At 34.6% G+C, this 142765-nt stretch overlaps 15 protein-coding genes and 1 pseudogene across 18 annotated transcripts in view; 7 read left to right on the top strand and 9 right to left on the bottom strand.

Annotated features, from left to right (window-relative positions):
- The window catches only part of LOC108224678 (alpha-galactosidase), a 4718-nt gene extending 3217 nt beyond the window's left edge, over positions 1 to 1501 (bottom strand). Inside the window, exons 1-2 of the mRNA XM_017399363.2 lie at positions 1185 to 1501; positions 149 to 207 (exon numbers count right to left, since the gene is read on the bottom strand). Of these exons, the coding sequence (XP_017254852.1) occupies positions 149 to 207; positions 1185 to 1396 (271 nt within the window). The 5' untranslated portion in view covers positions 1397 to 1501. The remainder of the gene's footprint in view (positions 1 to 148; positions 208 to 1184) is intronic.
- Positions 1502 to 22847: 21346 nt separating this feature from the next.
- Positions 22848 to 23393, bottom strand: LOC108225625 (uncharacterized mitochondrial protein AtMg00310-like). The gene has a single exon (XM_017400553.1). It carries the CDS (start codon positions 23391 to 23393, stop codon positions 22848 to 22850), a length of 546 nt encoding a protein of 181 aa, XP_017256042.1.
- A 5266-nt stretch (positions 23394 to 28659) lies between these two features.
- On the bottom strand, positions 28660 to 30383 carry LOC108226982 (aquaporin TIP3-1). The gene is made up of 3 exons (XM_017401977.2): positions 30104 to 30383; positions 29573 to 29823; positions 28660 to 29344 (listed from the first exon to the last, which is right to left on the bottom strand). Exons 1-3 carry the CDS (start codon positions 30231 to 30233, stop codon positions 28946 to 28948), a joined length of 780 nt encoding a protein of 259 aa, XP_017257466.1. The 5' UTR covers positions 30234 to 30383; the 3' UTR covers positions 28660 to 28945.
- Positions 30384 to 45419: 15036 nt separating this feature from the next.
- LOC108225612 (cytochrome P450 720B2) lies at positions 45420 to 49486 on the top strand. Its single transcript, XM_017400538.2, has 9 exons — positions 45420 to 45726; positions 45876 to 46200; positions 46555 to 46704; positions 47065 to 47313; positions 47601 to 47699; positions 47783 to 47861; positions 47989 to 48110; positions 48399 to 48526; positions 49308 to 49486. Exons 1-9 carry the CDS (start codon positions 45503 to 45505, stop codon positions 49390 to 49392), a joined length of 1461 nt encoding a protein of 486 aa, XP_017256027.1. The 5' UTR covers positions 45420 to 45502; the 3' UTR covers positions 49393 to 49486.
- A 3439-nt stretch (positions 49487 to 52925) lies between these two features.
- Positions 52926 to 55057, top strand: LOC108227201 (uncharacterized). 2 transcript variants are annotated; one of them, XM_064080540.1, is made up of 6 exons: positions 52926 to 53062; positions 53196 to 53260; positions 53924 to 53972; positions 54079 to 54186; positions 54501 to 54582; positions 54678 to 55057. In XM_064080540.1, the coding sequence occupies exons 1-6, from the start codon at positions 53014 to 53016 to the stop codon at positions 54922 to 54924; spliced, it is 600 nt and encodes a 199-aa protein (XP_063936610.1). In that variant the 5' UTR covers positions 52926 to 53013; the 3' UTR covers positions 54925 to 55057. The 2 variants fall into 2 exon arrangements, with proteins under 2 accessions (XP_063936610.1, XP_063936611.1); XM_064080541.1 differs by having other exon boundaries at positions 52986 to 53062; positions 53885 to 53972.
- Positions 55058 to 55060: 3 nt separating this feature from the next.
- On the bottom strand, positions 55061 to 56469 carry LOC108227202 (probable pectate lyase 9). Its single transcript, XM_017402235.2, has 4 exons — positions 56084 to 56469; positions 55655 to 56010; positions 55430 to 55565; positions 55061 to 55342 (listed from the first exon to the last, which is right to left on the bottom strand). The coding sequence occupies exons 1-4, from the start codon at positions 56330 to 56332 to the stop codon at positions 55121 to 55123; spliced, it is 963 nt and encodes a 320-aa protein (XP_017257724.1). The 5' UTR covers positions 56333 to 56469; the 3' UTR covers positions 55061 to 55120.
- Positions 56470 to 59013: 2544 nt separating this feature from the next.
- On the top strand, positions 59014 to 65094 carry LOC108227199 (phytochrome-associated serine/threonine-protein phosphatase 3-like). Its single transcript, XM_017402231.2, has 10 exons — positions 59014 to 59314; positions 60118 to 60264; positions 60356 to 60423; positions 61195 to 61252; positions 61968 to 62078; positions 62290 to 62340; positions 62718 to 62861; positions 62950 to 63045; positions 63152 to 63223; positions 64680 to 65094. Exons 1-10 carry the CDS (start codon positions 59234 to 59236, stop codon positions 64761 to 64763), a joined length of 912 nt encoding a protein of 303 aa, XP_017257720.1. The 5' UTR covers positions 59014 to 59233; the 3' UTR covers positions 64764 to 65094.
- Positions 65095 to 65365: 271 nt separating this feature from the next.
- On the top strand, positions 65366 to 69286 carry LOC108227207 (alcohol dehydrogenase-like 6). The gene is made up of 10 exons (XM_064079048.1): positions 65366 to 65527; positions 65638 to 65774; positions 65873 to 65919; positions 66588 to 66910; positions 67296 to 67378; positions 67472 to 67547; positions 67803 to 67864; positions 68353 to 68448; positions 68547 to 68708; positions 68844 to 69286. Exons 1-10 carry the CDS (start codon positions 65485 to 65487, stop codon positions 68955 to 68957), a joined length of 1143 nt encoding a protein of 380 aa, XP_063935118.1. The 5' UTR covers positions 65366 to 65484; the 3' UTR covers positions 68958 to 69286.
- A 79-nt stretch (positions 69287 to 69365) lies between these two features.
- LOC108227200 (GEM-like protein 4) lies at positions 69366 to 71538 on the bottom strand. The gene is made up of 4 exons (XM_017402232.2): positions 71185 to 71538; positions 70303 to 70383; positions 69827 to 70101; positions 69366 to 69710 (listed from the first exon to the last, which is right to left on the bottom strand). The coding sequence occupies exons 1-4, from the start codon at positions 71363 to 71365 to the stop codon at positions 69519 to 69521; spliced, it is 729 nt and encodes a 242-aa protein (XP_017257721.1). The 5' UTR covers positions 71366 to 71538; the 3' UTR covers positions 69366 to 69518.
- Positions 71539 to 73275: 1737 nt separating this feature from the next.
- LOC108227206 (protein SYM1-like) lies at positions 73276 to 75405 on the bottom strand (annotated as a pseudogene).
- On the bottom strand, positions 74459 to 76008 carry LOC108225624 (uncharacterized). The gene is made up of 4 exons (XM_017400552.1): positions 75806 to 76008; positions 75088 to 75175; positions 74588 to 74683; positions 74459 to 74467 (listed from the first exon to the last, which is right to left on the bottom strand). Exons 1-4 carry the CDS (start codon positions 76006 to 76008, stop codon positions 74459 to 74461), a joined length of 396 nt encoding a protein of 131 aa, XP_017256041.1.
- Positions 76009 to 84032: 8024 nt separating this feature from the next.
- LOC108227349 (mediator of RNA polymerase II transcription subunit 14-like) lies at positions 84033 to 95793 on the top strand. Of its 3 annotated transcripts, none has more exons than XM_064080349.1 (9): positions 84033 to 84595; positions 85915 to 87000; positions 87429 to 87517; positions 88865 to 89039; positions 89262 to 90195; positions 90262 to 91253; positions 92668 to 93761; positions 94510 to 95296; positions 95388 to 95793. In XM_064080349.1, exons 1-9 carry the CDS (start codon positions 84386 to 84388, stop codon positions 95427 to 95429), a joined length of 5409 nt encoding a protein of 1802 aa, XP_063936419.1. In that variant the 5' UTR covers positions 84033 to 84385; the 3' UTR covers positions 95430 to 95793. The 3 variants fall into 3 exon arrangements, with proteins under 3 accessions (XP_063936419.1, XP_063936420.1, XP_017257933.1); XM_064080350.1 differs by having other exon boundaries at positions 94510 to 95301; XM_017402444.2 differs by having other exon boundaries at positions 84034 to 84595; positions 89262 to 90180.
- A 534-nt stretch (positions 95794 to 96327) lies between these two features.
- LOC108225623 (probable protein phosphatase 2C 34) lies at positions 96328 to 98330 on the top strand. Its single transcript, XM_064079515.1, has 3 exons — positions 96328 to 96469; positions 96558 to 96778; positions 98256 to 98330. The coding sequence occupies exons 1-3, from the start codon at positions 96328 to 96330 to the stop codon at positions 98328 to 98330; spliced, it is 438 nt and encodes a 145-aa protein (XP_063935585.1).
- Positions 98331 to 106142: 7812 nt separating this feature from the next.
- Positions 106143 to 114140, top strand: LOC108192841 (plastid division protein CDP1, chloroplastic). The gene is made up of 12 exons (XM_017359344.2): positions 106143 to 106689; positions 107402 to 107515; positions 107636 to 107773; positions 107991 to 108095; positions 108191 to 108313; positions 108589 to 108957; positions 109209 to 109304; positions 109382 to 109501; positions 109689 to 109754; positions 109859 to 110629; positions 110983 to 111176; positions 113731 to 114140. The coding sequence occupies exons 1-12, from the start codon at positions 106357 to 106359 to the stop codon at positions 113810 to 113812; spliced, it is 2511 nt and encodes an 836-aa protein (XP_017214833.1). The 5' UTR covers positions 106143 to 106356; the 3' UTR covers positions 113813 to 114140.
- Positions 114141 to 114251: 111 nt separating this feature from the next.
- Positions 114252 to 115968, bottom strand: LOC108225622 (E3 ubiquitin-protein ligase RING1). The gene is made up of 2 exons (XM_017400550.2): positions 114825 to 115968; positions 114252 to 114477 (listed from the first exon to the last, which is right to left on the bottom strand). The coding sequence occupies exon 1, from the start codon at positions 115863 to 115865 to the stop codon at positions 114831 to 114833; it is 1035 nt and encodes a 344-aa protein (XP_017256039.1). The 5' UTR covers positions 115866 to 115968; the 3' UTR covers positions 114252 to 114477; positions 114825 to 114830.
- A 1062-nt stretch (positions 115969 to 117030) lies between these two features.
- LOC108226778 (uncharacterized) lies at positions 117031 to 119671 on the bottom strand. Its single transcript, XM_017401768.2, has 2 exons — positions 119528 to 119671; positions 117031 to 118125 (listed from the first exon to the last, which is right to left on the bottom strand). Exon 2 carries the CDS (start codon positions 118103 to 118105, stop codon positions 117422 to 117424), a length of 684 nt encoding a protein of 227 aa, XP_017257257.1. The 5' UTR covers positions 118106 to 118125; positions 119528 to 119671; the 3' UTR covers positions 117031 to 117421.
- Between the last annotated feature and the right edge of the window lie 23094 nt (positions 119672 to 142765).

The raw sequence follows: 142765 nt of genomic DNA, 5'->3' as shown, positions 1-142765 counted from the left end.
AAATTTTATTTCAAGTCCCTGTTAGCATCGAAACATTAGCCATTATTAATTTCAGCCCCGGCAATTTCAGAATCCTGAATCCGCACTGAGAGGAAGTAGCTAGATAAGGACACGACCAAGAGTTTAAGCTTCAGAGCTAAAAAGAAACCTGTTTCTCGGATCATCTGCTCATTAATGTTGCACTGAAAGTGGTTCCAGCTATTCCATCTGATCATTAATCGAAAACATAAAAACTTGTAAATTATTAATGCTGAGAAAATAAAACCAAATCTGCAGTACAAAATATTGTTCTGTTGTCAAGTACTTATCACTCATCGTCTACAATGGTAGGGTTAAAAACCACCGACAGGACAGCTTAAGATTGCAGTAAAATTACAGTGATTTGTGTGTGTGTGTTTTGTGTCTAGTGGATCTAATAATGAATATAAAATGACCCATGATTTGGACTTGTATATTTGTTTCCTTTATATTATTTATCACAAGAAATCGACATCGACACGCTTGAAAAAAATCTCCTTCTGTTCTTTTCAGTAATGGTCCATGGGCATAAATTCTCATGCAAATGTAGATAAACTTGTTTTCAACTGATATGAGAAAAGATATGTAGTGTGATTTCATAAACTATTAAAAAACTTATTAATCACACAAGCATAAAGATTGTGGAAGGCTCTGTAATACGTTTTTGCAGGGCCGAACTGGGGGAGGCTAATCTGGACCGAAGTTATGTCTCAATCTAGAAAAATGAATAAATATTTTATTTCAATCATGTTTTTTTCCCTTAAAATTAGCCGATTTCTTTATAAAACCTTGGCTGATTTCTTTCTGTCATTTCAATTTCTGGTTCAGCCGCCATTAAAATCCCCGTGCACGGAGAGAGGGGTTGGTTCCTTCTATATGCTGTCTAATACCTTTGGTATGATCGGAAAAGAAATTATCACAAAATCTTCATGTAATTCAGTCTCCACATATTTTTATCATTGTTACTTTTTCTTCACTTCCAAAAACACATAAAAAAATTAACAATACCACAAAAAAAATCATTCCTACTCTTCCGCCGTAAAAAAAAACTCTGGAACAGGACGTTAGACGGACCAACAAAACATTCTTAAAACACGAAAATCAGCACGGACCAACAAAACATTCTTAAAACACGAAAATCAGCAGAGTGTGAAGAACATAATTACCCCATTTGCGGCGTCAAGCCGATGCCATTCGCGACAAGTTTCATCCGAATCTCCTGCAAGTTATCGAGAACGAAACCATTGAGTTGATCATCGGCTGTTCTCTCCACCTTGATCTCCTCAGCTGCTTCAATGCCACTATAACTTGTAACAAACAACCAAAAACACACTAAACTCACTAACAATCTGCATGAAAATCTACAATAAAACCCCATATTTATTTAACCAGAGATATGAAATGATATCTCCAGTTCAGAGCCTTGCTTCACTAAATAGTGCATTGAAATCTACTCAACTTAAAGGCTTATATAGACAAAATGATGTGAGGATGAGAATGTGGTTCAGTGAATGAGCTGGTCATGATTAGCTGGCATGGGTGAATTTAATATTTAATTTACTAAATATGGTGTTTTTAATAAATTTGAAAATATGCATGAGTCGTCATTGCCATGACTATTCTGCTCAGTTTTTTTGGTTTTATTGACTGAAATTTGGGTTGGTTGGGGAGATACGGTTTCATAGCTATTGAATGAGAGAGATCATTACTCACGTATTTCTCCCTTCATTCTAGTACTGCAAATTTAATTACTCCTCTTTATTTGTACAAAAATAATTCTTTTAAGGGTTTGTCTAGTGTATTTGGTGGATTTTTATTGGTGTGATCGGTGAATTTGCAGGGGGTCCACCATTATAAAGATTGAGAGCCAATCAAAATTCACCAAAATTATGGAATTTGGACTATGCAAATGATTAGTTTCAGTATATCGCTTGAGTATCTCCAATGGGGTTGACTATAATCGTCGGTTAAACTAGACTTGTAAGACATTGTGCAAAATTTGCTGAACCTGTAAGATATTGTGCTTCAATGGTATTAATTATATTGATTGGTTATAATTTAAATATAATATGTTATTAATATTTTAGATTGTTAAAATGGAATATATCAGTTCAATATGTTAATAAATGATATGCAATCTTCCATACAAATTTCTTGTAGGCTTGTAGAGGTTCGACAAATATAATCATTCATAGAAGGTTGGCCAAAATTATAGATAACAGATAGATATGGTTGAGTTTGAATTTTTCGACTGGTTAACTATATTTTTTATTTTTGATATGTCAACTCACATTTTAGCTAAGGATTTTCCATGGTTGAAGATGCTCTCATGAACTCAAATATTTAGTAGCATCTTCAAATTAGAATGTAGAATATTATGTTATATTGGATTTAAATCTAACATTTTGTCCTCTTTAATATAAGAGATCTAACAATAATAAATGATAATACCAAACTAACAAACAATTAATGACTCATTTACTTCACGGGTATACAAAGAGGATAACTCTAATACAAATCAAATGAGCCGACAAAATAAAAATCAATCTCGGACCAAATTTTAATCACTAATTTCAACTACGTAAATCACTAGTTTGTACGTGTACATCACAAATCGCTATTTCATATATGTATATAGGATCCTACTAAAATACAAACTACTAAAATACCAACTAAATACGAACCAATGCGATTAAGTAGAATAATAAAAATTTTGAGACTGAGGATGAACCCCGAGATAGGCCTAGACGAGATCTAAGAGGGGCCTAGTAAAGTAGGATTGAGGCCTAGTGGACCATAGTGGGGCCAAGTTTTGGCTGTTAAGGCTGTCTAGAGCATGTCCAGGACCTGTGAGGAGTCTTGACGAGGCTCTAGTGGACTCGAGGTGGATTGAGTGGGGACAAGAGTGGGCTCTTGGTGGGTGATAACATATATCGGGTGGTGATGTCGTTCACCTATAATTTCTCATTTTGTGTTTTAGTTTTTATTTTAATAGTTTGTATTTTAACAATTGCCTATATATATAATATTATCCGTCATTTATCATAAGAATTTATCACAACTAGCTAATACTTACCACCATATTATAATATTATCCGTCAATGACAATGTAATATTATCCGTCACTTACCATTACAATTTATCACAACTAACTAATATTCACCACCATCATACACCTACTTTCATCACATACTACCATCATGGACCTCCCACTCCAATCGATCACCAATATCAACTGCCAATAGTTAACATAAGTAGATTTTCTTAATTATGAAAGAAAAAATTGCTGATTTTACTATATAAAACAGTGATTATTAGTGATTTTTATAGTTGTAAACAATGATTACCAAACCAAATTTTAGTTTGTATTTAATAATTGGCTTGTATTTGATCACTGGTCCATGTGTATGTATATATTAATATTAGTTTAGAGGAGAACAAAGTTCCCCATATTTAATAAATATTATTAAAGTAACTCCAACCACCAAAACCCCTCAATTAAAAGTGAGTTGGCATACCTAAAATTGAAAAATATGAATAATCTCTTGAAAATGTTATTGTCCAACCGTTCTCTCATTTTCTATAATTATAGCCAAGCTCCTATAAATGACTATATTCGTTCAATCTCTGTATGCATGTGATAAATCTGTAGAAAGATTATACATCATTTATTATCACATCGAAATGATATATTCTACTTATAACAATCTAAATATTAATAACATCTAACTTTTAAATTATATTCAATACAATCGAAGCACATTGTCTTAGGGTTTAACAAATTTTATATAATATACTGTTGATCCAGTTTAGTTAACTAATTTAATCAACTCCGTTGTAGATGCTTTTAGATGATTTGGGTTTATTAATGAGTGATTGACAATTTGCACCCCTTATGTTTATGCGCTTTTTCGATTTGGTCTCAAACAATTTTTTTTGGCAGTATGCACCCTAAAATTTGAAAAGCGCTTCGTTTTGCACCCTTTTGACCACTCTCCGTTAATTGACCGTTAAAGTTAACAGATTTCATGTTTTCACTTTGCACCCCACAATTTTAATTTTTTTTCATGAGTATATTGAAATATTTTTTTTCATAAATGTAAGCTTGGGAAACTTAAGAGTGACTTCTCCCCTGTGCATCAGTTCTTTCACATTGCTGCAGTATAACCTTGCATTACTAAGTCTTATTACCTTTCTTGCAGCAGACAGCCTGGAACCGAGTTGTTTTTACAACAATACTATAATTCCTTAACTGAATGATATGTAGTGGTGAACATCCACGCTGGTCATATCAGGGCATGACCTAGAAATATGTGTAGCTACTGCATCATTTCCTTGGTCAGTAATAATGATTATACACATATTGGAGGAACTAGCATGTTGGTTCATAAAACTTCAATGTAAAACCTATATGTGCTCTACATACACGATGTTGAGAATTAAGATTCCTGGTAGACAGTGATGGCATTAGTACTATGAAGTTAAATTTTATCTTTTCGTGTGGTAATCATGTCCTTCAAATAATTTACCGTTCCTAGCAAATCTGCAAACAAGTTCCGACCTTGGGATAAAGCTTACAGTTTATTAGAATATAAACTCTAATCTAAAATTATTACATAAGTAACACTTCATACAGTAGCAATTATTAGTTGAATTGTTGATCACGTTGATAAGCATTACAATCCTGCGCTCATGAGTGCTATCAGTCATCCAGAGTTATACTTCCCACCACTGGATCCACAGCAGACTTTGTAACCTTATCTTCCGTCATTACTTCAGCAGTTACAGCTGTGCCATGAGCTTCAAAGGGTGAGGGCTTACATTTATGGAAAAAAAAAATCAAAATACTTATGAAAAAAAATTAAAATTGTGGGGTGCAAAGTGAAAACCTGAAATCTGTTAACTTTAACGGTCAATTAACGGAGAGTGGTCACAAGGGTGCAAAGCGAAGCGCTTTTCAAACTTTAGGGTGCATATTGCCAAAAAATATTGTTTGAGACCAAATTGAAAAAGCGCCTAAACATAAGGGTTGCAAACTGTCAATCACTCTTTATTAATTGACCAGAATTCATTGATATGAAATGATTTGAGTTTATTGATCGACCACAATTTATTGACGTACTTGTCGATCAAATCACTCGTGTTACTCTTAAGACATCAAACCAAATTCTGGATCAAAAAATTTCAGATCAGTTTATATCCGTTCAAATCAGTTCGAACTGGATTGAATCGAATCATACTCAATTTATTAACAAGGCTATATGGATGCATGTTACAAAGAAATTTCTATTCATATCGTATTCATGCTCTATAGTTTAGTTGGACTCAAGAGTGTGATTTGATTTCTCTGTCAGTTACTAAATTTACGAAGCTATAATCTCCACGTTAATCATCATCTTTTAATGCGTTAATTAGGAATTGAGATCTTTCAACTTGTCTCATTCGATATTTAGGACAGATACATGTTTTCCCTTATTTTATTCAATATGGTACTCCGTATCTTATCTAAAATCATGCCAATATTTTCACAAACCCAAGTAGCAATTTCTCGTAACGGGTCGTGTTCGTGTCAACAATCAGATCGATTCGAGATAAACTAAAATTATTTAAAATTCAATAAAATTAAAAATTGAAATTTTTAAAAATAAGATTTTAATTTCAAATTATTTCGAATACATTTCAGATCAATCAGATGATTTTCAGGTCACTTTTAAATTATATCTCACTAGATTGGGTTCTTCCGTTCTTGTTTCACCCTCACCAACTCCACTGTCATGCCAATGTTTGTATTATGCACCTTTTCCAACTGCAGCTCTCACTTTATAACAGTAAATCTCACTTTATTACCAATTATAAAACAAATGAATACATAAGACTAACAATAAGCACTACATTGCATTATGATATTCCGTGACTTTAAGCTCGTGATCTCAACGTACAATATACGATTATATTTGTACTCCTTCCGTCTCAAAATAAGTGTTGTTTTAATTTTTTGCACCTAATTTAAGGTTCATGAAAAACATACTTCTACATATTATTTTTCAAATATTTTTTTCTGAATAAAAATATAAATGTCAAATTTTTATTCAGAAAAAGAAAATTTGAAAAATAGTATGTTGAAGTATGACATTTTTGCATCTCAAATTACATGAAAAAAGTCAAAATGACACTTATTTTGGGAAAGAGGGAGTATAATTTTACAGATATATGGGTAGATCTATGATAAGAAGATTTAGTGCATATTTGGGGTTAAGAAACAAAGGCTTTTTTTGAGCAGAAGCCCAAAATGGCCTTGCGTTTGGAAAAAAAAGTCTGGCGCTTAAAAGTTGACTCCAGAAGCGGAAAAACAGAAGCCAGGAATCCATGTTTTTTTATTCTCCTCACCTTCCAAAACACTACCTCACTAACGAAAAAACATAGCAGTTGTGCTCTTCTTTAACGAGTCTTCACTCTCTGTGTATCTCCTAGGCGTGCTGGATTTATTTAATTATAAGTCATATTTAATATGAAATTAATATAATTTTATTTGTAGAATGCATTTACTTGATTAAAGTTTAATACTTCATTTTTCAAGTTTTTTATTTTAAAGACAATAATATTGCTCGTTTTACGATTCAAAAAGTGAAGTTAAATCTGAATTGATCTTGATGAGAATAAATTTAATTTTCTATGAATGATTTTTTTTACCATTTTTATCTGATTATATACAGTTAAACTTAAGCATATATATCCGTAATTTTGTTAGTTTTACACAATAAAAATGATCCTTAATTGTTACATTATTTTTATTTAAATTATCTGTGTTTAGTATTTTGTATTTAAATTTTTAAGCAAGTTTATCTATTATCAATTTACACTCTTTTGAAAATAATATTATAATGTACCAAACACTGCATGAACTTAAAAGTCAAATCATCCCAACACTAAAAAAAATTTTAAGTTTAAGTAGCCAAACACTTCATAACTTAAAATTTTTACTTCTGCTTTTCACTTGATCTACTCCACTTTTTTATTTTAACCAAGAAGTCACTTCTTTTAAGTTTAGCCAAACGGCCTCTTAATTGTTTGAGTAGGAAAATGCTTGGATTACATATTTAGATAAACTATTAAATATGTTAGAGCAGATTTAGCTAGGATCATATATTATTATTTAAAAAATATGATTAACAAATCGATATATTACCTAAAAATAAATATTTAGAGAACATTCAAAGAGTTACGTACTTAATAGTGTTCTGATAATCGACGTCCGAACAGATTAAGCGATAACAGTTCAAAATTAGTCGGTTTAAAAGAATTAGAAATTGTTAACTCAATTATAAAAAGATGAAATGAAAATTAATTTATCGAAAATATAAAAATCTTAGGTCTGATGTTTTAAAATGCAAAATTGTTTATAATTATGTAAAGTTTTTATATTAAGTTATATCATCTAATGCTGATTATGTATGCAGAATAAATTAAAAATAAACATGTAGTGACCTCATTAATTATCTAGATCTCCTATGATTAATTAATTAACCTAGCTCCGTTGTTTTTATGGGTTCATCGATAACATTGATCAAGTGTGATTTGCATTATTTAAACACCGAACAAAATTAATAAATTTAATTAACTCAACTATTAAGCATAATATTAGAAACAAATATAATTTCTTAGCAAACAGGTGGGAGTGGTCCGACAAAGAAGTGGAAGTGTGGACAAAATGCGTGCTGATTAAAAAGTGGGGGCACTAGCAACTTCAATATAATCATCGAATTTTCTCAGAAAATTTGAAGTCCAAAATATTGTTTTATTCTTTTAAAATCTTTTGTAAATATATCAAAATTTTGAAAATATTTGTAAAATATTATATGCAACGGGCCAATTAACTGAAGTTGCATTTGCTTGCATCCAGTTACAAACAGTATTTTTGTAAATATTTTTCAAAAATTTGTATTTTTGTATATATTTTCAAAAAATAGTAAAATCGTAAAAATCCTTAGAAAAAGTGGTAATTTTGATAAATTTTCTAAAATCTAATGCAATTAAAATTACTCTTTACTTAAGTTAAAATCTTAAAATTCTAAACTTCCGAATTTTAGTAAATAAATTTTAAAAATATATATTCTAAAAATATATCTAAATTCTGAAAATTGATTTTTACTAAGGCCCATAAATTTCATAACGAGTCCTTATTAAACAACAGATTTTCTTTCAGCCTTAAAATCCTCCCAAAGTCTCAACAACTCCTCTCTATAAAGTATCATGTCTTTACTTGTAGTAGTATACTTAAGTATTTAATATTTCGGTTAAATTATAAAAGGGGTGATTATTTAATTTTACCAACTGAAATATGTTACTTTTTCCTTAGAAATGTAGGGGTCAGAATTTGAGTATTGCTTTATACACATGCTTTCGAAAGTGGTTTGCTTGAGTGGCAAGAAATATGGTGACTTATGGGTTACTCTTGTCTTTCTTTGCATGTCGATATAATGCACGTGAAATTATGGGTTCGTTATCTCCTTTTCGGTTTGCAAAAGGAAGCACTATAGAAAGTTTCTTGCGCGTAAACTCCATATTTGTTCTGTCTTCGTTTTCCTAGATTTTGGTTCCACCATTAATAATATTGTACGTGCATTCCAGATGTAAATGGACTCTGTCATTGATACTATTTCACGTTTTTATCTCATCCCGCCACAAATACGATGTTACTAAGAACATCTTTACGGCAGATTTTTAAAATTGTTAGCTATAATTATTAACTATTATCATAATATAAAATTTTTGTTAACCGTGAATACATGTGCTTGAAGGGGATTAACTTATGTATAACTGTGATTAGGTATAATTATACATAAGCGATACATTGATTCAACAAATATAGCTCATCAAATATGATTTTTTATATTCTTTTGCTAATGGGTGAATGGTTGGAACGTTTCAAATTTTACATATTATCTAAACATGCCAACTATATGACACATGGATATCAAGTGGAGACAGGGGCGGACCCATAGCCTTAGCTATGGGTTCCCGGGCACCCACTCAACTTCCCGTTGAAGTGTAATTATTAGGTAAATTTCAGTTAAAAATTAATTTAAAATTTAGCAGGAACCCTTTAAAATATTTACCAAAATCATAATTTACTTCAATAATTCAGAAATCTTATTAACTATTGGGCCACTGGTGATTGAAATAATTTAAAATCTCGTATTTATTAAGATATTTGTATAAATATATACTTTTTAGTTTCCGGTGCTCTTTAAATTAACATTTAATATTAATATCTAAAATTTAAATATTAATATTTAATTAAATATTTATTATTTATATTAATAAAATAAAACAAGGAACCCATTAAGAAAAATTTCTGGGTCCGCCACTGAGTGGAGATATAGCAAATAAGTTTATATCATTAGAGATACTCTAAGATACCATCATTCTGTAGATAAATATGTAGATATATATATATCCATGTAGTCCACGTATTTACTGTAGTACCGTAGACCACGTATGTTCTGCAACTATAGAATGACATAAAAACATTGCAAAATGTATGAAACATGTTATTTTGTGAAATACATTCTATAAATATCACTATTTCATGAAAAATATTTAAAATCATTTATGTTCGACAGGTAGAACACATATTTCTGTAATATGTAAATATGTTCTGCAAACTTAACATGTTTTGCAGAATAATGTGTTTTTCACTATTTAACTTGTAGAATGTTTAGGATTGTTAAAATTTTTAACAAAATAATGATGTTTATAGAACATGATTTGCAAAATAACACATTCTGCAATGTTTTTATGTCATTCTATAGTTGCAGAACATACGTGGTCTGCGGTACTACAGTAAATATGTGGACTACATGGAACTTTGTTATATATATATATATATATATATATATATATATATATATATATATATATATATATATATATATATGTAATTATTGAAAGTGAGGAACAAATTTACCAAAGAAAGATGTTAGATCATGGGAAACGTTTTCCATGATTTTTCCGAATAAAGAACTATCAACTAATTGTTAATACAGTGGATCCTTCCCATTCCAAAATACATGATAATAACTCAAATTAGAATGAAAGTGCGGCTTGAAATAATGTTACGTATCTCATAATAAATATATTATGTTATCTTTTCTTTTAGTGACGATGGAAATAGATGATTAGTTTTAACTGGATTTTTAATGTAGATACATGGATTTCATTATTATTATTAGTGTGAATAAAATTACTCATACATTAGAATTTTCTAAATACGAGTCGACTCCACTGGGTCACCATAGTCGCGGTCCTTTTTCTCCATCTACAACTTCGTTTCCCTCATTAAACCATCCTCCAGTCTCTTCTCATTCATCTAAATCTTTTTTTGTTCCAGTTTTTCAATAAAATCGAACCAAAACCAAATATCTAGAATTTATTTCTCAGATCTATCTTGGTTTTGAGTCCGACTATGCAAATAAACATACCTTTAGATTCAAATCCTCATCCTTATCATCATACCAAGATTTGGTTTCATTCAGAGATTTTTGAATTTTTGGTTTTAGTCTCGCCTATTGGCGTGTGTCTGACTTGTTACCCTTTTATATTGGGATGTCGAGGTATTATTTTTGGATGCTGGTTTATGTATTGTTCCTGGCTATTTTGAAAATGATCTATGTGGTTTTGTGGGAGATCTGTATTTTGTGCATTGGATTTGGACTGGTGTCGGATATTGTAAGAGCTTATTTTTCACAACTAAAGATCTTTTCACCCTCGCCTTGTCTATAGCTGATTTTCGGCATGTAGATAACTTGAGTGCTTCTAAACATTGGGCTACAGGTGGTGCGTGTGTGAAGATCATTTGTGATATTACTAGTTGCAGGATTGGTGCAGGTTTGATCGATCGGGAAGCCATTTTAATCTTTATTGCATTTAAAGAATTTCAAAATTCATGATGTTAAATAGTCTGAAAACATAAATAATTATTTGCTTAACTCGTTTTAATGTTTCAATTCAGGTTGTAGTGTCAGATCAGGAAGATTTGTCCTGACTGTGATTTGTGTTTTTGCATATATTTTTTAAATCGGATTTTCGATGGGAGTTCTGTTCCTATTGGAATTAAGTCTGTAATTTTGGTTGATGCAATTACTCATAAATTGCAAACAAAAAATTTAGAGAAAATATAGAAAACTTTTGGAACGCGTAATATCTTTTTTATACATTTATAATTTTAACGCGTAACGTGTCTATGATTTTCCCTTACATATTTGTATCTTTACTTGTCTAATATTTGACTATTGAATGGTGCAACTGTCCAGTGGGCCGAAAGGAGATTCTAATAAAATTAGTCTCCAATTGGGCTTTGAATTGGGGACCTACTCACCCAAATAAGTCCAGCCATCCTCTTTTGGGCCATATATATTTCCTTTTAAACGAAAAAATCCTAGGTTTTCGTAGCCAATCTTTATTTGGATAGCAAAAACATTCATCTCATTTGATTGTTATGGGTCGACGTCGTGGAACTGTATTTTATTTAAGTTTCAAAATATCTGCAAATAGTGAACGTAAGGAACCCTTGGAACGGAGTGAGTACTATTATATTATTAATTTTTTAGTTTATTATATTATTAAATGCAAATTAATTAAATTTAAAATATAATTTAAATTGATAATAAACTAAAATTTTTTTTTGAAATTTATAGAAATTCAAATTACATGAAAATTTGGGACAGTCACCTTCATATGTCCGACTCACAAGGTGGACCATTGTTCTTCGCTCTTTTGGAGCCAAACCACAAATATACCTACAATATCCCGCTTAGAGCAAGGTCTCTGTAGCTTAATATGTACACAGACCATGTAACTGTTCTCAAAGAGTAGGGAGGCTGTTTCCGTGAAGACCTCGGCTTAGTGCAACATAAAATATTGTGTGACATATGTGGAAATAGTACCTTCGCTCATGAATTTTATATTGGACTTACTTGTGTCGCGAAATCCTCCGCCAATTGAATGATTTGAACCTTTTTCCTCGAATCCATAATTGACGTTTGCGTAGATCCTATCTTCTGGGTCGGGCTGTAATTCGAGCGGAGCCGGTCGAGTTTCGAGCCGAGCCTAATTCGAGCAAAGTTTAATCGAGTCGAGCCAAGCCGGCTCGTTTAACTAATCAGATGGGATTTTGACACAGTCAGATGGGAATTTCTCATAGAGACTTTAGAAGCAATGAACTTTGACCAGAAGTGGTGTTCTTGTATAAAGGCTATTCTTCAAACTTCTAGGATTTCCATACTGGTCAATGGTTCCCCCACAAGAGAATTCTCTCCCGCAAGAGGCCTCAGGCAAGGTGATCCTGTATCACCACTTTTATACAATATAGTTGGAGAGGTATTAAGCTCTATGTTAACTTCTGCTATGGAAAAAGGCATATTTAAAGGGCTGCAGTTAGGACAATCTTCCAAGCTCATTTTACACCTCCAATATGCAGATGATACTATCATCTTCTTGGACAGCAACATTCAATCAATCAGAGGGGTGAAGTCAGTACTAAGAAGTTTTCAGATCATCTCAGGCCTCAAAATCAATTACGACAAAAGCACAATCAATTCTTCCTAGAGTTCTAAGGCCGTCCTTGAAGAAGGTTCTAGGATTCTTAAATGTAAAATGGGTTCCTAGCCTATGACATACTTAGGAATACCCATTGGACATTCTTCTAGAAGAAAACTCTACTGGACTCCCTTGATCTAGAAATTCCAGCAAAAATTAGCAGGATGGAAGGCTGAGTTTTTAAACCAAGCTAGAAGATTAACTTTAATAAAATCAGTTTTGGACAGCTTGCCCATTCACTAGCTAAATCTCCACCTACTGCCTGTATTAGTGCAATCCAAGATCGAAAAAATCAGAAGCGACTTCCTTTGGAATCATCTTGATAAACTCCAGAACTTTGGTAGGAAACTACACCTGATTGCCTGGGAAAAGATATGCAGGCCTAAAGCTCAGGGTGGTCTTGGCATAGTCCCAGTAAAAACTAGAAATTTTGCCCTCTTGGGGAAAATGGTCCCTCAAATGGATCAAGGAGAGACATAAAAATTAGTATAAATGCGTCAGAGATAGGTATTGCAGAGAAGAGCAAGTATCATTGAAGGATGCCCTCACCAAGTTTTCTGTGGAAACTTTTTGGGATATCATTGAAGGATACCCCAAAAAATAAAAACTTTTCTGTGGAAACTTCACTTAAATATCCTCCCTACAAGGGCATTCCTAGCTGATAGAGATATCTTACTATCTAGTGGTATCTCTTGCCCTCTTTGCAATTCTGTGGTGGAAACCTCCCAACATCTGTTTGTGGAATGCATCTTTTCAAAAAGCACCTGGTCTCAGGAATGTGCATGGTGGCTCTCTTCTAGCCTGGCCTCACAACCTCTTTCACTTAGTAAAATCTGGGATTTATTCAAAAGCTCTCAATATAAAAAAGTCAAGTTAGTCTGGCGGGTGGTTGTTAGTGCCATACTTTGGAATCTTTGGCTCCACATGAATAATGTCATTTACAATCCTAAAAGAGCAACTACCGAAAATGCTTTGATTTTAATCAAAAAGTGTTAAAAAGACTGGTGCATGGCATTTGATCTATTGCTGGAACAATCAACGAAATGGTGGAATGTGAATCCTATGACTTCTGTTACAAATTTTGAATTGACACAATCCCAAAAGTTGTTTGTGGAAAAGTTCGATCTTCTCGGCTTCATAGATGGTTCATATAAAAATATAGCGGGAGTCACAAAATCTGGCATCGGTGGTATGATTCAAACGAGGGATAAGAAGATTATATTTATTTTTTCAGGACCAGTTATCACGAAATCCCTCTGGATTCGGAATGGAAGGCCCTGGAGTATATGATACTAAGTTTTGCTCAGTCTAAATGGAGATCCAACTCATTTATCATTTTTACTGATTATAGTAATTTAGTGTGCAAATATCTGAGTCTATTATATCGCAAGCAGATGGAGGCTTTCTACAAAAGCTGGCCAAAACGCTTCATGCAGATAAATTAGCTAAGAGAGGGTCGCAATAGTCTAGATTAGTGCATCTCTGGATTTAAATCAACATGCAGATAAATTAGCTAAGAGAGGGTCGCAACAGTCTAGATTAGTTCATCTCTGGATTTAACAGACAGCTATCTACATAATGATGGCCTTGGGAACAGGTGATTGGCCATCTCAGAAAACCTACGACAATCTACGGCATTGGGGATGTAAAGAGTTGCTTGCATATAGTTTTGGCGCCACATTTTTTCTTGACAAATGTGCTAACCCTCTCAGGCTCAAGCATAAGTATCCACTCTAGTTCACTTCTTAACACACACACCTCCAAACTGCAAGATGGAAGAAGTAGAAAACGTCGATGCAAATTCAAGATGGAGAATGCCATGCAGAGGTATCGTTAAAATTAACGTTCATGGCTGTTTTTTTGACGTTCCTCTCCCTAATGGCAACAGGTCGGGCATAGGGGTAGTCATCAAAACAGCAGAGGTCAGATTTTGAGAATGCTGGTTCCTTAATAATCTTGCACCAGAGAATCAACAAGTATCAAGCATTCCTGGAAGGATGCAAACGGGCCTTCGTAGAAGATTGGGAACACTTCATCCTTGAATGTGATCACCTCGACTCCTTTTGGGAGTGGCGGAACTCCTCCCTTGAGGGTGTGCACCCAGACCACGCACACATTGTTCAACAATTGAACCAAAGGAAAGCCTATATGTGTGTGTGTGTGTGTGTGTGTGTGTATATATATATATATATATATATATATATATATATATATATATATATATATATATATATATATATATATATATATATATATATAGGCAAGTGCTCAAATACAAACTCCTTAGTGTACAAAAGTACAAACAATCACTAAATGACTGAGGGAGATGAGAAAAGAAGTGGTGAATGTGTGTGTTTGTGTGTGTATAGCACTAATCGGTGAGCGACCAACCACAGAGAGAGAGCCACTGGTAGTGGTGGTGGTGGTGGTTGGTGGTGGTGGGTAAGAGAGAGAGAAAGAGAGAGAGAGAGAGAGAGAGAGAGAGAGGTGTTGCGCAGTGGTGGTTGGTGGTGGTTGGTGGTGGTGGGTAAGAGAGAGAGGCGCTGGGCAGTCGTGGTGGGTGGTGGTGGTTGTGGTGGGTGGGGTGGTCGTGCGTGGTGGTGGTGATTGGAGGTGATTGTGGTGGCGGTGGTGATGGATGCATGTATGTATTTGTTAAATTAAAATCTGCTAATCACTTGGATAGCCCAGTGGTGGGCTTATCCTCTGTTGTCCCGGGACACCCGGGTTCGACTCTGGCTCACCCCGAGAATTATTAGAACAGATACTAATGTGTAAGGCATATAAGCCTGCATTGTCAAAAAAAAATAAAAAAGAGACTACCTGTTAAAACACACCATGTAAACCTAAACACTTGGACACGTAAATAAATAGTGAGACATATGATCTGTTTATAAAATATAATGTAGAAAAATACAGAACATATAAAAATATTTGAGATTTTAATTTTGTTGGGTACTGTATTTTTTTTTGTTATGTATATAATTATTGTGTTTTTGAGTACTGGTATTTGTTTTAGTACAATATTATATGTTTTTTTATTTTTTTGCTGAATACTTATAATACTTTGATACATGTTTCTTTTAATTTTTTTCTGTTTAATATTTTCTAATTTATACATGACACCTACTTATTTGTGTGTACAATTATTTTTTATTTTTTATTTTACATTCCCTTAAAAATTTTATTTTAAAAATAACTAAAAAAATGTACAAAATTAATGTTATAGAAAACTAAATATATTATAATAATACATGGAAGAATCCCATAATCCATGTGAATACAAGTAAATTATGATAATATATATAATTAAATAAATAAAATTTACATTAGTACTCTGTATATTTTAAATATTTTGTGTTCTGTATAATATTTAATAGTACAAAAATATTTTAATAACATATACTAGATAAAAAAGTATAGAACACAGAACATACATGACATATCATAATTTTGTTTGTGTACTGTATTTTTTTTAAATACAATTAACTTGTGAAAAAGTTATAATAAAATAAAAAATAAAAAGGGAGTACAGAACTCATATTAGTAATTATATATTTAATCTTAGTTATACATGCTCTCTATAAATTATTGTATTTCTTTTGCTGAAAAATAGTCATGTATGTTCTGTACTTGAGTTAGAGCAGTTGTGTTAGAGACACGAGCAGTTGTAGTTGTGTTACAGACACGTGCACGACTGAGATCACAGTTCCTAAGTTACTCAATAATATTAGTTCCTCAATGAACCACACCCTATATGTATATATATATATGTATGTATATATATATATAGAGTTCTACTCCAATAAAATTCAAATTAGCCTAAAAACTAAAAACCAGTTTCTGGACAGTTTTTATCACTATTTTTAGCTACAGAAATCACTAATTTTTACATAACATATCACTAATTTATATATAGCATATCTCGCGAATATAAATAAATATATATACATATATGCAACGTATATGACCATCATCTTCACCCAAATCGTAATAATGGACCTCTTACCACCATTACCAGACGTTTCCATGACTTTCCACCATTGTCTATCATCACCAATAGTCACCAATAGTCACATACACTTTCCATTATAACTTACAAAACTAACGACTACTTCCCATCATCATACAACTTCTCTTGCGGCATCCTACCGCGAAGAACCTTCCTACGGATGAAATTGATCATCTATAATCGATTATCAATAGTTTTGATAAGTAGATTTTCTCAATTTTGATAATAAAAATCTATGTTTACATACTGTATAAAAACAGTGATTAGTGCAGTATAAATTAGTGATACCCGTAGTTATAAATAGTGGTAGGGAAACTGGTTTCTAGTTTTTATATTAAGAGTGGTTTCTATTTGATCATGAGCCTATATATATATATATATATATATATATATATATATATATATATATATATATATATATATATTGAGGATGATATGGTTATATCTGAAAATTAATCATATTTTTGTGTTTGCGTGTATGTGTGTAAGCAATTGCTCAAATACAAATTATGATAAGTTGAAAAATATAAACTTATCTAAATTATTACTATTTTTTGTTTATAATTTTATTATTAAAACACCTCTTAAAATATGCCTTTAACAAATATATGTAACAATACTTTAGCCGATTATAATAATTAGATTTTAGTTACTCAATAAACTTTAAACATGTTCTAAGAAACTAATGAAGTTCTAGACAATTCTTCTAAATTGCACGTGTTATAAATTAGTATCCAATTATGAGCAATTCTTTTACTTTTTTAATGTTATCACTTTTGTATATGACTTTCTATATGCAAAATTATTAAATTCAATATTATGCAAATTATTAAAGATACAACTAATTTCACATAGTAAACTATAAAAAATATGTTTTTAGTAAAAAAAAACTTTATTAATATAGAAATCATAATAGCTACATCCCTGCTATTCAAACCTATATAAGTTTTGTATCATCGCTACATTTAAGACAATATGTTTATCTTAAACATCTTTTCCATTGTACCTCTGCAAATGATCGTTAATATTTTGTTGTGTGGTTTCAAAATCTTTTGAAAAATGGCGACGATGGTGGTGACGATGGTGGGAGTGATGGGTTATGAATACCGGTGGTTCAATATTAAAATTGTTTTGAAATTGATCTTCGTTGAGAGTCTTAAATTTTTGCGACGTTTCAAAATTATTGAAGATATGATTTTGCATGTCGGTTCGTAAGATTTCTGGTGTAGCTTCAGTATACTTTAAGGAATGAATTTGAGATGTTGAATCTTTGTTGTAGAAATCCTCAACTGCCTCAGGCATTAATTTTCCATTCATCACTTGTTTGGGATCTTCTCTTGCCCATGTAAGACCTGGGAACTAATTCATTAAATATACAAAAAAACAAACAAAAAACATGTTAATAACCATGAATAATCGAGATTTGTTAATATATAATTATATAAATATAGATGAGTCGAATATATACATATAGATGGCATAAACTTGTAACTAATTAAGAATGATCAAACTTAAACCACTTACTCCAATAAGTAAAATGAAAAAGAAGAAGAAACCTGGAAATTTCATTCTCCCTCACTTGAACTGGTAAAATTTACTGTATTTTGTTGTGATCAATTCCATAACTTCTGACTATATTTATATACAAAAGATAATTTAATACTACTTACCTAACCACCACAAGATAATAAAAGAGGTATGAAATCATTTAATGTTCACATAATAATATCCACAAGTTTTCTTCAAAATCTATAATCACATCTACTATATTGTGCTATATTATCTTCACAACTTAGCTAGTTTGAATTTAATATATATATATATAGGGAAGGGTTCTAGTACAAACTTAAAAACTTACAAACTTTTTTTGCTCAACACATATATAACTTGAGTTCAACATTTTTTTAAGATATTTTGTTGAACATCGATTAAAATTGTGTTGGAGAAGTACATAAACTAGTTTTTCAATATAAGAACTAAGTTAAACTTATTATATAATCAATATTTATCTTTCTAGACCCTACCCAAACCCCAGAGGTATAGCTTAAGCATCTCTATAAATACATTCAACACAATGATAATTGATGTTCGACACCCAATGTTGAATCCCAGTTACGAATGTGTTGAATGCATGATTTATATGTGCGTTATTTTTAAAATTGTGATGTTTTTTCAATAATTTTCAACACAGATACTTTCTATAACTAAGGATTAACAGGTTGGGAGAATAAAAAAATTCGAAAAAAAAGTTTGTAAGTTTGTAACTTAAAAAAGTTTTTATTTGATCCTATCCCTATATATATATATATATATATATGTGTGTGTGTGTGTGTGTGTATATATGTGCCAACATTCTGGGGAGGTACTCTTTATATGGAGTTACATAGTACACCATTATAAATCATCAATTTTATTATAAATTCTATTATAGAATACATATAAAACGTGATTCTAATATAGAATACTATAACATATATCTATTTTAAGTAATTTAACACTTAAAATTTGATGAAAAAATGTATATTTTCGAAATTGATTCTACAACAGAATAATTCTGGATGATTATTATTCTGTTATAGAATCATGTTAAGATATTGCATAATTTTAAATGACTTTTGAAAAAAAAATTGTACAACTTCGTTTTCGGTTTAATAATCAAAATTTATAATTATATTCCATACAAAATATAATAGAATATATATTATGTATATATTTATATTAGTTTGCTACGTAACTCCATATAAGAGGGTATGTTATGGAGTGCTAGCCTATATGTGTGTGTGTGTAGACACACACAATACGAGAGAACAAAGAAATCACATCTTACGGCATCCTATCTATCGTATTTTGATCTATATTCTTGTATATGTAATAAATGCAGCAGATTAATTATATCTTATAATACATAGCTAAGATATTATATTATTTAATGATTCCATATCCCCCATATCTTTTATTTGATGCTTCTCTATCTTCCATATCTTTCTTTCAACATAAATATGGAAGTTATTTAATGCTTTCATTTCGTTCATATCTTTCTTTTACTTTAAAAATGTATATTATTTTAATTTTAAATAGTAAAACACTTAAGAGAAACTTAAAAAATCTTAAATATATTTAAATTAGTAAAACATTTAAGAGAATCTTAGAAAAAATTTAATTTAAATTATTAAAAACACTTAAAAGAATCTTAGAAAATATTTTATTTAAATTAATAAAACACTTAAGAGAATCTTAAATATATTTAAATTAGTAACACACTTAAGAGAATCTTAGAAAATATTATATTTAAATTAGTAAAACGCTTAAGAGAATCTTAGAAAAATCTTAAATAAATTTAAATTAAAAATACGTATTTTTCTCATAATAATTCTTGACCATAGAATTAAAAATAAATCAACATTTAATAACACTATACTCTCGATCTCCCGTATAGAACCATTCTCCCTAAAACCCAACCACACGCGCACGCATGCACGAAGTTAATAACCTAAAAAGTCACTCAACTCATGATAAATTTGCAGTTGGGTCATTAACTCAAAAAACTTGCAAACATATCACACTAGATTTATCTTGCTATTTAGTCACTGATCGTTAAAAAGTTTGCACATCTGTAAACTCTTGTTTGATTTTAACAAAAAACGTTAGTATAATTGGGTATTTGTAGTTATCTAAATATAAATTTTTATTAGTTTAATAACCCAACTACGAGTCAGGATCAATTTTATTATGTATTAGCATATTAACTTGTTTTATATACATTATTTAGAAAAAATAGATATTTATTTACAAAATAAAAGTACATATCTACATTTTTTTCCAGAAGATATAAACTTCTTTGTGAAAAATAAGATAAGCCAAATATAGTCGTTTGAACTAGATATCTATTTAATATAATGCCCTACTCAGTTCAAACACAAATCTTTTTGATAAAATTAATCATCATCTTCTTACAATATTACAGAAGTGTCATCATAAAATTTACAATTATAAAGTTATTTTTCAAAAAATTGACATTTTACACCATTATAATTTTATGAAATTACAGAATTGCATCAATAAAATTTGAATTTTACAAAATTATAAAAGTGCACTCATAAAGTTTGAAAATATAAAGATATTTTTAAAAAAAATTGAAATTTTCATATGTTCTGTTCATTTCGTTAACTATATTAACAATTATCTAAATAAAAAATTTTATTAGTTCAATTAGTTGACTACAAATTTTTTGAGTTAGGGTATCAATAATAGGTGGGTATTGATGATTTTTATATATATTATATGAGAGATATGTTAAATATATGATAAAGAATTGTAATGTACTAACAACTGATTTTTATAGTTAAAAATTGGTCAGAGGTTGATTTTTAATTTGTAGGCTAATTTATATATATATATATATATATATATATATATATATATATATATATATATATATATATATATATCCGTGTGTGTGTGGAGTTCCGTAGAATCATGATGAATCATTCATCGTATTATATATTTTTTTATAAATTCATATAAAATATGATTTAGTATAGATACCTATAACATATATATGTTATGAATAATTGAACTCCTAAATTTTAAACAAAAAAAATATTTTCGAAAGTATAGTTTTGGATAATTGTAATCATGTTAAAATATTACACAATTTTCAATGATTTTCTTAATGATAAATTATAACTTTTTATTATTAATTAAAATTTTTAATTATATAGCATAAGAAATATAATAAATATATGTACTCAATGTATTTATAGTATTTATAGTGATACACCATATAAGAGGTATGGTTCAAAACTTTTGTATGGATATTTTATTTAACAATTCTAACCAAATTCATTAATGATCGGATCGAGTCTTGAATTTACAAATGCCTTTGTTCCATTAAATTTACAAGCACGACCGTATTATATGATCTATTAGTCACATTGAATTATTATCGGATGGATTCGACGTTCTCAATTCTGAATTTTCACACGACCTTAATGTTCCCACTTAGATAATCATATTAATTTAATACAAGCACAACCCCTCTATCTTTTTTTGAAAGTAAATTCCATTAATTGAAGGAATAGTCATACAAAAGAGACTCCAACACCCTGGAAGGAGGAGAATCAAAATAGTTCATTGTTCCTAACGCACAAGGAAGACTAGCTATATTGTGAGCTACTTTATTAGCTTGTCGTCGAACATGTTGAACTTTCACATCACTACGTTGACGAAGGATGTATCTGCAGCACTCGATAGTACTCCCCACTTCTGACACATATTCCGTGTTGTGAAGCAGAGCATTTACCACTGTTAAAGAGTCACTCTCTACTACCACCTGACCAGCAGCCAGACTTTGAATCCACTTAAGGGCCTCTTCCAGACCTACATCTTCAGCCTCTAATACCGTCACCTTCTCCGCTATACACTCTGCATACCATCTACAAAAACTCTGTGATCATTTCTTAAAAACCATCCCAACGTTAAAGAAAGAATCACCTTCATGAATAGCTGCATCAACGTTAAGTTTATGCCATCCCGCTTTTGGAGGTTTCCAGCCAACACGAGAACTACCTTCAGTTGCTTTCATAAGGACCTGAGATTTTTCTTGAGCAGCCACCCATTGAGCCACCATCCTCGAAACTACTTCCATGGCAACTGTCGGGTTCATCTTCTGTTCTTCCCATACCTGTTTATTTCTTACGAACCATATCCCCCACAGAGCTTTTTTTATACAAACCACCCTTTTTTCAGATTCAGACTCCAACTTGTGTAAAGCCCATGAAGCTAAAATTTCCACCTCTGTCAAATCGAACCCAACACCCAAACTCTCCCGGAAGGCTTTTGCATATTGGCACTCCACAAACACGTGTCGCATATGTTCTATATCTTGCTCACACATTGGACACATAACAGAAGTATGCACCCATTTTCCTCTTAGCAACCATCTAACAAGTATATTATTCTTGCAGACCCGCCATAAGAAATATTTCATCTTCTGAGGAATTGGTAACTTCCACAATCTCCTCCATCCTTTTGAGCCATCTTCCTCTGAACTGTTGTTGTGACTCTCCTACCAGTAGTGATAGCCAGACTTAGCTGTGTAGCGACCATCCACGGTATGCATCCATGCTACTCGATCATGTAACTAGCTTTGCGGAATTCTTCTCTACAGAATGCATTCAACATCAACATCATGAAAGGTTTGTCGTATCTTAGTCTTGTCCTATTGTTTAATGTCAGGACGGAAATACTCCTTCACCTTGTCATTTCTGCTGCTGTTTACATGATGATTCTCTACTCGATAATCAGCCTTCCCCCTTAGCCATTGATCCGAGAAGATATTGATGCTTTGTCCATCTCCTAACACCCATTTAAACCCCTTAGCCAACACCTCTTTAGCTTCACAAATACCCTTCCAGATAAAACTAGCATCTCGTCCCACTTGAGCTTCTATGATATGATCATCTGGGTAATAGCGAGCTTTAAAAACCCGTGCCACCAAGGATCCTAGATTATTTAAAAACTGCCAAATGTGCTTGCCTAGAGGAGCAAGATTAAAGCCATATAGACTTTTGAAACCCAATCCACCCTTCTGTTTTGACTTACACATTTTACCCCATGAGAGCCAACGCAACCCTTTGCTAGTGCCTGAGTTGTTTTTCCACCAGTATCCATTTAGCATTCTTTCAATCTCCCGAGACAGTGATTTTGGAATTAAGAAGCATGACATACAGTAAGAAGGGATGGCCTGAGCTACATTTCGGATCATTATTGCCTTTCCAGCCCGAGATTATTTACTGTTACTTCACCCTTGGATTACAAAACTAAAAACTTTCTTCTTCGACCGCCCAATCAGCGAAGGCAACCCCAGATATTTGCTATCTTTTCATTGTGCACCCCTAGAATATTTTTAATCTCAAGCTGTTTGTCTCTCCTGACATTGGAGCTAAAAGAGATTCCTGACTTGTTAAAATTTACAGCCTGGCCAAACTGATTTTCATACTCATTAAGCAGATGCTTTACTTTTTGAGCTTCCTCTGAATTTGCTTTGAAGAATAGAAAGCTATCGTCTGCAAAAAGTAAATGGGTAATTGCAGGAACATTGGCGTTAATGCAATAGCCATGAATTCCCCCATTAGTAGCAGTTACATTAAGAGAACGAGAGAGTCCTTCTACACAGAGTAGGAAAAGATAAGGTGAGAGGGGATCCCCCTGTCTGAGACCCCTACTCGGATTAATAGGCCCGGCATATGTACCATTCATACACACCATATACTGCACAGACGTAGCGCAAAGTTTAATCCAGCTTATCCATTTTTCATTGAAACCCATAATCTTCAGTCTATGCCACAAATAACTCCAGCTAACCCGATCATAAGCCTTACTGATATCGAGTTTTAAGGCCACTTCCCCATCTTGACTACCCTTCTTCGCTTTCATAAAATGAATTATTTCAAACGCAACAAGAACATTGTCAGTAATACTTCTGCTCGGGACAAAAGCAGACTGGTTTTCTGATATAATATGAGGAAGGACTCCTTTCAATCGATTTGCAAGCACCTTGGCTAAGATCTTATACAAGACATTACAGAGTGCTATCAGGCGAACATCTGTAAGTTTCTCCACATTCTCTTTTTTAGGAATTAGAACTATGTTTGTGCTGTTCAGGTCTGCCGGAAAAGCATTCTCATCAAGCCATCTTTTGCAACACTCGAACACCTCTCTACCAATCAAACTCCAAAAGTGTTGAAAAAACGTAGGACTAAATCCATCTGGTCAAGAAGCTTTCTCCGGGTGCATCTGTTTCAATGCTGTTGTAAATTCCTCAAAAGAAAACTCTGTAGTTAAGCTGTAATTTTGATCCTCTGTTATTATGGGCTACTCTGAGTTAGAATACAGAGTAGTAGCATTATTCAACCCGGCCCGAGAAAACATCTTTAAAGTAGTCCTTAGTCATAGTGCACATCTGTTCATGATTGTCAATTTTCTCCCCTTCATCCGTCATCAGATAAGCAATATTATTCAATTTCTTCCTCTTCGAAGCTTGAGCATGAAAAAATTTCATATTTGCGTCCCCTTCCTTTAGCCAGAATGCCTTAGCCCTCTGTTTCCAGTACACCTCTTCGTGAAGTAGTAACTCATTAAGCCTTTCTCTTTCTTCAAAATAAGATTGAATTGCCGCCTCATCTTCCCGAGACACAAGCCTGTTCAGAACTTCTTTCTGATTTTTCACTTTCTCCCGAACTTATGAAAGAAGTGTCTTCCCCAGTTTGACATAAACGATGACGTTGATAAGAGCTTAGGAAGGAGGTGCATAGTAGGGAGTTCTTTCCAGAATTTAGTCACTTCTTATTTAAACTTTGGTTCCTGCAACCATAAATTCTCAAATCTAAAACAAAATTGCTTCCTCGACACAGTAGTGTCAACCAGAGCCAGTTGGATGGGATCATGATCCGAGCATGTCATGTGATTAACTCTCAATGTACACAAGGGGAACTTACGCCACCAATCAGCATTTGCAAAAGCTCTGTCTAAGCGTTCCCTGACCCAGTTTGGTTTACCTTTACTTTTCTCCCATGTAAATTCTCCTCCCAAGAGATCCATCTCCATTAGATTACAATCTTCAATTGTTAAACGAAAACCTTCCAGAAGAGATTCAGGATGAGGGTGCACTCCCTTTTTATCCGAAGCATATAACATATCATTGAAATCTCCAAACACACACCAGGGGAGCGTATCTTTTGCAAATAGCTGCCTTAGAATAACCCATGATTCTTGAGATCTGGATACCATCAAGCTCGCATGCACCTACCAGATATAGAAAAGACAGCATTTCAGACTCATCATGGGCATTTTGAGTTTCTATTGTTACCGTTTAGACTTACCAATGCCCCCTCTACTTTTTAGGCCTTAATGAATAAATTATTTTCAGCATATCTAAGTAAATTTGTTCTTGTTTTCTTCAACGATATACTCATCTATAGCCGCACATGGGATGACCGCTTGAACCATCTACGAATAGTTTTTTTGGTCTTGAAGCAGAATAACCGCTTTTTACAAGAATATAAATGTTCATTGGGTAAATCTAAAGTTTCTTATCTTGGCCATATTATATCAGCTAAAGGTGTGATGGCAAATGCAGAAAAAGTTGAAGCTATGATTCAATGGCCTAGACCAGCAAATATTCAAGCTTTAAGAGGATTTCTTGGTCTCACGGTTTATTATCGAAAATTTGTGCAGAATTATGACCTCATTGCAGCCCCATTAACCAACATGTTGCGCAAGAATGCTTTCACTTGGAGTAGGGAATTAACAGCTGCATTTGAACACCTGAAACGTGCCATGACAACAACCCCGGTACTAGCTCTACCCAATTTTGAAAATGATTTTTTAGTCGAATGTAATGCTTCAGATTATGGTGTGGGGGCTGTGTTACAACAAGATGGCAGGCCCGTTGCATTTTAGAGTAAACCTATGGCTCAACGACACACGAAACTTCCAGCCTATGAAAGGGAGCTCATTGCACTCTTTCAAGCTATACGCCATTGGAGACCATATTTATGGGGCAGGAGATTTATCATTCGTACAGATCATTTCAGCCTCAAATATTTGCTTGATCAACGGATTAGCACGTCACCACAACAGCATTGGATAAGCAAACTTCTAGGCTATGATTTTCAGGTTGAATATAAGGCGGGTAAGGAAAATAAAGTGGCAGATGCTTTGTCACGAAGAGATGAAAATGTTGGACTGATTGCAGCAATTTCTGGGCCACAATTAGAACTTTTCCGGGCTTTGAAGGAGGAGGCAAAAACGTCGCAATAAATGCAATCCTTGATCAATAATGTTAAGTCTGGAAAATTATCATCAATTTGGTCTTATGAGAATGGGCTGGTACTCTACAAAAATAGAGTATATTTAGATCCGAATTCTTCTCTTACTCGAGATGTTATGATGGCACTGCATAACCAAGGCCATGAGGGATACCAAAAGACTTTATTTCGCATAGCAGCAGATTTTTATTGGCCTGGGATAAAAAAGTCATCCAAGATTTCATCAAATGTTGTGTGGTTTGTCAAAAAAACAAGTCTGAGAATTTACAACCATCTGGGCTGTTACAACCTGTACAAGTTCCCCTACAGATATGGTCAGATATATCTATGGATTTCATCGATGCCCTACCCCCGTCATTTGGAAAACTGTTTTGATGGTTGTGGTGGATCGATTTTCCAAGTATGCGCACTTTATTCCTATGGCTCATCCATATTCAGCGGTATCTGTTGCGAAAATTTCTTTGATCAGATATTCAAGTTACATGGTCTACCAGAGACCATTGTCAGTGACAGAGATGTCACATTCACAAGTTCCCTTTGGACAGAGATATTCAGATTGAGTGGGACGAAGTTAATTTTCATCTCTGCTTACCACCCACAAAGTGATGGTCAAACGGAGGTCGTCAATCGCACTATTGAAGTCTACTTACGTTGCTTCACCAGTGATCAGCCGCGTAAATGGATGCAATGGATTTCTTGGGCTGAGTATTGCTATAATACTAGCTACCATTCTTCGCTGAAAACTACTCCCTTTGAAGTTGTTTATAGAAGAGCACCACCTCGCCTTTTAAATTATTGTTCATGTTTGGCTCGAGTGGAAGTTGTAGACCAAGAACTCAAAACTCGAGATCAGGTTGTTTCAACAATTCGTGAGTGTCTACTACAAGCCCAGAATATTATGAAAAATAACTTTGACAGGTCTCACAGAGAAGTTCTCTTCGAAGTCGGGGATTTGGTCTTATTGAAGTTAAAACCTTATCGGCAATTGTCCTTGACATCCGGTAAGAACAAAAAAGTTTCCCCTCGATATTATGGCACGTTCTTAGTAGAAGCAAAAATCGGGAAGGTTGCATATCGCCTTCAACTTCCTCAAGAAGTCAAAATACACACAGTTTTCCATGTCTCCTGCTTGAAAAAGTTTCATGGAACCCTTGATGAGACAACCCCTACATACCCAACAGTTCACCAAGGAGAAGTAGTGCCAACTTCAAAAGCTGTATTGGAAAAAAAGGTTATTGCAGGAGAATACCATATCCTGATTCATTGGGATGGCTTGTCACCTTCTGAAGCATCCTGGGAATCAGCTACACACATCGAGAAGCAATACCCAACATTCGCGCTTGAGGTCAAACGTTTTTTGGAGGGAGGGAGTAATGTTATAAATAATAAGTCTCAGGTGATTCCTTTTCCTCATTATTACAAGAGGCGCAGTCAAAACAAGTAGTTAGGAACAGCTGCTTAAAGCTATTTTTGTGGGAACATAATGGTGTTTGATTGCAGGTTTTTAACTTATTTATTATGGCAGATTTCTTGCTAATTGGTGCAGATTTTCAGGCTAGTTATTAGTAGCAGAATTATTGCTATTAGTTGCAGATTTCTAGCAATTGTTATCTCTATTCTTGATGCTTAGCTTGAAAGTTTTGTATTTAAAGTGTGAACAAGAAATAAGAAGGGAAGAATTATTTCCTCAACTATGTTTACATTATGTTTACATGAGATCAGTGAGAGCTCTCTAATTGAGCTCTCAGTACTTCAGGGCCGTTTGGGTGAACTTAAAATAAATGCTTCTTACTTAAAGTGAAAAAAAAGTGAAGTAGAAGTTAGAAGTTAGATTAGATTTATAAGTGATTAAAGTGTTTGGGAAAAAGTAGAAGTCATGAAACAAAAGTCAGGTTTTCTATCTTTTTATAAGTGTTTCTCGACTTTTTACACAAACGGTACGAATAATTGATTCTAAATTAAAACTTCAAAAGTGGACTTAAAAGCCCGACCCAAACACCCACTTCTTATTTATTTTAAAACCAGTTAACAAAAATAGGTAGAGAATCAGAAGAACACCAGGAATCGAAGGACATTTCAATCTATAAGGTGAAGTTGATAGGTTTTAGTAAATACAAAAGACCTATACAAATTAAAATCCAACACAAAATCCAACACATGCATGTCATTATGTACAAAATTTTGCACACATTTATGTGCGCCAAGTATTTTTCTTAAATTTTTGAGTTTAAAATACACAAACAATAACTGTGCTCCGATTATTACTGAACAGAACAAACTGACCATACATACAATCGACACAAAGTCCACAAACACACACAATAATGAACAATGTTCAACACCACTAAACCAACACACAGTCACACACACCAACTGTCCTAGCCCAAACACATGAACAAACAAACTAGACAGACTTTTTATTCACCTCACACCACCAGCAACCCTTTTACACTAAAACACACATTCCCCATTTTCACAACTCACCACCTCAGTAATCCTCCGGAGCCAAGGGCTGATGAGTCGGATGCCGGGCCACCGGAGCCGGATCGGCCTCGATAATTCCAAACTCATAGACCACACCAGACAATGCAGCACCGATGAAAGGACCTAGCCAGTATATCCAGTGGTTGCTCCACCTCCAGCCTACCAAGGCCGGTCCGAATGCTCGAGCCGGGTTCATCGACGCTCCGGAGAATGGCCCTCCAACTAGTACACTTGCGCCAACCATGAGTGCAACTACGAGAGGCGCAATGGTTCCCAGATGGCCTCGTTTGGGATCAAGGGCGGTTGAGTAGTAGGCGTGCATCACCGCGAAAGTGAGTATTATCTCCATCAACAATGCGTGCCAGGTTCCAACGCCTGATGCCACTTCAAATCCAACTGGTCTCTAAAAATTGGAAAAACAGAACATAATTATATCATTTTGCTTGAAAATTTTAGCTTCGTTGAAATATAATATGATCCTGATAAGTCTTCTTCTGACAATTTAATATTTTAACAGTTTAAGATTTTAGATGGATTAGTCACTTTCCCGTCATACTTACAAAAAATAAAAATTGAGGGTTTGAGTTCCTAATATTCAAACTTGTGTAATCGGGTAAATTGATATATATACCATGCCATCGGTAGAGAACCTCAACAAAAGAGAGGCAATGACAGCACCCAACAATTGTCCAAGCCAATAGTAGATGGCACGAACAAGAGAGAGTCTGCCACCAACAAGTGCACCGAGAGTGATGGCCGGATTGACGTGGCCACCGGAGATGTTGATGGCGGAAGCCACTGCCGCGAAGAAGGAGAATGCATTCGCAAGTGCAATCAGCAGCAGGCTTGATGCTCCTAGCGCTCTCACACTGTACATCTTATCTGCCAATCAGGGCAAATCATATAATGATTAATCAACAATTTTAGACAGCAAACAAAAAAACTTTGCACCTAAACGAGAGAGAGTGGGAGAGAGACAGAGAGAGAGAGAAGGCACAACGAGAGAGAGTGGGGGAGAGAGACAGAGAGAGAGAGAAGACAGCTTAACGAGAGAGAGTGGGAGAGAGGGGGGAAAGAGAGAGAAGGCACCTCAACGAGAGAGAGTGAGAGAGAGAGAGAGAGAGAGAGAGAGAGGACAGCTAAACGTGAGAGAGAGACATACCAAGAGCAAGGACAGAGCCTTCAGCAGCAAAAACAAAGACAAAAGTGGAGAGAAACTCGGCCAAAGTAGCTCGCATGGTATGCGGATGAGTCGCATCATCCGTCCTCCCAAACTCATATCTTCGAGGCATGATTACACTACACTTTTATAATCTATCAATCACCTTGTTTATATGATCAGATCAACCCTATATTCACTTTCAATCACCTTGTAATTATATCTTCTCTGCTATTCTATAGGCTTCTTTAGACCAAAAGATGTGACAGAAGAGATAGATATGGAGTCGAGAAACGAGGGGAGATATATACAAGATTTAATGGATGAACATGCAAATAAAAATAGAGAGAAAAGGTGACACTTGGAGATGAAAATGCATAGCATGGTGACACGTACACTGTGTGCTGGCTTCTCCTCATTTCTCCACCGTTTTATATTATGTCAAGCCCTTATTCTCATGCACGACTTATTATTTTCCTCGTCGAACCATCCATCTCTCTCTTCTGCCTTTAAATTGAAAATAAGAAATTGATATAAATTTAAAAGATGAATGAAAATTGATTTAAAATTATAAATTCGTTTGAGATACTTTTCAAAATGACTTCATTTTTTTGATAAATTTATTCATAATCATACGTTATCACTTTATTTTTGTTATTATATTATCAAAAATTCATAAGTCATTAACAAGTCTAAATTATCCAAATAGACATTTTAATCTTCGAGTTAACTACATTAAATTATCTTAGTCATAAGTTATAATTTTAGACTCCGTCAAACGGTCTTTAAATTACTTTAATTTTTAGTGATTAGATTTAATATTGCAATCAGTTTATTTTCAAAACTAAAATTTATATTTAAAATAATTTTATTATAATGAAGTCAATATAAAGTCTTTATATTTTTTTTCATTGAAACAAATTTATGCAAAGTTTAGCAAAATTTTAATTAATTGGACACCATTTTAATCCCATACAATCCACCATAGAACTATTGGAACATCCAAACCTGCTTAAAAACTCGACCTTAAATCCCATCTTGACCCTATTGTATGCCGTTCACAACTATATTCCATTCAAACCGGTTTGAGACCCTCATTTTGGGATTCCACAACTTTATTATCTCTATTGAATATTAATTTTCATTTCATTTTTTATTTAATAACTTTCATATTATATATATGCGACTAAAACATATTTTTTAAAATGTTTCTTCCAAAAATAAAAATATTGTTTATTTGATTAACACAGAGAAAGAAAGATCATCAATTTAAAACTCTTAATTCAGATGATAGGATAAAATTCTGTTTTTCTAAGTATATTCCTTTTTCTTCATTGCAACTTCTCGGTGACCAAGCATAGCTCACTGAGAATTGTTTCTAACTTGGCACTATTTTTATTCATTGCAACTTCTCTTCCATCTTCAAGTACATACTTAGATACAAACTCTTCATCAATCTTTATCTCAGAGAATCTCTTCCTATATTCCGTTGTTTTCTTGATGAAGGTTGACCACCTCTGAGTAACTTCAGTATTCTTGAATCTAAGAGATTGTGCATGTGGCAAGTTATTTCAATGATTTGTTGAGTATGCCAGATTCGGCAAGGTTGTATATATACTCTTCCATTCTCAAGAAATAGAGCTATCTTTTCCTTATCTTTCTTTCCATCCCATGTATCCATCAATATTTGAGCAGACTCAACTCTATCAAGAGGCCTTTGAGTGACTGATTCACCAATTCTTTCAGTTACAGGAAAAGAATCTCTTACTACAACCTGTAGACCATTTTGCATCTTAGCATGTCTTGAACCAATTCTAGTTCTGTCCTTTCCTTCTCTGGCCTTTGTTCCCATAGACAGATAGACTTTTACATCTGATTTTCTCTAACCAATGCAGGTTAGTAAATCTCCATAATCACTTTTTCTTTTCATCAAAAGAAAGATTTTTTAGGACAGCTTGATCATGATCACACTACTAGAAAAACAGGATTAGACATCACACATTAGACATCATTTAGGAAAATCACAGATGTTAAAACCCTCTTTTACATTGAATTCATAAAAACTAATGCCTGTTAAAAATCTAGACATCACCTAAGACTAAAATCGATGTCTAAAACATGTTTTTAATAAATTGACCGCGATTCCCAGTTACCCCTCCCCCCCCCCCCCCCCGCGCCAATTTTTGACAAAAAAAAAAAAAAAATCCCCCCTCGTGCTGTCCAAAAAATTCCCCCGTGTGTTGTCCAAAAAAGACATCAACACCCGTCCAACCTTAAACATAAAATTGAAATAAAAATACATAAAACTAATTAAACTACAAAAACTAAACTCACTTTTTGTCCAAAACCCATTCTCCCCGTTCTTCCCCTTTTCACAACGAGAGATACCTAGCTTTCAATTCGTCCAATTCATCCTCCAATTTGTGCGCTAAAAGGTTGATTTGTCCTATTAAACTTACATTTGTTCGATTACAACACTCATTTGCTTCTTTATTTCATTTTTTCAACAGATCTCAGAATTCAGTTCGACTTTGGAGTGTGTCGATTTAGTGCGTGCTCGGGTTTGTGGGCTTGGTTCTATCTCAAAGTCTCTCTTCAAATTTTGGGTCAAGCTGGTTCTGTTCGAGTTGGAAGAGGTAATTTTTTATTTTTTTTTGAATTTGAGTTTGGGTCTAAATGTTGTTCTACATGTATGTATATATGTGTTCGAGTTTGTGATTTGTAGATATATGGTTGTGTAATATATTTAAAAATGTATGTGTATTTGGCTTGTGTTTATAAATTTTAAATCTATGTGTTCGAGTTTGTTTATGTTGTATGTACTAATTGAGTTTATTGGAATTTGTGTTTGCTGTATGTTAATGTTTATAAATTTTTAAAATGTATGTATTTGGCTTGCTCTCCTCTATTTTTTGTTTTCTCTGTTTTGTGCACCTGCCTGCTATATTTTCGTACTTTCTCATATGATATAATAGTTATCTTTGATATATCTAGTAAATTTTAAATTATATCCACCAGCTATTTAAATAAAATAGCTATGTTTTGTTTCGTGCACCTGCCTGCCATGTTTCTATGCATTAAAATCTACGTTATGTTTCTTAGTAATCATGTTGTTTTGATAATAAGTAGATGCACTCACAACCCCATCTGTCATTTTGGATATATTTCAGTAAGATTTGTAAGAGCAATAAATCCAGACGAGCACAATACATTTCGAATTGAAAATAGCCACTCATGAGTACACAATAAAATCAACGTGCTTTATACGCCCATTCCATTTTCTGATAAAGTTTAATGAAATGGAGTTACATGAGAAATGATAGCAAAAATAGATAGTTAAGTAAGTAGTGTGCAAAAATATTATCAAGTTTTTTGGCAATTAATTTGACAAACAGGTACTTTAGGGATAACATGGACAAGTCATGGATTGTGAAAGATAGGGATTCACTAGAATATGAAATGGCGGTTGAGCAGTTTTTGATATTTGACGAGGAAAACTCTTGTGACCCCAAAAAAATTCTTTGTCCTTGTGCACGATGTGTCAACTTAAAAAAATATTGCATAAAGATTATCAAGGGCCCTTTGTATGAAAATGGATTTAGTTTAGGTTATGTTGATTAGATTGGCACACAGAAGAGTCTATGACTAGTTCAGTAGTTGATAGTAATTGCTAAGGTCCTTCCCATCTGTCAACGAAACTGCTGCCATCGCAAGTGGTACTACTGTCAATGAAGCTGCTATCACAACTGGTGAAACTGAAATCAATGAAGCTGTTCCTATGGAGACTGACAATGTTGTCAATAAGCTCCTACGGATACAGAAGCTACTGTCGAACATGTTGTCTATACTGAAACTATTCCAAAGGAAATTGAGCACATTGTCTTAGCTACTGTCAAGAATGATGAGATAAACAGAAGAAGAGGATTAGAGAAATTCCTTGAGAAAAGGGCAGCAAGGTGGACATCCCAGATGTGGTCAAGAACTAAAATATCCAGCTAAGGTCCATACAAGAAATCTTCTCACTAAGGCTAATATAACTCCACTTCAAATGGATGAGGAAAACAGCTTTGTTGGGATGAAAAGACTTTTAATGAAAAGTGTTATTGAAGCAGGGATTGACTATGATGATGATGGAAATGTTGAATCAAGAATTATACAGGTTATTTCATCCTTCGGTCAGTGGTCGTGTGTGTCAAACTGTCTTTGTTAAGAATTTCAAGAATCACAGAGATGATGATACTCGATCAATTTACTTCTTCGAGCTCAAAAGATTAATTGATATTCTGCAGGACGATCATACTGTCTCCACTAAGATAATGAAACCAATTCTTGATTACTATGATCTTAGGAGAATAAAGTATGAGGAGATATATGGAGATTGGAGATTTCATGATGACTCAGATTATCTCAGTCCTAAAGAAGAAAATCAAGTTGGTGAAAAACCAGAAGAAGTCATTGACTTGACTGCTGGTGATGAATACGAGCAACCTCGTCAACCCCCACAGATAAATCCACCTGAAACTCAAAGGTATCAACACACCTCATCCAGCTATCAAGAACAGATAAAGGAAATATTAAACCTCTACATAAAAGTGAATAGAGATCACTCAAAGAGACCATGTTACATTTCTCGTGTTCTGGATATTCATGTAAGGTACAAAGACACTAATCAAGAAATTCATATCAAAAGTCTATCAAAATTGAAGATTATTGTTGTGAAAAAAATGTATATTAAAGTGACCGGGTCTTTGAACAACTTGGAAGCTCAGTTTGCTGAAGAATGTGAAGCTGTTCTGGGAAGCAGAAAAAATGAAGATCCAAAGCTGGATGAGAAAAGAAGAGAAACCTTCTATGGTGTTCCTGGAAAGAAATTCCGAAAGGAAAGAAATGAAATGGAATTCAGATGTTGTTCCAGTGGACACATACTATGGTTTAATATTGATGGAGTAAGACAACTCGGTTCTCATGCTCTTATGCTAAGAATTCAAGAAATTGAAGATTTTGTAGAAACTCCAGAAGAAGTTGCTTTGGTTGCTGATCTCAATCTCTCGGTTGATGAACTGAAGGAAAGAGAACGGAAAGATAAAGAAGAAAGGAGAGTTCGAAAATGAGATAATTACAAATTTTTCCTATCTGCTTATTCTAAAGAAGCATATTTCAATATCTATTGTGTCATTTGTTCGTTCAATTGCAATATCCCATGATCAAATGATTCAGTACCCCTTAACATTTTTCAGAAATAAAGTTTTAACTATTCTGATATATGTTAGTTAAGTTGACTACATGATTAATTTGTAAATTTGTTGTTATTGTCCATATAAACAAATTTGGGGAGATTGTTGGGATTTATGGGTGATAGACTGCAGTCAACTTAACATTTTTATGTACCTAAAATTTTTTATAAGTAAAACACATTATCACAGCCAGAGTATGTCTTTGTAGTGTCTTTTTCATTACTGTCAAATGTAATACAAGTATGCTTGAAAGAAGTTCAATTCATATTGTTCATCCCCCAAGACGCAAAAAGGAATGACAACAAGAATGAAGGACTGCTACTGTCAGATGGTTGATAGCAGTACTACACAAGGCAGACAGTTGGAAGGTCACGACAGCAAGTCTGTATCTGATAGCAACATTGGTTGAACCTCCGAGGACAGCAAGTTTCCGCTCGCATGACAGCAAGACTTGGAGTTCCTATCAGAATCGTACTCAGGAAGCCACTGTCATCTCAATCATTATTTGACAGCAAGTTCTGGTGACTCCATGTCACTGTCATCAGAGATCTGGGATTAAATTTGATTCCCCATCAAGTCAACCCTGTGGCAGATAAAGATGTTCAACATTTTAGGGATGCTACAAAAAGGTTGTTTTGTAGTAGACCTACCAAGCCTACAGCTGAAGCTCAAGGGTACACAAGAATCGTGGATAGCTACTTGGGAAGAAGACAAGTCACTATTCACTCAGATTTGTTAAGCTTAAAATGGAACGTTCCTAGGTTGCTTTTCATACAATGTAACATATTTTTTATTAACATTTTAGGAGAGTCACATTAGCTACAATCTACAAAGTAGCTGCAAAAGCAAAAGACTACTTGTAGTTTTGCAGAACCCGTGGTGACCAAGTTATGTAAAACTCTGATAAGTATATAGGAACATAACACAAGCTGAACAAGGTATCAAATAGAGAGAACACCAACGAAGTAAAACTCGAGTGTATTACTTGAGGGAACCGAAGCTCGAGAAACTTTTTCTTGAGGTTGTAGGAAAACAACAAAATAAATAAACCATTTATTTTGTAAAGTTAAATTACCGTGTTCTTAACTTTTTTGCATCATTATCTACAGATAAACTTAAATCTTTTATTTCTTGTTGAATTAAGATCTAAAATTATCAGTATTGCATTCAACCTCCCCTGCAATACATTCGAGGACCAACAAAAATCTCAATTTATCACCGAAATTCTGTAAATTTGTGTGGAAAGTGACCAATTTGAGACCCCGAATTTGTAAGTGGTAAGTTTGAAACTATGTTAATTATATAGTGGCCAATTGATATATGACCCCTTATAAACGAGAAGATAATTATAAATAAGAAGTAACTTAGAATTTATGTGTTTAGATAATTTGTTGGTGTCTACAATTTATTAGACATTGAAATTATTAATATATTAAAAATTATTTTATAAATTATTTTTTGACGTGGTCATGTACATTTTTGTAAAATCAAATTTCAGAAATAAAAATAAATCACTAAAAACTAGGATTTTCAACTTCCCAGATTCTAACTTATAAGTCAAAAATTAACTATAGATGGGGCTGTTTGGGTTAGCTTAAAATAAGTGACTTCTTGCTTAAACTAAAGAAGTGGAATAGAAGTGAGAAGTAATAAGTTAATAAAGTGTTTGGAAAAGAAGTAGAAGCTGTGAGAGAGAAGTTAGCGTTCTTAGCTTCTTAAAAGTACTTCTACTTATTTACATAAACAGGTCAAGGGAAGTAGAAGCCAGACGCAGCTTCTGCTTCTGTCAAACAAACAGCCCCATTATTTGTTACATAAATAATACTAATAAGTTGGTTCCGACTCAGAGCAAGTCTAGCAATGTCCTAGTAAATACCTTATAAATATACTAAAAAAATGTTATATTGATTTAGGACATCATCTTAATATATCAACTCCAACAACATGTCTTATTATTGTGCATTATTATTAAATAATAACATATTTGAATTATTATTGAAGAAAATGAAAAGGAGAAGTGAGAGAGATTGTGTTGAAATGAAAGAAACCTAATTCTTTATTAATAGAAATAGTTTAAGATATAGTTGTGTCTCAAAAATAAAACATTTATTAGGTGTCTAGTATTTTAAATTATTACTGGAAAATTGTTTGAGCACTCATTCACATCATTCACGTCAAATGACGTACGGTTATGATTTTAGACACTTACGTGCGCAATCAAACAGGTTACATCTATGGGCTCCCTTACCAAACTAACAACCCTGGGTTCCAAACCAAGCGGCCCTAGCTAGGTACATGAACAGACATCTCCGTCGTCTGCAATGTCGTATTCCCCCCTCAGATTTCATCCGAGTCGGCTTCTGAAAAGTCTCAGATTCATCCTCAAACTCCTCATGTGACAACATCCACTCTGAATCGTCGCTTGTAGTATAGGCTCTTTGTGTGCCATACACTTCATCTTTTTCATTGTCATGGAATGCAAGATTCAAAGCTGCACTTCTGTCTGGCGTATGACGAGGCGACAACAATTGTGTGTCCTCCTCAACAACTTCTTCAACGACAAAACACCCTGTATTACTAAAGCCCGTAACAAAATGCCCTACAACCCCGTAGTTGTAGCCACTTTCGAAGAAGCTATTCACCCGGCCATACCCCCAACTCGCTTCCTCCATAGTTTCCACCGGAACAACCCCCCCCCCCAAAAAAAAAAAAAGTTTCCTGCATAGTTCCCATCATAATTTCCGCTATCAAGAAATGTATGTGTCTGCTTAGATTGTTGGGTCCATGGGGCTTCATATTGTTGGCTTTGCTGAGCAATACTCTCAGCTTCAACAAACATCGATACGTCTCTCATCCCGTACAGGAATCGGCCGGGGATGCTTAGCATCCTACTCAAATCGTCGTCCGACCCTTTGGACTTTACAAAATATCCTGTTACGAGGTTACCGACACCAAGTCTAGGATGTTTGAAACTGAGTTTCAAATTCCAGTGATGTCTGCTTATTTTTATAACCTCATACTCAATATCGTGTAACTCTTCGAATGTAGTGCTGTATTTGATAAACCTCATCTCTTTTGGATCAACCGTATAGATAACATCATTATCTTGCTTGATGATTTCAACCCCCAGAAGATATTCACGTTTACTTAGCCTACTACTTTTTTTGGTGTGTGTGTTTGGGTGTTTGCCTTTGCTATGATGGTTGCTGTGTTATTTTGCGGTGAATCAATAGACATGGAGAGCCTTAACATATAAATAGAAATATGTTGTGCTTGAACAGAGGGAATTATAATTGCTCATTTGATAAAAGGGGTTGCATGCAAATCCCGCATAGCCTTCTACTAGATCTTGCTGCAAAAAATAGGTTGGATGGTTAAATAATTGATCCTGCTCAATTAAATGCTTTACCTGTAATGCATGCACAGAAGAACAGTTGCTGCAAATTGTTAGGATGTGACTGTATCCAACGCTACACACCTTTCAAGGAAATATTTAATTACATATTGACCATGTTGAATACTCAAATATTAATTCGAATTAAGATTTACTTTTCATAAATAAAATACTTTAAATTAAATATATATGAAATAACACACTGAAATTTTAGTTTTTCATATCCAAATTTCCGATAAATATTATAAAATATAATAATAACAATAACTTATAAAAAAAATAGATATAGTAACAACTATTATGTCCTCCCCTAATAGGGTCGGCCAAAAATGGCCAAATATGGGGCCATTCTGTCCGCGCCTTCCAGGGTCGGACAAAAATAATTCAGAAAACTTCATATATGTCCGTCCGGGGTTTTGTCTGCCGGATATTTTTTTTTAAACTCAGTTGTGTCCGCCCGAATGTCTTGAATTAGGATGATTAATTTTGAAAAAATAGAAAAAGGACGGTTCGTTTTGAAAACTTTTTGTCCGGAGCGATTATTTATGTAACGGAGCCACATCAGTGCCTAGTTTCGTAATTAAATATACATTCCAGCTGGCTGGCTGTCGGTTCATGACCCCACCGCACGACGTATCTGGCTTTAGTTGAGACTTTACAAGGCTGTACTGGTGTACTCTTTGGAAACTGAAATGAAAGTGAATAAAATAGAATTATATCACACGCCCTAACGATAATTATTAAATTAGGATGCTTCTTATGAGCTGCTTAATGCCCTTTTAAAATGAACTTGTACATGGAGGTAGCAAGATTCAGAGGAGTTTCACATATTTAACTCCAGATTCCTAAAGAAATTCTGCACTTGTTAGGTGGTTAATCACATCATTAAGACAAACCCAAACACAGATACCTCTTTTTGCCTCGTCAAGTCTCAACTTCGAAAATGTTGACTAAATGTATTACGGGTAACAAGAATTGGAATGATATCCGAACCCACTTTCCATTCACTTTTTAATTTTTCATTTTCTAAGAGTATTATTGATATAAAAAAATATGTGAAAATACTTTTTTCTTGTTTAGATCCTATGTTTTGCTTTTTTAGATCTTATTTTCCTTAAAAGAGATAGTATTTTATGTATTATGATATTTTATTATTGTTCTATGGATAAATATAATATATTATATAATAGGGGAGTGTTTTCGTACAAACTTACAAACTTTTTTTAATTTTTTTTATTTTTAGTATGTGTTAATTATTAGTTATGTAAGGCACTTGTGTTGAAAATAATTGAAAATTTATCACTATTCGAATAGAAAACATATAAATAAACTATGCGTTCAACGTATATATAATTTGAGTTCAACATTTTTTTAACATATTTTGTTGAACATGGTTAAAATTGTGTTAGAGAGTACATAAACTAAATTTTTAATGTAAGAACTAAATTAAACGTATTATATAACCCAAACCCTAGAAGTATATTTTGAGCATCTCTATAACCTAAATTTAAATATATTCAACAAAATTATAATTAGTGTTCAACACCGATGTTGAACTTCAGGTACAAATGTGTTGAATGCATGGTTATTTATGAGTTATTTTTAAAAATTGCGATGTTTTTTCAGTAATTTTCAACATGGATACTTTCTATAACTAAGGACTAACACGTTGCGAGAATGAAAAAAATCAAAAAAAAAAAAATTTGTAAGTTTGTAATTTAGAATAGTGACTATTTGATATTATCCCTATATAAATATGTGTCTATAACAATTACCAACATCAATATATTTAAAGAATATAAGAGTTCTTAGTGTACATACTTGTGCTAAAACATTATTATACAAAAAATTTGATATAATTTATGACGTTGTGTTCTACCTTTTGAATGAATAAAAAGTAAATTTGTTCCAAATCATGACAAAACTATATATTTTGAAAAAAAAATCCAAAAAATCACAAGTATAGTTATAAACAATATATTAAGGGTTAATTATCAACTAAGTCACTTTGTGTCCAAATATATCAAGTGAGTCATTGATTATAAAGTGGACTCAAATGAGTCCCTCATTTCAAATTTTTTATCAAAAATATATCATTTAGTCAATTCTTTACATTTCAAAACTTATTAGAAATAGTCAATGGGCCATACCATACTTCTCCACTTTTCTTCGCTTTTAACACTATTTTTACTTCAATATCTCCATTTTATTTATTAAAAATTCATGAGTCCCACCACTTTTTTCTTTTCTCATTTTCACTATTTTATACAAATTTCTTAATCTCCGCCTCAGCAATTATGTCCAATTCATACGTAAACAAATGACTGAAACGGAGGAAGTAATTAAGATGTATGTTTTAAAATTTTTGATTTAAAATGCCTCAACCCCGTATCAAATAAATTATGTATTTATGTATATGTAGGAAAATTATTAAATATTAAAGTGGAAGCACAAAATATATATTCCGGTACTATATTATTAACTGCGAATATGCGAAGTTTTGTTTGATTCGACTTCATATTATGACTCTTGGACCATTTAGATGAAATATATAAGATCTGATAAGATCTTAATTCACTTAATAATAACCTACTTCCTTCATCTCATATTATGTGTCCTTTTTTACTTATTTGTAGCGAATTGATCAAATTTTGATCACAAATTACATGAATTATATAATAATAAAATTTTTTAAAATTATTTTATTAGAAAATAGATCTAGGGGCATTTTCATGATTAATGAGCTCAGTTAATGGGAATCGAAACCTCATACTCATTTATTGATTTTGGATTAGCAAAATTTTTGTGCAGAAAGAGACTCTCTTGAAAGGTAAATCATTATTTCCACACCTCATGAGATATCATTTCCCATACCCTCATTTTTATAGCTCTTATTCCCATTCCCACCAACTATAAAAAAAACCCTGATCTACTTTAAAATGATTATATATAAGCATATGATGGCTCTTTGAGTTCTTTCTTTTTCAATGAACGACGAATCTGGAATCTTGGCAAATGTTTCTCTACGTCAGATAATAGTAATTAACAAACGCGTTTTCCGCAAGTACACTTAGTTTTGCAATTTAGTAGACGTGTAGCTAGGAGTACCGTATGTAATGTTTTTCATTTTTCATTTTAAACTCTATACTAAGGCTGATTAGAACCGGAATTTATTAAGTTAATAACTTGTATACTTTTCTAACGTCCACATGAATTAGTTAAAGAGTATTTGAGTCATTTACAAACATAAGCAAAAAAATGATGTATACCAATTTGCTAGCACTTTTGGGCCGACCTGTGGTGGGTTGTTAAGTCCGGTATGCATCTAGTTGTGAATCAGTTAATAAGTATTTGAGCCATTTATAAGCATAAGCAAATAACTAATGTATACCAATTTGCTAGCATTTTTGGGCCGACCTGTGATGGGTTGTTGGGTCTTGCGTCCAATAAACTAGCCTATGAAAGCCCTATTCAAGTCCATAAACGAGGATATGGACTTTGGGAGTAAACGAATATACCAGTGTTGAGCCATCCCGCTCAAAGTTTGAGAAAAAGCCCGACACATGATAGCCTCTGTGACTGTTGCAACAGCAAAGCATTCATAAACGTCCGTACACGATTGGCAGCCACCCGTTCCATCATAAGCCTTAATAGTGGGCAATTTGAATTTTCTTGAGATCCTTGCTGCCATGATCTCCTCCGTGAATGGTGGAATCGGGTTATCTGGATCACCTGCAGCCAACAAGTGAATTATATTCATACCAGAGTTTTGAGGGTTCTCGGTCCTTGACTGAGGTTCGGGCGGTCGCTCTGTTGCTTGGTGCACCAACATATCTCTCTTCAATTAAGCAGTCTGCTCTTTAAAAGCTTTAATCCGGTTTTCATATTCCTGATTCATAGGTCCACGGGACTCGGGGTAATTCTGCCTGGGATGGTATTGAGAGCCTCAACCCTGGTCTCCGTCCCTCCTTCTGCGTGGTGGAATATCATAATCCCTAAGAGGAGTCATAATCCGTTAGATAAGGATCGTATTCATTCGTGAGTCCTCTCGTGATCGTCACGACTCTTGAATAATGAGTCCAAGCATCGGTGGTTGTCACCACAAGGCTAGTCATAAGGGGCACAGTGCCGAAGATCAACGGGACTCAGGTTTGAGCGGTGGTGGTTGCGCCACTACTAGTAAGGGTCAACGTGAGTGGTGTTGCGGTGGTGACTGGAGTTGAGGTTCCAGCCACATGGGTGGAGAGTGAAATTTGTTGGGTGTAGGTTCCAATGGTGACCTGAGAAAAGGGTGGATCTTGGGTTGCGGTGTTGTCTCTAGTCGAAGGAGCATGAACTTCTGAGGGTAATCTGGTGGATCTCATGGTTGCGATCTTCTTCCCACAGACAGCGCCAAATGTTGTGGATCAAAAATCAAGGAGTGAGATTCGTGCTTTTTTTACTGCTCTCGGGGTTGAGATGCCTATGTATCTTCAGCTGGGTGAAGAATCCGGTCAAATATGTAGTTCTAGTATTAAGGGGTAGAGCCCTTTTATATAGTGATCTCTGGGTTAGAGATTGATTAGAAGTAGAATCTCAGGTGTATCTGGTAGAAGTAGGTGTTTGAGTTTGAGATAGACAGGGCTGATCCTTAATCCTTATCTTGAGTTGTTGAAGGTTACCTAGGACTCTAGCTAGTCATCTCTGAAAGTCAGAGTCCTTGCAGGACTCTTGAAATACTATACTCATCAATATGAATCCTAGTCAGAATACCAACCATACTCTGCCCAATTAATGTCATATGCAATAGTTCGAAGTCATAAACGAGATACATAATTGTAATTAATACTAGAGTTACTAGAATAAATCCTAATTATTATCATTTTTACTATCTAAATCAAGTCGCTAGGGATCCCGGATTGAATTAGCCTGAGTGAACTTCGCCATTTGATATTCCATTGCTTTCATACGCTCATTCATCTCTATCAGTTTGTTCTTTAACTGCTCATTTTCTTCATTAATAGTTGAAGTGGTAGGCATAATTTCAGACTAATAAAAATTTCTTTGTGATGAACCAACTCCATATACCGTGTTCCGCTTGTCTAGACCTTTAACTGGATTAAGGAATAATGCATTTTTATCCAGAGGCTGTCCAGATTTCTCCTGCTGCTTGAAAAGATTCACAAAGATTTCCTATATATAGTTACAATACAAGTCAAACAAAAACGTGAATGAAATTAAAAAAAAAGCTTCATCTGGTAAGTAAAGTTTTGGTTCTAAAAGAGACTAAAACATACTCATCTTGTTGATTTGGAGTCTTGTGTTGACCGGTCAGTGCGGGACATCAACTCACGTCTATATCTTGTTCAAAAACTGAAAATAAATCATCCGTCTTGATATGCAAGAAGCAAGCAAAAGATGTAAGAATTATGCGCGAGTTCTTGTAATAGAATTTTGTATGATAACGCAAAAAGATAATGAGTGTTGTCTCTATTTTCCGATTTTGTATTTGAGCAACATCAAGAAGAAAATATTTTATGGTGAGAAAGAGATGTTATTTGTTATAAAACAGAGTTGCTGACTAATTATAATTAATCATAACCGAATGTCAATGAACGTAACAGCAGATGCTTTTGCTTCATCCTTGGCGCTTTATTACTCTTCCAGTTTGTGGCTATTTTTCTAACGAAACGTCCCGTTGGTAAATGAGCGTGAGTATTTCATTGCGCATTGGTTGCAGAGTATTGACTAGTCAAATTGTTACAAATTCGTTGAGAATTACCAACAAACTAATTTCTCTTGCAATTTTCATTGGTAAAAGCGATTTATCTTGTAGTTGATTTTATCAAATATAAAGTACAATTTGTAGTGAATTTTATCAAACAAATAATACAATTTTGAAGATAGAAATGCTTACCTAGAAGGAGTATTATTGAAAAAGCAAGTACCGAGTAAAGAAAATAACTGATTTAGGTTTCCACGGATGAAATTCCTCGACGACAATTTAGAAAAGAAGAAAAGGGTAGAAGTTCTTTTACTTTTTTTTTTTTTGGATTTTGACGGGAGAGGACTGCACTAATTTCTTGCTTCATTACTTAATACTCCATGCGTCCCCTCCGATTCTTATCGTTTGAAATGGAGTGCTCGGCACGCATTTTAAGGCTCATATAAAATATAGTTTTATAACTTTTTTTTATAATTTTCTTTTTTTGAATAAAAATTTAAACATTAGATTTTTATTCAAAAAGAGAAAATTCTGAAAATAAGTTGTGGAACTATACTTTATATGAGTCTTAAAACGTGTGCCGAACACTTCATTCTAAACGATAAGAATTGGAGGGGACGGAGAGAGTATAATATAAGAGTTCGATTTAATTTTTAGAAAAAAATTACGAACTCAAACACATAAAATATATTTTAAATTTTTTTGAATTTAACAATTTTTAGAATTTATATAAGTCTAAATTTTTAGAATTTTTAGAATTCTAAATTTTTAGAATTTAGATACATTAATCAGATACTCAAACGCATAAAATACTCAATAATTCATATTACTTTTTCATGAAACCTAGCCTAATAGATTGTCTAGTAACTTTTATTTTGATGAAATTTAATATGCATTATTAGTTTAAGCCCCGTTCTTATGATTAAACTATCAATAGATCCTCACATACATGACACACACACATCAACATGCTCTCATGTGTATAAATATCCAAACAATCTCTCCTTGAGCTCACAAGTCTTCTTGCATCTCTCTCTTCCCTTCCCTTCTCTCTGTTCATCACAACAAAAATGGCAGAAATATATTCAAATATCTGGTTTCTAATGATCCTAACACTTGTCTTCTTCATTTTCCTTGTAAAGCTGTTGAAGCATCGCAAAAATTTCGAAAATTTCGGGTACAGTAAGCTACCTCCGGGAGGCAGAGGCTTGCCCATTGTAGGTGATAGCATTAACTGGTACAATGCTGTTTCAAGCTCTCATCCCCCTAGCTTTGTCAAAGAACAAGTTAAAAGGTACACACATACACGGGTCTGGTTCTACGTATAACCGGTCTTTTTTAGTGTGTGCTTACGGGCACACTCCGATTTTTATTTTTTTAAAATATATTTAGCACTCTTTATCTGACGGGAGTTAGGTGACGGATTTTCATTGACTTCTACAGGTACGGGAAAATATTTTCTTGTAATTTACTTGGAAAAAGGGCGGTGGTGTCAGCGGATCCGAGTTTCAACAGATTTATAATGCAAAATGAAGGGAAATTATTTCAATCAAGTTATCCGAAATCATTTCGGAACTTGGTTGGAATAAATGGAGTGATCAATGCCCAAGGAGAGCAACAAAAGAAGCTCCATTCCATTGCTTCCAATATGATGAGACTAGACAAGTTCAGTTTTCATTTCATGAAAGATATTCAATTGGTTTTGCATCAAACAGTTACAAACTTCGAAAACAATGAAGTTGTAATTCTTCAAGATGTTTGCAGAAAGGTATGCACTATTTTTAAGCAAGTTGAGTGCTTGAAAAAATGAAAGCATGTGCTCAGGGGCGGAACCAGAAATTGAAATGACCCGGGCTGAATCTAAATTAATAGCTTTTTGCTGATTACTTGAAATCAGCCGGGTCTCATATTAAGAGATCTGCTATTGTTTTAAGGAAAAATATGATCGAAACTAAAAAAAGTTCATTAATTTTTCTGACTCAGCCGAGGTTAGCCTGCCCCTGTTCCCCCCTGCATGTGCTGGTCATTTATGTGTGGCACAAGTGTTGGTTATAATTTATGTTACTTATTAATGATCACTAGCTGGCTTGTTAATACATTGATTATACATGGTGGCCAACAGGTTGCGATTAATCTAATGGTGAATCAACTGCTGGGAGTTTCGAGTGATGCAGAAGTGGATGAAATGGCTCATTTGTTTTCTGATTTTGTGGATGGCTGCCTCTCTGTGCCCATCAACCTCCCGGGATTCGCGTTTCGCACTGCTATGAAGGTCAATACTTTCCCCTTACTCCTCTTATAGTAGATATACTAAATTACTTCTGTTCCACAAAGTTTAGCTTATATCCGAATAATTCCCCTTATCGCGCTGAAGATTAGGGGCTAGCTTAGCTTTATTATGCCTCTTCTCGTCAGCATATGTCGATTTCACTTTGTTACTATAATTTTGATGTGCTATGCAAACCTTGACATTATAATATAAATCCTACTTTCGGAAAACAAAATGTCAGAGAATTTAACATATTTACTGTGCAAGAACTCTTACTTACTGCAGGTTCACTTTTACATTTTTGGTTTTGTAAGTTGAATGTTTTCTAGCGTTTTTGTGATCGCTAATTAATTGATTGTACAGGCAAGGGAGAAGATTATAGATAAATTCGACAAGATTGTGAAGAAGCATAGGGAAGAAAGAAAATCCGGTGCTGAATTAGTCGGAAATGGATTGCTGGGAAGACTAGTGGATGACGAAAGTTTAGCTGACGATACAATGGCAGACTTTGTCATAAATCTTCTCTTTGCTGGAAATGAGACTACAGCTAAAACCATGCTTTTCGCTATTTATTTTCTAACTCAATGCCCCGAAGCCATGAAGCAACTACTGGTATGTACTTACATTACTAAACTCTGGAATATTATCATTATTGAATCGTGTTAGGAGATATCTAAGTGTAAGTAATGGCGTTTTACACTCCTGTATCGAAACGATGTCACTTCACTTCTGTACTATATACAAACTTGTGATTTGCGATTCCTAGTAAGACGGCTTCAGGATTATAGTATCAATTTTCCATCTGACAGGAAGCATGCATGTTCTGTTGTTATTAATTTATAAAGAGTGGAATCATTTGTCGAGCATTTTGGAATAATTCAATTTTGTTTTGCTAACAGGAAGAGCAACAAGCACTGAAGAGCCAAAAGAATGGTTCTGATGCTGAAGATGAGATGCTCACTTGGCAAGACTATAAAGCAATGCCTTTCACCCAATGTGTGAGTAATTCTCTCCATCGATCCGGTTAATGCATAAATAATTGTCAGAATGAAATAAGTGAACTGGTATTTATCCACAACAGGTGATCGATGAAACACTTAGGCTGGGAGGCATTGCAATTTGGCTAATGAGAGAGGCGAAACAAGACATAGAATATCAAGGTATGATCACTTTCTTTCTTTCTGTCTTTTTTAGAAATCTATGTACATTAGTATCTGTAGAAATAACCTAACTGAAGATCAGAGTCTTTAAATTTCACTTGATTTATAGTTACCTGTTCGTTTTCAGATTATGTTATTCCAAAAGGATGTTTCGTAGTCCCCTTTCTTTCGGCAGTACATCTGGATGAAAATATATACGAAGATTCTTTGTTGTTCAATCCTTGGCGATGGATGGAACCTCAAAATATGGTGAGCGACTGAGCGTCCTCTCTGCAATCCTCAGTACTCATCATTATTTTCAGAATTGTCTGAGTCCCTTGGGAATCAAACTCGAGATCACTGAATCACAATAACTTCTGTCCTGACACCTTATTTTGTATAGTTGTTATAAATATCTAAAATCAACTACACAAAAGACGCTTATTTGTTAGCTTATGGGCTTACCAGGATCATATCATATTTTCTTAACATTATTGTTAATCGGACTTGATATGCATTTCACGAATACGTGTTAATATATATTTATTCTGAATGAAGGAGAAGAGGAACTGGAGAAGTAGTCCATTCTATACACCTTTCGGAGGAGGTTCCCGGTTCTGTCCAGGAGCAGAGCTGGCTCGCCTTCAAATCGCGCTATTTTTGCACCATTTTGTAACCACCTACAGGTTCATATTCATTTCTAAAGCTTCATTTCATACACATAAGCACACACAGCTGATCTTGAGCTAAGACGGAAAAAAGTTGTGCACCCATAAACATAAACCTTGATCAAGAGGCATTGGGGACTGACCAAAACTGATCAATCCTAACTTCCGGTTAAAAATCAGTCGTCATTTTATTTTAAGCCACTAATATTAAAACGGTCTTTCTGGTATGTGTCCAAAGGTACACAATAAGCACCAACTCTCATGAAAACGGTTTCTTTTTATTCGTGGAATTGGTGTGAATGCAGGAGGGCCATTAACATTTATTATTTCTCCACCAATCAAAATTTATCATTCTGATAAAAGTTAGACTATTAGAGCATCTCCAAGGGTTCAAACTGTTAGCTAAAAATCTATGTGTCATCCTATATGTCATCTAGGTGGCCCTTTTACATAATATGTAAAAAAAAGTTGCACTTCAACCATCATCTTTTACCAAAAAATTATAGATAACAAAATATCATTCAATAGATTTGTTGAACCAAAAAAGCTATCAGGTATAATTTTAGCCTATAATTATACATAACACCATTGGAATGAAAACCTTCACTGTTAGCAAAAATTTGTATAGTCCATTTACATAAGCATTATAGCTAATGAGTTCAGATATTAACCTTGGAGATACTCTTAGGTGGGTAAATCATAGAAAATCTCATATTAAAAAGTTAGCGATAATTTATTTTAATTCCCGTTATTTCAGAAATTACACATGCCTAACCTTAACCTATGTATATTTTGTCAGGTGGACTCAAATGAAGGAGGATAGGATGTCATTCTTTCCTTCAGCAAGATTAGTGAACGGATTTCAGATCCAGTTGACCAGATAAATAATGTGTGATGATAGGTTCATGACTTGTAACTAAACTTAAAAATTGATTATATATATTTTTCAATATAATGAATATTATTTTATTTCTTTTATTTTATAGTATGATTATCAATATCGACATATTCTTCATTCTTGTCAGCACTATAGCCTTATAAAAAGCCTTATAAAAGAGAATCTATTCTTTTCCGGAATGAGTCGGGTCGAAATCACAAACTCGCTTGTGTTATTCAACTGTGCTCTTATCAATAGTTTTCTAAATAACTATCCCGTTTAATTGCAGTTCATTTTTTACTACTAATATTTTTTGCCCGCGCTCCGCGCACGGGCGTCAATGATTTATTATTTGTTTATTATTATTTCAAAAATAAATTTACTATGTAATAATATCTTAATTTCCAAAGACAAAATAGGCCGAAAATCTTATATTAGACATAATTTTGTAATACTTAAGTTTATTATATATCAAGAATATTAAAGTGAAATTATTTATCAAACTTAACATTATACGTCAAATTGAACATCATATTAATAAAATTTTAAAATTATCCGTTAAACTGAATAAATAAGTCTGAATAATTATATCTACGTATAATGAAAGGTTTATAGACTCGTACACTTTATTATTATGTAGTTACGTGGATAACTGAATATTGCTAAATAGTTAATATTTTACGTTCTCAGAATTTTCCTATTAGAGATTGGTCGTTCATACATGTAATGATTAAACAATTCATGGATACTCGCATCTCGATTAATATAAACTTTTGAAACTGATAAATGTTATATTTTTTAAAGTTGCAAGTGTTGTTATAAGAAAGTAGAGGTGTACACGGGTTGGTGAAACCGACCGAACCAACCCAAACCGATCATATTTCGCCGGAACCAATCCGAATTTTTTTGACCCGATTGATAATTGGATTAAAAATTGAGTAACCCGATTTAATTGGGTTGAACACGGGTTTCGGTGTTTTTTACCGATCCAACCCAACCCGATTAAAAAAATATTAAATTACACATAAAAATTATCCAACCCAAAATTTATAACTCTTAGGTATCCTGACTTAAATATTGAGTGATTTGGTGATCTTATTTATCAAACAACTTGCTTCTTGTATACTAGAGTCGGTTTTATCTCTTTGGCAGACTCATCAAAGCTACAGTCCACCGAGTGTTAGCAATGTAACAAATAAGAGAAAATTATGAGAAAATAGATGCATTTGACATGGATAATTACATCATTTTGTTGAAATCAGACTAACATACTCTAAGATTCAGTTAAAATTTTATCTTTTGATGTGTCAAAGTTTGATTTTGCTTTATTTTTCATAACCCGATCAAACCGATCCGAACCAAAGTGATACAAATTGGTTTGGGTTATGAATTTAAATTTTATGGTTTGGGTTGAGAATTTGAAAATCCGATTTAATTGGGTTGGATCGTTAAATTTCTTCAACCCGTCCAACCCGAACCGTGTACAGCCCTATAAGAAAGTATAAGCAAGCCTTTTTTTTGCTAAAAATAACTAAAAAACAAAAATAATTCGTATTTTTAAAACTTCTTAATAAATAAAAATAGAATTCATTACCCTTATAATAATTATGGTAGTGTATTTAATATAGTTATCTTCTTTTCATTTTGATTAATAGTTATATATTTAGCACAAATTCAAAATTTAAAATATTCAAAATGATATAATTACGGAAAGTAGTTATTGCAGTATCTTTTAAATTAAGAAGATTTAATGGGAGAAGTTATTGTTTATCTTAAATTCGAGGCGGATTTATATGTATTAAATTAATAGAGGATTTTTAAACACCAATGACATTCAACAAAATATTAATTTATTGATCATGGCGTTTGGTTTGGTTTGTTATCACCTCCCTCTCGTAAATGATCGACTCTTCATTTTAATAGTTTAATTTAGGGCTGAGCAAAACAGAATCAAAACCGAAGAACCAAACCGAATTATGAAAATTCGGTCCGGTTCGGTTCGGTTCCCATTTTTCAGGAAGTTCGATCTATTCAGTCCGAACCGAATTAAATTTCAGTTCGGTCCGATTCTTTTCAAAAAATTTCGGTCCGGACCAAATAGACCGAATTATTTTCACTAATATATTAAATATAATATATCTATACTTACTATACTATTAAAGCCGAAACATTGAAAATTTGGTCGGTCGGCCGATACTTGGACCGAAATACGGGCCTGTCTATATAACCAATTTTTTATAACTAAAATATATTACCTTTTTAACTTTCTATCTAAAAAACCTCAATCTTTTATAATAACATCGAGCAACATAGTAATTACCTTTTACACTAGAAGACATCATCTTTTTTAGATTTTCTAACCTAAAATACCGATCTTCTACAATTAACCGGGGGTTTTCACGGAAACAACCTCTTTACTCTCAGGATATGGTAGGCCTGACAATTTGACACGTCACACGCTAACATGAAACGACACGAAAAAAATGGATATGGGTTTTGATTTTCGATACACGAAGCACGAAAGTACACGAAAACAAAATTACACGATAGATTTCGTGTCGGATATGGGTTTTCATTTTGGGTACACGAGATACACGAAAATATATGAAATATTTGTACATAATTTATATTATATATATGTTATAATTTATTAAATATATAATTATGGCCAAAATATATATTTATATGTATATATAGATATATATTATAGATACATTAACAAATTTGTTGAGAATTATACACAAGTATAAATATATCATTCACATTTAGTAAAATTATATAGGAAAAAATATATTAAATCTATTTTTTGATTAAAATTATATTAATATTTTTATATATAATATACACTAAAAGTACATGAAAAATACACGAAATTAATAACGGGCGGATACGGGTTTCATCTTCAAGTACACGAAACACGGAAATACACGAAACAAAAGTATACGAAAGGAAACGATTGTCACCTCTAAGATAAAGGCATGGTTGCGTACATGTTATCCTCCCAGACCCTGCTCTAAGCGGGATATACTGGTTATGTTTGATTTGGTTGGTATTCGAGTCTTAACATCATTTCTTAAAACGGGATATACTGGTTATGTTTGATTTGGTTGGTATTCGAGTCTTAACATCATTTCTTAAAACATTTAAAAGATGCACATGAGGTTATGGGAGGTCTTATTTTGATACAATTGTTAAGGATTGTATTGATTTATTTCAACACTTTGATGAAATGTTAGTGTGTTTTGCACATAGGTCTGCGAATGGGGTGGCTCATGCATTAGTAAGAGCGGCTTATTATACGTCAGGCTTTCGGGAATGGCATGAAAATGCTCCTGATTTTATTCATCATGTAATTTGCTATGAAGCTTTATAAGTAATGCAAGTACGATTATTGTCAAAAAAACATTTAAAAGATTACAATTAAAAAAGGAAAAATCGAAGTTAACCGCGCAAGAAGTTTTATTTTTCCTCTAACACAATGGGTTTAAATTCAAATTGGGCCGAACCACTTCCACCGGGTCAAACCCAAACCGCCTCAAAGCCCAATCAAACCCTATAAATCTCTCAAATCACAAACTCACAGCCCTAATTCCCAAATTGCAGATAGCAAAAGCAATCACTCCCCAAAATGTCAGGAAGAGAAGTTCGAGAGTACACAAATCTCTCCGATCCCAAAGGTTCATATTTTAATTCTCGTAAACTTAAATTTAAACACTCACGCACACATTTTCGACTCGAAACTCGAAGGATATCCGCTAGGCTAAGTCTTTTCGATTAAATAAATATGGGTTGTTTTTAATTTCTGTGCAGATAAGAAATCGGGGAAAGGGAGGATTGATGATGAGGATACTACGTTTCAGCGGATGGTTGCTAAGGTTAGTCATTTCGGCTTCCTCTCGATTAATTGACTGTATTGTAGAATCTCGATAAATTCAATGTATTGTGGAAGCTCGATAAATTAATGATCTTGATAGGTATATGTGTTGGAGTTTTGAGGTTGTGTAGTTTGATATTGGTTAGATTCTGTGGTTCTTAGGCTAGGGTATTGGGTTATTGAGGTTTGAGGTAGTGTAGTTTGATAAATTTGGGAGATTCTGTTCCAGCCGCTCGCTGTAAGAGCTTGCTTCATCTTTTCGGGCACGCGTAGAGGCATGGTTAACTATAAGTAGAATAAAAAGTGAAGGCTAATTGTAGGTGTATAATGGGTTATGAAATCGTCGGGTATTATCCCAAAATTGCCAGGTTTGACTAATGAGATTAGATTAAAGAGTATGATGATTGTAATAAACGAGCCCCATTTATCCATTCAAGTAAATACCAATCATAGGACAGGAGTACTCATGAATGTTGGAATCTGCATGTTCACTCTTGATTTTAGTAAGTGAATAAAAAAAATTGTTTTTAAGATTTATTGTCATGTGTTAACAATATAGCATAATATTATCTTTGACATTCATGTTGTATTCTTTGAATTTTGTTCTGATAACATGCCCTGACAGGGATTTTGGCTTCCTCTATTGGGCTGTTGATGCATACAGATGCAAGAGGTTGCTGGTGAACGTGGGGGATACCTTCATGGACGAGGCGGTATATTTCTACCTGTCCTCTTATTTATCTTATATGATTATATATTGTACACAGGCATATTGTGATTTAGCAATACAGCATAAGCTTTACTTGAGCTGAAATGCAGCCTTGGACAGTGATGATTTGCTCTATCTCAAGGAGCAGATGGAAGCTGAGGAAGATGCAGAACGCCTTCTACGCCGCACCGAGAAACGGGCTTTTGCTGCGTTTAAAATATCCTTTCTTAGAACCATGTTGAACTTCTCCTTTGTGACTTAGTTTTTTCTTGTGGCTATAAATATGCAATTTTGAATTTATTTTTTTAACAGAAAATGTGCGACTGAAAATTTGCAGGGAACGATTGTTTTGTTTAAAACCCTTGATTTGAAAAGCAATTTTTAAAAAAAGATATATTTGTAAAAGATTTACTAAATTTGGGGTTTGAACAAAGATTTACTGATATATATGCTTACTGTTTATGTTTGGTTTTTAGGCTCAGAAAATCAGTTTAATTTATTGTTGCTAGAATTTCTTTAACCGCTTTGAACAAAGCTGCAAGCATAGCTGATTCTTCACCAGCAACAATTCCCCTGCCACTTCGGGTTGAGCCAAAACCAAAGAGTGGGATTAGGTCTCCCTCCCTGCTCTCTCTCTCTCTCACACACACACACACACAAATGGAAATCTGTATTCAGAATTTTAAGTTAAGTTTTTGTTGTATTGTAGGCAGCAGGATTTACTTAAGAAAGTGGTGGAAGTCAAACCAAAGCGACCAAGAGTTGCAACCCCTCATGATAATAAGAACGTTACTGTATCTGCCATCACTGGACACTCAGCTAACAGTAAACCAGAGGCAAACCAGGGGGAAAAAGTGGCACCTTCAGTAGATGGTGATAAAACCAAAAATAACATGGACAACCCTGTTAAAAGCTTGCTAGTAGCATATGTAAATTCCGACAGTGAAGAAGATTGATGGATGAAAACTAATTGTATGTTTGACAACTGTAATTTTGTTCAAGTTCATTAGTACAAATGAGCCTTGTTGATCTAGAACGAATATGTAGCAGAGCTCAATGAATTAATATATATTACAATTTACAACGTCAGGCATAGATTACATCATTATAACCACTGAGATGGTTTTTCATGTTAAGAACTTTCACATTTATTTAGCATGTAGATCTTTTGGAGCATCTTAATGCACCTGAGGTTTTTGTTAATGGCCTCACTGAAATTGCATCTGCCACCTCAAATTGTTGTTCTTGGTTGTAATTTGGCTTTGCGACAGCATTGTTAGGTCTTTGCTGGTTGAAACTAGCTCCGTTTTCAAATATGTCATTCACCGACCACAAATTGGAGGATGTATCGCCACTATTCTTATTCCAGACAACCTGCAAAGTGCAAAATGTTATTAGAGTTCATATATTTGTTTGATACATAATATGTGACAATGCAAGTTCTTGCTGCAGTCTGTTTACCTCCTTGTTCCCTGTTTTGGGTGCTATGAAAAGGTTTGCTTGACTTTTAACGCTAGGGTTCATGCTCCCCCCTATTGCGTATAGCCCCCATCCTTGGTAAAGATTGTTGACAACATGCGCATATCCAAAGCGAACCCTGCACAAATTCACCATAAGCATAAAAACCCTGCATAAATTTTCATGAAAAATTACGTAAAAACACTTAACAGTCATATAAAAACATACCTTGGCATCCTCTGATGACAATTAGGACCGAAATAGTTGAAGACAACGGTGACCTTCATATTTCTGTCTCGCAAAAAGCCATCATCATGTCCCAAGAGCATAACCTTGTTCTGGTATCTAAACCAGTTGTTAGAAATAGTAACATCTGTAGAGCCTCGGGTAACATCAATGAGACCATCTGGGCAGTCATAGAGTGTGTTATGGTCTATCCAAATCTTGCTTGATGATAACATTCTGATTGCATCTCCATCTGCATGGCCTATATTCACAATCTTTGCATCTGGACCTCTTACTGGTCCTGGGCCTTGCGCTAGACAGTCGTGGATTCTTAAGCCATGGATGATCACGTCTGTCACCTGTTCATATAAGTTGTTATTAGACAGGAATAAATATAAGAATAGAATTAATTGTTAAATCATTAGTACATACCCTTTGCAGCAGCAAGCAGGCACCGCCTGCAATGTGAATGCTGGCACCTCGTCCATCTATAGTCGTAAAGCTGCTGACAAGAAGTGGCCTCTGAAGTTTAATTTTCATGTCTCTCTCAAAGGTGACCCATTTCTTTCCCCCAACATTGGTCATTGCATATCTCAGCGTGCCTGGTTTAGGGTTCATTGCATCGTCACTAGGGTCGGTCACAACATATTCAGTAACATCAGGACCAACATTCCTTGTCATTTTCCCAGCATAACCAATCGAACATTTAGCCAGTTCTTGTCTGTTTCTATGCCATTTTGGGTTCAATCTCCAGCACTCATCGATCACATTCAGGACTTTGCCAGAACTACTGGCAAGAACCGGAGAGCTCAAAGTTAGCATAGTTATGACAATGGTGAGAACCAAAGCAAGCCTGCATGATGCCATCTGAATACATTTTGAGATCATATCAGATGTCAAAGCCTTTCAATATGAGATAGATAAAAGTGAGATTTTTGAAGTTTAGAGGGCTTGTAGTGGCAGTATTTATACATGCAAAACAAAGTTCACTGTTTTTCTTTAGATATATGTGTTGTCATTAGTAAAGATTAATTAGATTCATGGTCTAAAAATAGTGTAATTGATGTCTAATAATATGGCTTAACAGATAATCTTTGCTGTGTCTAGTTAAAAGCATAGATTTACAAGTGATAAACATATGGCATTTCCCTTGCTTTGCTAAATATAGGATCAGATGGTACCTGTCAAGATTGGCCTACAATTTTTACCTTTTCACCATCCATTCGGCCTACAGTTTTTACTTATTTACTGTCCGTTCGATTTTCAGAGACAACTGTACTGTTCTTTCCTTCTACTGTTTTTGTTTTGAAGGCAAATATCCAACTCATGAATATACATACACCTCACCATTTCTGAAATGGCATTTCACATCAAACATTTGCTAAAACAGGATTCCGTTTTTTCAGCTAATTTGAATTCCGTTTCAAATCAAAACCATTGAGCTGTATAACTTTTCGTAGTATCATCTCATGTACCAGCAGCCGTGCTATTTGAATTCATTTAAGAAAAAACTGATATAGTTCGATATAATAACAACTTATTAAGGACGAGAGACAATAAAATACATCAAGTAACAAAGAATTAGGAGTTCAACAATTTATTGATCCAGCTAAACCTTATAAAATCCTTCTACTGCTAATCATCAACTAATTATCTGCAACAAAGGCCATTGTTTAGGAGTAGGTTTCCAACAAGTTTGTACAAAACAAGTTTTGTGCAATGTAATCCAGGTTGCATTGCACAAAACAGGTGTTTCTTTTTTTTCTTTTTTATTGTCCCAAATGGGCTACCATGTCCAAATTAATGTAATCAACCCATGTGATCTGTGAGAATTAAGCTTTAGTCATTTTCAACGGATATAAACTCATCCGTTGATTGATTTGCAAGCTTCATTCGTTGATTGTTTTAAAAGTCCTATCCGTTGAGAACTCTGTGACTCATCTTTTGAGAATTGTGCAAATTTCATCCGTTGAAATATTGGTGACCCATCTGTTGATCATCTTTCACTTAGATAAAATTATATGGCATTGGATATTAACAATTAGCTACCTATTCTAACCCTCCGTTGATGCATCTCAAGACAGTACTAACAAATATTTCAATTGATAAATGGATAAATCATCTGACTGGAACATGTTACATTGTATTATGTTATTATCAAAATTATTGATTCCTAACATTCTGGGTTTAAGTCAACATTTGGCTTATTTCTAATTTTAAACTGGCTTCTGACTTATTGCATAAACAAATATTTTTCAGATTAATGTCAGAAATAACTTAAAACCCGAGTTTTAAACCTAAGCAAACAGGCTCTGGAAGCGATCTGATAATTTTTTTGTGATGAGTTGATATTGCTAAGTTGATAAATATTTTTTAAAAATGGTGGAGGGAAAGTTCCATCTTCGATTCTTAGTGTCAACCTCAGAGCGGACAGCTTACTTGTTTTATTTATTAATTATTTGTTGAACAAAGACAGTGATATTGTTTCTTGTTTCTCTATTGATCAAGAAATTTGATTTTTGAGAAATAATCATCTAATAAGAAGATTTCAATTTTTTTCAAATGAATGATTTGAAAATATATTGATATTGTGCCAGTTTGGCTATATAATTAAAGTGTTTGTGTTTGCTAGAAGCCAGCTTCTGCTTTTTTTTTATCCGTTTGTGTAAAAAATAAAAAACACTTAAAAACAGTTGAACCGACCGAACCAATCCAAACCAACCATATTTCACCCGAACCAATTTAAATTTTTTTGACCTGATAGATAATTGGATTGAAAAATGATTAACCCGGTTTAATTGGGTTGGCCTGGTTTAATTGGGTTTGACACGGGTTTCAGTTTTTTTCAACCGATCTAACCCAATTCGATTGAAAAATATTAAATTACATACTCAACTTATTATAAGCAGGATTTTTAAGATGTTATAGCACTTAACTCATTTTGTAGATACGACGTATTTCACCCGCTTGCTTTAGTTTTAAAAGCGGCATATAAACTGCTTATTATCTACTCAGCCCTCTAAATGTTATTAGACTTTTTGTTTGAGTGTGAGACCGACTTTAAGTAACATACATTCCGTTAAATTTCTATCTTTTGATCTGTCAAAGTTTGGATTTATTTTATTATAAAAAATTTATTTTATTTTTCATAATCCGATCAAACCGATCTGAACCGAAATAATACAAATTGATTTGGATTATTAATTTAATTTTTATGGGTTGGGTTGATAATTTGAAAACACGAATTAATTAGGTTGGGTCGTTAAATTTCTTTAACATGTCCAACCTGAACGGTCAACATTTAAAATTAAAATTAAATTTCGGATTTAGGAAATATGAAATATTTCTATTTTCATACTCCTGATTTAGAACCTAGTCCCAAAATCTGTGAATCTCAGCTCTCTGTCTCTCACTCTCTCCCCGTCTCCACAAGACGATCTCTGTCTCGCCCAAATAAAAATAAATCTCTCTCGGCTAGAGAGAAAAATATAAAATATATACATACCATTTGTATATGCACATCCCTCACTTCACTTATGACTTAACTATAGATACACAAATAGATACACAAGCAAACTGTAGATGGATTTGGATCTGTGGATATCAAATGTGAAAGACGGGCAACACTTGTCTGAAGATGACCTTCAGCTGTTATGTGAATATGTATGCATCTTCTTGTTCTTGACCTTTCATAATTTTTTAATTACTTTTTATTTAATTGAATCTTGTGAAATTTTGATTTTTGCAATTTGGGTTACTTGTATGATGTTTTATATTTTGTGGGTTTTGTGTTTAGTGTAAGTTCTTGTGATGTGGAGAGAATAATCCTGATTTTGATCGGTTTTTGGAATCTTGAAATGTGCGAGATTTCAATTAGTAGCTGAATTGGGGTTGTGTTTTGAGCAGGTGGGTTGGCGTTGTTAGGATTCAATTTTGTTAATTCTTGGAGATAACTGTGAGGTTGTTGTATTAATTTGTTGATGGTCTTGCTACGATAAGATAGCTTATGGAATCATAGTCTTATGCTTTTGCCTTTAGCAGAAGAAAGAATACTTGATTTAAATTAGGTGAGTTTGGGAATGAATTTGGACTTTTGATGATGATCAAAATGGTTGTAGTAAAGTGATGGCTAGCCTGTGTGGCTTTAAAGTGTAGGTATATAGGTAGGAGGAATTAACTACTTATTGATAATATGCTCTTTTCTGGGGCCACAGCATTTGGATACCATCCTGTTTGTGTGGATGCTTTTTTTTCTTGGATTGTTATTTTTAGGGTTGGAGACTTGTTGTAATGGTTTTTATATTTATTAATAATTTCTCTCACTTATGGTTAGGAATTTAAATTATTACAGTGACCTGGGAGCTTGGTAGAATGTAATCATGTATGTTCCATATATACTATATAATTAGATATGAAAACTTAAGCTCTTTTCATGTGACCATTTATCTTTGTATATCTATTGCCAGGTCAAAGATATCTTGATTGAGGAGTCAAATGTGCAGCCTGTCAATAGTCCGGTTACAGTTTGTGGTGACATCCATGGTCAGTTCCATGATCTGATGAAACTCTTCCAAACAGGAGGCCACGTACCAGACACAAATTACATTTTTATGGTATGCTTTATAATTTTGAAGTTAACATTTATCTTTTGAAAATTTCCTGTCCAGTAGTCTGTGGTTGAGTAGCTCTTCCTTTTTTTGGCAGGGAGATTATGTTGACCGGGGATACAACAGTCTTGAAGTTTTCACTATTCTTTTGCTTCTTAAAGCAAGGTACATATTTACATGCTCCCTTTATGCTTACATATAGAGATATAAATTTTATTAAAGCCACGAGTCTATGCGTAAGTGTAGTGCTTATATGTATTCATTTACAACAGGGACCCAGGGGATCCAGCAGGGTCCCACCCCCGTTCAAATTCTAAGCTGCTTATTAGTAATGTATGGCGCCCAAAATTATATTGTGTAATTCACATCTAGCTAATAGCTTGATACTGCTTCACTTTCCCTTTCTGACATCAACACATTCCATTCTCTTCAGTAACATACTATTGTCTTCATTGCTACTAACTCAGTTCAATGTTGTTTTGAGTCTCTTTATTAAATTGCAATTTGACATTGTTTTTGAAATTTACTTGCCTTTTTTAAATTTTGCATTCTTCAATAAATGACTTGAACACAGGAAATTTATATTCAATGTTTGTTAGATAATTATCATAGAATTGTTTAATATTATCATCAGCTATTAGTTATGTGACAAATATTTTTAAAATAAAGTCTTACCTCGTCTATTATTAATTTATTTACTTTTTCAAATTAATGTTTTGTACTAAAATAATAATAACAAATTAGACAACAATTGTGTAAGAAAGGGCTAAAATGATGACTGGTCATCCGGCAAATAACTTAGGGAGTAATATGTATAGCTAGACTTTGAAACTTGAATGTGTTCTGTAAAGAGTTTGGTACTTGTTTGCATATGCTGTTTTTGATGTCCTCTGTATATTTGATGATGTTGATTTGTTGGGATTTTTGTTCTACCAGATATCCTGCCAACATTACTCTCCTACGTGGAAATCATGAAAGCAGACAATTAACGCAGGTAATTAAGATATTCACATAATGTTTTCTTTTGCGAGTATCTACTGTAGTGCAGCAACCTTTTACTGATGAGGAGAAGTCATTTTTCTCGATCGGTGCTTATTTGGGCGATATTGCTTCTTCTAATTGTTTAGAAAATTTCTAATGTCTTTTGCGCAAATTAACTTCCTTGCATGAGATTTTGTCACTATCTTGTCAAAATAGACGGCTAAATGCTATTTAATCACACGTAACGATTAATTCTAGATTTCCATGACTAACATCGCGTGCTGCACTGTAAGGATGGAGAGATGTTAAAAACTGGGTAGCAAGTTATACAAATTGCAACATATGAATCATATTGCAATATGTGATACTCCCTCCGTCCCCCTGAGTTGTATACATTGGGGGACGGGGACGCGGCACGGACTTTAATGCCCCTGTTTTACATAGTTCTATAACTTATTTTTAAGATTTTTCTTTTCTGAATAAAAGTTTGAATGTTATATTTTTATTCAGAAAAAGAAAATTTTAAAAATAAATTATAGAACTATATTTTACAAGAGCATTGAAGTGCGTGTCGAGCAGTGAAAAAGAAACGTATAGAATTAAATGGGACAGAGGGAGTATTTAATTTAGAGAAAATGTTAAAGCATGTTGGTAAACAGAGTCTGAAACTTTTGAGTTGTTGATCTCTGAAGTCCACCTTACTATTTATTTTTAACTTCATTTTCTAGGTCTATGGGTTCTATGATGAGTGCCAAAGAAAGTATGGAAATGCTAATGCTTGGCGTTATTGCACAGATGTTTTTGACTACCTAACACTATCAGCAATTATAGACGGAACGGTACTCCCTCCCTCCCTCTCCTCTCTCCCCCCCTTCCCTCCCTGTCTCCCTCTGCCTCTCTGTATTCCTCTCCCTCTGCCTCTCTCATGCCCTCTCTTACTTATTAAAACGGGTCTCTCTCTCTCTCCCCATTCCGTCTCTTAGTTATGAAACGCTTTTATATCTATACTTCTGTGTTTAGATGATGACATTTAACCTCTCTTGAATGCAGGTATTATGTGTCCATGGTGGCCTTTCCCCTGATGTTAGAACTGTTGACCAGGTTTGTGCTATTATGCTGAATGGTTTATAAGTGTCAGATTTGTGAGTTCTGTGCTGATGAATGGTATTTTGTGATACATCTATAGCATACTAATGTTTGACATCTCATGATATTGTGTGAGCAAATCAGTGGTTGTATTGATATTGTGCACCAAATGAACATGCAATATATTTGATCTATTTTCTTAAAACTATATGGAAACCATTTTGTGTAGCTATTATCAATTTGGTCATCTTTTTTTTTTGTCTTTGGCTTGTTCCTAAAAGATTTGATGTGTAGTGTAATTTGAAATATATAATACTTCCCTTTCCATATTGTTACCTCCTATCTTAGCTAAAGGAGTGAAGTCTGAGAATTATTATATGTTCACCTGGCAGATTAGAGTCATAGATAGAAATTGTGAAATCCCACATGAAGGGCCTTTCTGTGACCTCATGTGGAGCGACCCAGAAGATATTGAAACATGGGCAGTCAGCCCTCGTGGTGCTGGATGGCTGTTTGGATCCAGGGTCACTTCGGAGGTACTTATGAGAAATTGTCATATCTTGCTTCACCATTACTACAGGATTTGAACTTAAATGTTTGCATTTGTTTCTTGTTTCACTGCAGTACAATCACATTAACAAACTTGATCTAGTTTGTCGTGCCCATCAACTTGTGCAAGAAGGTCTGAAGTACATGTTTCAAGATAAAGGACTTGTGACTGTGAGTTGCTACTTCCATTTTATTTGTATTCATATAATAATATCAGTTCCGTGCTCTTGGATTATCTAATTTGGGAAGTTCAATCATTGTTTTTTGGCTTATGCAGGTATGGTCGGCGCCAAACTATTGTTACCGATGTGGAAATGTAGCTTCAATATTGAGCTTCAATGAGAATATGGTAATATATATTTACTATATAGTAGTACTTAACATTAGTAGTTTGTTCTGCAAGTTTTCTTCTGTATTTGTGGGTTTTTTATGTTAGAAGTTTGATTACATATATGTTCATTGAGATTTTTTTCCTTAAAGGCTAGGTTTTATGAGAATAACTCTTTTACTCTCATTATTAGTCTCATTAGTAGGGGCAGGGTCTAAGTATATCTTACTCTGCCCAAACCCGATTCTGGCTACATATGTTTGTTTTGGTTGGATACATTTTTGATCGCCATCATTGTTGAGTTGTGTCAGTTTTTTTATTATCAAACTGATAGGGCCATCTTTCTAAAGTTTAATTTCCTTAATTATACGGGTGCAAATTTGAGGAGCGGGTGCATCTTTGTAAGGGACATTAAATCATCGAAAGGACCTGTCATTAGTGAGAATTGAGCATGTTCTCACTTTCTATTTAGTTAAGGACGGGCATTTTAATCATTTTAGTGCCCCAAACGTCCCATTTTTAGTCAGCCGTCCCCGGACTTTTGGGTCGTCCCTGCGGCGTCCCTGTCCCCGAGATGTCCCAAACTTGGGTACAGCACCTGTTTGGCGTCCCTGTGCAACATAGCAGAACCCTAGGATAGCACATGTCCTCTGTAAATCCAACCATACCATGCTTCGCTGGTATTACCTGGATAAAAGATCAAGAATCTTTGCCATTAGAGCTTAGGGTGTCTCCCTCTATATAGTAATGGCAGCTACAATTTGAGTAAGATGAAGGTACCCAACTAATCACCATCGAAACCTGATTGTGCATCATCCTTTTGAATAAATTGTGATGGAACTATATCATATAAATGGGATTTGAAACCGACTTTGGGTGACAAATGGAAATACATAGCTTTCTTTGCTATCCATAAGGCCTTCCATAAAATCGAAGTTTGCTGTATGAGCAGCATCTGATATTTATGAATGAGCAATTGATTGGTATGAAGTATGAAGTGTCTGGTAATGTACTGTTTAACATTCTTAATCTGTGTTTACTTGGATGGAATGGAATGAATTTGTACTCTAAATTGGGGGTGTTTAAAGAAGATGTATATAATTTTTCATTACTCCAATCATTCCAATCCAAACTATTTAAAATAGAAATTAAACTCACATGTTTGGGAAGGAATGATCATTCCACTTCTTCATCATGTTTCCCTACAATCTTCATCATGAATAATTTGGATTCACTCATACTTGATCACTATTTTCTCATACTTTCTTCTTTCTCCATTATTATTATTGTTCTTTTTTTATAATTTTCCATTTCATTCTCTCCTCATTCCATTCCATACAAGTGAACGCAACCTTAGTTTTTCAGACTATATAATCTGTTTTGTAAATTTGCTGTCACTTTGATTTGTTTCCAAGAGTTACATCTGTTTATCAATAATAGTTCTTCTCTTCTTTTCCGGAAATGCCAAATCAATCAGGAGAGAGATGTGAAATTTTTCACAGAAACAGAGGAAAACAACCAGATGCGAGGTCCGAGAACCGGAGTACCTTATTTCTTATAAGCAAAGATGTTGATGCATGATATTATTTCAGCATTAGTCAATTGCTGCCCAGTTGGTAAAGCAAGAAATTATTTGGTTAGCCTAGCCAGGAATAGGTGGAAGTCTATCTTCTGAAGCTGGCCTGCTTTTGGATAGTTGTTTTGTATCAAAACAATGTAGTTGTTTATAATTATTTTTTGGGCGTCCATAATTATTTATAATCATGTTACATTATGATTCTATCTCCGATTATAGTATAATCTAGTTAGTTTACTTGTTCATACATTAATTAATATTTTATATCCAGTTTAGAACTGGTAAGCAAATTTACGAAGCCATGGTGTTTTTTTTATATTGAGGTGTCTCTTTGAGAATACTTGTTTGTATTGAAATATCATTCTCATTTTCATTAACCGAGCTCGTGTTCAAATCTCAATCATCCAAATGGACGGTATCTATCACCCGATGAGGTCTTGATTATCAAATAATTTTGAAGTATAAGAATTTACTCAAATATTTGAAGAATTAAATCTCAATTTTGTTTTTTGAACTTGATGGCTTCTCTGAAAAAATGTGCTTGCAAATTTCTTTAAAAAAATTGAACCAAAGACAAAATAGTCAACTCCCACCAACCAACTCATTTCTCTCCTTTGATACCTACCGTCTACTCAAGACTTCCCACCTACTTCTCTGCAACCAAACTAAAAAACAAGACATCTGCAAGAATTGGGTAGCAAGAGAAATGGCAACTTCAACTTCACAGCCTCAGGTCATTAAATGCAAAGGTAAGTAAGTCTCAATCTTTACATACTTGCATGATGCCCACACATGTAACGTAATATCTCGAAGTTTTAGAAGAACTGATGACTTAACGTGGTATGAACCTGGAATATAGCTGCGGTTGCATGGAGAGCTGGGGAGGCAATGGTGATAGAGGAGGTGGAAGTGAGTCCTCCTCAGCCTATGGAGATTAGAGTCAAGGTGGTTGCCACTGCCCTGTGCCGCAGTGATTTCAATGCTTGGCTTTCTCAGGCAACTCCCTTGTTTCTTGTCTTAAGTCTTATCCTGTTGTATCATATATTTTTCATTGTCATTGAGACTAATCCTTCAAAGTCTGTCATTTTCTGCAGGCAACCCTTCATCTATTTCCTCGGATATTCGGGCATGAAGCATCAGGGTAGAGTTTTATATTCTTCTGTTCGATAAATTAAATTTGACAAGCTACTGCATTGTTGTTTTTTTTTTTGCTAGTTGCTACTGCATTGTTCTTATTTGCTTGTTTGTGGTGCTTACACATTTTTTAGTGTGTTTTCAAATAAATTTTAATTATGCGAGGAGGGGGGTCGTGATTTCAAATTCATGATCTATGGGAATGCGGAGAAGTAACGAGAAGAAGGGTTGTTAGAGAACAGAAACAATGAGTAATAGTTGATAAATGAACTCAAAACACATTGAACTGTGGCAAATTTGAAGCTTTTCTTTCTTGTTTTCAAGCCTAGATGTTAGCATATTCCAGTGATTAAAATGACAGCTCATGTAATTTGCTTAAAAGAAGCCTAATGACGGGGAACAAATGTACCCTTTCAACCAAGGTCTTCTAAATATGTTTTTTAATAGATTTAGATTGGTTTTCGACAAGAGGTGTCTGAAATAGACAATTTTTTACTAAACTAGGCTGTAATCTGAAAGAGGATGATGAATGACCAAGATTCGTACATGGACACGATTGTGAATTTGATTTTGATCTTTATAGTCATTGTTGAATGTTAGCAGATTTGCTTACTACAAGTTATTATATCCTCTCATTCCCATGCTGAAGAGATGCTGAATTATAAACGCTTCCAGGATCGTTGAAAGTGTTGGAGAAGGAGTAACTGAATTCGCAAAGGGGGATCATGTGCTTACCTTATTTACTGGGGAATGCATGAGTTGCAAACAATGCACTTCGGAGAAAGGCAACATCTGCCAAGTACTGGGTCTGGAACGGAAGGGGGTAATGCATAGTGACCAGAAAACGCGATTCTTTATTGAAGGGAAACCGGTATACCATTATTGTGCAGTTTCTAGTTTCAGTGAATATACAGTTGTGCACTCTGGATGTGCTGTTAAAGTTGACCCCAAAGCACCATTGGAGAAAATATGTCTGTTAAGTTGCGGAGTTGCAGCAGGTAAACAGATGTCGTCCTTTACTGGCTTTTATTCGTAGAATTGTTTTAAGCTTGACTTATTTATTCTACTACTTTTTTTTTTCTTTCGTTTTGCCTTAACATTTTATGATAATTGAGTGTGCAAAAAGAAAGTAAAAATTAGATTCATGCTTCGTTTTCTAAAATAGGTGAGCATATGCTAATAATTATATCAAAGTATAAATACACTTCATCCCAGTGACCCTGTTCCTACCATAAGGAAATCCAAATTAGAATTCACCAAATTTTTCGATGCCCTTTTTTTCATTTGCTTGTTGAAATGCTTCTTTTTAGTTGTTTTGATATAGTTAGGAGAGTGTTATTAGTTTGTGACTACTGTTTCTCACAGTTGAAGATGATTTTTCAGGTCTAGGTGCTGCCTGGAAGGTTGCTGATATAACTAAAGGATCAACAGTTGTAATCTTCGGTTTAGGAACTTTAGGCCTTTCGGTAAGTATTCTTCTCTGCCTGTCTACTATCTCGCCAAATAATTTAGCGTTGCTAATACTTTAGTATTTGATGATTTGGCTTATGATCGAGAAGGTGGCCCAAGGAGCTAGAAAAAGGGGAGCATCCCGGATAGTTGGTGTGGAAACTAATCCTGAGAAGAGCGTCAAAGGTAAATATATCATATGTTCCATCATATATACTATGCGTTCCAATTGTTGCCTCGAGGTAAAAAAATTAAAATCTGTGCATCAAATGATATTTGTAGAAGTTATGCTTTTAGCTGAAGCAAACTATTTCAAAATACCAAACCCGAAGGCCAAAAGTTTTTTCTTAGTAATTGCTGCAAAATGTAGTCGATAATTTTCTGCAGGATGGTGGTTGTTGATGTAATCTCATGATTTTATATCGTCTTTACCTGTTACAGCGAAGGCTTTTGGAGTTACTGACTTCATAAATCCGAATGATTATAATGAACCTATTGAACAGGTAATTAGTGACTACAATATTCTTTTTTCAATATTATTGAACGATTTTGTTGTAGCATCCACATAAAAGAAGAAGAAGAAGAAGAAAAGATTTATACACCATAGAATTAGCATAAAAGATGTATTAGACTTAAAGTACAAGAACATCGCGGTCATGCTAAAAATAGAAAACCATTTTGTGAACTATCAATATATTGCTGTTGCTTCGGGGATACAAGGAAACCGTATTATATTGAGGAACTGAGAATCTAAGAGCAATATAGATCTTAAAATACCATCAGCAGATTGCTGCTAGATTGGTTCTGAAACAGCTTTGCAGACAGATTTACGTGAACAATACAAGTTCCTAGATTGACTTTCTTCTCAATGTGACAATATCTGGAGTAAACACATTGGTCCTTCTCAGTTTCCCTTCATTACCAAATAAAGAAAATAAAACCGAAACCACAACACAATGATTTTTACATTTATTTTACTTTTTTCATTCAGGTTGTGAAGCGAATTACTGATGGGGGAGCAGACTATTCCTTTGAATGTGTAGGAGAGACAGCAGTGATAAACACAGCTTTACAGTCTTGTTGTGATGTAATTATCAGATATCCCTAGCTCATCTGTTAATATGAAAGAAAATGTCGAATTGTTTTGGGATTCCTATTTTTACCCTCATTCTTGAATGTGCACAGGGCTGGGGTCTGACTGTTACACTTGGTGTCCCAAAATCAAATCCAGAAGTGAAAGCTCACTTTTCGTCGTTCCTGTCTGGAAAAACATTGAAAGGGTCTATGCTTGGTGGATGGAAACCAAAATCGGATATTCCGTCATTGATTGAGATGTATCTAAATCAGGTAAAAACTATTGCACCATAGATCGTTTGCTTTCTTCTCAACTGGTTTCTGTAAACTCAGGCATATTTCGAGGTTCTTCCATAAGTGTTGGTTGTTGAACAGACTTGCATTACTGTTTCTATTTTCTAAACACAGGAAATCCTGGTTGACGAGTACATTTCTCATAATATGCCATTGGAAAACATCAATCAAGCTTTTGATCTTATGAAAGATGGCAAGTGTCTGCGTTGTGTCATACACATGCCATGATGCCGAAGTAACATTACAAATTCAATCAAGCCATCTTAAATAATCGGTGGTAAGTCATAACTGGAGATTACATGGATGAAGAAAACCCGATTTAAGGTCTAAGGATGCATGTGTGGATGAAACAAGATTCAAGACCCCTTCCGTTGTTCAGTGCCAGTGCAACGACAAAGTATTTTTCGTGGCAGCTGACCTCTTAAGAATGTTACAGGTTACTGCTTTCTTAAAGTACTGATGCATATGCAGATGCTAGGTTGTATAACCTTATGGACAAACCGTTATAGTTTTCGTGTAAAACTGCAAATGCTTATGTGCATTATTTATTTCTTTTCTGTTTCGGAAAGAAAAATTATTTCTTAACATAGATCATCATACATGTCGTAAATCTGAAGTATGTGACAACACAAGCTATGAGATGCAGCAAAAAATGATATCCCCAGAACACGATAAAAAATGTAGTTTGTACAGAAACAGTGTCGAAGTAACAGTTTCTTTCAAGCACACCACTCAATAAGTCTATATTCTACATCCACCTTCTACTTTCCCAACTTAATTCAAAATGAACTAGGCACTCTTGTCATATATGGACATGGAAATAGCCTTCTGAAGGTTCATGAAAGCTTTCTCATACCTTACAAATCCCATAAACCAAAACTCGAAACCATCTTCTGTAACAACTTCTATGTACTTCTGTGCTGGCTTGTTGACGTTCTCACTCTCGTTTGCTTCTTTAATCTTGGATATTGGTATCAAAACCTGCACAATGTTGCAAATATACTTCAGTCAGCAACATTTTTCGAGTTTCAACATATTGGCTATACAGTAAACTAACAAACTATTAGAGATAAAGTAGTAATGGAGTCATGAATTACCTTGTAAGGCGTCTTTAAGCACCCTCCTTTGTCAGAAGGCAGAGTAATTGATCGTTCACTGAAGAACGCGAGTTTGAGAGTGGAAATGAATAGTATTCCGGCAATTGGACCAGCTGTGGTCGATAAGTAACATTGAGAAGCCTTCAACAGCTTCTCACCTTCACTTACTCCAAATATATGTCGGAATATGTTTTCCCTTCCACCTTTTAGTATTATTTTCGCCCCCACACTTAGCTTCCCTTTCACCGTTTCTGATAACTTCGGTCCCATTCTCACTGCATTCCCATATCATATTACATATATAATCAGTATGAATCAGAGAATTATACTTCAAGTAGAATTGTTTAGTTCAATGAAAAACGACGAAAACAGAGAATTATACTTCAAGTAGTACTTCTTAAACGATCCGATGACCTTGTTATGAAAAAAATAGATAAAATGAGATTGAATAGACTGATAATGCTCGAGATTCTTACCGTGCTCTTTAATTCTGAATGCGAAACTGCCTGCTTTCCTTCCAGGCTTGTTCTTCTGACCTGCTTTGCTGCCTCTGTTGTCTGCACTATCAAGAGCAATAGTCTATATTAGCAAGTGTATGATAATGAGGTAATTTATGCTTGCATATTCATAGAGTTATGTTCTACTCAAGCCTTCTTAAACTAAAATCTCCAGAAATCTCAGACATTCATTACACAATCATACAGGATTCACCAAAATTCATTGAACATAAAATATAGGTTCAGGATTCACAGATGTCTATTACCCTGACTCTTTTACTCAGCTCGACTACTTCGTAAAATTTTCAGAAGTATCCACCAATTCCTGCTTTTTAGTTTGACGAAATTATTTAAACTACAGTTTTGACTCTTTTTTTTCAAAAATTTAAGAATTATTATTTTAAAAATTTAAGAGCAATTGTATGTATTTTTTCCTAGAAATAATAACTTATTTTTGAAATATAAGTTTAACTAAATAGATACAGAATTTAATAATAAAAATTACTCCAAAGTCAAAAATCACTGGAAATAATATATTTGCCTAGGACGGCATGCAAATCAAGGTGGTGTTTGGCCGTGGTTTTTAAGTCCGGTTTTCAGATTTACAAGTTAAAAGTACTTATTCGTATTGTTGTTGAGTAGAGTCAAGAAGTATTTATGAAAAATTGAAAATCTTAACGTTTGTTTGATGAATTCAATCATTTATAAATCTTAATTATGTTCCGAACTTTTATTTCACGTCATTACTTAAATATAAATATTTTTTTTAAACTCACCCTAAATGTTTTCAAAATTCTGATTCAGTAAGCCAACACGAAGATGCATAAGAGAGTTGTCAGGAAAGGGAAGCAGAAAACATACTTGTTTCTGAAACCGGAGAGCTACGTGAAGAATCTGAGCTATGACAAGAACTAACAAGCTCAGACAAAGAAGATGGTCTTTGAGGAGATGAAGAAACATCATATGATGAGCTTGAACTTTCCATTGAATATTTCTCATAAGAATCCTCACCTTCAACTTCCATTTCCATTTCAACCTTCATTTCTATGACTTGGTCTTTGTGTATGAATGGGAAGAAACGATGTATGAATGTATATATTAAATGTTTATATGCAGAGTAGGAAGTTGATAGGAAAGAACGCCATGTATTTTAAATATATACAAGCGGTCGGTGAATAATTGAGCTGCATTCACTCATCACATCTTGGTTGGACCAGGAATCTTATTAAGCAAATGCTCCTTTCGTCCCGTTGAGTTATATATTGATTCTCTAACATAGATATTAGATATAAAAATGTGTAAAATATTTTATATTATTAAAAATTATCATTTTTAAAATAAATTTAAGATAACAACAAATTTGAAATGAATGAAATAAAATAGTGAATTTAATTATATTATATAGTAATAAAATAATGATGGTGGAAAAAAATAACAAGTATAATAGTATTTTATATTATTAAAAATTATTATTTTTTAAAAGTATGGAAATGAAAAGGACATCTTAAATAATAACTATATATAAATAAATTGATAGAAGGTATATAGAACACACGAAGATTGACTTCCGTAGAGTTGCGGAATCGGAATCAAGACTGAAACTGAAAATGGAAACGATCGAAAATTAAATTAAAATAATATCTTTTGTTGATCATTCACTATTAGCTTATACTTCTATGAAGAGTTGGTTAATTTATGAAAAGTAAAATTGTTTTATAATTAAAAAACTTATTAACCTTTTAGTCCAAACGATACTGAGAGACTTGAGCCTAAATTAGCTTTCTCGATATATAATTAATCTCACTGGACAAAGTCAGCAAGGTACCAGATTAAGGTTAGGGATGAAATTTTTGTAGAAGATTTAAAATTTGGTTTATTATGCAAATAAATTGGAAAGGGGTTTACCTTTCTTGCAAATAACCTCTATTATGGTCAAGACAAGTGGCTTGAAAAGCCATTGTGGAATAATATGAATACAAACAAAATGATAGAAAAATAGAATAATGCAAAAGAAATGGAGAAAAGTATGGAGTGACAATAGAATAAAAAGTGGTGTCCCCTCATTCCATAGCTTCATGGAAAGGTCCAAGGCTTTGAAAGATAAACATAAGGACTTGAATGCACATGGTTGGACCTACCTTGAATATTGTTGGAGATTACAGCGGAGCTGGTCAGCTTAGCATAAAAATCCGTGCGAGACACGGTGGTCCGCCGATCTAAATCATATTTTTAATTACTTATTTATGTTAATTATATATTCGAATTTGATTCAATAGTTTGTTAGAGCATTTCCGGTGAGTTGGCTATGGTTGTTCGTTAAATGAAACCAGTAAAATATTATGTATTGACTATATTGGTTAATTATATAATTTAAAAATAATATATTATCAATATTTTACATTATTATAAATAGAATATATCACTTTAATATTGTAATAAAATGATATTTAATCTTCTTATAGATTTATTAGAGATTCGACAAATATAATCATTAATAAGAGATTAATTATAATTATAAATAAGGGGAGAGTATGATTGAAGTGTGATGTTTTCAAGAGATTATCTATATTTTTATCTAAAAGTTTTTCATGATTGGAGTTGCTCTTAGCCCAATGATGAAATATTTTGATATTATAATTACGGTCGATAGACCATCCACAATTCGAATTCATTGTGGTAAATTGTTTGTCAACTTTTTTTTTTGCAAAGACAAGATTAATCAAACTATATGATATGTTTTGTATTTGTTGAACTTGATTATTTAATCAATTATATGATCTATTTCATATTTGTTTAACTCGACTATTTTCTAAATATCATATAATTTTTCATTATTATTTTAATTCCTCTTATTTTAACATTCAATATACATTTTGTTCCCGTACACTTGATAAAACTGATCTGCATTTCGCTGCTAATTACGCATAAGAAAAATCCGAAAATTTTCGAGATCGCCAGATCCACAAGACCACAACCGAGACATATGAGGAGATCAGTGATCAGACTTGTGTGCAGGATCCTACAACAAGTCTGAAAGACTAGGATTCTGCATCAAACTGCATGTTCAAGAATCGATATCTAAATAACATATGCAACTTCTGAGAACAAAATTCATCGTTTTCTATCTGATACATCATCATATAATGACTCATAAGAGATTTATCTTTAGCCGCTGTTTGGCAGATGCTTTTTCTGCCCACTTGTGACTTATAAGTCAGAATCAGCTTATTCCATAGCTATTTGAGATTAATTAAATTTAATTTCCGCGCTTGTTCTCAGGTGAAGAGACATACCTATTATACGATCACTTCTTTGTGAGCTATATATATATGAGAGAATCACGTTCCACATCAATGCAAGGGAGTTAGCTGCAAGGACCTGTGCCATGATCAATTACACTACAATAAGGTTCCTACTTTCATTTCGATGAAATTTTAAGTAAAAGCAAGAAAGAGAGGGCAACTAAACCTGAAATTGCTGCGGAACAAACAGAAAGTTGAGAAACTGGAAAGGAATCCACAGTTCCAGTTCGCAATTACAGTAGGGAACCACAACTGCGAATCAGAGGCAAAACTTAATTAGCTTAAACAGGAATTGGTTTGGTTATTTTTATGATTTGATGAATGGACCGAAACAGAACCTGTTGAAGCTTTGGCAACACCAGTGATGGACGCCCCTCGAGTGTTAACAATGCAGATAAGAAAAGTCCAACAAAAGCAGGCGCGAAAATCAACTGAATATAATCCATTAGAGTTGATTGAAAGATACATCATGCATTGTCAAGCAGTGGTATGGACAATCCAGAATATAGTTTTCGGGAACATATGATAAAGAAAGCTACCTGATCAATTACAAGACGTAAGAAGGCGCCTGATACTCCAGGTGTCGTGACCAGCATAATTACTCAGATATTGGTACCTAAATATACCCGAAAAAGAATATGGATTACTTGCAGTCAAGTGATCAAGTACAGAAGTAAGCATAACAGATTTGAGTGAAAAAGGTTTCTTATAGCATTCCAAGTTTATATCGAAGAACTCTATAACACTACCACCGCATAACTAAGCACCAAGAAAAACAACAAATGAACATATATGTTCTTCTTTTATGTCTCAAAGGACTACATTGCCAATACCTACTGAGTCTGAGTTACAAAGACTAAATTATTTATGAATCAAAACACAAGCAATCACATATGAAATGAGCACAATAATAACTTAAATTCGGCATATTGAAACAGAAGGTAACCATGTACGATGATTACCAGAAGTGAAGGGTAGGACCAACCAACGCCAGTCCCAGAAATGTGAAAAGACGTACCCCTCTTCACGTCGAGAGATGGCACTTGGTCAACCAAAAGCTGAAGCACATAACTGCTGATATTAGTCTAAACAGCTAACAACTGCTAATTAATTATATAAGTAAGTGATCAGATGCAACTTAGTTGGGAAACGTATGTACTAACTGGAACAAGTAACAACGATAGATCAGTAGTCGGACAGCTGAAAATATAAGAAGTTCTTAAGTCTGTCATCCCTCATTTCAGTTCATTAAAGCTTTAATTAATAGATAAAATAGCAATTTTCCAAATATTAAAGTAAATTATAGTTAATTTGTATGTGAAACATATTTGTCTGGTCTTTTGAAATGTGTAGGAGTACTTTACATAGCTAGAAATCCAGAGCAGCCTTCTAAGGCAACATAGACTCGAAGTTTTTTTTCTTTGAATAGCATACAAAAACCTGCTAAGCACAAAAGGCCTACCTGACAGACTAGATCGCCAACTAAATTCAGATATGCAGATGTTACAGATTTTGTCAACACGGGATGCTTCTTCAAGAGAGCCAAATACCTAAAACAAGATACAAATACAGTACTAACTTATGTTTTCAAAGAAATAGATGAACAAGCACAGGAATTCGACAACCATATAAATAAGAAGAAACGCAACCTTGAGAATATTGATCATTCAGAGAAGAAGCAGGGTTTCATTTCATTTGCTTCTGACCCGTTCAGACACAACTAGCAGGCATTTGAGTATTTAGGTTATGACATATTTTGTAGTTTCTCGATAGAGTACACCAGGTTATGAATATGAACAAGAATTTAACTGCGTTAGGCCCAACTCAATGACTGGATGTGTGCCTAGTGTAGGGCCACGCAACACCCATTAACTTCACATTAGCATGATATTGTCGGTTTTGTACCCTGCACAAGCACTAATACTGCCAGAACAGTCTCGTACCAGTGGAATTGTTTGGCTGTTTTTATTCATGACAAATCTTCTTTATTTTTATCAAGTGGGATTTGGATCGGCACCCGCTCTACACTTAGCGTGATATGTTTTGCGTAACATCAAATTAAGAAATTGAGTTTTTAAACAATCAACAAGAAGGTAATTCTTATTATTCACATTAATTTCAACATCACAGAAACAAAAATATAAAAATAAAAATAAGAACCCCGATGTGAAAAATATTACCATGAAATGAGTGACCACTTTTTCTCACCATCACCACCACTACTACCATCACCTTTGCCAGAACTCCCATCACCAAAACCACCACTATAGCCACCGCCACTACCTCCACCTGCAGCAGCAGAAACCCGAAACACCCCGCAACCAATCTGTCTCCACTCAATCCTAGACTCAGAACCCAAAGGCCAAAACAATACTCGAACCATATGAGTTACTATACTCGAAGACAGAATTCGAATTTTGCTAAAATCTGAAACGGTTTTGCTAAAATTCGAATTTTCAAACCAAAATCCAAAATATGAACTGATTTACATGACAGGCCCGGTTGCAGGGTTTAATACCATCTTAAATGTATGGGGTTTATGTGAGGTTTTTCAAGATCACAGCCAAACAAGAGTGTGCTTTGACTCGTGCATGGGAATACATGTACAAAGGATGTTAAAGTAAAGAAGCATACTCAAAAATAACACACAAAAATAACTAAATAAATGAAAATAGAATTTGGCGGTGGGATACATGCAACTTTGCATCGTTTACCTGCAGCCTGCAGGGACACGCCTTCCGTATTTCTTCTATTTTGTTGTTCTATTTTGTTCATATAAATACCGGTTTGGAGCTGTACACTTTAACTTTTGTACATATATTTGGGGTTGTCAAAAAATAAAGCTCCACTCGTTATTTTTTAGACTTTTAAAATAAAATTCTAAATATTAAAGGGAATTTGTCCTCGATACTGTCTTTTTATTCTTATTTTTATTTTTACTACCATAATTTATAATATTTTTACTTTTACTACATCTTTTACACCCATGTGCTATTATTACCACATATATAGGGGTGCAATCGAGCCGACCCGAATCGAACACTGCCAAGCTCGGCTCGAGCTCGATTCAACAGTTCGGGGCTCGAGCTCGAGCTCGAATTCGACTGAGCCTTTAATTTCAAATTCGAAACTCGGCTCGTAAACAGTTCGATAGGCTTGAGTTAGGCTCGAAAATTCGAATCGAGTCACCAAATATTGACAAAAACTCGAAATATGATCTGTTTGGCTCGAGTTCGGTTCGATTAAATATATAAATTATAAATAAAATATTAAATATTTTTGTAAAGTATTTTAATAATAAAAAAATTAAAAAATAGTAGAGGCTTGATAAGGTTCGCAAACTTTACGAGCAGAGTAAATTGAAGGTCGAGCTCGGCTCGCTAAAACATCCAAATAGCTCGAGCTCGGCTCGATTATTACTGAATCAAATTCGAATATTTTACGAACCGAGCTCGAGTAGCTCACGAACAGTTTGGTTTGTTTACGCCCCTACGCATATACAGTACAGTTGGTTTTTATTTTTAAAAATACGGTAGTGGGCTTTAGAGAAGTGGTTGGAAGTTGAGGTGCCGCGGGAGTTTACTCGGTGAGCAGTGGTTCAAGAGCAAATCTTCCTTCGATTCTTGACGATCTCATCAGCGAAGCTTTGTGATTTTCACTGCTGCTTTGTTTTGTTGCTTAATCAGGTGAAGTTTCATCATTCTCACTCTTGAGTTGTTGTGAATTTTGTGTTTAATATGATATGTTCGATGTGTACGATTTTTGTATTTTAAAACCCTGAATATCTTAGTTTTGGATAATATTTTCGCTTATAGCTTGTTAGATTTGAATGAAGTTGGATATGTATATGTGTTTAATTTTGTATATTTCAGTTGGGGAATGTTATAAACTCCGAATCTCTTTATTCATGATTTAGTGTTGTTTTTTGTAGATTTGGAACTGTACAACGGGTAGTATAAGAAGTAGATAGTTGCAATTTAGGCCAATATTTCTACTATTGAGGCTGATTATTTAGGATTTAGTTGCTTTTGGTTAGGTGGCCCCGCAGGGGCACTCATTGCATACGAGGATCATTGTTAAAATTGATTAAGTTGATTAGAAGGTTGCATATTAGGATGTTAAGTTGCAGATGAAGTTGCATTTTAGGCCAATATTTCTATTGTTAAGACTGCTGATTTAGGATTGATTTGTTGGATAAGTGGCCCCGCAAGGGTACTCATTGCATGTAATGACCCGAATTTTTAAAAATAATTTTATTAGTATTATAAGTGATTTTCTTAAAAAGAAAGGAATAAGATTTATATTTTATTCCAGTGTTGTGTTATTGATATGTGATGGTATGTTCAAAAACTTATTCATATATCTTTTTTGAAAATTCTAGATGAATATTATGTGAATATATATGTTATGTGACCAAGTGTTTTGTCTATAAGGGTTCGTGTAATTGATTATTGTTAATTATGAATATTATGTGAATTTTTATGATTTATGTGTTACCTGGATTATTAAATTTTTTTTTGTCAGGTCCTGGATTATTAAATTGACTGCTTATATATGTTCGTTTTGAGATATTCCAATTTTTATATTCTCAAGATAAAATATAGTTTATTTGAATATTTTTATAATGATTTATGTGTTGTTATATGATTTTATAATCGATTTATGGATTTGATTGCGTATTTTATATTCAGTTATTATTTATTTGATTTTTCCGAAAAACGTTCACTCGTAACGGTGTAGCGATTTTATTTCCCGGAAGTTACGAGAAAACTCGCCTTTAGCCTAATTTGAATATTCCGGACATTTTTCATGTTTGACTTTTTCAATCCGGAGTACGGTTTTCCCGGGAGTCGGTCCGGCGGAGTTTTGCGGGTATTTTAATTATGGATAATTATCTGGTTGTCTCGAACGTGAAAGCCAGATATTTTTATTATTATATAATTTCTTTTATCGAAACATGTGTAAATGGGACCCGCGGACCAATCATTGATTTAAAATACCCCGTTTTGATAATTATCTCGAAAAGCGGTACTGATTGGACCCGCTTTATTAATATAAAGCTATTAAATATCATATTTTCATATCATAAACGGTCCAAAGAGGTACCAGTTAATCGTAAATATAAATAGACCTTTCTATAGCTTATTTTCACCCGTAAAATCATTTCACCAGTTTCTTTTCACGATTATCGAGGGAAAATGAACTGCGTTCTTCGTAATCAAACGAGGATTTGAAGGCGTTATTTGAATCCGATTGAGGCGTATGAATAGTCAAATCGAAGCTCCCGACGCGCAGAATATAGTTTAGGCACTGATTTCTGTGCAGATTCATCAGGTGATTTTACATAATTTTTATAAAATTCGAATTTATATGATTTTAATTACGAATTTTTGCAAACGATCTTGTTTATGTGATTTGATGATTTCATGTTGTAGAGAATCTCATGCAATTCGTTTTCATATATTATATGTTGAATTTGGCCTTTAATAACATATAAAAAATTGAGTTTGATTCAGTTGTATTTAAGAACTAGGGTTCTTCATTCGTTTGAAGGTTTTAAATTGAATTTGGGGGTTTCATGTGTGTTGATTCTGGGTAGAAACTAGACCTACCAACATGTTTGCCTTGCTTCATGGATCCGTTTTATGTAATTATATGTTATGAACAAGTTATATTCAAGCCCGTCGGATTTTATGAACACCGACAGTGTTCTTGAAGTTTCGGCCAAAAATCTGGCCTTAATATGCACCTGATGGACGAGTTAGAAGTTCGGGAGAAGAATCCCGACGATAATCCGGCGACGAGAGGGGCGGCCATGACAAATTGCCGTTTGGTCCCCCAACTGTCGCAAATCAAACCCTGAGTTTTGAAAACAATACACCTGGCACCTTGCCGTATAATTTCAGAATTCTTACATTTAGAACCTTTTCAAAAATTTATTTTTGAAAATTGATTTATTTTAATTCAAAAAAAATGCTTTAAATTGTTTATTAATTCAAAAATAAATCTGAATTAGTCAATTATTTAATTTTAATTAGTAACTAATTATTTTAATTGGTCAATTAATTTAAATATAATTGATTAATTAATTGGATTTAATTTAATTATTCTTTTTGATTTAAAACTTTCAAAAAATAGTTTCGAGCTTTGAATTATTTTTCTAAATTATGTTTAAGGCTCGATAATTGTTTATGAATGATTTCAAGTCTAGTTTTGAGCATCTGGAATTGATTATCTATTTGAAAAGTGATTCTTTTATCTGTTTTAATTCCGAAAAATGTTTAAAAATTCCAGAAAATTTCCGAAAAATCATTTTTAACCCGATACTTGATTTGACACTAATTGAGATGGGAAACTTGATGTATAATGAGTTGTCTGCTATCGGTGTGATGTATTATATGCTGATAGGGAGTGAGAAAACTGTTTTGATCATATCTTTTGATTCGTAAGTCGGAATCAAGTGAAACAGAAGAGAGATTAAAGCTTATAAAGTCTGTTTGAATATAATATAAAAATATGATCGAGTCTAGAATGTGAATAATTGTTGTTAAATGTGCGGAATGTGGACTTATGTGGCTTGTTTACTTATGAATTGATAATTATGTGAGATACGTGTTTATTCCTGATATTATACACATGATAAATGATTTCTATGACATAAGTGTCATGTCTTGATTGATATTGGATAAGAACATATGGATTATAGGAATTTGATTTAGGTTATTGGTTGTTGATTGAAATAGGTTAACAGGTGGATAGTCTAATAAATAGACGAGTTGATGTTAGATTTTCGATATGATTATTAATTGTAATATGTTTTGTGGAATATGACTTGACTATATGGTAGAGTCAAAGCGTGATTATTTTTAAGTGATATCTGATAGGTTTAAAGGGATATATAAGTGAGTATCGATATACGTGATATGTATATGCGATAGATTGTTTAGTGATTATAGTATTATTTTATTCTCGTAAAGGATTCGGACGAGACGAGTACGCTTGAAGACGTCAGAAAAGTCGAGATGGCGTTGCAAAGCGAATAAGGAACGAATCGAGGTATGAAGCCGTATTGTGAATAGAGTATAGTTAGAGATGGTATAGAGATTATGATATGCATAAATTGTGAAAGTTGAAATATGAGATTGAGCTGTGAGACTGGAGTCAGATTTAAGGCAAGTATCCTGCACCCTGCTTTTGGTTATGTTGCAAATATTCTGATCCATTATTTTATATGTGTTGTAAGTATCCTACCTCTCTTTCCATATTTGAAAGTGCAAGTATTCTGATCCATTCTTTCAAATCCTCAAAATTCAGATAAATTCAGTTTTACAAATTAATTCGAAGTTCATATTGTCATTGAAGCATGTGTTGCTCAGTGATAGTTAGAACTTAGAATGAGTTGGGATCTTCTTGATTATTGAACCCACCATTGTCATGCTGGTTCAGCAGGCTAAATACAGTAAACTTAGCAGACGATGAAGGATACTGAATAGTTAGGGATTTCCTGAACTATAATATATGAAAGGATGGACCATGATTATGAAATGATAATTATCAAAAGTTGATTTGGAATTATTCTATTATTGATGATGATTGTGATTATGTTCTGTTGATATACTTTGGCTTGTTGAATTGAATTGTAGAATTGGATTATTGTTTTTATAAAATTATGTGGACCAGATGAGTGGTCAGACCAGATTCGTGATCATATTAGGCCAATGAGTGCCTTGGATCCAGTGATAGAGCGTGGTGGGGCCTTCTCGGGGTTAGGCATGACTGATCAGCAGCCTAACCTTGGTTTTTAAATAAAAATGTGATAGTCCAATTCAATAATTCTTTTGGAAGGATTGAATTCCTCAGTTTTCCATTGCTACAAGGTATTGTGAATTCTATCATACAATATCCTGAACTTGTGAACCTATATTGAATCGTTTGATGAAGTATCTTGAACTCGTGAATTTTTGTTATACTATTTCAGTATTGTTATTGTTCATTATTACTTGCTGAGCATTGTTGCTCACTCGTGCAATTCTCTTTTAACCATTTCAGAAAGGCTTAAAGATGAGTAGCTAGACTGTGATGGTGAATAAGGCTCATGCTAGGCGAGGATTCAGAGTTGAGGATCCAATGGTCGAGGAGTATTCAGGGAGATTTTCAAGGTTGGTGCTAGCTAGGGTTGTGGTATTGAGATTCAGTTGTAAGTCATAGCTGGAATAGATTGATAGTGATTCTTCTTATCGAAGATTATGTGATGTTGTAAAATATTGTTTATTGGTAGTGATTGATTCTAATTTCAATACTGTAAGCTGGATGCGATCCTGTTTTTAGGGGGTTAAACTGTTCTTTTTTAAATCTTTTATTATGGCTTTCAAGTTTTAAATTCTTTGGATTTCTATTTTTTTTAAATTCTTTGGATTTTTAATATCTTTCGGAAAAAAAGGCATTCAAAAGTGTTTTAAAAAGGGTTTTTGTGTGGTGACGTCAGGATCTGGGCCCCCAGATTCCTGGACCGTCACATTGCATATCAGGATCATTGTTAGAAATGATTACATTGGTCATAAGGTTGCATATTATTTTATACTTCATCTCCGTCATCCACCCACCCACTACCACCACCGCCACCACAACAACCCACCCACCCACTTCTAATACACAACCCCAATCCCACCCAAATCATTCTCATGAAACAAACTCACAACCTTGTAATACAACTGTGCATATTTCGACAAATCCAAACTCTCCACTCCCTAACCCCCTCAGCTTCATCGACAACCGAATCAACCTAGTCGTCCCCAGCAAATACGACACGGTCGAATGGAAATTTGAAAGCTAGGTTGTGTTTTATTGAGCTCCGTGAAGATGGAGATGTGTTAAAGTGAGTAATATCGTGGTGTCGCCAGAGACGTCATTGTTGAATCTGTTTTGCGTTGTTTCAGTGATTTGTTTCGGCGGTGGTTATTTTTGTTTTATGGCATTAATTTTTTCGTTTTCTGTTGGTGATTTTTCGTGTGCCAGGGTGGTGATTTTCTAGTGGTCACCAGTGGTGTGGTCAGCGATGTTTGAAGGTAGTGGTGGTTGAAGGTGATGAGTAGTTGAATTTGAAGATGTTAAAATATTAACATATTAAATGGATGGTGAGTATGAATATAATGCATTTAAATGAGTGGATAAGATTAGATCCCATATCTCATGATAGTGTGGGTTCTCATTTGAATACGACCCTATATATGTATATTATTATTAAAATAAAAAAATATGTATAATATACAATATATTTTATCCCTTATTAATATTCAATAAAAATATATTTCATCATTTGGTGAAGAATATAATGTACTTTATAAATATAAATAAGAGAAATGCTTCAGATTCAACTAATATAATTTAAATAGTAGAAACACTTCCATATCTTATGTTTGATAAAAGTATAGGGTTAATTATTTAAAATGAAGAGCATGCAAATATATGGTACTGAAACGCGCATTGAAATATTTTTTATGAGCAAATATTTTGTTTTATTTTTTTTCCTCGAAAAGCTATTATATATGATAGTGTTAGAATATAAAATAACTACATATTATATATATATGATATTGCTACAAATGTAATAACAACATTTTCTTAAAGACACATACGTCATCTATGTTTCGAGATAGAAATATACCTTTACGACTATATACTATCAATTATCTAATTATTTGAATATTAAAAAAAAAGCATGTTCATCCAATATATTTATAACTACACTAATATATCGTATAAATACAAGTGAAATGAATTCATTTTCAACCGAAATGCATGTTAGATTATTAAAATGAAAAACACGTTATACCAAAATATCATATATTTCATCCTTCACCTTCAATAACCGCATATTTGATTATTAAAATAAAAATACGTTCAATCAACTCATGTAAATAAAAATAGAAAATCCGCTCACATGTACGACAGATATATTGTATAAACACAAATAAAAAACGCTTTATCTCCTAACCGGTAAAACGCATGTTTAACCGTTATAAAAATGAACACTTTCAACCTTCTCGTGTTAAAATTATTTTTAAATTTTGTATATATTTAGCATATCCGTCTAAATATATTATCCTTTTGTCTTTTTTTCCTTGAGAATGTCCTTCTAGGATATTGTCAAGAACATAAATTTAATACAAATTTATTTTATAATATCTACAAAAACACAATATAATTTTATAACCTTTATCGATGAATTAAAATCTAAATAAAATCTGTTAGATGATCTAGTTCCAAATAGATCAAATTTTCCGATCCAAACCAAATATATTCTTCATGCTTCAATACGCGAATTCATGTTTTGTCCAAACTCCAAAAGGTCAAACTAAGATATAAAGTCAACAAATCATAGTCCTACTTATATTATACAATCTATAGTCTATACATACAAACATAACTAAACTAAACAATACTATACTCTCTCTTGTCTCTTCAACCCTTGTCTAAATCTCCCAAATCTTGGAACCCACCAACAAGATCACCCTAAATCATCAATACAATTATTCCATAGTCAGAATCACCACTGAATAGTAATACCCAATTGAGAAATATTGTTATGATTGAGTATACGTGGTATTCTTGGATTGATTGAGTTTAGATAGGTGAAGGGAGGCTCAAGAATGAGTGAATGTCACAATCACCACTAGATATCAATACCCATCTGAGGAAAATTGATTTAATTTAGTGTAAGTAGTGTTCTTGGATTGATTGAGGTGAGTGGAGGTTCAAGAATGGCTGAAATTGGTCAGGAAACGGTGAAGTTGTCTACTGTCGTGTCTCGAACAGCGGAGGAAGCGTATGTTTCGTTGAGAGAATTGGTGGAGAAATGTAGGGAGCCCGAGTTGTCTGATTCTGACAAGAAAATCAGTATTTTGAAGTATGTTGTAAAGACTCAGCAGCGTATGCTTCGGCTTAATGTGCTTACGAAATGGTGCCAACAGGTGAAAATTTTATCAAGTTCGGGTTCTTAGCATTGTGTTTTTATTTGTCTGTTGTTTGGATTGGTTGTGGGAGTTCTTTGTATATTTGAATGTGTTTGTATGTGGAATGTGAAATTTAGAGATTTAGGTTATTGAAATGTTGCCTTTTGAGATAATTTGCAAATTAATGGGCGAAATTACTTAGTTCAATATGTAAGTTTTTAGGGTAATAGGTGAATTTGCAACCTAATTTATGAGTTTTTAGGTGAGGAGGTGAAATTATAAGTTATAACCTAATTTATAAGTTATTAGGGGTTGATAGTAAAAGTTTAATAGTTTGTATGTTATTAGGGGGAAAAGGTGAAGTTTTAACCTAATTTATAAGTTACTAGGGGAAAAAGGGAAAATCGAAAATGTCAACCGAATTTATAAGTTACTAGGCAAAATAGTCTAAATTCAACCTAATTTATTAATTATTAGTTATAAATAGGGTTATGTGGGAAAATTGATGAACATTGATAGTGGATTTTGGAGGAATCTAATTATGATAAGTCATAAGTTATTGCTGAGGCAGTATGATTTTTTATTATGAATTAAAACTGAGGTATAAAGATGAGAACCTTAAGATACCTATAAGAATTTGAAATGGCTATATTGTTTATCCATGTATTACTTTCTGCTGAAGAATTATTTGGTTTACATCCGTAAACCTAAAATATTTAAATTTATAGTTCAAAGGAAACTTCTTACAAGTTTTAGTGGTTCATGTACTCTATTATTGGTGACATATTAGTCAGTTTTCTTGAGAGTATAATGTACATTAATAATGACCTTTACTTTGCTGCAGATCGTATATTGATGTTACATTTATAACTTTCTATCAAGTGTTTTTTTTAGTGAATGTTACAACATATGTAACTTACAGTCATTTTTTTTGTAAGATAATTTCTATTATGTTATTTTAAGATAACTTTCTGGGTAGTGAAATAGAATAAGGTATGTGTGGTCAGAGACTCAGAGTAGATGTCCTTGTTTTAGTGTCCACTGATCTCTTTGGAAGATGTAATATGAGACAAATAAAACGGAAAAGAACACCTATATATTCTTTAAGCTTTAAGTTTTTAATTCTGAAAGTATATGAAAATTTAAATTTTGACAAAAATAATTAAAATAAATGAGAGATGAGGGAACCCCGAAAATCTAGCTAAGAGATTTTTATATCTTCACCTACATATCATTTACTCTAGGAAAATTAGGGTTTATTTCAAAAAGGCTTGCGTCCACTTTTTAAGAATTTTATACCAATGTTTTGTTATATAAATTTGCCATTTGACTTGCAGGTACCATTGATACAGTATAGTCAACAACTTGCATCAACTCTGTCAAGCCATGATACATGTTTCACCCAAACAGCCGATTCATTGTTTTTCATGCATGAAGGGCTACAACAAGCTCGAGCACCGATCTACGATGTTCCAGCTGCTACTGATATTCTTCTGGCTGGGGGTTACCAGCGTTTACCAAGCTGTGTGGAAGATGTAGGAATTCGGAGTACATTGACGGAGGATCAGCAGAAGCCGACTTTAAAAAAATTAGAAACCCTTGTTAGGTCAAAATTGCTGGAAGTTTCGCTTCCTAAGGAAATCTCTGAAGTTAAAGTTTCAGATGGCACTGCGTTGCTTCGTGTAGATGGAGAATTTAAGGTTCTTGTGACACTTGGTTACCGGGGTCACCTATCGCTGTGGAGAATATTACATCTGGAGCTGCTTGTTGGTGAAAGAAGTGGTCCGGTGAAGCTGGAAGAAGTTCGACGACATATTCTTGGGGATGATTTGGAGCGCAGAATGGCTGCAGCAGACAATCCATTTGTTACCTTATATTCTGTTCTTCATGAACTATGTATTGTTCTCACCATGGACACTGTCATAAGACAAGTACAAGCACTCCGGCAAGGCAGATGGAAGGATGCAATTCGGTTTGAGCTGATGTCTGATGGTAACTTGGGGCAAGGTGGCAATGCCGTTTCTTCGCAAGTGAGTCAAGATGGAGAAACTGAGACTGTACTACGGACTCCTGGATTGAAACTTCTTTACTGGTTAGATTATGATAAAAGCCCAGGTGCATCTGATGGGGGATCATGCCCGTTTATAAAAATTGAGCCAGGGCCTGATCTGCAGATAAAGTGTCTTCATAGTTCATTTGTTGTTGATCCGCTTATGGACAAGGAGGCAGAACTTTCCCTTGATCAGAGTTGCATTGATGTTGAGAAGTTACTGCTTGAAGCTATTTGCTGTAATAGGTATACTCGTCTGCTTGAAATATATAAAGAGCTCGGAAGGAATGGTCATATATGTCGAGCTGCAGATGATGTCCTCCTCTGTACCCAAGAGGATACAGAGGATGACACTGACGATAGCTACAAAAAGGTTGGTAAAAAAAACTAGACCTTGATAAATATGTAGTTGCACACTTGCACCCATATGTTACATCACTTTGTGGTGATTATCTATGTACTTCTTTACCTCTGTGAGTATACGTGTTTGCTGTACATGAACAGGGAGTCCATGACTGCTATGATTAAAAACTTTCTCATTGACATATTATATATTTTAAATTTCTTGTGTGTGTAATTCTGTATCTGTATTTAGGACATGACATACTTTAAGTATTAAATTGTGTATTTTTACATTTCTTAAATCCATGGTCTGATGTATTAGCAAAATTGTGGTTTCTTCTTCTCGAAATTGTTTGATTTATAATTAAAAACGGTTCTTGCGCTTTTGAGGCTGTTGCTTTGTATAATTTGACGATGTATAATGTTTTCTCCTCATGTGTTGCTTAATATTCTCTACAGAGGGATGACAATTCCAGTGCTAAAGGAAAGGAGGTTTTACGTGTGCGTGCCTATGGTTCCTCGTATTTTACTCTTGGAATAAACATAAGGTACGCCTTTTTACTGTGTACGAGTAATTATTTTTTTTTCTGACAGAAAGCTGGTTTCCTACTTTAAGCTAACTGTATAGTTTGTGATTGCTTGTATACTCAATAATAAACCATAGTAATCTGAAGTATCACATCATCAAGAAGCTATAGCTTCCCTCTTGGAGGTCACATGGGAATGTGAATGGAGGAAGTCACGAGATTCACTATCTTACATGAAACTAGAAATATCACATGCATGATTCTTTTAGCTCATCTTCTTCTTATAAGAGGAAGATGAGTATCTATTTGGGGTACTTTTCTCCTCATATATTATGATTAAGAAGAACTAATGTAAATGCCCATAATATATATAAATATATACACACCTGGAGAAGCATGGCTGTTCATCTGTTATTCTGTTTATTATCCTATATCTGGATGTTGTTTTCATCTATTTGTGTCTTTTGATGAGTGGTTCATTCTCTGCTTCTTACAGAGTTTAAGATTTAAAGTCTTGCATTTTCTAAAGTAGACTTCTACCTATCCAAATGTTGTTCTTAAACGATCTGAATGTTCTAGATGAAAGACATTTTATTAATCCACTATTATCCAAGCACTGAAGCTCAGGAATAAGTACTAGCCCATCCACCCTATGAGCAATCAAGAAAGGATTTTTCTAAAGCAAATAATAACAATAGTCTTTGATTGACTAGAGTAAATAAGTCAACTAAAATAGGAAACAGGTCTGAAGAAGAGATGTATTTTTATCAAGTGAATGGAAAATATGAACCTAAAGGTACTAGTCTACTTTCAATTTAATTATCTCAGCCAAATTAGTATCTAATGTCTACTACCAGTGATGTTTTTTCTAAAAAGTAAAAGATATTCGATAAGTCCTACTCAGACATGGGTTTTCAAGCCTTTTGCAGTGTTGAATTTATGTTTGCTGTATGTGTGAATGCAACTTGATCTATTGAATAATATTGGCAGTGACACCTTATAATTATGATGTTTTATAGCAGATAAAATCAAGCATGATTCTTGTTGCTACACTTGTGACTGGATATAAGAATTACTATGAAAGTATATTATATCTTCTATGGATTGACTTTTACATGATGATAGAAGAACTTGAAAGATGAACCTAATGGATTTGTACAAAGAAAACTCTGGCTAAACTCTCACTTTTTTTTTTGTATAGTCACTCGTGCATATTATTTACAGTACAAGGATTTGTAGATTGTATATTTCCCAGATTTTTCCTCTTCATCTATTTAGAGACTTGGCGTGTATAACTTTGGGTTTAGCAGATCTTATTATTTCCATCAGCTGATACCTTATCAATGTGAATTTTCTTTCGACTTTCAGGAATGGTCGTTTTCTTCTCCATTCATCCAAGAATATCCTCGAATCATCAACTCTGCTAGAATGTGAAGAAGCCTTAAATAATGGTAGTATGTCTGCAGCTGCTGTTTTTGTAAGCTTAAAAACCAAAAGTGTACTACATCTTTTTGCTCGTCTTGGCAGGTTTTTGGGGCTTCAGGTAATATATGTTGCTTTAATTTTATCTTAAGGACATATAAGTTAGGACTGTAAGCGTAAATTAACAGCTGCATTTCGGATATTATTTTTAAAGTATGAAGTGAGGTAAAGGGACATTTTTTTCATCAGAATTGGTTTGTAGTCTTCTGGTGTAAGCATGTTGCTTTATGCTCGATATGCAAAGCTGAAACTGTTTGATACCTTCCATTTTGTTATTTTCCAGGTGTATGAGCACGGATTTTCTGCTGCTAAGCTACCGAAGAACATTCTTAGTGGCTCTACTATGTTGGTTATGGGTTTTCCAGAATGCGGGAGTTCTTACTTTTTGCTGATGCAACTTGACGAGGACTTCAAACCAATTTTTAAATTACTAGAAACTCTGCAAGATCCATCAGGAAAACCGCAAACGTCTGTAGACTTAAATCATGTGACAAGGGTGAAAAACATCGACATTGACATGATGCATTTACTTGAAGACGAGCTAAATCTTAGTCTCCTCGATTCTTTGCCTCTTAATAACGACATGGGTGCTGATCAGAATCCTGAAATTGGTCTACTTTCTGAGTTAAGTAACAGAGCTTCTAACTTTAACTCTGTTCTTCCATCAAGTTTCTCTTCAGTTGTTGATGAAGTTTTTGAGCTTGAACGAGGTTCATCTGCTCTTCATTCTGTTCAAAGTCCAAGCTCAATGTTTACTAGTTCTCCAGCTTCTCATAGTGGTCCCCTTGCAAGAAATTTGTATGGGATGAGGGCTGGGACATCTCCGAAATGGGATGTAGGATCACAGATAAATAACTTCACGAAAGTTGCTAATATAAACACGAATTACAATACTTCACCCTATATGACGCGCTTGTCGCAGTCCAGTTCTTCCAGTTTACTATCTTCTGGTCCAGGGAAGAGCATGCCTGCAAAGAAGCTATCAGCTTCCAAGTCTGATCAAGATATACCTTCGCTTAGGTCCCCATATTCTGCTGAAGTAGGTCTGTACACCACAGCTGACGAAGATCATCTTGTATCTCGACTATCTCAACAACCTGATCTCCAAGTTTCTACAAGTGCAAAAGTTATTGCTTCTACTAACTCGCTACCAATTGGGACTGCAGCTGGATCTTTGTATGTGTCAAGGTCCAAATCAATGGGTACGATCCCAATGAGTAAGATTCTTGATCCGTAAAGTAGTTTGTATGAATATACTATTAATTTTGCTTTCATATTTTCAGCTGAAGGACCTGATTCGGCGATTATCTTAAGGCAGGAGAAGGGATCAGGAAAGCGAAAATTGTCAGATATGCTGAATTTAATGCCATCTCTCTGCTTACTAGAGGTCAAGGAAAGATCTTTTAAGAGAAAAAAGCTTACAGAGTCTTCTCTTATTCAACATTCTTCATCCCAGATGGTCACGAAAGCTATTAGTAAAACTGATGGATACAGTTATGCTAGACTTATAGATGAGGCAAATAAAGGGAATGCAGCCTCCAATATTTATGTTTCAGCACTTCTCCACGTGGTTAGTCATTGCTCTCTTTGTATCAAGCATGCCCGACTTACTAGTCAGATGGAAGCACTTGACATTCCATATGTTGAAGAAGTCGGTTTGAGAAATGTATCCTCAAACTTGTGGTTTCGACTCCCATCTTCCAGAGGAGATACATGGAAAAACATATGCTTGCGGCTTGGCCGACCAGGAAGCATGTATTGGGATGTCAAGATTAGTGATAAGCACTTTAGGGACTTGTGGGATCTTCAAAAGGGAAGCAATGATACTTCATGGGGCTCTGGTATTCGTATTGCAAATGCATCTGACGTAGACTCCCATATTCGTTATGACGTGGAAGGTGTTATTTTGAGTTACAACTCTGTTGAGGCTGATAGCATCAAAAAGTTGGTAGCAGATATTCAAAGACTCTCTAATGCCAGGATGTTTGCTCTTGGAATGCAAAAACTGCTAGGTGTAAGTTCAGAAGAAAGGTTTGAAGACAGTAGTACATTTTATGATGGTAAAGTATCAGCTGGAGTAAAAGGTGTTGGTGAAGGGAATGACAAGTCTTCAGAACAAATGAAGAGGGCCTTTAGAATTGAAGCGGTTGGATTGATGAGTCTGTGGTTTAGTTTTGGCTCGGGGGTTCTTGCTCGCTTTGTTGTGGAATGGGAATCTGGTAAAGAGGGATGTACAATGCATGTTTCACCTGATCAGCTCTGGCCGCATACCAAGGTAAGGATATTTGCATCATGTTAATTACTTGTTGGTTGTCAATGGTGATTGAAAGTGCATATAAAAATTGCTACACAGTATACACCTTCTTTATCACCCAAGTCTATGTAGCAGCCTTTACTAAGCTGCAAAAAGTATGCAGTCATAAAGCTTGCTGATAAAAGAGGTTGATCCTCTTTTAAAGAAGGGGGTGTCAAGTAATCCTGTTTCTCCTAAGGGTCCGTTTGGCTTATCCTAATGAAAGTTACTTTTCACTTAATTTATTTCTTGTACGTTACTACTCGTTTGGATAATTTTACTAGTAATGTATAATTTATAATATATAGAAAATAACAACATCAGTTTAAATATTTTACTTATAATGTGTAATTTGTAATATATAGAAAATAACAGAAAAACAGGACAGTACTTGAACCTGCCTTTAAAGGGGATGGTACTTATGTGAAATGAAATTGAAAATTAAGTAACTGCAATAAGTACAATATTTGCATATCTTAGAATTCAACTTATAAGTCAGTTATAAGTCATTTTTACTTACTACACAAGCAGTAAGATAATGAACTTTCTAAAATGTTTTATGACTTCATTTTATCAAAGATATATGTTGGAATTCGTTTATGACGTTTTGAGTGACGAAGCAATCTTTATTATAACAGGTTGTAATAAAGCAGGCGTAAATATATCCGACACACATATACACAAGTACTATTACTTGCCATTAAGTTATATAACAACTATATAATTTATAATTGCTGAGACTTGAGAGCCTTGTGAAAAATTGTGGATCTGCTATTGATGATTACTAAAAGCTTGCCAAAGGATCATAATTTAATTTAATTAAAGCTAGTATGTCTCTTGGTCTGTAGTCTATCCATGCAGATTTATGTTGCCCAACAGGAAGTAAATAAGAAACTTTATGTTTTAGGAGTCGGCCAGGCACTATAAATAACTTACATTGCCAACCTTTGCTTTACTTAATAACCAATTAGAAAACTGCCAAGAAAGCATTGTATTTGTTGACACGAATTCTAGGAAATTGGGGTAATCCTCAAAGAAACATTATAAAGTATGAACATTATAATTCCTGGTTGTCTGGTTTCAATCCTTGCCTTTTTACTATAATACTAATATTAGGTTATTTTTGCAGTTATGAATCATGAATGAAACTCAAGACAATTTTTAATGTCCATTAATAATTCTAAATTCGGACCATCTATTAGTAGTAGATCCAACAGTCCACAAGCTTGTGGCGAAATTCTGATATAAGATCCCCTTTATCCTTGGGATATCATTAATAAAATATTGTATCTAGTTAAAGTCTTTGTTCTTTGTAATGCTTTTAATTGGTTCATTTTTTGCAATTACCTTGCTGTGAAATCTGAATGTGCTGATTTTTTGTAATTATTTTCTTCAGTTTTTAGAAGATTTTATAAATGGAGCTGAAGTTGCATCGCTTTTGGATTGCATTCGCTTGACTGCGGGACCCCTACATGCTCTTGCGGCTGCGACACGACCTGCAAGAGCTGCTCCGGTATCTGGGCTTCCTGGTATTACTGCACTGAATCCTACCGTCGCAAAACAGAGTGGGTATATTCCATCTCAGGGACCAACCAATTCGGGTACAAATACTGGCCAGCTCTCATCTGGTCTTGGGGGGATTACCGGTGCTTCTACTAATACAGGCACTCCTAGTACTCACAACCCTCAGACTGCTGCAATGTTGGCCGCTGTTGCTGCTGCTGGGCGTAGTGGTCCTGGCATTGTTCCTAGTTCACTTTTGCCCATCGATGTCTCTGTTGTCCTTCGTGGCCCCTACTGGATTCGCATCATATATCGCAAAAATTTTGCTGTTGATATGCGGTGTTTTGCTGGAGATCAAGTTTGGTTACAACCAGCAACACCACCCAAAGGTGGCCCAACAGCCGGAGGATCTTTACCATGTCCGCAGTTTCGCCCCTTCATCATGGAGCATGTTGCTCAAGAACTTAATGGCTTTGACCCTCATTTGACAGGTGTACAGCAAGCAGTTGGCCTGGGAAATTCCAATGCTGCAAGTCTAGGTACAGGTCCAGGATCAGTTGCACAATTGTCTGCTAACAGTGGAAACCGCCTTGGCATTCCCAGCTCTGCTGGAATATCCCGTTTAGGTAACCAAATTAATGGTCTTGGTCGTGCCGGAAATTCTCTTCCGGCATCTTCACCTTCGGCTCTTAGTTCTGGGTTGCCTCTGCGCCGATCACCAGGAGCAAGTGTTCCAGCTCATGTTAGAGGTGAACTAAATACTGCAATAATTGGACTTGGTGATGATGGAGGTTATGGTGGCGGGTGGGTTCCGCTTGTTGCTCTTAAGAAAGTTCTTAGAGGAATTCTGAAATACTTGGGAGTATTGTGGCTTTTTGCTCAGTTACCGGATCTATTGAAAGAGATCTTGGGCTCTATTCTTAAGGACAACGAAGGTGCACTATTAAATCTTGACCAGGAGCAGCCAGCCTTACGTTTTTTTGTGGGGTGAGAAATCTATATTATTTTAGCAACAATTTTCTGACTGACTTTACTTTGGTTCTTAGTTATTTTTAACCAATTCTTGCTCATTTATCTGTTTTAATGTTTTTTTATGAATCCTTGCATAAGCATAAAACCTTATAAGTAGAGATTTTGACATATTTTTAGTTTGACTTGTTTACTTTGCACAATTGTTTGTTTGATGACTATGATCCAGTGTCAAACTTTAGATTAGGTCATTTGTTTTCTTTAGCTTCATTTGGTTGCTTGCATGAGGTGCATGTTTGTGAGATTTGAACAGGTTAAGTGCCATATTTGCATTTAAAGTGCTGAAATGATTTCACTCGGCTTGTGTGACAATTGACACAACATCACTTGAAAGTAGGAAGGATGGTTGAAGGGTGAATCAAAATTTGTGGACTTCTAAAGTGTCCTCTTGTGTCTAAAGAACTGGGTTTACATGTAACTCTGCCAACAGCTAGTCGGAAATGCTAAACATGTCCACACACTCCCATGTCTCTGGAACAGAAACCTTTTCCTCTAGCCCTGAACATCACACCCACAGGCATACTATAGATAAGGGAAGAAACAGTAAAAGGGGATGCAGTGACTTATTTTCGTAACATGATAATCATGCATATCTTCTAGCCAACACCATTTGGTTCAACTTATATAGCATACATAAAAAAATGACTCATTTTATTTATTATTTAGTTTGTATCATCACTTATATGATCCATGTTCCTGGTCGTAGGGGGTATGTATTTGCCGTAAGTGTGCACAGAGTTCAACTTCTTCTCCAAGTTCTTAGTGTGAAGAGATTTCATCACTCACAACAACAGCAGCAAAATCCAGCGGTCGCTCAAGAAGAGCTTACCCAGGCTGAAATAGGTGAAATATGCGACTATTTCAGCCGTCGTGTTGCATCAGAGCCTTATGATGCTTCTCGTGTTGCATCTTTTATCACTCTTCTTACATTACCAATTTCAGTTTTGAGAGAGTTTTTGAAGCTTATAGCATGGAAGAAGGGATTGGCTCAGGCACAGAGTGGAGACGCAGCCCCTTCCCAAAAGTCTCGCATTGAATTATGTCTGGAGAATCATTCGGGAATAAATATTCATGGGAACCCGGAACATGTATCTTCGTCAAAAAGTAATATACATTATGATCGTCCTCATAATTCTGTTGACTTTGGGCTGACTGTTGTTCTTGATGCTGCACACATGCCTCATATAAATGCTGCTGGTGGAGCTGCTTGGTTGCCGTACTGTGTTTCTGTGAGGCTACGATATTCATTTGGTGAAAAACCAAACGTGTCGTTTATAGGAATGGAGGGAAGCCACGGTGGACGAGCTTGCTGGCAACGGCTTGATGACTGGGATAAATGTAAACAGCGGGTGATTCGAACAGTAGAAATGAATGGCAATTCAACGGGGGAACTTAACCAGGGAAGGTTAAAAATAATCGCAGATAGTGTACAAAGGACACTACATGTGTCCCTACAAGGGTTGAAAGATGCCAGTGCAGTTCCCGGGAGCACGGTAATGTAATGTGATAGATAAGTCTGTAGAGTATAGACTGCACATCAAATTCTTTGTTTGCATCTTATTCAATGTCTCTCCTTTGTTGTAGAGGCAAGCTGCAGTAATGATGAACGACGGGTTTCAAATCTGAAACTACTGATCTTGATTTAGGTAGGTTGCTGTTTTCCTCTGTACAGGTAACCGTTTTGATTATGTATAAAAATGCTTATAGCCCCCACATGAAACTCAAAACAAAGCAACAACTTTGGTGCATCCTCCCCCGTGTTTGCAAGCAGCTAAAGGGTGCCAATGGAGCATCTGCTAAGGGCTAAATTGTCGTGGACGTTGATATATTTCTATTTGTTCCTGGGGGGCAAAGGAATTATTTCCGGATTCTGTCTTGTAATGTTTGCAAGTGCAGATTTAGGGGGTGGTATTGTATCGTGACTTTTAATGACAAATTTTGGAAGGATGACTTTAATGAATTTTATAGACTTTTAATGATTCTTGTTGAATTCTTAAGATTTCAAAAAACAATTTACGACTCCTAAGACAATGACTTTTAAAAACTTTAACATAATCTTTATTACAAATTTATGACTTTCAAATACTTTAATAGACTTTTATTATAATCATAAATAATCTCTCTGAAACCCTATGACTTTTTGCTATATCCTCTCGATCTTCTGGTGTAACCAAATTGTAACTTATTATTATTATTTTTTTCTTTTGAATAAAAATATGATATTTGAATTTTTATACACAAAAAGAAAATCTCAAAAATAAATTACGAAACTATATTTTATAAGTCTTAAAATGCGTGTCGAGCCGTGAAAAAAAAAGAGTGATGAACACTTTGCACCCCTTGTGTTTAAGCGTTTTTTCGATTTGGTCTCAAACAATTTTTTTTGGCAAAATGCACCCTAAAGTTTGAAAAGCGCTTCGCTTTGCACCCCTTCGAGTCTTTGACCACTCCCCGTTTAATTGACCGTTAAAGTTAACAGATGTGAGATTTACACTTTGCACCCCACAAATTTTAATTTTTTTTCATGAGTATTTTGAAAAAAAAATTATTTGAGAACTTAGTGGTAGCAAATGTTGCCGATTCTCGTGCTGGATTAGCTACAATCTCTGATGACGGCAGCTTGATACTAGTTCAGCTTACTCTGGATTTTAAGCCTAATATACCTCGTGCGTATCTTTTTCAATTGCCTTTTGTTCTCTATTGTATAATGTTTGAATATGCACTTAATGATTTTTCTTATGACATGGTCTGCAGAGGAGGCAGAACGTGTAGTTCAGTGTAATGGTCGAGTTTTCTGTTTAGATGATGAGCGCGTTCACCGAGTGTGGCTGCCGAATGAAGAGTCACCTGGACTTGCCATGTCTAGAGCTTTTGGTGACTACTGTTTAAAGGATTTTGGACTCATTTCTGTGCCTCAAGTGACTCGAAGACAGATTACTGTCAGAGACCAGTTCATTGTGCTTGCAAGTGACGGGGTACATATAATTTGTATTTAGTTCTCTGTTTAAAAAATAATTACCTTTTCGCGATACATTGCATTCTATCATTTAATAACAATTATTTAAGTTGCTCTAAAAACGGAAACATATAGACTTGAAGGAAATTGAACAATTTTATCATAATGGTTGTTGTTGTGAAGTTGAGAAAACTATAAGCATCCACAGGGTTGGAGGGACACGATGACCGGAGGTCGCCCTCCGGCCTCCGGCACCAGAAATTATAAAGCCCTGCTTTGTAGGATAGACTATGATTTTTATTTTGTTGCTAGCTGATGGATCATGAATTTTGAAAACCAGAGAACCTATAGTCTCCCTTGCCATAGCTCAACAAACCCTCACGATCTCATCCTCCAGTTCACCTCTTACTATATATTCCATTTCCATAATGAAACATTTTCTACTGAGAACTCTGCAATAAGTGTATGTTAATATCTAGGTTCTGATCATCCTATTTTTGCACTAATTTTCCCTCTATAGTGCTTATTTTGATACATTTCTCATTTTGTTTATGATTTTCTCCTATATTTCATGTTTCTGTGCCTATAAACTGTACATTTATAGTCTTCCACCAAGACTCAACTTTACCATTTCACTGCAATTGTCATAGCCTAAAGTTCTCAAACAATTTTTTTTTCAAAATACTCATGAAAAAAATTAAAATTGTGGGGTGTAAAGTGTAAACCCCACATTTGTTAACTTTAACGGTCAATTAAACGGAGTGTGGTCAAAGGGGTGCAAAGCGAAGCGCTTTTCGAACTTTAGGGTGCATACAACCAAAAAAAATTGTTTAAGACCAAATCAAAAAAGCGCCTAAACATAAGGGGTGCAAAGTGTCAATCACTCAAAAAAAAATTATACAAAAAAATGAGAGGGACGGAGGGAGTACCGGTCACAGAAATCACTTGTGTGTAATTTGTTACTCCCTCCGTCCCCCTGAATTGTATACATTGGGGGACGGGGACGCGGCACGGACTTTAATGCTCCTGTAAAGTGTAGTTGTGTAATTTATTTTTAAAATTTTCTTTTTCTGAATTAAAGTTTGGATGTTCTATTTTTATTCAGAAAAAAAAAATCTCAAAAATAAGTTACGGAACTATATTTTATAAAAGCATTGAAATGCGTGTCGAACAGTTAAAAAGAAACGTATACAATTAAATGGGACAGATGGAGTATTGGTTTGTATATTCATGATTTACTTATGTTTTGTAATGGACTTGGACAGAAGAGTAAGGCGTGGGAGAGAACGTCTTGATCAAGATGTTGAAGTTCCCGCTCCCTCTCCGGTTCCAGTAGAGAAATCGGAGCAGTTATCAGTGTTGGAGGAAAAAATAAAGAATCTTTTATAGAACAAGTGGAGGCCCTTGGTGAAGCAGGCAAGGTGGAAGCACTAATGAGAAAGGTGAAAATGTGTTAACTGATAGACTAATCTGGGATTGCTCATGATTTTTCACAGGTGGATGTGCTTAATGCAGAGAAGATGTTCTTGACGCAGCAGCTTACTCACGAAAAAAAGATGGCTCGGGTGTGAAACTTGTGATAGTAGCAAATGATATAATTGAGAGAAGATAAAGTCATGTTAAATCTTTTCAATAATGACATGACAATTTTCTAAAAAAGTATATGTAATTTTTCATAAAAAGTCATTAAAAGTCTGTCGATTATATATTTCCATCAAAGTCATTGATATATCGAATAACAACTGACTTTTGATAACTCTTTAAAAGTTGTAATTCAATATCTCAAACTTTGAAAGACTTTTTAAAAATCCTGATACAATACCTCCTTACTTTTAAAGAGTATTTAAAAATCCTAATTGAATACACCTAGATTTTAAAAATCATTAAAAATCATAATACAATACCACCCCCTTATATTCTCATCGAAGTATTTCTCAATTTCCTTTTTCCCCTTTCATTTAGAATCTTGTAGTTCTGTTCTCATCAAAGTATATTTCTTTTTTTTTCTTCTTCTTTTTTTTTTTTTTTGAAAATGAGAATAAATCTCAACGAGAATCGGCAATTCACCGTGATAATTCTTTCATTCAATAAAACTTATTATCTAACCGTCGGACATGCAAGATGATCGGGGAAATTTAGACAATAAAACTTTAATGTCCGAAAAGAAAACCGGGCTTCTTCCAAGAATCCTGAAAATAAAACAAGAGAAACAAGAAGAATATAAGTCGATATATTTAACAGATTACATCAAAATATTCCCACAATCATGATAACTCATGATTGAGACAATTAAGCTCTTAATTAAGGCATAATAACAAAATATTAATATCCTTAATTAAGACCCAATTAACGCCCTTAAATGAGACCCAATTAACGCCGCACAATTTACGTCCTCAATAATTGAGGCACATCTACCGCCCTCAAATAAGGCACAATTAGCGCGCTTTCTTTTCTGAAATCGGATCCCGTCCTGAAACCGCCGTCACCGCCACCATCAGCCACCACCGCTATGCTATCGGTCAAGTTGACTCGTCGTATGCGAAGCAAACAACGAAGTGTCTCACATGTAACACGAAAAATCGCCAAAAAAACACCAAAAACCAAACAAAACACAAGGATTAAACAAACAAACAAATACCCACAAACAAACAAGATTAAAATCAACACCTTTCGCAATTTCCCTCAAAATCATGAGAAAAAGAAAGAATATTGTAAATAATTGTACTAGAAGGGCATACCAGTTGAGCCATGAGGAACCCCATAGTATTTGAAAGTCGGAGCAGCATCATGTGTTTGTGTTCGGATTTGAAACCCGTAGCAGCACACTTCCGCTTTTCTATGGCGATGGCGCTGTCAGGTCGAACTGTTACTCTCGAACCTGCTCAAGGTCAAGTTTTTATACGGCTTTTGATAATTTTTAATTGTGAAAAAGTTTGGAGACTGGCGTTTGATGGATAGTAGTAGCAGAGGAGACGAGAATCCATCAAAGTATATTTCTAGCTTGTTATTATATATATATTTCGAAAAAGATAGGCGTTGATATATTTCGGAATTCGAATCATTATTTTTCAGATAGACAATGGGATTATCTCATGAATTCCAAAAGTATATGCATTTTCTATAATCATCTTTAATTTAGTGTACAAATTTCATTACAGTTTCTCCCGATATATTCCATCCAATGCTGTCTTACAGTTCATTTGGAAAAGCTCAGTTTGCTTCTATCAAGGGCAATATAAAGTGGATAATCATACCGTTGCTTGAAATTTCTGATTACGTTGGCCGCTGACCTACTAATTTAAATGTTACTATAGGCTAATTGTAGATACCAATACACTCAAAATCAATTAATAATGCGAGTCGAAAATCCATATCAAATTTTTTTTTTGTCACAAGACTTTCACGTAAGTGAATTGTTCCGAAATATAATATCAAAAAAATCAAAAGAGCTTCTTTCATACATGAAAAACTTTCATCTAATAATAAGACATTTCATCTAATCACAGGATATGTCGAAATGTCCCACAAAAAATTTGATAAAATTTTTGATGTGTGAAGAAAACACTCAAAAAAAAAAAAGCAAAATCTGCGGAGCTAAGAAGAAAGGAGAACTTCCATTTAAAAAAATCTATCGACTAACCAAAGGTCATGCAGAGAAAAAAGAAAGAATCAAGCAAGAAAGATTAATGCCAGACACCAAAACAAAGTCATCTAAAATGACACAATTGTTAAATAACGACAAACAAAACCGCAATATACAATCAAAAAGTCATGAATTATGGCACTCCCTCGAAAGTTTGTCCTTGGTCATTTTTCACATCACATTTTCAAAATTTTACCATTGTCTTTAACCACCAATATACATCAGCTTTTGTACAAAAAAATGATGTCATGTCTGTATATAATAACACAAAAAATTGGAATTAATAACCCAGCCAAATTCCACACATCCAACAAATAGTACCAAACCACATTTTCATTAAACCAAAACAAACATTCACCATAATTTTAACAACAAAAACTACCTTAACTAGATATCCTGGAATGCCATATATAAACTATAAACTTTACAAGACTATACCATGTATTGAGTCTATACTTGATTTAAATTTACAAAGACCCCAATTTCATACTCAAGAAAATCCTTATCTTCATTGATTCACGACTTATTCATGTATTCAGCCTCTACCTGATTTAAATTTACAAAGACTTTTATTAAAGTTGAACTATTACTTAAATTATTCATACCAACATTATATGCGATAAACATAATTTACATTAATTTACGTACCACACTTTTACAATTTTAGTTGAAAACTAGTTTATATAATATCAAGCAAAAGTTACCCAAACAAAATAAACACACATAAATCCACTTGACAAATAAAACCAAAAATTATAAAGGCAAACAAATAGACAAAAATTATACATGTCAAATAAATATATTAATATAAACCATCAAACACTTGACATAGTATCTACACACATATAAAAGCATAAAAATACAAAGAAAGTCAAGCTTAGACAGTCAACAACATAAGAAAATTTATACACAAAATACAACAGATTCGAACATACATAGATATGCATAGATAATCGACTAACATACAACAGACAACACCAAAATACTTGAGCGCTTGAGCAAATCGAACATGCAACAAAAGATTCGAACATACATATACATGCATCAGAAAATCGAGTGAATCGAGCATATTTACACACAACATTAAAAAGATTCGACATACAAAAAAAAGATTCAAACTGATTTATCTTTTTCGAGCACTTGAATACTTGAGCACTTGAGCAAATTGACCAAAGACCAAGCAAATTGAACGAAACAACAAGCAACCGAGCAGCCCAGTGTCTAATCGAGCCTATTTTGGGGTGATTGACAACATTTTTAATGTAGTTGGTCTACTTGGGTTTTTAAGATTTATGTCAGGGTGAGAGAAAATTTTTGGTGCTAGAATATGTGTTGTGTTTGAGAATGAGGTGTTTAGTTTTTTGTAAGAAAAAGGGATGAATATTTTCTGATCGGGAGGAAATTTTGTCTGGGGGGGGGGTGTTAAATTTTTTGTTGAAAATGTTAGTAGTTTGCAAAGAAAACAAGAGGCGGGAGCAAAATGCCGCTTTTTTTATTTTTTATTAGATAAGTCATAAGAAATCGTGAAAGGCATATACTATTTGTATTTATGAGATGACAACTCAACCAAATAAGAATAAAGAATTAATTAGTAAGTTGCTACTACCGGAATCTGTACGAAGAACGTCAAGTGAATTAGCGGAATTATGTACCAAAGAATTTCATGTAGACTACTACATTCCACTGAAAGAAGTTTATTAATATGTTCAGGTCTCAGTGACAAATAATTTGTAGCATCCTCAGGATTTCAAAAGTTATGAAGTTTCAAGAATTTGCTTACTTCAGAGATTCCATGTGAACTAGTTATGAAGATTTATCTGAAGACAAAGTCTCAAGGAACCTTACTACAACTCTAAATGTTTAATAATGGAGAATATTTATTTTGTTAGACACGGATGTAACAGCGCGTACGTTTGTGTGTCAACAATACAAATAGATATTTAACATTAAACAAAAGGTGATCGTTCGATTGGCCGACATTCAAGACGAAGAGTTTAAAGGATAAATGACAAAGCTGCTGAAGACAAAATCTATTTTAATATCTATCCACTTTATTTTTTATTTAATTTAGTTAAGTAATTTAATTTTTAAATTAATTCATATTGAGTTAATTTAATTATTGGATTATTTGATTGATTTTAATTAAGTGGGAGGTATTTAAAATATGATTTAAAGGTGTTCCAACTGAGTTTTATTATAATATTTGGATTGTCTTCAGGCGCCTACTCGATTGTCTTCATTCGTGGCATGGTAAGACAACTGAATGTCTTACAAACATTCCCCCTGCGCACCTGCTAGACAACACCCTTGATTGTCTGGATTATGGGTGAGCAAAACCGAACCGAAATCGTAAAACCGAACCGAATTGTAAAATTTCGGTTCGGTTTGGTTTCGTTTTTTCAAGAATTTTGGTTAATTCGGTTTTTCGGTTTGAACTGAAAATAAAATCGGTTTGGTTCGGTTTTTGATATAATATTTCGGTTTAAACCGAAATAACCGAATTTTTATTACAAATAAAATAAATATATATTATGTTTATTATTCCTACTTTTTTCTGTATATTTTCAGATTAGCATCCCCTTTCTCTCTTACCCATTCCCCTCCCTTCTTCCTTCGGAGAACCCCATCAAACATCATCTCTACTCTGACCCTGATATTCACCCTGTCACTCCAAAATGTCACAAAAAATCACACTTCCATTCAAGACCCCAACAGCAGTGGTGTGTCTCAAGAAGCCACAAGAAAGTGATGATTATTTCAAAGGTGTGTGAATAGATCGGAGAGATTAAGTGGCCAGCTTTTGGTAAAGCAGGGAGTAAGTGTTGTGTTGGGTCTTATTGCAGGGTGTAGTGTTGTTTTGTTTAGTGTTAATGTTGCTTTGTCTCAGCTCTTTGATCATGTCTTGTCTTTGCTAGCAGAGGGTTTCAAGATTGTTTGGGATGAGATCAATGAATGTAATTAAAAATTTCGGTTTTTTAAACCCAAACCAAAACCGAACCGAAATAATTCAGTTGGTTCGGTTCAGTTCAGAATAATAATTCGGTCCGGTTCAGTTTCAGAAAAAAGTCTTATTCGGTTTTCGGTTTTTTCGGTCCGGTTCAGTTTTGAACCGAACCGGCCGAATGCTCAGCCCTAGTCTGGATGATGCACACGGTATGACAATCAGCATTGTCATACCGAACAATTGCATTGTTTATTGGATTGTCTGGGAGTGCTTGAGAAGCTTTGTGAATGTCTAGATTGCGTGTAAGATGTTACTGGATTGTCTGAATGGTTGGTAGCTGCTTTCCAGACAATACTGAGTTGTCTGTGATTGTCATACCGCATATTTTATTATCTAGACTAGGGGTAAGCAAAAAACCGATTTAGAACTGAAACCGAACCGAAACCAATAAAAACTGGAGAAAACCGATCCGAAACCGAAACCAAAAAATTTATAACCAATCCGACTTAAATGGTTGGGTTCCGGTTATACCTCTGAACCGAACCGATAAAAAATGAACCGAACCGATTAATCAAAATAATAATTAAATAATATATATTATATATAATAAAATAATAAATATATAGTCTATATCATATTTAAAATTTAATAAAGCTGTTCGTAAATTTGAAAAACATACAAGTCCGCAGTATCAATTCTGTAGTATCAGCTTGTCAATTGAAATGGAACATATACAATTCATATACTAGGCCTAACAGACTCCTCCCAAGTTGCATCTACTTCTAATTTCCTGCACTGCATCTAATTATTGTGCCGAAACTTTAAAACACATGCTCTAATAATTATGATCCTTTTTTTAAACTCCTCCAAATAAAAGCACATCTAAATTACGCGCGTATTAATTTATCCCGTTTATATATTATTTTTCAAGTTTAATTATCGGTTTTGCAACCGAAACCGAGCCGATAATAACCGAACCGAGGATTTTAAACCGGAACCGAATCTGAAACCGAACCGACGGTTACGGTTTTTGATTTTAAAAACCGAAGATATATGGTTGCGGTTCCGATTTTATCTTGAAACCGAGCCGAACCGGCCCATGCTCTCCCCTAGTCTAGACAGTGTCTTAGAATGTCCAGACAATGTCTATCATTGTCTAAAGCTTGTTTTATTGTCTTCAAGTGCTTTTAAATTGTCTTTGATTGTCTTTAAAACATTCCAATTATCTTCTAGGCCTATAAATATGGAGATGGTTTCTTCAATTCTAGTAACTGAAAAATTGTAATATTCGATCAAGTTGCTTAACTTGCTTATCGTTATATTCATAGAAGTTCTGTGCATGACCATTCAGTTGTTTTAATCCCTAATCTGGAATAATTTCTGTCAAATTTATTTTAGATTATTCCGAGGACATTAAAACTGAACCTTATTAATTCTGTAACGACTTTCACGTTTAATCATTTAATTAACTTGAACTTTGTTATATTAATTAATTAAAATCTGATTCAACGTTCAATTTAAATCAGATTTTATTGCACGCAAATTTTGACGATTGTATTCACCCCCTTCTACAATCGTATCCGGACCTAACACATCGGTTATGTAAAATATCGGTTAATTTTTGGTTGATGTTAAGAGAATCTTTAACATCGGGTGCACCACAACCGATGTCTATTGACAGATTTCTAATAGTGATGTTATCTTTTTAAAAATAAATATTTTATTGATTAATCGTGTGAAAAATCTCTTTCTCATAATATTTGTAATATCGATTACGATCCATAAATTGGTTAAGCATAATTTATAATAGACATAAAATTTTATCGATCAAAAGTTTATCACTTTTTTGATTTTGATTCATAAATTCATGAAGCACATCTCTTACTTAGGTGATACTTAGATGATAAACTATGTGGATGAAAGAAATTGTCGTGTTCCTCAAATATAATCTTGAAATTTTATTGACGAACGTTCATCATTTTGTAAAAATATAAGAGATCGTTTGGTTGACATGTAAATACACAGGGAGTTCAAATTTCAAGAAAGTATATATAAAATTAAACTTTTTTGTTGACAAAAAAATATGAGAAGTAAACACCCCCTCCCCCTTATTACTTGCACTTCCTATAAAAAGTTAAAGGCTTAATGACCTTTTAGCCCTCGAAGTATGTGTGGAAGTTCCGATGCAGCCTCGAAGTTTAAAGTCTTCCGAATGTACCTTTTAGCCCTTATAGCGTATACCGGTATATAACGGAATAGACAAAATTGACATTTCACACGTGAGGGTTAAAAGGGGCATTAAACATCAATGGTTAAAAGGAACATCAAATGTATTTTAATGTATTATTTAGGGGTTAAAAGGAACGAGATGTAAACTTTAGGGGTTAAAAGGTACGCTCAAACTTTACCCTAAATATGAATTGTCAAGTTTACCCCCCGTTATATGCCGTTATTTGAAAAAAGAGTTAAAAGGTACAATAGTGAAACTTTAAGGGTCGAATCGAACGACTTTAAACTTTGAGGCCGCATCGGAACTTCCACACATACTTCGAGGGCTAAAAGGTCATTAAGCCAAAGTTAAAAGAATACCAACTAAATATAAATAATTAACTTCTCACTTATCATTTACATAATAATTCCAAATTACATTAGAAATAACTTTTCATTATTAATCAAACGAACACTAATTTGTAGTCTAAAGGCATAAAATCAACGACATTTAAAACAAGAAGGGGCGATATAAAAACGGATGCAAACTTAAAGGCATAAATAAATCAATATCAAAACAAAACAATTGGTTGCCTGTCAAATAAGTAAAGCACAAACTCTCTCTCTCCATCTCCACTCTCGAAACCTGTGCTCTCTCCTCAATCTCTCCCCCCTCTCTCTCTGTCTCTCTCAATCTCTCCCCCCCTCCCTCTCTCGCTCTCGCTCTTCATTTCTTCAAATCACACAATGTTGAAACAAAGCCATCACAGTGAGTGAGTGAATCACCGAGTCAGACTCATCAATGGTGACGATTCAAGCAGTTCCTGAGCTCTGTGTCCGTACAAACAACAAATTGTTGAGTAGCAAGAGTAATAACACCGAGATTTGCGGTTACACTAGTGGATTAACAGGTAGTCCTAGCGACTTTTTCGGAAATGGTGGTAGTAGTTGTGTTGGGGTTTTGAATGTGTACGGAAGGAGGAGGAGGTGTGGGAGGTGGAGAGTGAGGGCGGCGGCGAGGAGTGATGTGAATGTTCGGGTCATCGAGAAGAGTAGTGGTAGTAGTGGTAGTGGTAGTGGTAATGTGAATGGAAATCGAAGTGGACTCGTCGATATTCCGGTCTCGTGCTATCAGGTTGTGTGTGTGTGAAATTGAATTGAGAAATTAGAATTATAAGCTGCATTTTCGTAGATCGATATTTGTTTGTATATGTTTGCAAATGTAATGAATAGTGGTAAAGTAGAGTGTGTGTGTGTGTTTTTTTTTTTTCATGTTCTGCGTGATTCGTGTGTTGCGACTGTCAGCAAGTGTTTGAGTTAGTCAGGATAAATTTAGAAATTAGAATTAGCGGCAATAGTCAATGCAGGAGGTTTCATTTGATGTAACTGTAATTTGATGTTGCATAGATAAGTACCAATTTTCTATGTGTTAGACATTGTTAAAAGTGGACCCTCAAATTGATTTTTAGCTTCTTTTTGTAAACTCTGTTATTGCACCTAAAAGAGGTCATTAAGTGGCTTCTTTACTTGTCAATAAGGTAGTTTACAACTTCGCATAGCATTAACCCAGACTGTAGTATTCTTATCTACCAAAATGTTGATGTGCATTAAATTAATTTTAATTATTTTGAGGTGCTATCGGGTTGCAATGCTATGCGAAATTTACAAATAGTATGCAGTGATTATTCAAACATGTATGTTACACGTTGTAATATTGATCCCAAATTAACTTTTCAGTATGAAAAGTCAGCGAAGACTCTTTAGTCTTTAACTGCACTGCCATTTAGAGCAAAGTTTATGTTAATTTGTTCTGCTTCTGTCCTTACTTTCTTGCTAAAATTTTGCAGCTTCTTGGTGTTCCTGATCAAGCAGAGAAAGATGAGATCGTGAAGGCAGTCATGCACTTGAAGAGCTCTGAGATTGATGAAGGGTACACAACAGATGCTGTTGTATCTCGCCAGGTGGTTACACCGCAGACTTATCATCCCTAGTAGATATTATCATCCTCTTTCCTTTTTTTATGGGCAGGTTTCTGTTGTTTCAAATTTGTTACATCTACTCACAAGTGTGCTTATTTTTAGAATCTTTTGGTGGATGTGAGAGACAAGCTACTTTTTGAGCCGGAATATGCTGGTAATTTAAGAGCAAACATTCTACCAAAGGCATCTCTTCGAATTCCATGGGCATGGTTGCCTGGAGCTCTTTGTCTTCTACAGGAGGTACAAAATTTTGCAGTTCTATTTATTACCTGAAAATTTTGTTGATTTCCTGTGTTGCTTTCTTTCATTATATTGATTGCGTCACTTTCTTTAATTTTATCATATAATTACCCCTTCTTAGATGTTCTATAATTTGTTATAGTATAGGTGAATCTTTGTTATCCACAACTTATATGGATTTATGAATGTGGCTAATTATTACTCACTTTTCATTCAGGTTGGAGAAGAGAAGCGTGTGCTAGATATTGGGCGTTCTGCCCTGAATCATGCAGATTCTAAGCTTTATACTCATGATTTGCTTCTGTCCATGGCACTAGCAGAGGTAAGGCAACTCGGACGAGGTTAGGTCATCGCCGTCACTTTCAGTTAGAATATTCTGTTATGCTCCCTTTTCTTATTATAGGTCCTTTCTTGAAGTGTGCAATTGCAAAAATTAGTTTCGAGAAGAACAAGATTTCTCAAGGATTTGAAGCTCTTGCACGTGCTCAATGTCTTCTTAGAAGTCACGTATCATTTGGGCAGATGTCTTTGTTGTCACAGGTAAATTTGATATCACTTGTTTCTACTTTTAATATGTTGTCTGTATTGTAGCAAAGGTTAGTAATTTAGCCAAAAAGTTTAGTTTGTACTTAGGTCTTGTTGTTTTGATGCAAGTTATATGCAAGCACAAGTTTCTTGTATGTATGGATAATTGAATATATAACACTTTTGTGTTTCATGAAATAAAAAGCTGCACGAAGTGTGGCGTTTTGCTTAAGTTGGTGTACAAGATTGCTACAGGTTTCTATAACTGTACTTAAAAATTATATTTGCAGATAGAAGAATCTCTGGAAGAGCTGGCACCTGCATGCACTTTGGAGATATTAGGAATGCCTAACACACCTGAAAATGCTGAGCGGCGACTAGGTGCCAATGCAGCATTGCGTGAATTGCTTAGACAGGGTCTTGATGTTGAGGCTACATGTCAAGTTCAAGATTGGCCAAGTTTCTTGTATCAAGCCCTTCGTGTGCTAATGGCTGCAGAAATTGTTGAACTGCTTCCTTGGGAAAAATTAGCATCTATTCGGAGAAACAGAAAGTCCATAGAATCACAAAATCAGAGAATTGTTATTGATTTCCATTGTTTTTACTTGGCCCTGATAGCTCATATTGCCGTTGGATTTTCAACCCAGCAAAGAGATTTGGCAAGTCTTTCTGATTTCGTGCTTAAATCGGGTCTGATACATTTTTATGACTTAAAAGAAAAGGCTTAACTGGTCTACTAGAAACTTTTGCTGATCTAGTAGATGTCATACTGTTGATGTTAACTTTAACAATTGAAAGTACTGAATATCTGAATTAATCAAGAAAATAAAATCTAATAATACGTGTTGAATATATATTTATATGTATAACTTATATGTTCTTTTTCGGTAATGTTATATATATCATGCAGATTAGCAAGGCGAAAGTGATTTCCGAGAGCTTAATAGCTTCAGAAGGCACTGACTTAAAATTTGAAGAATCTTTTTGCCTATATCTTCTTGGACAGGTACATTTTACATTTATTTAGATAATGTAGTTACTTCTTGCATTCTGGTGAGCGGGACATCTTTTGTCTTTATCCAGGGTGATGAGTCTGTGGCCGCTGAAAAGCTTCGTCAGATTAATCTGAATTCAACTACTACTTCAAGAACTCTGATATCAGGAAAGGAAAGTAGGGAGGTGCCAAGTGCAAACCAATCACTAGTATGTCTCATTTAAAACATGCTTTAAGTCACATTTATGAAATTGCTTTCCATTCATCTTCTGTTTTTATGGGTTTGGTGAGTGAAGTAGTGAACCACTTTGTTGTCGTCGCAATATTTGCCTGTCGGATATATCTTTCTTGTAATATATATATACCCTCTCACCTGAAAGCCTACTGAATTATCAGGAATCATGGATGAAAGAAAACGTTCTACTCTTGTTTCCAGACACAAGAGATTGTTCTTCATCTTTGGTGAGACACTAATGAAGTAGTATAACTAATAGTTCTTGCACTAAATAATGATGAAATTCATTGATCTTATTGGAAAGAGTATACATATCGAAATGTTTCCGTAGGAAAACTATTTTGCTGGTGAAAAGAAAGCTGGAAAGAAGCAATATAAAAGAGCTCAACCGATCCCCTCTAGCATAAACCTCAGACCACTTTCCCATGGTACATTTGATCGAAAAACTTATGAGCAGCCTGATTCCAGTCCAAACTCCTCTCAACATCTTGGAACTGCTGTAAATCAGTTATCCCCGTCAAATTCACAAGCCCCTTCTATTGCTGTTAAGGTTGGAAACAATGATAGTTTGCCATCTGTGCAATTGAAGAGAAATTTGGGTGCACAAAATTACAATGTCTGGGCTATATGGTTTGGTGAACATAGTCTTGGCGGGAATTTGATAGTTGTTACAGCTCTGGGATTCATATTGTTTGTTACCTTTAAACTCTTGAGTGTCCGTTTGTGGAGGTCTAAATTTACATCTGGATGGGCCTTGACGAAACCAAAGACGGATGCTAGTTCTGCTGTCTGGAGTGATTCTTCCTTACAGCAGATCCGAGGACCTGCTTTCAATAAGGAGAACAGTATCATCAGCAAGCTTAAACAGATACTCTCATCACAAAAGGTGCAGCTTAGGAGCTCATCTGAAGCACGAGCATCGAAAACCTCTTCCCTAGATGACACGAGTACCCTGAAGACAGCAGTATACAAAAGTCCAATGCATGTGGAAGAAGCTGAAAATCTAGTTAAGCAATGGCAAACTACTAAGGCCGAAGCTCTTGGCCCTAACCATCAAGTTAGTGGCCTTTTTGAAGTTCTTGATGAGGCAATGCTCATTCAGGTGATTTGCTTGTACATTGTTCACTTAAGTATTATCTTTCAGAATGTTATAATTTGTCTCAAAAGTGCTTTTATCGAAGTTATATGTTTTGATTAGCACACAAAGTAAATCTGCAGAGGCATTCTGTCCATCCTATATGCTTCTGATGTAAGATGTCATGAAATCTTTACAAAGTTGCGAAGGAAAATTCTATTCAGGGGAAATGTATATCGGGAAAGTCAAATGTTACAAATTTTTGAAACCCCCACTTATCTTTCCATGGTTAATTAGCTAGTATTCTAATATCTTTTTTGTCCATAAATCTCAAGGTGCTTGTTTTGACTATTTTTTGCAAATTATGTTATTGATTACAGTGGCAATCCTTGGCTGATGAAGCACAAAAAAGATCTTGTTTTTGGAGATTTCTTTTGCTGCAATTGTCTATACTTAAGGCCGACATTCTATTAGATGAGATTGGCAATGAGATGGCAGAGATAGAAGCTCTCCTGGAGGAAGCAGCTGAATTGGTTGATGCTAAGCAGCAGACAAAGAACCCTAACTATTACAGGTATTGTTATAGATGTGGATCCAAGTAGTTAACTAGTCTCCAATAACACTATATGCATGAAGGGAGTTCAGAAGGAATGGAGAGAGAAAAGACATAGTTAGTAGTTATCATATTCAAACTTATGTGAATGGTCTATATAAGGTGACAAATGGACTGAATCTGATCTAAAATTCCGTTTTCAATAGTGCAGATTCTATATAGGATAATACAATGGAAATTCAAACCTTTTAGGAAAAAAGACAGCTAATAATTCATCGACTCCTTATGTCTATAAAGAAACATATTCCATCCGTTTCAAAATGTTAGTCCTCTTTGCAAATTTTACACAGATTAAGGAGTATTAAGTATGTTCCTCTGTTTGCATTTTTATCTCTCATGATTGCATTACCTAGAAAACAATAGAACTAAGTTTTTTAAAAATAAATTATAAAAATTGACTGTTTGTATATTTCTAGTGAAAGTTACTTTCATCATAGTATAAAATCATGTGCTTCAATACTTCCATTTTACAGTTCCTCCATATCCTATCATAGCAGTTACCTCGGTTAGCATTGGAACTACAAGTAGAAAGATAAAATTTGAAAATATTGTATTGGACAAAGAGTAAGACACGTTAAGGGAATTTTTATTTCAACAAACAAGACTAACATTGTGAAAAGGAGGGAGTAGTAGATGGCATATCTGACTTTAGAGTTGGCTACACAGGTCCGTCATATATGCTGAATGCACCATGTATATAACATGTGCCATTCTGTAAATAAATTTGGTCCAGTGTTAAGACTGGATCTAAAATCATGTATGAAGTGAATGAGAACGATTATAGTGATGGGTGCAGGCGTTCAGCTTTATAATCTAAAATTTTGATGTTAGGGTTGGCTACAAAGGTTCGTCTGAGGATACACGGCCATCTAAATCATGGTTGTCACGTCGATAAGTCGAGTCGAGTCGATAGAGGTCCAGCTTATCGACTAGTTGACTAGTCGTAGACTAGTCGCTGACTAGTCGATAAGTTAATTAATAATTAATTAAATAATATATATTAATATATACATTATATACGTGGTTTCCTATAACTAGTCATATGTAATAGATATTGTTAGTTACAAAAATATCTTTTTCCCCCTTTCATGTATAAACATTAACACACTACACACATTAACTGTACCAATATATGAACAGATTATACTACATGTATATTCAGTTTTAATCAACTTATGCATACATAAATACACACACACAAAGATCTATAAACTTAGATTAACATGTTGATTATTGCTGATTTCGAGTAGTTTCATAGAATTCATTTTTTTTTTCATTTTAATTTTTGATTGAATTTTACACTTGTCGACAGACTAGTCGACCGACTAGTCGATAAGTCGATCAATTAGTCGACCAAGTCGACTGACTAGTCGACAATTCGCAAGTCGACCTCTCCAGTCGATTTTCTAAACCCGACTAGTCGACTAGTCGTCGACTAGTCGCGACTAGTCGAGCGCCGTGACAACAATGATCTAAATGACTAAAAACATCAATAGGGCCAATGTCATAGTGTTGGATCCTTCTAGTAGTTTATAATGAAATCAACTCCTGCTCTAGTGCTCATAAATAGGGGTGTTCGCGGTGCGGGCGGTGCGGTTTTTTCCTAAAACCGCAAACCAACCCGCGCATGCGGTTTGAGAAAATTCATAAACCGCAACCGCACCGCGTAATATAAAAACCGCGTAAACCACACCGCAAAATTGCGGTGCGGTGTGGTGCGGTTCATGTGGTTTACGTGGTTTATAGATTTAAAAAATTTTATACTTTTGAATGACAATATAAATATAATTTCAAATTATATGTATTTAAAAGTAATTTTTACAATATATATATATATACAAAATTAAAGTTACGATACTCATCAAAAGAAATATAAACTAAAATATGAGTATGATAATGATGAAGATGAAAAGATTTCAACGTTAACAAATTATTTTATTGAAAACAAATGTAATTATAATATTTAATTTATTGTCTTAAAACTAACCTTAATTTGTACTGTAAAATTATTAAAATGAAGTTGAGTAACTTGAACATATATATACAAATATAGGAGATAACATCATAATACATTATCTATCTATATAAAATAAATATTTGTAATTATATGTGATATATTTTTTATATATTAGAAAACAGCGGTGCGGTGCGGTTTGAACCGCGCTTGTATAATGTCAAACCGCAATCCGCACCGCACCGCGCGGTTTGTTAAAATTCCAACCCGCAACCGCACCACGAAAAAGAAAAACCGCATTTTGCGGTGTGGTGCGGAGCGGTGCGGGCGGTTTATGCGGTGTGGGCGGTTTAATGAACACCCCTACTCATAAATGCATACTATCTTCAAAATCTTGGAAGACTTGTACTGTTGCTAGTGTAGCTTTCCTATCTATTCAAATAATATGCATAATATAGGCTATAAGCAAGCATGTATAGATCCTTCTTTGTTTGTTATTCTCAGCTTTAAAATGGTATTATATGTAGCATAATTTCTCACATTAGTGCCAACTGATTGCAGCACATACACTATACGGTACCTTTTGAAGAGGCAAGAAGATGGCTCGTGGCGATTTTGTGAAGGCACTGTTCAAATTGCGTGATTTGCTACAAGGGTGACATCTTTTAATCTAATTTTAGGTGTATATTTTAGCTCACACTGTGCAGAAATTTGTTTACTGTTCTGACAGGTCGTACATATGCACTTGGGTACAACTAATGTAGAAACCGGTGCAAAGGTATTGAAACTGAAAAAATAGTTCAAAAAAGTCTTGTGACTGATGCTGAATGTACCCGCAATAGGTAGCCTAAGCAGGATAATATAGTTCAAATTTAATTACTCCTGGTTACTGAAACTGCAATTATTTGTCAGTACAGATGTGATGTTTTGTAGGACATTTGATTTTATTTAAGGTTGAAAGTTGATGGACATAGAGGGTGCTTAATTTCTCTACAAATGAAGGCTGAAGAGTCGAGGGAGATAGTGTGAGTATATATAACTTCTCTAGTAATGAATGTTTTTAAAATATAATACAGAAGAGCAGAGCAAAAAAAGTAAAGAGATAACAATTGAACTATTGGATTACTGATGTGCCGATTTTGACTCTGGTTATTGAGAAAAGTACATAAAGAACACAGAAGAATTAAAGAAATTATATACATACAGGATCATTGTTCAAAGTACTGATTTACATTCTTGTGTTAACTCTGTAAGATAATCTTTATATGTTCAAATTCGGCACTCTGTCTCCGGTTTTCGAGAGCAGTTCTGCGTAACAATACCGGAAAATGGTAAGAACTCTGACTAAATATGTAAGATCATAGTATGAGCTACAAACACAAAACAATATAGTACTCCTAACAGTCGATGTTAGATTTGTGCTTGCATTCGATGTCCTGGCAAATCCTAACTGAAGTGTATTTGTTAAAGGTTGATGCTTCTAACTATGGTGCAGGAATTGTTGTGATCATGGCTGCAGATACCAGATTTCGACGTGAATGTGTAAAAGGTTGATGCTTCTAGCTATGGTGCAGGAACTGTCGTGATCATGGCTGCAGATACCAGATTTCGACCAGAATGAAATACGATACAGATAATTAGAAATTCTTACTTACTCATATTTAATCAACGTCGTCTGTCGCTTGACTATCGGTGTTGGAACCTCCAGCATGATCATTCTCCGGCTCACTATTTCCAGTTCCGGTATTGCTTGTTTCCCCTCCACTTCTGATGAGCATTGGCAACTGGATCCTAAACCTCCTCTCCATCATCCTGGGATTACTGTATACATTTCCCAAAGACCCCCCAATACCGAGTGTCATTGTTCTCCCTCCACTCAATTGCGCCATCCCACCTCCACTCGCTTGTCCTATCCCGCCTCCACTCGGCTCCACCCCACGCTTCCTATTCTCGTAATCCTCATCATCCGTAGGCAACTCAAACCGACAAACAGGACATGAGTTATGCATCTCCAGCCACGGCAGAATACAATCCGAATGAAACAAATGTTTACACGGCATCTCTTTCGCCTTCTCCCCTACCGCAAAACCATCCATGCACACCGCACATTGCGAATAATCACAATCACTCATCTCATCCTTAATCTCGACACTCTTAAGCCCTTCCACCGCTGATTTTGCAGCAGGAGGTGGTCCGTGCCTATTCGGATCATTCTCCGATAACTGCTGTATCAATTGTTCAAGCCCTGGTCCAACAACATAATCACCTAAATTTATCGGAATTCGTAGTCCTAGCGGATTAATCAATCTCCCGTGATCACTATAAAAATCTCGACGATTATTATTATTATTGTTATCATCATCATCATTATTGTTATTGTTATTGACCACAAATTGTATATTTGCACCACCAGCACGCAATGTATTCAAATAAGTCAAGAAAAACGACAACGGATCGAACTCATCCCGACCCCCAAACATGTTTCCCCCTCGTAGAATCCTTGAAATTTCATTATTCTCCGGAAACAAATCAGGAGCATTTAAATTAGAATCGTCGTATTCTTCGAGAAAACCTCCGTTGCATTGCGGGCAAATGACTTCAGAGGATGACGATTCTGTTGCTACATTGACCGTGCAATTGCATTGGTAGCAGAAGTACTGTCTGGTGGCGGTGCCAGCGTCGGCGACGGTGGACATTTTTAGAGAGAGAAAGGGGGGTGGGATGAAGAGCGGCTAATCAAAAGGTTAGTTGATTGCCGCGAGAAATGTAGATACGGAGAGGTGTCTGTATTTATAAAAGTTGGAGGCTGATTTTTTTAATCTTTTTAGGGGCTTCGATTAATTTTGGCTGTAAAAATAATTTTAGACCATTGCAAATTACTAAATTGGTAATTGTAATAAAATACTTTGGACTCATGGGAACAACATCTTCATTCTTCAGGACCAAGGACCAGAACCGGGAAATATTCCTGTGAGTATGGTCTTCATTTATCTCACCATAAGTACGAACAGGATATACCGATTATGTCTGCTTCGTGCTATTTTACCATAATACCGAGTATTACCGAGAATTTTATTATACTAGCATTTGAATATGGGTACAAGCATGCCTGCTCTGTGGCTTAAAGGCTAACTGGGAGGAGAGGTATGGTATCCATTAACTCAGGTGTTGAAGATAACAAGAGACTTTGATCCTGACTCATTGAGATCTAAGAATCATTTGGCGACGATGATGAGAGCGACTTTTGTTTGGTTTTATCCTTTGATGCAACTTGCTTACCCTAACCTTAATATAGTTGGCTAGTTCCTCAATGTTTCCCAGATACCAGCAAAGTTCTTTTCTACATAAATGTTTCATATATGCGAAGTGAGTTATGAATTTCAACAAAAATCTATCAGGAGTTCTAAGTGAGGTTATACCAAAGATCTAGACTAAAATAGCAGTCCAGCCAGAGAAAACAACAAGGTATGAAGACGAACCATATTTGAGGTGCAACAGATCATCCAAAGTCTTAGCAATACACAATGATGCAATAATACAACGTAAAAGTTTTGGAGACCATAAACAACCTAGTTCAATGGTATCTCCTTCAATCCATTAACGGATTGTCGTTGGTTCGAAACTTGTCAAAGGCAGGAAAAAAAACAGTTGAGAACAAGTATAACGAAACTATCTAGTCACACAAGTGCAATGGACCTACCCCGTAGGAGACTTCATTGACATAATTCAAGATAAGCACAAATCAGCTTCAAGTGCATTGCTTATGAAAAAGAAAAAAGATGCAAATACACACAACAAACGTAAATAAACAATTAAAACGATAGCTATAACATCACAAATAAAGCAACCAACAAAAGATAATAAATAAATTGAAAACTTGTCCAAAATTAAAGTAAATCAAGCCAAAAATTATCCCCGAAAAAACTTCAATGATATCAATAATAAGTTATGCCAGCAAAAGGGCAAAAACAGGAAGTGACTGAAGAAACAAACTAGGCCTCCACTAACAAGATACTACAGTTCAACTCCCTGTAAAACGTTGCAACTAGAGTTCAAACTAAATCAGAAAGATTTGATGTCGTATCTATCAACATTGCAAACTTATTGGATCTAAAGGAGTAAATAAATTTCTAAAAACTACAGAGAATTACTTCGGCATTTCAAATCAAATTGACCTGTAGTTGCCGAGTTGCATATCCCACATGAGTTGGAGCACCAAGTGGGCTCAAGCATCAAAAGACATCACATGATGTCAAAAGTCAAGCTTTCTACATAAACTTCCCTCAATGTTCACAGCTCTGCGTGCAGACTTTACTGGAGCAGGAGGGCAGGTTTCAGCAATCCCAGTGAGAAGAGGCTCAGGGGTCGTGAATCCATCGAGTATGACATGCTTCGGTAAAACCTCATCAAGACAAGTGTCGTGCTGAACTGAATACACTTGTTCTGAAACAATAACGCCCAACAAATCTTCGTACATAAATTTCAATAACCTCTCTTCAATATCTTCTGATTCACTTTCATTAAATTCATCCATCATAACCTTCACAGAAGAGCCAAATCTAATGCTCCGGGCATCACTACTTCTTGCTTCCTGAGAACATTTACTACCTCGTGGTGCCATCTTTATTTCACCAACAGCAGGAGCAAAAAGGTTAAAGCATCTCTCCTCTGGGGTGTATGGGCTACGTGCATGTGTAGAACCATGGGCTGCATCAACACAAGTCAAATCTGGAGACAAAGTAAGAACAGTACCTGCCAATGTCAAATCTGAAGGTACGTTTATACCCTCATCGCGTGCATCAGAAGAAACATGCATCATTGATGGCGGAGAAATCTTGACAACATTCTTAGCTTCCATGTTAACGCCACTCTCCTCCGAATTCACCACCTTCGTTTCTCCATTACCCAGTTGAACAACATTAGCTTCATTCCCCATTGTTGAGAAACAAACAAAAGCTGTCATAAAAACCATTCAAAAAAAAAATGAAATTAGCAAAATCATTCCCCAATTTGAAAAAACCGACTATTATAAAAAGAACACATACAAATAATATCATATATAGAAAATAATAGTATAATACTAAACACATTACACATATAAAATATATATACGCTACATTGAAGTAGCCATAACTATAACTTACAAAACCCCAACATAACACGCAAATATATAGACAAAATAAAAAAACTTCAATCAAGAATCTACACAATAGAATTTTTACACAATAGTAATCAACTCCCCCTATTCATAAACTATAAAACACACACACTCACGAAACTCACACACACGACACACAAAACTCAAACACATCTAGAAGGCCAAATAAAAAAATATCAATCAAGCATCAATGAAATCTTGATACATCATATAAAATAGAATCTTTACACAATAATAAAAATCAACTACCTCTAATCATAAACTATAAAAATACACACACGTACACACAAAGCTCACACATATATAAGGCCAATTAAAAAACAAATGCACAAGCATCAAGAAATCTTAAACATCATATAAAAATAGAATCTTTACACAATAAAAATCAACTAACTCTAATCATAAACTATAAAACACACACACACACACACACACACACACACACACATTTCTCACATATAAACGGCCAAATAAAAACAACTGGACAAGCATCAAGAAATCTCCAAACATCATACAAAAATACATTCTTTACACAATAAATATCAACTACCTCTCATCATAAACTACAGACAGAGACACACAAAAATTTCTCACATATAAGCGGCCAAATGAAAGGAACTGTACAAGCATCAAGAAATCTCCCAGCATCATATAAAAATAGAATCTTTACACAATAAATATTAACTACCTCTAATCATAAACTATAAAAACACAAAGACACACACACACAACACACACAAATTTCTCACATATAAAAGGTCAAATAAAAAAAATGTACAAGCATCAAGAAAACCTCGAAACATCGTATAAAAATTTACAAATAAAAATCAACTTCCGCTAATCATAAACTATAAAAACACACACACACACACAACACACACAAATTTCTCACATATAAGAGGTCAAATAAAAACAAATGTACAAGCATCAAAAAAAATCTTGAAACATCATATAAACATAGAATCTTGACACAACATCTAATCATAAACTATTAAACACACACACACACACACAACACACACATATTAAAGGCCAAATAAAAAACAAATGTCAATCAAGCATCACGAAAATCTTGAACCATCATATAAAAATGGAAATATTATCAATTTCACAGAACTTTTACACTCAAATCTTGAAAAAGATCCAAACTTTACAAGTAATAAATGTATAAAACTAGAATCAAAAGGAAGAAAAGGGTACCTCTTGTATGCAATTACAAGGAAAGATCCAACAAATTGAGAGACTCCAAAAAATAGAGGGGGCGGGGGTTTTAGGATATGTATGTGGGTGTATATATATATAGCTGCAACTTTAGTTGAAAAATGTGTCAGAGAAGCAACTCTGGGTACTGCACACATAAGTGTACGTCTTTAGCCTTTTAAGCCTATTCTTCAAGTTAAAGATAATAAGGATCCTAGATTAATTCTCTTTTAATCATCAATATTTTAGCATGTTATAAGAAAATAATAATGTTTGAATTGAATATTCTATTTTTCGTATCGTCCATGTTATCTTTATTGTTATAATTCTGTTTGCGCTTTTAAAAGATATTAAGTATGTGAATACTATCTGTCGAATAAGTACGAAGATAATCTTATCTGAAATGAAAATTTAATTTTACGTATCGTCCACGGTATTGTTATAATCTGACTCGATTTTAAGAAATATTTAAACATTTCATCAATTAATTTAAATAAAAAACATAAGCACATCCAAACAAATGATAAAATTTTTGATTTTATTTAAAATAATTATTTGATTCGGGTATAGTTCATGTATTCGAAAATTTTATAACATATGAATTATATAATACCATTTTGAAACTCCAAAACGCCATACAATAACATTAAAAAATATTTTATATAATTGTACTCATAATTTTAAATATTAAGATATTGTCATTTATTATATCAAGAAAAATAAAGTTAAAATAATAAATTAAAAAACTCAAAAACATCAAAATATAAATATAATCTTGCTATTTCAAAAAGTTATATGTTGATTATAATTTTTTAAAATAAAATAAAAATATATAAAACTAAAATCTGATCTATTTGAAATTTATAAATTTATGATGAAAATATAAATATTTCTGAAATTTGGAATGAAATATTCGATACGAATTTCATTCATTAACATAATTATTTTATACCCGTGATCAGATACCGTATCGACGATTATTTCTAAATTCAAAATCAGATACCTGATCATAATTGTTTACTCAAAAAGTCAGATATCATATAGTGAATAATAATATCGTATAATTTGTATTTCTATCCTCGACCAGCTGTATATGTCGTGTCAATTTGCATTTTATCTTATCCTGATATAACATTGTCAGGATTAATTGACATGTGTTAATTCATTATGTAAATATGAATAACTCGGTCAAATTGGACAGGATAGGCCCATTAACATATGTCCTAGTTTTGTTATGGGTTAAATTCATAATGAGTTAATAAAGCCCAAATCGATTTGTCAAGAGTTTGACATTCGAGGTCTAATAGTTTGCATATTAAATTACTTTAGCCCATATGCTATGTAGACAGGTACCAGGAGATTAATATTATGCATATGAAATGCTCTCTACCCCATACTTATGTGTAGACAATTTTCAGGGTGATTGATGGTACTAGATGAGAATCTATATGAAATCTTTGTACTTGAGAATCGAGTACGAATGAGTTTCGCATGTGTCCTAGATTCACCAGTTTTGAGATTAGAGCATTAAGATCCAGTCACTATATACAACCAAATTGCTTGAAAAGATAAGGATGAACTCTCAGATTTTAGCAACATGTTAATTATATTTTTACATGTATTCTAAGTAATTGATAATATTTTATTATTAGATAAATATGACATATATAAGATATAGGTGAATCTTTACACACAATTATATTTGAATGTCTAGATTCAAAGTTTAATCCTATTAGGACTCTAGTGGAAGCTCCCTGAAAGTGTTAGGAGCAACACAAACAACTAAAACTAGCATTGAAATGAAGATAAACGTTAAAAAACGTGACATCATATATATCTCAAGCCCATGACCATAGAACTACATATGGAGTTGATCCCCTATAAATACGAGAGTATGGAGGTCATTTGTCAAGATGAATTTTAAGTGAGGACAAGAGCACCAAAATACTTTATATATATATATATATATATATATATATATATATATATATATATATATATATATATATATATATATATATATATATATATCTTAAATATTAAATCCTGTTGCCAAAAACCAGTCATTTTTACAACCCCTACCCCAATAGTTGCACCTTAATTACAAAATATACCATCAATTTTACCCTTTTTATACAATGTTTCTAATAAAACAAAAATCCCTTATAATAAATGAAAGCTTTGGTACCTCATATAAGCTTTTGTCCGGAGCTTACAGGTAAATACAGTCATACAGATGTGTATATGTTCACACTACTTTTATCACATTTCACATACAATTTTGTCCATACTCCTATCTCTTTCTTCTCTATGTTAGATGCAAACGAAAGTGCAGATGCTCCTTCCTCATTTGTTTTCTTATGGTTTCAAATTCAAAATTCAAATTCATATCCTCTGATTGGATTCAAACGCATTCAAATCTCATCTCTTTTCATATCAAAGCTCTCTAACCTCGCATCTCAACCTGCTCCAAGTAAGTGCCCTCTCTCCCTTCCCGAATCTCTCTCTCCCTCTCTTCGGCTTTCTCTGTATCTCTCTCATTCTGTTTTTCATGTTTTCATCCGACTCTCTATCTCTTTCCCTGTCCCTGTTTATTAGTATGATATTTGGTAATATACATGTACTTGACCCTTACTTAGGCAGGTAAATCACTCCGGCACATATTGTTTCTTTTTGTAAATATTTGAGTTTTGATGATGCAGCTATCTGTTTTATTTTTCAATTCACATCCTCTCATCTATTTATTGATGAACTTGAGGTAATGTTTGTTTGGAAATCTAATCTTGATAGGTGATTTTTACCAATATTCACGAAGTGTTTGATAAAACGTGTCACTGAATTTCTTATTTTCTTTCAATAATTATAGTGAGTGTATGTATATATTTTTGTATTCTCATCTTTGTATTCTCAATATTTTGTAGTCCTAGGTGTTTTCGTGAAGATTTGGGGGACTTTTTGTCTTCGTGTTTGTTGTGAATGGAATTGTGGAGGAGGGAGAAGACGAGGAGGAGATAACGGAAGGCAAAAAGATGAGGTATTTAAGTTGTAATGAGGTATTTGACAGAGCTTCAAGCTGAGGAGTACTGTCAAATATGATACTATATTTTATAATGGACTACGGGATGAGCTTGACCAAAGGCATTGGGCTTATAATTGCTTCAAGTGTCTGTCATTGTGTAATTACTGTGTAATTATTGCTTATATGTTGTTTGTATTTTCAAATTTCTATTTAATTACTGGATAATGATTTACCACATGATGCTGCAATAGGTAATGACAACAATGATGACGATGATCCATATAATGGTGGAGAAAACAGTGGAGATGCTGGAGATTCCACTAATGTCAGTGGTGGGTCATCAAGTCAGCCTGGCAACAGCACAATCATAATACTGTTAAATTATCAAGATCAAATCTTCCGAGGGAAAGGATCTGGAGCAGAGATCATCCTTTCGAATTAATCATTGGTGATCCTGATGCTGGTGTGAAGACTAGAAGTGCTACTCAAAATGAATGTTTATTCACTAGTTTTCTATCTCAAACAGAACCAAAGAAAGTAGATGAGGCACTTGCTGATCCAGATTGGGTTCTGGCCATGCAAGAAGAACTCAATCAATTTCAGAGACAAGAAGTTTGGGCCCTGGTTCCAAGACCAAAAAACAAATCTGTAATTCGAACCAGATGGGTCTACTAGAATAAGCTAGATGGTGATGGCATTATTATTTGGAACAAAGCCAGATTGGTTGCTAAAGGTTACTCCTAGGAAGAGGGAATTGATTATGATGAAACCTATGCTCTGGTTGCTCATCTTGAAGCCATCATAATATTTCTTTCCTTTGATGCACATTCAAACTTTAAAGTTTATCAAATGGATGTGAAAATTGCATTTTTGAATGGAAAGCTTGAAGAAGAAGTATACCTTGAACAACCCCCTAGCTTTGAAAATCCAGAGTTTGCTGATTTTGTGATTTCTTATTTAAAGTTTTTTATGGCCTCAAGGAGTCGCCAAGAACCTAGTATGACACACTCTCCGAGTTTTTAACTGAAAACAATTTCACTAGAGGTGTCATAGACAAAACTCTCTTTTACAAGTTCAATGATAGTAATATGATATTTGTGCAAATATATGTTTATGATATAATATTTGGTTCTACTAATGATAACTTGTGTAAGAGATTTACTAAATTGATGCAGAGCAATTATGAGATGAGTATGATGGATGAGCCGTCTTACTTTCTTGATCTTCAAGTAAGCCAAAAAGACGATGGTATTTGAAAGGCATATGTTCAGCCTATTTGTATTTAAAGAGGTACAACTCAACTCAGATAAGAAAGCTCAGTAAATAGCAAGTTATCGGAATTCGTATGAAGAACGTCAAATGACTTATGGGAATTATATGTCAAAAGAATTTCAGGATCTAGCTGCACACCACTAAAAGAAGTTCATTAATATGTTCAAGCCTCAGTGCACAAATAATCTTTTGTGGCACGTTCAGGTTTTCATAAGATATAAAGTTTCTATACTTTATTTATTCAGAATATTCCATTTTATGAAGAAGAACTTACAAGACAAAGACTCGACGAACAAGCCAAATCTCTATTGTTTATTTGACGAAGAATATTTGATTTAACTAGAGACAGGTGAACCAGACAGTACATCTGTGTATCAGTTACTCAGATTAATTACTCGACGTCAAGCAAAAGTGGTAGTTCAGTCGATTGATAACTCAAGACGAAGATATTAAAGTTTCAAGAAGACTGGAAGCTTTTCTGCTGAAGAATTGGTGATTAAGTAGTTTAAGTTTATCATTTAACTCTTCAAATAATTATATTAATTGTGTAATTTATTTATTAAGTTAATTCTCTCTCGAATTAATTTAATTTATGAATTTATACAATTAACTTAATTAAGTGAATGATTTCTATTTAAATATGTATTGCAAAATATCATTTTAATCACCCAAATCAATTCGGCAAGACAAACCAAAGGTTTGTCTTCCCGAATTGAAAGAAAACCTCTCAAATCCCAGCAAGACATTGGCATGGTTTGTCCTACCGAAAAGTTCAAGGCAACAGCAAGACAAAGTGTGACTTTGTTCTACCGAGACCTTGCAAGTGGGTAAGGGTTGCTTCCAAGACAAACTCTATAATTGTCTTACTGATGGTTTGTTGAAGCAGCAAGACAAAACTTGCTTTTGTCCTACTGATTCCATGGTGCAACTGCCAAGACAATCTCCTTTTGTCTTACTGCCGAGTTGATAAACTTGGTAGACAATCTTGTAGATTGTCCTACCTTGTTTCATTTTGTCTTGACCATGTAGTTTTTGTCTTTCCCTTTATTGTTTTGTCTTTGCAAGCTTATAATTGTCTTATCCTTTCATTGTCTTACAAGTTCAATGCTTTTCTAATAAATATGGCATTCATTCTTCATTTGTAAGTATTCATTCACTTTGATTTCAAAGCATTGTTAAGCTTTCAAGTTGTTCTTAACTTGCTTGTTATATCCACAGTTTTCTGTGCTTTGATCACTCGGTTGTTTTAACCACTAATCTAGAATATACCCTGTCGAATTTATTCTACGAACATTAGTGGACATTAAAACTGAACCATATTAATTATATAACGACTTAAAACATTGTTATATTAATTAATTATAATCATATTAATAAGTTATATTCAAATCATATTTAGTTCCACGATTATTTGGTATCGATTGTATTCAAACCCCCCTCTACAATCGTATCGGGACCTAACAGTATTTTCATTTGCCAGTCAAAGTATGTCAGAGTTCTTTTGCGAAAGTACAATCTAGAAGACTCTTCATCGGCAATAACACCCATGGCCACTGCCACGAAGCTTGACAAGGATAAATCTGGTTAGAAAGTTAATAATTCATGCTATCGAGGTATGATTGGCTCTTTACTCTATCTTACTGCAAGTAGACTGGATATTATGTTCGCGACATGTTTATGTGCTAGGTTCTAGTCTGATCCTAAGAAATCACATCTTATAGTTGTCAAAAGGATCTTTAGATATCTTAAAGGTACACCTGGTTTAGGTATCTAGTACCCAAAAAATACTGGTTTTGAGTTGACCGGCTATACAGATTCTGATCATGCAGGATGTAGGATGGACATGAAATGTACGTCTGGAAGCTGTCAGTTTCTAGGACGACGATTGGTTTCCTGGTATAGCTAGAAGCAGAACTGTGCCTACCTCGACGGCTAAAGCTGAATATATAGCTGCTGGTAGCTACTGTACCTAGATCTTGTGGATCAGAAATTAATTAAATAATTATGTAAATGTATTGAACAAAATACCAATATTTTGTGACAATACAAGTGTTATAGCCATCTCCAACAATCCTGTACTACATTCGAGGACCAAGCATATAGATATCATATATCATTTTATGAGAAAACATGTCATGAACGGTACTATGGTGTTGTATTTTGTACCCACAGCTGATCAAATTACAAACAACTTCACAAAACCACTTGATGAATTCATTTTCTCTAAATTGATTTGTAAACTAGAGATGTTAAATATGACATGATTCTCATTGTATATATTTTTCATATGTAGTATATGTTTTTATATAATTTTGTGAACTTTCCGTGTAATTATATCTATTTTGTTAAATTTTATACGATTATCTATATATTATCTAATAAATCTCTATGTAATTATGAATGTTTGTAAATATTCTCGTAATTTTTCTAAGTGCTTTTATGCTCCCCTATTTTATTTTACAACACTATATTGAACCACGCAACCATCTAATTCAAGAATACAAAACAAAGATTTTAATGAAGCACATAACCACATGTGCAGAACAAAACACAAAAAGAAGGGATCAAAATACACTAACCTTGAACATGTCTTGCACACAATTATTCGATAAATGAATACCTAGAGAAACTTTTTCAATGTAACGGAAACCGCAGAACTTACATGAATTGCCTTTGTTATTAGACATTAGACACCGGTTATGTTGAACAAAAGAAACACATCATTGTTAAGAAGAAGAGATACATGCAATGCCATGAAGATACTAGGGATGATACTGATATGCGATGCAATCAAAATTGATATTGAAGTAATGAAAAACATAATGCAGAACAAAAGCAAAACGTAACCTCCTGAAAACACTCCTATGAATGTAATTGCCGCGAGATTTGAGTAAGACACGTCGATACATGGTCAAACATTGTACTAACACATTGTTTGTAAAAAAGGAAAATACATTTTAATAAAAGAAACCATTTAAAACAACAACCATAGGATCTAAATGAAATGGAGGGACTGGATTGGGACTCCAACAAATTATGGGACTCCAAATATATATTTTATTTTAGGTAATAATTTCTTAAATATCGGTATTATACTTTGTTTACTTAGTATATATTATCTTTTTTATTCTGTTTGTTTTTCTGTGGTTGCGTGTTGATGATTGTCTGAGCATTTACACTTTTAGACAATTTATTCCGTTTCTTTTTCCTTTGTCTAGACAATCACTAGACAACGTGTTTCTATACACTTCACATCGCTTCGTGTTCAACTATCAAGATAATTTGTTGGATTGTCATACCGACCATTGTATTCGGACAATGAAACCCTCTTTTAGACATTCTATTCGATTGGCTATGCAGTTGTATACACGCCTCTGGTAGACAATGAAATCATTATTCAGACTTTTGTTTTTAGATTGTCTACACTGCTACACACACACACACACACACACACACACTGATTGTCTATAGGCCACATATACCCCAATTTAGACATTCTTTTGTCTATAACCTTTCTTCTTCACCGCGCCTAACACAAATATACACACGCCTACAGACAATCTCACCCCGCCGTGTAACTCGACCGCAAACCGCCATTACAACCCGTGATTTCAAGCTTTTTGCTTGCTGGTTTCTCTTTTTCAAGCATTAATGCTTGTTGTGTCACGATTTCAACCCGTATCTTGGTCGAATTGCTACCGGATTTTTTTTTGTTGCTAGACCAATCGATTGCTTGCTTTACTGTTATATTTCGAACTTAAGTTGTTTACATAGTGCTTGGACCGTTGGTTGTTGATTGAAGGCTTGGATTATTGTGTGCTTGCTTCTCGACTTCCTGTGAACAAATTCGAAGTTGAACTTAATTTGTTGGCCTTCATTTGAAAGTTTTTCAGACTTTTGATTGTCTATAGCTTTAATTTTGGACCATTTCCCTTGTTAATTAATTAAGCTTCGAATTTTTCCCTAAATTAATCGAACTTTAATCAATTACATGGCCTATTAATTATTAATTGCAATTTGTGAGAAGTTTGATAATTTTCATTTAATTTGAAAAATTCTCACTTAATTCAAATTTTAATTCATACAATGGTTGTTGAGTTCTCGCTTGCCCTGTTGAATTATGTTGGAACTTTGACCCTGACAATTGTCCCGTGGATCGTTTTCTAAATGACCAATGCCTGGTCAGTCAGGCAATCACTGTTGATCCTACTCTTCAGATTCAACCATTGAGGGAACTCTACACAACTGCTCTCAATGCTACTCTCACCAACAACATCCGAAATATTGGCACTATCAGAGGAAGAGATAATCTGTAACCGAAAGAGATTTTAATGAAATTCTTGGCTTCCTAGTGGAAAATCATCAGACTCTCCCATCTTCAGAAGAAATCATTTGATTCTTCACTGATAGCAATTATCAGGCACCCATTGATCCTGATCGTCTTCATAAAAATCAAGTTGGTAGCTGAATGGGATAATTTTTTTGACATTATTGCTTGGGTTGTTAGGTTGAGATTACACACAACAGACTTAAGCAGGTTTGTTCTCTTGTTAATCGAATGTGAAACTGATAAGAAGAAACAACCAATCAAATCACAAATCAACTCAGCTCTTATTGATTGTATAAGAACTGTTATAAAACTCTCTCAAGAAACACAACTGTTCTCAAGAGCTTCTAGGTTACACTGATATTACTAGTGTTATTTATTCTGCCTCCTAGCAAAACCTAATCTCTGTGTTTATATAGTACACAGCTACTACAATTACTAACACGATATTCTCAATCAATAATAATCTTTTTCTATGCATATCATGTGTGAAAGAATACCTCTCCTCAAATAAGTTATTTAGTATCAATCTTATTTCTTTTCTTGTCAAACTCGATCTCCAAATACTGATGATACTTGATTCCGACCAAGTACTTGCAGACTGATAAGGTTCCATCAGTTTCTGATGCGGCCATCCGTTTCTGTCGACTGTCTTGTTCCTTGTCGCTTCATTTTGATGATCTCTAAATGCATAAATGAATCTTTCTACGTAACATGGGTCTTCTCACTAACCAATAGACAGAATTTTCACAACATATCATCTATCATCTAGCACTTCAGATTTGCAATCGCGAGCAAACGTCCAATCAACTTTGGAAGAGTTATTCTCAAGGAGCTACTAAAGAAAATGGGTACTTTTACGAGTAGACAACCTTCTCCACAGAATCCTGTGATGTGCTGGTATCCTTGCTTTCTAATGATGATCTTAAACAAAAAGATGAAAGCAGAGGACTTTGCTTTCTTTCAAATGTCTCCTACAGAATGCTCTCTGCTGCCAACCAAGAAGTTGTTTACCAGACTCAACAATGCAAACAAATACCAAGGTGTCGTAATTAATGTGCCACAATTTATGCTGTAATCTTTTCAAGATCCTAATATGACACAACAAAAAGGTCAACAACAGGAACCTGGACCTCAGGAACAGGAACTTCAACTCCAACAACCACAACCTTCAACAACAGAACAACCAATTCAAACCCAAGCTCAACCACAAGCTGAAATACAAGAACCACAACTTCTCATCCAAGAACACCAACAACCTGAAACACAACCTGATACACAAGCTGAAACACAGGTGCCACACCATTCACTTACACAACCACAACCTCTACCACTCAAAAGACAATACCCAACTGAAATACAATCCACCTCCTAACCACAAATTTGCTGCAACTGAAGAAGAAACTTAGCTCACCCGCTTCCAGCGGGACATCCAAGTAGCTCAGGTAATGTCTAAACTCTCTTATAATTATTCTTTGCAGACTTCGGATTATAATTATGAATGGGATTTATGTTTCAGCTTTCCAGCAATGAATCTGAAAACATCCAGGTTCATAACCAAGCTGATGAATTTTTGGAAACTCGTTATACTGTTCCAAACGCTACAACCAACACTACTACCGAGAATATTAAACGTTAATGTGTTGCTAAGAGGGTTGGTGGTGCATTGAGTATACCCGCAGCTCTGTCTCCCCTGAAGAAAAGGAGGATGTCTGAACTTGAGACAACTACAGCTTCATCCATTTCCTCCCAAAAGGACTTGTACTTAGAAATGGCAAATATACAGTCTTTAGGATCATTCTCTCTAAAGAAGGAGACTATTGAAATTGTTCGTTCAGCCACGATGCCCTATACAGAGTCTCACACTCTACTAGCACCCACGCTAGTAAACACTTCAGACCAAACACGTGTTACTACATTTACTGAGACCACATCTTTTCAAAATATGCTAAATGAAAACTTTACTGATCCTTCTTTTTGTGTGGATCAGGCCTTCTTGTTAGGAAACAATAAGTTTTGATGCTAACATGACACTTTGTAACTTGTTCAATTATAAACTTTATCATTTCATCAGTTGTAATTGTTATATAATTTATATTGAGATGCATCAATGGATGGACAGAATAGGATGACTAATTGTAAATATCCAATGCCATGTAATTTTGTCTAAGTGAAGGATGTTCAACAGATGAATCATAATATTTCGACTGAATAAGGCTGGGCTACTTTCGACGGATGAAGATCAGAACCTTCAACTGCTAAAGCTGGTACATTGTTCGACAGATGAAGTTTGTATATCAATCGATGGATGAAGCAACTTTCCACGGATGAAGCTACAGCCGTTGAAACTGGATGGAGCTTAAATCTGACAGATCACATGGGTTGATTACACTAATTTAGACATGGTAGCCTATTTAGGAGACAATAAAGAAGAAACAGAAACACATCTGTTTTATGCAATGCAACTTGGGTTATTTGATGAATACCAATCAAAGATGAAGACACATGCATAAGACAAATGTGTTAGTACACGGGAATTTCATGAAAATTTCACTAGGAAGTTTCTTTTGATATTTTCACATAAATGGGTCCCTGTGGATATATGAATTTGGTCACGACCATATTTGGGGCAGTCAGGACTGAATCGTAGCAGATATAATGAAGTTCGAGTTTTTAACGAATTCTCAAAGGGGGTTAGTACACGGGAATTTCTTAAAAATATCAGCGGGTAGATATTTTTGATATTTTCACATAAATGAGTTCATATGGATATATGAATTTTGTCACGATCATATTTGGGGCAATCGGGACTGAATCGGAGCAGATATAATGAAGTTCGAGTTTTTGACGAATTCTCAACACGGGAATTTCATGAAAATTTCACGGGGCAGTTTCTTTTGATATTTTCACATAAATGGGTCCCTATGGATATATGAATTTGGTCACAGTCATATTTGAGGCAGTCGGGACTGAAACGAAGCTGATATAATGAAGTTCGAGTTTTTAACGAATTCTCAAATGGGTTAGTACACGGGAATTTCTTGAAAATATCCCTGGACAGTTTCTTTTGATATTTTCACATAAATGGGTCCCTATGGATATATGAATTTTGTCACGACCATATTTGGGGCAATCGGGACTGAATCGGAGCAGATATAATGAAGTTCGAGTTCTTGACGAATTCTCAAAGGGTAGTACACGGGAATTTCATGAAAATTTCACCGGGAAGTTTCTTTTGATATGTTCACATAAATGGGTCCCTATGGATATATGAATTTGGTCACGACCATATTTGGGACAGTCGGGACTGAATCGTAGCTGATATAATGAAGTTCGAGTTCTTGACGAATTCTCAAAGGGGTTAGTACACGGGAATTTCATGAAAATTTCACCGGGAAGTTTCTTTTGATATGTTCACATAAATGGGTCCATATGGATATATGAATTTGGTCACGACCATATTTGGGACAGTCGGGACTGAATCGTAGCTGATATAATGAAGTTCGGGTTTTAACGAATTCTCAAAGGGGTTCGTACATGGGAATTTCTTGAAAATATCCCTGGGCAGTTTTTTTGATATTTTCACATAAATAGGTCCCTATGGATATATGAATTTGGTCACGACCATATTTGGGGCAGTCGGGACTGAATCGGAGCAGATATAATGAAGTTCGATTTTTTGACGAATTCTCAAAGCGGTTAGTACACGGGAATTTCTTGAAAATATCCCCTGGCAGATTGTTTCGATATTTTCACATAAATAGGTCTCTGTGTATATATGAATTTGGTCACGACCATATTTGGGGAAGTCGGGACTGAATCGTAGCTGATATAATGAAGTTCGAGTTTTTAACGAATTCTCAAATGGGTTAGTACACGGGAATTTCATGAAAATTTCACCGGGAAATTTCTTTTGATATTTTCAGATAAATGGGTCACTATGGATATATGAATTTGGTCACGACCATATTTGGGGCAGTCGGGACTGAATCGTAGCAGATATTATGAAGTTCGAGTTTTTAACGAATTCTCAAAGGGGTTAGTACACGGGAATTTCTTGAAAGTATCACCGGGCAGATTCTTTTGATATTTTCACATAAATGAGTTCCTATGGATATATGTATTTTGTCACGATCATATTTGGGGCAATCGGGACTGAATCGGAGCAGATATAAAGAAGTTCGAGTTTTTGACGAATTCTAAAAGGGGTCAGTACACGGGAGTTTCATGAAAATTTCACTGGCAAGTTTCTTTTGATATTTTCACATAAATGGGTCCCTGTGGATATATGAATTTGGTCACGACCATATTTGGGGCAGTCGGGACTGAATCGTAGCAGATATAATGAAGTTCGAGTTTTTAACGAATTCTCAAAGGGGGTTAGTACACGGAAATTTCTTAAAAATATCAACGGGCAGATATTTTTGATATTTTCACATAAATGAGTTCATATGGATATATGAATTTTGTCACGATCATATTTGGGGCAATCGGGACTGAATCGGAGCAGATATAATGAAGTTCGAGTTTTTGACGAATTCTCAAAGGGGTTAGTACACGGGAATTTCATGAAAATTTCACCGGGCAGTTTCTTTTGATATTTTCACATAAATGGGTCCCTATGGATATATGAATTTGGTCACGGTCATATTTGAGGCAGTCGGGACTGAATCGTAGCTGATATAATGAAGTTCGAGTTTTTAACGAATTCTGAAATGGGTTAGTACACGGGAATTTCTTGAAAATATCCCTTGGCAGTTTATTTTGATATTTTCACATAAATGGGTCCCTATGGATATATGAATTTTTTCACGACCATATTTGGGGCAATCGGGACTGAATCGGAGCAGATATAATGAAGTTCGAGTTTTTGACGAATTCTCAAAGGGGTTAGTACACGGGAATTTCATGAAAATTTCACCGGGCAGTTTCTTTTGATATTTTCACATAAATGGGTCCCTATGGATATATGAATTTGGTCACGGTCATATTTGAGGCAGTCGGGACTGAATCGTAGCTGATATAATGAAGTTCGAGTTTTTAACGAATTCTGAAATGGGTTAGTACACGGGAATTTCTTGAAAATATCCCTTGGCAGTTTATTTTGATATTTTCACATAAATGGGTCCCTATGGATATATGAATTTTTTCACGACCATATTTGGGGCAATCGGGACTGAATCGGAGCAGATATAATGAAGTTCGAGTTTTTGACGAATTCTCAAAGGGGTTAGTACACGGGAATTTCATGAAAATTTCACCGGGCAGTTTCTTTTGATATTTTCACATAAATGGGTCCCTATGGATATATGAATTTGGTCACGGTCATATTTGAGGCAGTCGGGACTGAATCGTAGCTGATATAATGAAGTTCGAGTTTTTAACGAATTCTGAAATGGGTTAGTACACGGGAATTTCTCGAAAATATCCCTTGGCAGTTTCTTTTGATATTTTCACATAAATGGGTCCCTATGGATATATGAATTTTTTCACGACCATATTTGGGGCAATCGGGACTGAATCGGAGCAGATATAATGAAGTTCGAGTCCTTGACGAATTCTCAAAGGGGTTAGTACACGGGAATTTCATGAAAATTTCACCGGGAAGTTTCTTTTGATATGTTCACATAAATGGGTCCCTATGGAAATATGAATTTGGTCACGACCATATTTGGGACAGTCGGGACTGAATCGTAGCTGATATAATGAAGTTCGAGTTTTTAACGAATTCTTAAATGGGTTAGTACACGGGAATTTCTTGAAAATATACCATGGCAGATTGTTTCTATATTTTCACATAAATGGGTCCCTGTGGATATATGAATTTGGTCACGACCATATTTGGGGCAGTCGGGACTGAATCGTAGCTGATATAATGAAGTTCGAGTTTTTAACGAATTCTCAAATGGGTTAGTACACGGGAATATCTTGAAAATATCCCCGGGCAGATTCTATTGATATTTTCACATAAATGGGTTCCTATGGATATATGAATTTTGTCACGACCATATTTGGGGCAATCGGGACTGAATCAGAGCAGATATAATGAAGTTCGAGTTTTTGACGAATTCTCAAAGGAGTTAGTACACGGGAATTTCATGTAAATTTCACTAGGAAGTTTCTTTTGATATTTTCACATAAATGGGACCCTATGGATATATGAATTTGGTCATGACCATATTTGCGGCAGTCGGGACTGAATCGTAGCAGATATAATGAAGTTCGAGTTTTTAACGAATTCTCAAAGGGGTTAGTACAGGGGAATTTCTTGAAAATATCTCCGGGCAGATTCTTTTGATATTTTCACATAAATGGGTTCCTATGGATATATGAATTGTGTCACGACCATATTTGGGGCAATCGAGACTGAATCGGAGCAGATATAATGAAGTACGAGTTTTTGACGAATTCTCAAAGGGGTTAGTACACGGGAATTTCATGAAAATTTGACCGGGAAGTTTCTTTTGATATTTTCACATAAATGGGTCCCTATGGATATATGAATTTGGTCACGACCATATTTGGGACAGTCAGGACTGAATCGTAGCAGATATTATGAAGTTCGAGTTTTTAACGAATTCTCAAAGGGGTTAGTAGACGGGAATTTCTTGAAAGTATCACCGGGCAGATATTTTTGATATTTTCACATAAATGAGTTCCTATGGATATATGTATTTTGTCACGACCATATTTGGGGCAATCGGGACTGAATCGGAGCAGATATAAAGAAGTTCGAGTTTTTGACGAATTCTAAAAGGGGTTAGTACACGGGAATTTCATGAAAATTTCATTGGGAATTTTGTTTTGATATTTTCACATAAATGGGTCCCTATGGATATATGAATTTGGTCACGACCATATTTGGGGCAGTCGGGACTGAATCGTAGCAGATATAATGAAGTTCGAGTTTTTAACGAATTTTCAAAGGGGGTTAGTACACGGGAATTTCTTAAAAATATCAGCGGGCAGATATTTTTGATATTTTTCACATAAATGAATTCCTATGTATATATGAATTTTGTCACGATCATATTTGGGGCAATCGGGACTGAATCAGAGCAGATATAATGAAGTTCGAGTTTTTGACGAATTCTCAAAGGGGTTAGTACACGGGAATTTCATGTAAATTTCACTAGGAAGTTTCTTTTGATATTTTCACATAAATGGGTCCCTATGGATATATGAATTTGGTCATGACCATATTTGCGGCAGTCGGGACTGAATCGTAGCAGATATAATGAAGTTCGAGTTTTTAACGAATTCTCAAAGGGGTTAGTACAGGGGAATTTCTTGAAAATATCCCCGGGCAGATTCTTTTGATATTTTCACATAAATGGGTTCCTATGGATATATGAATTGTGTCACGACCATATTTGGGGCAATCGAGACTGAATCGGAGCAGATATAATGAAGTACGAGTTTTTGACGAATTCTCAAAGGGGTTAGTACACCGGAATTTCATGAAAATTTGACCGGGAAGTTTATTTTGATATTTTAAAATAAATGGGTCCCTATGGATATATGAATTTGGTCACGACCATATTTGGGACAGTCGGGACTGAATCGTAGCTGATATAATGAAGTTCGGGTTTTTAACGAATTGTCAAAGGGGTTCGTACATGGGAATTTCTTGAAAATATCCCTGGGCAGTTTCTTTTGATATTTTCACATAAATAGGTCCCTATGGATATATGAATTTGGTCACGACCATATTTGGGGCAGTCGGGACTGTATCGGAGCAGATATAATGAAGTTCGATTTTTTGACGAATTCTCAAAGCGGTTAGTACACGGGAATTTCTTGAAAATATCCCCTGGCAGATTGTTTCGATATTTTCACATAAATAGGTCCCTGTGTATATATGAATTTGGTCACGACCATATTTGGGGCAGTTGGGACTGAATCGTAGCTGATATAATGAAGTTCGTGTTTTTAACGAATTCTCAAATGGGTTAGTACACGGGAATTCCATGAAAATTTCACCGGGAAATTTCTTTTGATATTTTCACATAAATGGGTCACTATGGATATATGAATTTGGTCACGACCATATTTGGGGCAGTCGGGACTGAATCGTAGCAGATATTATGAAGTTCGAGTTTTTAACGAATTCTCAAAGGGGTTAGTACACGGGAATTTCTTGAAAGTATCACCGGGCAGATTCTTTTGATATTTTCACATAAATGAGTTCCTATGGATATATGTATTTTGTCACGATCATATTTGGGGCAATCGGGACTGAATCGGAGCAGATATAAAGAAGTTCGAGTTTTTGACGAATTCTAAAAGGGGTCAGTACACGGGAGTTTCATGAAAATTTCACTGGCAAGTTTCTTTTGATATTTTCACATAAATGGGTCCCTGTGGATATATGAATTTGGTCACGACCATATTTGGGGCAGTCGGGACTGAATCGTAGCAGATATAATGAAGTTCGAGTTTTTAACGAATTCTCAAAGGGGGTTAGTACACGGAAATTTCTTAAAAATATCAACGGGCAGATATTTTTGATATTTTCACATAAATGAGTTCATATGGATATATGAATTTTGTCACGATCATATTTGGGGGAATCGGGACTGAATCGGAGCAGATATAATGAAGTTCGAGTTTTTGACGAATTCTCAAAGGGGTTAGTACACGGGAATTTCATGAAAATTTCACCGGGCAGTTTCTTTTGATATTTTCACATAAATGGGTCCCTATGGATATATGAATTTGGTCACGGTCATATTTGAGGCAGTCGGGACTGAATCGTAGCTGATATAATGAAGTTCGAGTTTTTAACGAATTCTGAAATGGGTTAGTACACGGGAATTTCTTGAAAATATCCCTTGGCAGTTTATTTTGATATTTTCACATAAATGGGTCCCTATGGATATATGAATTTTTTCACGACCATATTTGGGGCAATCGGGACTGAATCGGAGCAGATATAATGAAGTTCGAGTTTTTGACGAATTCTCAAAGGGGTTAGTACACGGGAATTTCATGAAAATTTCACCGGGCAGTTTCTTTTGATATTTTCACATAAATGGGTCCCTATGGATATATGAATTTGGTCACGGTCATATTTGAGGCAGTCGGGACTAAATCGTAGCTGATATAATGAAGTTCGAGTTTTTAACGAATTCTGAAATGGGTTAGTACACGGGAATTTCTTGAAAATATCCCTTGGCAGTTTCTTTTGATATTTTCACATAAATGGGTCCCTATGGATATATGAATTTTTTCACGACCATATTTGGGGCAATCGGGACTGAATCGGAGCAGATATAATGAAGTTCGAGTCCTTGACGAATTCTCAAAGAGGTTAGTACACGGGAATTTCATGAAAATTTCACCGGGAAGTTTCTTTTGATATGTTCACATAAATGGGTCCCTATGGAAATATGAATTTGGTCACGACCATATTTGGGACAGTCGGGACTGAATCGTAGCTGATATAATGAAGTTCGAGTTTTTAACGAATTCTTAAATGGGTTAGTACACGGGAATTTCTTGAAAATATACCCTGGCAGATTGTTTCGATATTTTCACATAAATGGGTCCCTGTGGATATATGAATTTGGTCACGACCATATTTGGGGCAGTCGGGACTGAATCGTAGCTGATATAATGAAGTTCGAATTTTTAACGAATTCTCAAATGGGTTAGTACACGGGAATATCTTGAAAATATCCCCGGGCAGATTCTATTGATATTTTCACATAAATGGGTTCCTATGGATATATGAATTTTGTCACGACCATATTTGGGGCAATCGGGACTGAATCAGAGCAGATATAATGAAGTTCGAGTTTTTGACGAATTCTCAAAGGAGTTAGTACACGGGAATTTCATGTAAATTTCACTAGGAAGTTTCTTTTGATATTTTCACATAAATGGGTCCCTGTGGATATATGAATTTGGTCACGACCATATTTGGGGCAGTCGGGACTGAATCGTAGCAGATATAATGAAGTTCGAGTTTTTAACGAATTCTCAAAGGGGGTTAGTACACGGAAATTTCTTAAAAATATCAACGGGCAGATATTTTTGATATTTTCACATAAATGAGTTCATATGGATATATGAATTTTGTCACGATCATATTTGGGGCAATCGGGACTGAATCGGAGCAGATATAATGAAGTTCGAGTTTTTGACGAATTCTCAAAGGGGTTAGTACACGGGAATTTCATGAAAATTTCACCGGGCAGTTTCTTTTGATATTTTCACATAAATGGGTCCCTATGGATATATGAATTTGGTCACGGTCATATTTGAGGCAGTCGGGACTGAATCGTAGCTGATATAATGAAGTTCGAGTTTTTAACGAATTCTGAAATGGGTTAGTACACGGGAATTTCTCGAAAATATCCCTTGGCAGTTTCTTTTGATATTTTCACATAAATGGGTCCCTATGGATATATGAATTTTTTCACGACCATATTTGGGGCAATCGGGACTGAATCGGAGCAGATATAATGAAGTTCGAGTCCTTGACGAATTCTCAAAGGGGTTAGTACACGGGAATTTCATGAAAATTTCACCGGGAAGTTTCTTTTGATATGTTCACATAAATGGGTCCCTATGGAAATATGAATTTGGTCACGACCATATTTGGGACAGTCGGGACTGAATCGTAGCTGATATAATGAAGTTCGAGTTTTTAACGAATTCTTAAATGGGTTAGTACACGGGAATTTCTTGAAAATATACCCTGGCAGATTGTTTCTATATTTTCACATAAATGGGTCCCTGTGGATATATGAATTTGGTCACGACCATATTTGGGGCAGTCGGGACTGAATCGTAGCTGATATAATGAAGTTCGAGTTTTTAACGAATTCTCAAATGGGTTAGTACACGGGAATATCTTGAAAATATCCCCGGGCAGATTCTATTGATATTTTCACATAAATGGGTTCCTATGGATATATGAATTTTGTCACGACCATATTTGGGGCAATCGGGACTGAATCAGAGCAGATATAATGAAGTTCGAGTTTTTGACGAATTCTCAAAGGAGTTAGTACACGGGAATTTCATGTAAATTTCACTAGGAAGTTTCTTTTGATATTTTCACATAAATGGGACCCTATGGATATATGAATTTGGTCATGACCATATTTGCGGCAGTCGGGACTGAATCGTAGCAGATATAATGAAGTTCGAGTTTTTAACGAATTCTCAAAGGGGTTAGTACAGGGGAATTTCTTGAAAATATCTCCGGGCAGATTCTTTTGATATTTTCACATAAATGGGTTCCTATGGATATATGAATTGTGTCACGACCATATTTGGGGCAATCGAGACTGAATCGGAGCAGATATAATGAAGTACGAGTTTTTGACGAATTCTCAAAGGGGTTAGTACACGGGAATTTCATGAAAATTTGACCGGGAAGTTTCTTTTGATATTTTCACATAAATGGGTCCCTATGGATATATGAATTTGGTCACGACCATATTTGGGGCAGTCGGGACTGAATCGTAGCAGATATAATGAAGTTCGAGTTTTTAACGAATTTTCAAAGGGGGTTAGTACACGGGAATTTCTTAAAAATATCAGCGGGCAGATATTTTTGATATTTTTCACATAAATGAATTCCTATGTATATATGAATTTTGTCACGATCATATTTGGGGCAATCGGGACTGAATCAGAGCAGATATAATGAAGTTCGAGTTTTTGACGAATTCTCAAAGGGGTTAGTACACGGGAATTTCATGTAAATTTCACTAGGAAGTTTCTTTTGATATTTTCACATAAATGGGTCCCTATGGATATATGAATTTGGTCATGACCATATTTGCGGCAGTCGGGACTGAATCGTAGCAGATATAATGAAGTTCGAGTTTTTAACGAATTCTCAAAGGGGTTAGTACAGGGGAATTTCATGAAAATATCCCCGGGCAGATTCTTTTGATATTTTCACATAAATGGGTTCCTATGGATATATGAATTGTGTCACGACCATATTTGGGGCAATCGAGACTGAATCGGAGCAGATATAATGAAGTACGAGTTTTTGACGAATTCTCAAAGGGGTTAGTACACGGGAATTTCATGAAAATTTGACCGGGAAGTTTATTTTGATATTTTAAAATAAATGGGTCACTATGGATATATGAATTTGGTCACGACCATATTTGGGGCAGTCGGGACTGAATCGTAGCTGATATAATGAAGTTCGAGTTTTTAACGAATTGTCAAAGGGGTTCGTACATGGGAATTTCTTGAAAATATCCCTGGGCAGTTTCTTTTGATATTTTCACGTAAATAGGTCCCTATGGATATATGAATTTGCTCACGACCATATTTGGGGCAGTCGGGACTGTATCGGAGCAGATATAATGAAGTTCGATTTTTTGACGAATTCTAAAAGGGGTCAGTACACGGGAGTTTCTTGAAAATATCCCCTGGCAGATTGTTTCGATATTTTCACATAAATAGGTCCCTGTGTATATATGAATTTGGTCACGACCATATTTGGGGCAGTTGGGACTGAATCGTAGCTGATATAATGAAGTTCGAGTTTTTAACGAATTCTCAAATGGGTTAGTACACGGGAATTTCATGAAAATTTCACCGGGAAATTTCTTTTGATATTTTCACATAAATGGGTCACTATGGATATATGAATTTGGTCACGACCATATTTGGGGCAGTCGGGACTGAATCGTAGCAGATATTATGAAGTTCGAGTTTTTAACGAATTCTCAAAGGGGTTAGTACACGGGAATTTCTTGAAAGTATCACCGGGCAGATTCTTTTGATATTTTCACATAAATGAGTTCCTATGGATATATGTATTTTGTCACGATCATATTTGGGGCAATCGGGACTGAATCGGAGCAGATATAAAGAAGTTCGAGTTTTTGACGAATTCTAAAAGGGGTCAGTACACGGGAGTTTCATGAAAATTTCACTGGCAAGTTTCTTTTGATATTTTCACATAAATGGGTCCCTGTGGATATATGAATTTGGTCACGACCATATTTGGGGCAGTCGGGACTGAATCGTAGCAGATATAATGAAGTTCGAGTTTTTAACGAATTCTCAAAGGGGGTTAGTACACGGAAATTTCTTAAAAATATCAACGGGCAGATATTTTTGATATTTTCACATAAATGAGTTCATATGGATATATGAATTTTGTCACGATCATATTTGGGGGAATCGGGACTGAATCGGAGCAGATATAATGAAGTTCGAGTTTTTGACGAATTCTCAAAGGGGTTAGTACACGGGAATTTCATGAAAATTTCACCGGGCAGTTTCTTTTGATATTTTCACATAAATGGGTCCCTATGGATTTATGAATTTGGTCACGGTCATATTTGAGGCAGTCGGGACTGAATCGTAGCTGATATAATGAAGTTCGAGTTTTTAACGAATTCTGAAATGGGTTAGTACACGGGAATTTCTTGAAAATATCCCTTGGCAGTTTATTTTGATATTTTCACATAAATGGGTCCCTATGGATATATGAATTTTTTCACGACCATATTTGGGGCAATCGGGACTGAATCGGAGCAGATATAATGAAGTTCGAGTTTTTGACGAATTCTCAAAGGGGTTAGTACACGGGAATTTCATGAAAATTTCACCGGGCAGTTTCTTTTGATATTTTCACATAAATGGGTCCCTATGGATATATGAATTTGGTCACGGTCATATTTGAGGCAGTCGGGACTAAATCGTAGCTGATATAATGAAGTTCGAGTTTTAAACGAATTCTGAAATGGGTTAGTACACGGGAATTTCTTGAAAATATCCCTTGGCAGTTTCTTTTGATATTTTCACATAAATGGGTCCCTATGGATATATGAATTTTTTCACGACCATATTTGGGGCAATCGGGACTGAATCGGAGCAGATATAATGAAGTTCGAGTCCTTGACGAATTCTCAAAGGGGTTAGTACACGGGAATTTCATGAAAATTTCACCGGGAAGTTTCTTTTGATATGTTCACATAAATGGGTCCCTATGGAAATATGAATTTGGTCACGACCATATTTGGGACAGTCGGGACTGAATCGTAGCTGATATAATGAAGTTCGAGTTTTTAACGAATTCTTAAATGGGTTAGTACACGGGAATTTCTTGAAAATATACCCTGGCAGATTGTTTCGATATTTTCACATAAATGGGTCCCTGTGGATATATGAATTTGGTCACGACCATATTTGGGGCAGTCGGGACTGAATCGTAGCTGATATAATGAAGTTCGAATTTTTAACGAATTCTCAAATGGGTTAGTACACGGGAATATCTTGAAAATATCCCCGGGCAGATTCTATTGATATTTTCACATAAATGGGTTCCTATGGATATATGTTTGTCACGACCATATTTGGGGCAATCGGGACTGAATCAGAGCAGATATAATGAAGTTCGAGTTTTTGACGAATTCTCAAAGGAGTTAGTACACGGGAATTTCATGTAAATTTCACTAGGAAGTTTCTTTTGATATTTTCACATAAATGGGTCCCTGTGGATATATGAATTAGGTCACGACCATATTTGGGGCAGTCGGGACTGAATCGTAGCAGATATAATGAAGTTCGAGTTTTTAACGAATTCTCAAAGGGGGTTAGTACACGGAAATTTCTTAAAAATATCAACGGG

The sequence above is a fragment of the Daucus carota genome, chromosome 6 (assembly GCF_001625215.2).
Source record: "Daucus carota subsp. sativus chromosome 6, DH1 v3.0, whole genome shotgun sequence".
Taxonomy (NCBI): Eukaryota; Viridiplantae; Streptophyta; class Magnoliopsida; order Apiales; family Apiaceae; genus Daucus; species Daucus carota.
Note: the sequence above shows the minus strand (reverse complement) of the source record. Positions and strands in the feature narration are given on the sequence as shown.

What these genes read in the sequence shown, in the direction of transcription:
- LOC108225625 (XM_017400553.1), bottom strand. Translation starts at nt 23,393, where the DNA reads ATGATCCGAAATGTAGCTCAGGCCATCCCTTCTTACTGTATGTCATGC.
- LOC108226982 (XM_017401977.2), bottom strand. Translation starts at nt 30,233, where the DNA reads ATGCCTCGAAGATATGAGTTTGGGAGGACGGATGATGCGACTCATCCG. An exon ending in AGGCTCTGTCCTTGCTCTTG is followed by an intron (nt 29,824 to 30,103) that starts GTATGTCTCTCT and finishes CCTGATTGGCAG; the next exon opens with ATAAGATGTACAGTGTGAGA. An exon ending in GGTTCTCTACCGATGGCATG is followed by an intron (nt 29,345 to 29,572) that starts GTATATATATCA and finishes TCCAATTTTTAG; the next exon opens with AGACCAGTTGGATTTGAAGT.
- LOC108225612 (XM_017400538.2), top strand. Translation starts at nt 45,503, where the DNA reads ATGGCAGAAATATATTCAAATATCTGGTTTCTAATGATCCTAACACTT. An exon ending in CAATGCCTTTCACCCAATGT is followed by an intron (nt 47,700 to 47,782) that starts GTGAGTAATTCT and finishes TATCCACAACAG; the next exon opens with GTGATCGATGAAACACTTAG. An exon ending in CATTTTGTAACCACCTACAG is followed by an intron (nt 48,527 to 49,307) that starts GTTCATATTCAT and finishes ATATTTTGTCAG; the next exon opens with GTGGACTCAAATGAAGGAGG.
- LOC108227201 (XM_064080540.1), top strand. Translation starts at nt 53,014, where the DNA reads ATGTCAGGAAGAGAAGTTCGAGAGTACACAAATCTCTCCGATCCCAAA. An exon ending in TTCAGCGGATGGTTGCTAAG is followed by an intron (nt 53,261 to 53,923) that starts GTTAGTCATTTC and finishes TGATGCATACAG; the next exon opens with ATGCAAGAGGTTGCTGGTGA. An exon ending in GGCTTTTGCTGCGTTTAAAA is followed by an intron (nt 54,187 to 54,500) that starts TATCCTTTCTTA and finishes CCGCTTTGAACA; the next exon opens with AAGCTGCAAGCATAGCTGAT.
- LOC108227202 (XM_017402235.2), bottom strand. Translation starts at nt 56,332, where the DNA reads ATGACAAGGAATGTTGGTCCTGATGTTACTGAATATGTTGTGACCGAC. An exon ending in TGTCATCAGAGGATGCCAAG is followed by an intron (nt 55,566 to 55,654) that starts GTATGTTTTTAT and finishes GAATTTGTGCAG; the next exon opens with GGTTCGCTTTGGATATGCGC. An exon ending in CCAAAACAGGGAACAAGGAG is followed by an intron (nt 55,343 to 55,429) that starts GTAAACAGACTG and finishes TGCACTTTGCAG; the next exon opens with GTTGTCTGGAATAAGAATAG.
- LOC108227199 (XM_017402231.2), top strand. Translation starts at nt 59,234, where the DNA reads ATGGATTTGGATCTGTGGATATCAAATGTGAAAGACGGGCAACACTTG. An exon ending in AAGATAAAGGACTTGTGACT is followed by an intron (nt 63,046 to 63,151) that starts GTGAGTTGCTAC and finishes TGGCTTATGCAG; the next exon opens with GTATGGTCGGCGCCAAACTA. An exon ending in TGAGCTTCAATGAGAATATG is followed by an intron (nt 63,224 to 64,679) that starts GTAATATATATT and finishes CAAATCAATCAG; the next exon opens with GAGAGAGATGTGAAATTTTT.
- LOC108227207 (XM_064079048.1), top strand. Translation starts at nt 65,485, where the DNA reads ATGGCAACTTCAACTTCACAGCCTCAGGTCATTAAATGCAAAG. An exon ending in TTCGGGCATGAAGCATCAGG is followed by an intron (nt 65,920 to 66,587) that starts GTAGAGTTTTAT and finishes AAACGCTTCCAG; the next exon opens with GATCGTTGAAAGTGTTGGAG. An exon ending in TCCTGAGAAGAGCGTCAAAG is followed by an intron (nt 67,548 to 67,802) that starts GTAAATATATCA and finishes TACCTGTTACAG; the next exon opens with CGAAGGCTTTTGGAGTTACT.
- LOC108227200 (XM_017402232.2), bottom strand. Translation starts at nt 71,365, where the DNA reads ATGAAGGTTGAAATGGAAATGGAAGTTGAAGGTGAGGATTCTTATGAG. An exon ending in CTCTCCGGTTTCAGAAACAA is followed by an intron (nt 70,384 to 71,184) that starts GTATGTTTTCTG and finishes TTGATAGTGCAG; the next exon opens with ACAACAGAGGCAGCAAAGCA. An exon ending in GCTTAAAGACGCCTTACAAG is followed by an intron (nt 69,711 to 69,826) that starts GTAATTCATGAC and finishes AACATTGTGCAG; the next exon opens with GTTTTGATACCAATATCCAA.
- LOC108225624 (XM_017400552.1), bottom strand. Translation starts at nt 76,008, where the DNA reads ATGGTTCGAGTATTGTTTTGGCCTTTGGGTTCTGAGTCTAGGATTGAG. An exon ending in AAGTGGTCACTCATTTCATG is followed by an intron (nt 75,176 to 75,805) that starts GTAATATTTTTC and finishes ATCTTGTTTTAG; the next exon opens with GTATTTGGCTCTCTTGAAGA. An exon ending in TTGGCGATCTAGTCTGTCAG is followed by an intron (nt 74,684 to 75,087) that starts GTAGGCCTTTTG and finishes TATGTGCTTCAG; the next exon opens with CTTTTGGTTGACCAAGTGCC.
- LOC108227349 (XM_064080349.1), top strand. Translation starts at nt 84,386, where the DNA reads ATGGCTGAAATTGGTCAGGAAACGGTGAAGTTGTCTACTGTCGTGTCT. An exon ending in TTACGAAATGGTGCCAACAG is followed by an intron (nt 84,596 to 85,914) that starts GTGAAAATTTTA and finishes TTTGACTTGCAG; the next exon opens with GTACCATTGATACAGTATAG. An exon ending in AGCTCTGGCCGCATACCAAG is followed by an intron (nt 91,254 to 92,667) that starts GTAAGGATATTT and finishes TATTTTCTTCAG; the next exon opens with TTTTTAGAAGATTTTATAAA.
- LOC108225623 (XM_064079515.1), top strand. Translation starts at nt 96,328, where the DNA reads ATGAGTATTTTGAAAAAAAAATTATTTGAGAACTTAGTGGTAGCAAAT. An exon ending in TTTTAAGCCTAATATACCTC is followed by an intron (nt 96,470 to 96,557) that starts GTGCGTATCTTT and finishes CATGGTCTGCAG; the next exon opens with AGGAGGCAGAACGTGTAGTT. An exon ending in TTGTGCTTGCAAGTGACGGG is followed by an intron (nt 96,779 to 98,255) that starts GTACATATAATT and finishes GATTTTTCACAG; the next exon opens with GTGGATGTGCTTAATGCAGA.
- LOC108192841 (XM_017359344.2), top strand. Translation starts at nt 106,357, where the DNA reads ATGGTGACGATTCAAGCAGTTCCTGAGCTCTGTGTCCGTACAAACAAC. An exon ending in ATGCTGTTGTATCTCGCCAG is followed by an intron (nt 107,516 to 107,635) that starts GTGGTTACACCG and finishes GCTTATTTTTAG; the next exon opens with AATCTTTTGGTGGATGTGAG. An exon ending in CAAGTGCAAACCAATCACTA is followed by an intron (nt 109,502 to 109,688) that starts GTATGTCTCATT and finishes CTGAATTATCAG; the next exon opens with GAATCATGGATGAAAGAAAA.
- LOC108225622 (XM_017400550.2), bottom strand. Translation starts at nt 115,865, where the DNA reads ATGTCCACCGTCGCCGACGCTGGCACCGCCACCAGACAGTACTTCTGC.
- LOC108226778 (XM_017401768.2), bottom strand. Translation starts at nt 118,105, where the DNA reads ATGGGGAATGAAGCTAATGTTGTTCAACTGGGTAATGGAGAAACGAAG.